Source organism: Manacus candei, unplaced genomic scaffold, assembly GCF_025592945.1.
Source record: "Manacus candei isolate 608988 ecotype Guabito, Panama unplaced genomic scaffold, ASM2559294v1 h1tg000049l, whole genome shotgun sequence".
NCBI classification, from domain to species: domain Eukaryota; kingdom Metazoa; phylum Chordata; class Aves; order Passeriformes; family Pipridae; genus Manacus; species Manacus candei.
Genome location: NW_026138097.1, coordinates 17299497 through 17409425, shown reverse-complemented (window position 1 = coordinate 17409425; position 109929 = coordinate 17299497). Strand labels below are relative to the sequence as shown.

The 109929-nt window shown below is 40.9% G+C and overlaps 5 protein-coding genes and 1 long non-coding RNA gene across 21 annotated transcripts; 4 read left to right on the top strand and 2 right to left on the bottom strand.

Annotated features, from left to right (window-relative positions):
- Nucleotides 1–232: 232 nt before the first annotated feature.
- LOC127476326 (uncharacterized) lies at nt 233–86106 on the bottom strand. Of its 5 annotated transcripts, XR_007906563.1 has the most exons (5): nt 85199–86106; nt 83017–83152; nt 5080–5147; nt 2998–3146; nt 233–910 (listed from the first exon to the last, which is right to left on the bottom strand). It is a non-coding gene; the product is annotated as an uncharacterized LOC127476326 (long non-coding RNA). The 5 variants fall into 5 exon arrangements; XR_007906561.1 differs by lacking the exon at nt 233–910 and having other exon boundaries at nt 2786–3146; XR_007906562.1 differs by lacking the exons at nt 233–910; nt 5080–5147 and having other exon boundaries at nt 2786–3146.
- On the top strand, nt 33228–53470 carry LOC127476312 (ribosyldihydronicotinamide dehydrogenase [quinone]-like). Of its 6 annotated transcripts, none has more exons than XM_051799102.1 (8): nt 33228–33411; nt 45237–45296; nt 46839–47003; nt 47940–48070; nt 48944–49057; nt 49442–49543; nt 50400–50580; nt 53350–53470. In XM_051799102.1, exons 1-7 carry the CDS (start codon nt 33243–33245, stop codon nt 50571–50573), a joined length of 915 nt encoding a protein of 304 aa, XP_051655062.1. In that variant the 5' UTR covers nt 33228–33242; the 3' UTR covers nt 50574–50580; nt 53350–53470. The 6 variants fall into 6 exon arrangements, with proteins under 6 accessions (XP_051655062.1, XP_051655061.1, XP_051655060.1 ...); XM_051799101.1 differs by lacking the exon at nt 53350–53470 and adding an exon at nt 51300–51700; XM_051799100.1 differs by lacking the exon at nt 53350–53470 and having other exon boundaries at nt 50400–51700.
- On the top strand, nt 33482–53470 carry LOC127476315 (ribosyldihydronicotinamide dehydrogenase [quinone]-like). Of its 6 annotated transcripts, none has more exons than XR_007906544.1 (8): nt 33482–33630; nt 35196–35360; nt 36299–36429; nt 37943–38056; nt 39259–39351; nt 40201–40381; nt 52710–52768; nt 53350–53470. XR_007906544.1 is itself a non-coding variant. In XM_051799113.1 (7 exons), exons 1-6 carry the CDS (start codon nt 33624–33626, stop codon nt 40372–40374), a joined length of 684 nt encoding a protein of 227 aa, XP_051655073.1. In that variant the 5' UTR covers nt 33482–33623; the 3' UTR covers nt 40375–40381; nt 53350–53470. The 6 variants fall into 6 exon arrangements, 4 of the variants coding, with proteins under 4 accessions (XP_051655073.1, XP_051655071.1, XP_051655072.1 ...); XR_007906543.1 differs by lacking the exons at nt 52710–52768; nt 53350–53470 and adding exons at nt 41101–41162; nt 51379–51700; XM_051799113.1 differs by lacking the exon at nt 52710–52768.
- Nucleotides 53982–79942, top strand: RIPK1 (receptor interacting serine/threonine kinase 1). 2 transcript variants are annotated; one of them, XM_051799068.1, is made up of 12 exons: nt 53982–55611; nt 59897–60107; nt 61673–61826; nt 62703–62840; nt 65234–65462; nt 66300–66449; nt 67576–67652; nt 70306–70396; nt 72556–73194; nt 74849–74920; nt 76726–76890; nt 77565–79937. In XM_051799068.1, exons 2-12 carry the CDS (start codon nt 59956–59958, stop codon nt 77849–77851), a joined length of 2154 nt encoding a protein of 717 aa, XP_051655028.1. In that variant the 5' UTR covers nt 53982–55611; nt 59897–59955; the 3' UTR covers nt 77852–79937. The 2 variants fall into 2 exon arrangements, with proteins under 2 accessions (XP_051655028.1, XP_051655029.1); XM_051799069.1 differs by lacking the exon at nt 53982–55611 and having other exon boundaries at nt 59938–60107; nt 77565–79942.
- A 97-nt stretch (nt 86107–86203) lies between the features above and the next one.
- BPHL (biphenyl hydrolase like) lies at nt 86204–105215 on the top strand. Its single transcript, XM_051799098.1, has 7 exons — nt 86204–86419; nt 89392–89495; nt 91810–91976; nt 96189–96342; nt 98678–98809; nt 101814–101937; nt 104993–105215. The coding sequence occupies exons 1-7, from the start codon at nt 86247–86249 to the stop codon at nt 105078–105080; spliced, it is 942 nt and encodes a 313-aa protein (XP_051655058.1). The 5' UTR covers nt 86204–86246; the 3' UTR covers nt 105081–105215.
- A 156-nt stretch (nt 105216–105371) lies between these two features.
- LOC127476308 (tubulin beta-1 chain) lies at nt 105372–108147 on the bottom strand. The gene is made up of 4 exons (XM_051799092.1): nt 108033–108147; nt 107240–107348; nt 106860–106970; nt 105372–106644 (listed from the first exon to the last, which is right to left on the bottom strand). Exons 1-4 carry the CDS (start codon nt 108087–108089, stop codon nt 105584–105586), a joined length of 1338 nt encoding a protein of 445 aa, XP_051655052.1. The 5' UTR covers nt 108090–108147; the 3' UTR covers nt 105372–105583.
- Nucleotides 108148–109929: the final 1782 nt, after the last annotated feature.

Genomic DNA, 109929 nt, shown 5'->3' with positions numbered 1-109929 from the left:
ATACCTTCGGGGATGTGAATCATGTCAAGCTCAGGAAGCAGTAACAATGCCAGGACTTCACATCCTGCTGTTTGCAAATCCCTGTTCTAACATCATCTCCTGCTGAGCACTGTGTCTCCTGAGCAATGTATCCACTGCTGACAAAGCATTCCACTGATGTGGCTCAGTTAAGTACAGATTAACACCCAATGTTGATATGTAAACCTGTACTCCGCTGCACATGGTGTAAATTCAAGGTATTAAACTAAAGATATTTTCAGACATTATAATATCCCATATGCCTTGTTCAGCACAACAGGTGCAATCACCAGTAAAGTTGTGTCAGAGAAGATAAGAATTACTGGTCTGGGATGGGTACTGTCTGCTTTGAGGTTGACAGCTCATTGGTTTTCTTTTCAACCATTGTCTCCTTCCAAGGGAAGAACTACTAGAACTGATGATATTACCTTCTTTGTATACACTCTGTTCTCTAAGCTGATGTCTTTCACTTTCTGCTACTACTGGACACCTTGCAGTTGCAGGAGGTAATGCTCACATGTGTCTCTGAGCTCTTCAAGTGTTTCTGTGATATTTTATTGTGGTATTTTAGACTCCTGGTCAACCCCTGTGCTAAAGCACCAGAACACCCTGTAAGCTTCTAAGCTGTCAAGGGTTAATTCAGGGGCTCATTGTGGTCTCTTCTGAGGCTTTTTTTTTTTGTTCTGATCCTTTGGTCCTTTGTCTGGGACTTGACACATTGGTTCCAAGGTTGTATACTTCTCAATAGTTTCACTTTCCTTTGTGACTCCAGGCTAGATCTACTCTCTCAAACCATTAATTCTACATAAGAATAGAAGAGCAGCTGTTCCAGGTCTTAGCAAGGATCCATATAGCTCCACATCTTCTCTCAACAGTGGCAAATAGTGGATACCTATGAGAAACAGGGTGAGTACAGAACGGGGTTCCTTTTCCTTTTATATCTTCCAGTTTCTGGCAACCAGCAGGTCAAGTTTATGAGCCAAGGACACACCCCATCCCTGAATGTTAAGCTGGTGTTTTTATGTTAATATTTACAGTGACTCCAAGATCTCTTCCTTGAGTGACAAGTGCTCATTCAGGACTGTTTGCATTTATTAGGGCTGTATTTTACCCATATGCAGTCTTTTGTATTTTATCAGCATTATATTTTCTGTGCCATTTTACTGCCCAGTCAGTTGATAATGTAAGATCCCTGTGCTACTTTCTCAGGCAGCTTTTGTTTTGGACTATTGAAACAACTTTTATCATCAGGCACTTTGGCTATCCACCATCTTCTCCAGCCCATTTGTGAATGTGTTGGACAATGCTGGACCTGGCACTGACTCCTGTGCCTACCTTCCTCTTGTGACTTCCTTTAATTGTGAAAAATGATCAGTAGCTTCCACCTTTGCTTTTCATCTTCAAACCAGTTACTAATTCAAAAAAGGACCTTCCTTCAAGGTAAGGCTTTTTAATGAGTCTTTTGAGGTTTGGGTAATACTGTGAAAAGGTTTCTGAAAAATGCCATTATACAAATTCTGAGGGAAACTGGAATGTGGAGAAGGGTGGAAAGAAAGGGAATATGTTTGTCTCTGAGACCAGAAAGTTTTCAGTCCTCCTTATGTCTAAACTCCCCCTTAACCTGAGAAAACTGTGTAGTCTTCCAGAGCACTACTTGTGAAAAAGCAGCATATTTCCACTGAAATCCATCTGGCAATGCTGATAACATGGGCTGAATGATTAGCTTATCAGTAGAATTACTAAGTATGTTTCATTTACTCATGTCTTTGAATTTGGTTCTGTAAGCAAAAATATTTTTGTCTCTTCATTGTAGACAGTTGTACTTTGTTCAGGAAAAGTCAAACCCACCAGGAGGGAATGCAATAGTCAAACTCTAGTTAGACCTGGGTAGGGTAATGTAAATTTACACTGAAGTCCATGAAGGCACATACTGCTTAACAGGAACAGCTTATGCTGTCAGTGAACTAATGTAGCTCAGTCATTGACTTCACTAGGAAAAGGAACACCATTTGTCAGACAAGATTCACTTGACCTATCTTTTTGTAAACAAAGAGAGAAGACATTTCAGGAAATTTCACAGTGACTTTTTTCATTTGATTATTATTCCACTTGCTTTGATGGTTACTTTATTTGTCATCTGTCAGAAAATGAAACTCATTTTATACTCTTTTAATATCTGAATAGAGCTATAATGCATGTACATGGGCTTGTCTTTAGGAGTGGTGCCAACACTGAGTAATTTTAATATATAATATAGTTGATAATATCTGAACAAATATTCGAGAATAAGTCACTATAGAAATGAAGGTAGGTTTCCTGTGTGGCTTACAATATCATACTAAAATACAAAAGAAACCTGACTGGGTTTCAGTTATGAAATAATAGATACTGAGGCATTTTCAGGTTTGCTCCATATTGCCAAAGTGTTTAAACAGGTGTGTTTCACAAAGTTTGTGAAACAAAAGCTCAGCTTAAAGCAAATCAACATTAGGAAGCAAAACCAGCGCTGAGTGATAGTGCTTAAAAACTGAGAAACAAGAGTGGTTTTAAACAGCAACTGAAAAGATGCTTTAATGTTTTTTTAACATGTTTTTACAATTTTCTGCAGTTACATACAAGTCACTGCATCTTATATTAGTATTAGTTCTGTAGTTTGGATTATATCCATCAAACATCAACTTTTTTCTTGTAATATGAGCATGTTAGCAGTTTTTGAAGATTAAGAAAACATGCTCATGAACCTAAATTCTAAAACCCATTATTTTTTTTATCCAGAACATTACCTTATGTATACAAATGGGGAAAAGTGGCAATGAATCTAAAGGCCTCAATAACTTTACTTGACCAGCAATTATCCTCACAGTTTTTAGGAACAGGCATACCCCTTTGCAGCAAATGCAAGGGTAGGCAAATATTGTTTGCTGAATTCAAGTGATATCTGTAATCAATATACTAACTCCACCACAGCTGAAAAAGTACCTTTCCATCACACTGTGAGCTGAATGTCTTCCATCACCATGCAAAATGATAGTCAGTCTCCCTTTGAAACACAACAAGGCTTGGCAGTAGCATAGGCAGAAGTATTTGGGTCAAAGACTGCTAGCAGAGGCACAGGTGGAGAACGTGACCTGAGGAGAAATTAAGAAAATCTTAAGAATTCTGCATGATTTTATTTAAGTCTCTAAAACCTTTAATTCATCTGAATTCACTTCAGGCAAATCCCTTCATGCCTTTAAGTGTAAAGAAGCCTTTTGACAGCAGGGCTTGTACTGTGTAGCTCTCTGACATGACTTAGGAAGATAAGACATGAACAATGGAGAGTTATTAACATGAATAATTTTCCATGCAAATCGGAAGCACCACAGAACAATGGGATGGCAGTGGCTTAACACCACCAGGTTTTCTAAAGGTCTGAACATAAAATATCAGTAGGAAAAAAATACCAAAGTCAAAATCTACTAGAGCAAACCTGCTTTCAACAAATAGATCAGGCAGGTGAACCACAAGATCCCTTTTTCTTGAAGTGTTTCCAGAGATTTACTGCCCAGAAAACATGATCAAAAAGCCAAAGCTAAAGAACAACAGCAGATTTTCCAAACTTGAAGAAGTTTGCAAACACAGTGCATGAATCTAAACATCTTCATCAGATTCACCTTCATTTCACATAGTGGGGTCATCACGATTATGACAAATGCATTTGCAAAAGGCTAGCAGCTATATTAAGCAAATATGTTGGCCCCTTCAATACAGGAAACAGAGAAGCAATATAAAGAGATGAGTAAGTTAACTTTTCTCTGTGTCTCTTTGTGTGTTGTCTTTTTCAGCAGAAAGGATGTAAGAAAGAGGAGGGCTAGCAGAACCTGTAGGTATTGGGATACACGTTCCCTGTGGTGGGTAGTTGCTGCTCGGACTTTCCCAAGACTATATCTCTGTTATGTGTGTTGTTACAACTTACAGCTGAGCAGCAGAGCTGGTGCTAGTCCTGATGGCAATAGTTGAAATACCAATCCCAAGAAGCTCAAGGGCAAAAAACTTCACACAGCAGGTAGCTAGCAGCTGTTCCACTGGATCTTCCATCCTTTCCTTGCTGAAGCCTCCTTCACTGGCACCTATGGGAGTGATCCTACAGAAGAAAAGTGTTTCCATTTGACATTTCAGTGGACAGTCTGTGTAGCAGCAGGATGCTGTCTGAAACAAGCAGACCTCTTGATTTATTCATTCTGACAGTGGGGATTATTTTAGAACACAAGTGACATGAAATAATGTTTTCTGCAGTTCATCAGGAAACAGAACAAGACAAAGCACCGACTTTTGAGGAACAGGAGCTATGACAGCCTGTCTGTGCTGCACATTTAGAGCTTCTCTGACCATAAGAGGAATTCGGAATAGAATGTTCATAAAAAGAGTTGATTTTGCTGAATCAAATCAAACTACTACATGTCTCTGTGTTCAGAAAACCTCAGTGTAGTTTATGTTCTATTGGAAACCAAAAAGTGACTGTCAGCTAGCTCCAGTTCATCAAGTGCAACATTCACTGAAATCAACAGACCTGTATCCCTTGCCCCTAAGTCTGAAAGGTTTTCAACAAGTTGCTGACATGGAAGAGGTCATTCAACCATTTCTAGTACTAGGGAAGGAGGGAGGGAGAAAGGGAAGGAAGGATCGCCTTAGAACAAGACTACTGTATGTTGATGTTTGGGAAGTCTACAGTCTACAGGCTGCTGCCTCTGAGCCTTTCTGTGGTTACACAGAGGATTTCGGTCTCTGTGCACCTTCTGGTTTACTTGGCAGTCTGGCACCTTCAATCCATACTTGATTCTCTACTGAAAACATTGATGCTAAATCTTAAAATCGAGAAGCTGTTTTCCTCTGCCCATGTGAAACGAGAAAGAAAGTGTAAATTTGTTTTCTTTATTGTGTTGCAGTGATGAATCATTACTCAATACAACAGCCAAAGCACAGGTTTTCTGCATATGTGGAAGCAAGATTACCCTGTTTCTGCCATACATACTTATTCAACTCCCCTTCTCTCCTTCCCCTTAATCTTTGTCCCTCACTTACCTCACCATTCCTCCCAGTCCCCTTCTTGCTTGCACATCACAGCTCCAAGCCTTACTATCTTCCACTCTCTAGAGATCAAATGGCAGAAGAAAAAAACATGAAGAGTAGATGGGTCAAACACTAGTTACAAGTGAATGCTTGCTTTCCTTTTTCTGAAAGTCTGCCTTTTACCTTCACTTCTGCCCTCCTCTGCACTTCAGCCACTGAGAATGAAAACAACCACAGAGAGGAGTTTGATTTTGGACCTTTTTTCCCAGAGGAGTGCCTGTATTTTTCTGGATAAACTGTTTCCAGTATAAAAATAAAGTTGATCTTTCAAGTAAAGAAAAATATCTTCTTTCTAAACCAGCTTATGGGAAGCAGTGGGATGAAGAAAAATGAAAATGAGTATTGTTAAATCTTTAATGTTTTTACCACCAAATTAATAATTTGCAATGAAAACAATATATTATTTAAAATTAATCAGTATTTTCTGAGGGGAAAAACAGATCTCAAATCTTCCTTCCAAACCACCTGTTCAACTGGAAGCTTTGGAGCTTGAGAATAATTCACAGGTACACATATCACATGTGGCTCTGTAAGACATGGACTTAGAAGACTCCATTATGCAAAAAAGATGACTGGCAAAGGATATGTTTAGAGATCTATTAAACTAGGTGCCATAGAAAAAGTGAATGGGCAATGGCTGCCCTTGTCTCTTTTCCAATGCCAGAGCTAAGGGGCATTAGATAAAACCTGCACAGAGCAGGCTGGAACAAAGGAAGTGGTCCTTTAGACATCGAGCTAAACTCTGGAAATCCTTGCTGCACAAGTGTGTATGTAAAAAGGTGCTGCATGGGCTCAATAAGCAACTAGAAAAATCCATAAAGGATCACTAAATAGGAAATCCTTTAGCAATGGAAGTCCATGAGCTACACATTATTGAAGGCCAGAAGAAGATTCTGGAAAAGTTACACTATATTCTTACCTTACCTTCTGATTCCCCCCTAGGCATCTGCTCTCAGGTACCATTGGACATGCCAGCTGACCAGTCTGACCAGACACAACTGTGCCTTTGTTCTTCAACTTTGACTCAAAATAAGGATCTTTTATATACAGCGGTATCTACTGCTCATTGAGCTCACTGAAGGTATTGTTCAGCTTTATGAATTAATGTCTCAAGGGCAGTTCTACCCTGTAAAATGTTTCCAGTAATGGGGTTTCACCTTTGTCATCTTCAGTGTTTCCCATTACAAATATACTTATTTTCATGTACATGATAGCATAAATCCAACCAGATCTCTAAAGCTTGTGGTGGCTTCTTTCCTTCCTGATTTTTTTCTCCAGAATACCATATTATGTGCCTTCATATTTTCTATTCAAACTCACCACTTTCAGAGTGACTGGAATATAATGTGAAACAAAGGGCATGCTCCTATATACACTGAGTCAAGGCATGGAAATCCTTGCTGCAAAAGACTGAACTTTTTCACAAAGAACTGAATCAAATCTCACCTCCTTTAGCTGGCCACACCTACTGGCTGCACAGAGATAAAATCCGGGGAAACCCCTTTGTTCAGTGCAAGTGATGATGTCAGTTGTTCCTACAGGAGGTGGAATTCTTCCATGGTGACTTCAGAACAATGTCACATTTAAACTGGCCTTTGGCTCTTCCTGTCTTTAGACAAGATTTCTTTTTAGTGAGCCTTCAGTGACCCTACCATGATGTTAGTTTGGTGGCTGAGAGAAAGTCACTATTTCAGCAAAAATGCAGGAGAAATGACAGTTGTGTGGGCAGCAGCAAAGTCAGAAGCACTACACTACTTGGAAATGAAAGACAGGCCTTGAAGTTAATTCTAGATTAAGAAACAGATGAAAACTATCCAGTTCCTGAAACCAAGTACCCACCTTAGCTGCATCCAAACATCAGCTTGACTGGATTTTGACATCAAAACACTCACTGATCCTTTGACAGTGAAGTCCAGATGCACAAACTTGTAAGGAACTAATGCACACTCCAGCAGGTAATTTAAATTTACACCAGGTGCAAGTCTCTTCTAGGGCCTGAAATCTACTACTCATATTATAAATTTTACTTAGCAGTTGAATAAACATCCAGAATGCTGTTTAGCTGCGAGCCTGCTACATACTTTGCATGCTTGTTGTGCACTTGTGACATTCACGCTACTGTTTCATGATTTTGTGGCCCCCTGGCACAAAAGTAGCTCTGATAATAAAGTAGTTCTGCCTTGCCTTGAGCAGGGTGTCACACTGTGTTTGGCACAGAGGTGAGAAAACTGAGTTGATCCAGTGCCTACACAAGTACATGGCATTACTAGGTTGTGCAATGTAACTCTCAGTCTCAAATATTATTACTTATGCATTTTTTTCCATCACAGTCAATATTCTGAGTAGTTTCAGTTGACACCTGTGGGAAGAATTTTCAAAACCGCAAAGTGTCAGCCTAACTCTGTTTTCAAGAAAATCAACAGTATTTTTATTGACTTTGGTTTTGGGTGATGGTTGCACACTATAAAGCATTTCATCTTATATTTTGAAAGCCAAAAAGAACCTCCAAACAGAACACCCACTATTGAAGGCATTCTGGCTAAACTAAATCATTCTTTTTAATTCTGGCTCCGATTCCCCAGAATATTTTGAACATCGGGAAAGATATCTGACCATGAACATTTCAGACAGACAGGGACAAAAACCTGGGTCATAAATATGGATAGGTCAACCACTGAAAGGGATAGCATCTGCAAAATCACATAAGCATTAACTGTCTACGTACCAATGTAAATAAATTAGAAGTTCTCTTATCCCTAGAGCTCACAGAAGTTTTTTAGAAAAGTCTCAACTCTTTCTGTGCCATACTTTAGGGCCAGTTCTGAAACCTCATTCACTGGCAACTTCTGGCACTTTATCCTAAGGCTGAAATCATCCCTTTTAAATAAAATGGTTGTACCATTCTCCAACATCAAACGTGGTCCTCTAGAGTTTCACACCTGGCCATAGGGAGGGTGGTTAAGCACTCAAACAGCTGCCCAGAGAGATTGTGTGCAACAAAAACCCCACTGGCCAAGGCCTGAGCAAGCTTATCTGTCTGTAATATACTCCCTGTTTCGACCAGGAGTTTGGACTAAGTGACCTCCAGAGATCCCTTCCAACTTCAACTAAGTCTTAGACTCAATGATTCTGCTTCTTTTTCCCTTGTATCACCTACCGCTAAGGGAGATCTCACATAAAAATGCTGCTATTGTAGCTCTGCCCTACTAGCCTTGGCCTTTCACAATTTTTTTGCCTGGACCTTCCCTCTGCCTTCCTAACGAACACCCTGTTTCTGTATTTTCTCACAGTGTCTAGCCATCAGCTTTAAAAACAACACAGACAGAACTTCAAGCCTTTCTTCCAAAAACCTTCTCCACATTCTCAGTTGTCAAGACAAGACAAACATCCTCAGCTCAGTCTCACTGTTATGTACCATCTTTTACTTAACCAGCTCTGTAAACCTCCATATTCAAGCTATATCTAAACATTGCAGTTTCTTTGTACATCAAATCTCTTACATTCATCCCTCTCTTTCAGTAATCAGGGACCTAAGATGGGGTTCTGAATTTTATGTTAGTATTGTATCTACTTCTATACATCATTTTGTGTGGGTTTGCTTTTTCCTGCAGTTTTTGGTGACTTGCTTACAATATTCTACAATTTCACAGATTTTTTTGCTTTCCTTTTTTTCCCTTTAGTTAAAATTCTTAAACTCCTCAGATAATAATAATAATAAAAAAGATAATTTATGTAAGCTAAAATTAATATTAATTCCATGGTCTTAGCTCTCCTTCCAGTTCTCATGTCACATCCTCACTACTGGATGACAGGAAGGGTATTAGCAAAGATACTGGATTTAAGATCCATAAAACTTGGTATTGTTTTCTGCATTTCAGTAGGTCTACAGTGCAGAGTTTCATATCAATTAGACAACATACTTCAGTTGGAATATATGAAGACTTTGAAACATCTAATTTACATTTTGAAAGTAGAGTTATTTATTTAAACCTGGCTTTTGTATCTATTTACCTATTGAAGTCTAAGGGGTAAAAATATTCAAAAGCTAAAAACTGCACCTCAGAAAAATGGGCATAACACTGTTTCCTCCCTCTTACTGTTCTTCATCTAATTATGGGGATCTTAACATCTTTCCAGTGAGGAACATATTTTATTATGTGTTTCCAAAGCATAACTAGACGTTCACTCTTTTGAATAAATGGAGAGCTTTAAGCAGAAATTAAAAAAACCCACCACCAACAGGTTGTACTGTTTCAGCTTTTAAAGGACAGCCTTTTAAGAAATGCATCTTTCCTTACGCTGCAGCCTTTCAGAAGAGATTCCCACTTTCTAAGAGAATCAATGAGAGTAACTTCTGTCATTTCTTCTTGGTCCTGCAAGTTAGGCTAGGAAATGCAGCTGAAACTAAAATCTTCCATACAGTTTCTGTTTTCTGTGAGTATTTTTGAATATCAAGTGACATATGTGGGTGGGGGAACTTCAAGATTAGTTTTAATCAAATCTCAGCTTTTGCTGGAACTTCCCAAAGCATTTCTCACCCTTTGCTCCTGACTGAAACATTTTGCTGGGTTTGGGTGCATTCCAATTAGAACTTAAAATATTTGATTTTGTTTTGTTGTCTTGCAATGTTCCAAGTACTCTCAAGTTTCATTTCATCATTCAGATCTACCCCTTCAGTCTTCTATCCTGAAGTTAGCTCTAAAATGTTACCTTTGTATCTGAGATACAGACCACATTAAAACAAATCTTCTGGTGATTTCCAAAAGACTTCTAGTCTGAATAAGGAAATAAAAATTTATCTTCTACCACAGGCAATGAAGACGGAATTAACAGGACTGAAGCAAACTGAACCTATACTGACAGCAGCTTCTTGATACCATTTTAGAAAGAAAAGATGAAAGGTAGCTTCACTGTGTTTCTGCGTAGAAGGATCACTCATTCCAGTAATGATCAGCAAAAGAACTTTCTAATATAAGAGCATGGGTTCATAAAGTGAGAGTTGGAGAGTGAACAAATAATCCAGAAGAAAGTAAATTCTTTTTAACCATCTTCTTCTGGTGAAAAAAAATAATATTCATAAAAGAAAAAGGCAAATGTAAACTTAGAGCTAGAATTTGTGATCAAAAAAAGATACTTGTGGGAAGGGGTTGATTTCACTCAAAAAAAGCCCAGCAGGGAAAAAGTGTTAAAATCAGTCCTTATAGCTATTTAGTGCCTAATATAGTGGGTCTCCTTTCTCGCTGAGAACTTTCAGGATGTTATGGAAGATGTACTAAATCATACCAGAAGCCACCAATTTCTTTCCAGTGATAACCGATTAAATATATTGTGATTTTCCTCCTCGTTTTAGCTTGCCTTCAGTTGCTCAAGCCTTTTCTTTGGCTTTCTCCTTCTTCTCACCTCACAAGTGTAAGTTTTCATCAGCTTTCCTCATTTAATATCTTCTCTGTCCATCACGATCCTTCCCTATTCCATCTCCTGGTCTTTTGCACCTCCTTTCATCACTCTCTCTCTCTCTTTTTTATTAACCTTTTTCTTATCTGTCTGTTTCTCTTCCCCACACAAATAACCTTGATTATATCCTGTCCTTATTTTTGCTACTTCTACAGATTTTTCTCTTCCCATCTCTCTTGGAATAAGATTCATTATGGAGCAGGTAAACATAATTTTGATCAATAAGGCAAAATACCTAAAATTATGGCCAACATTCACATACAGGGAATTGATAGAAATATAAGCAGCATATTTCTCTCTTAAAAATCAGTGCAATGTAAACATAGCTCTTCCTGTTGATTTTAAAATGTATTTTTTCTGAACTCTATCAATTATTTCTATCTGTTAATTTTCAGCATCTGTGTTATTTTTCTTTCTTTTCACTATGCACCTTTGCATCGGTGGGGTTTTTGGGTTGGGTTGGGTTTGTTTTTTTCCAAATCATCTGCTCAGTTTTCTTTACATGCATTTTAATTTCTTTCAACTAATTCATCCTATACTACCAGTCTTCTCCCATAACTAACTGCAGCTATTTCTTGCAGGATTTATACTCGAAACATGGAAGAGCTCTTTCTTTTAGAATTATTTAGTAACATGGTCTCTACTTAGCGAGTACACCTAACTAATGATGTCGGATACTCCAGGTATGTTGCACATGGCACCTCCAAGCACACTGTCTAGAGCTGTTTTTTTAATTACATCTCAGGCCTTCCCCAGTTCAGTTCCTGGCAATTGAGTTCAACTGAACTATTTTCACCATTGTCTCTAGTGACTTCTTCTTAACTGAAGCTTACAGTTCTAGCACTGCAGGCTTCTCGTTCGTGGTCTGCCAGTTGTTCTTGGCACAAGTACAACGTCATTTCTGGAAATTTCACACTTGTTGGCTTCAGGATCTCCATTCTCTCCTAATTCTTCTCCGTCCTCTATAGCAGAAAGACGTTTGGAGGCAACCTCATTCCATTCCAGCACTCTAAGGCAGACAGGGTGTTCTGTCAAACCCTCAGTTTGGTTCCCTTAGCTTCTTCTGCCCCTTATCTCTGAATAATTACTCCCTCCGTGCACTTAACAACTTCATGCTCATCATTTACAAATCCACATTTCGACTCTAGGCATGAATCATTTTAGCCAAGCTAATAACTCAGCCTGTCTTTCTGACAACTCACTGTGGATGTGTAATCACCAGTGTAAGCTTAATATGGTTAATTGTTCTTGCCCAGTAATTTTTTTTTCCTAGCTTTGGCAACAGAGTATTGCACCACGCCAATGTTTCAGCAAAGCCAAACTTTCTACGTTAATATTTTTATTTCATCTCCTTTCTTGAGACACCTCTTATTCTTGGGGGTTTTTTAATCATATGAATTATAATCCTACCAGTATTCTTTTTGTAGGACCCATCACGGTCTAGCCCTAATCTACTAATTGTATTTCTTGCTATTGAAATGCTTAGTATGAGAGGGTCCTTCCAAAGAACTTGTGCTACAGCCACCTGTCAAATTTTGTGATCTACACCACTGTATATTCTTCTATCCTACTTATACGTTTTCCTGTAAACTGGTCCTTTGTTGTGCTTCCTAATTATGATAACAGTGAGATCAATTCAAGTTCCCTCTTTCTTACTAGACTGTGTTACACTGTTGTGGTTTTGGATTACTCTTTGATTGTAAGCTCTAGGAGGAGAGAACCCCTTAGAGCAAGAACTCAGGGTCTTGCGATATCTGAGTAAAAATTCTAGTTTTAATAGAATTGTATGCAAATTAATAATATCTTGTCCTTGTATTATTTTATGGTACTGTACAGTATTCCTAAGTACTATAATGCTTCTGTGAATTACACATTTTCCAAATACAATTTGCTTCTACAGTACCCTGGCTGAGATTTGTAAATGCTTGCACAATTCAAATAATTGTCTATCAAATTAAACAGTTTAATATTATTTACTTACTAGAGCAGATGCATCCCTTATTCTACTACAGTCAACTAAAATGAGTATACTCTAAAGAATCTACTGCAATGGTGAAGTGTACTGCCCAGAAGAAAAAAAAAAAAGCCTACTAAAAAAAGCAGATAAATTTTACTCTAATTTCCTGCCATGATACCATACAATATTTATTTTCAGTCTGGACACCCTGGGAAATGAGTAAGCTATTAATAAATACAGCACAAATTCAGAGTTCTGATGAGCTCCTTAACACTTATATCTGAGTAGATTTATTTTAAAACACTTTTTTTATATATCAGCATCCAGTGCATATGTAGACAGAGATATGTCTACATATGCCACTATTGGAATATGATATGAGTGCCAAGTGAAGGGACTATGCTGTTGCACAGTCAGAAAAAAAAGATCTTTACATATAGAGATTTATTTAACCAGTGAAGATTCTTGATCTATATATGAGATTTTACAACAGTATAATTGGAAAGAACAGCTACAGAGGAATATCCTAAAATTGTTAGAAAATAAAAAGGAGAATTGGCAATTAAAGAACATTTATAAATATATCGTGTAACGACACTATATAGAAACACATGTAAAAATTTTAGGAAAAGGTGGCAATGATAGAAATAGCCTAAGAAATGGAAATTCTACATATTATACAAACTTTTTAAGAAGCAGAATTAATTTGACTTTTAGATTTTTTTCTGAATTTGATTTAATGGGCTTGCTCTCATTAAATGCTGTATGGCATACTATAATTAATGTAACACCACACTCTGCAGAGTGACATACCTGATTCATTTAAGGACGTGCCAAGGTAATGAAAATGCAATAAACGTGCTTTTTACCTTTCAGAGAAGTTCTTACAGGATCCAAAATTCATCAACACTTTTATCAACATTTGAATATTTTTTAATACATCTTCTGCTGTCACCTACCTTATAATTTTCATAAGACGGCAAAAAAAAGCACTGTACTTTTTCTAGTACAGTGATCTTACTTTTTCTAGTAAGATCAAACCACTAACACTTCCATTACCATTCAGCTAGAAAATGATATTGTGGTCTGAAGATCCCGTTGAAGAAATAGGAAAACTTCCATTGGTTTGGATAGGCTCAAAACAACTTATTTTTCTGAGTTGTTTTCACAGAACAAACGGCTTAAATGGAGGCAAATGTATATGTAGATTCTCATCCTAAACACAGCATAGGATGATGTCCACAGTTGACTTGACCTAGTGATGTGTTAAATCAGTGGCATAGTGCCAGTAATCAAAATTGGACCTGGAAATAAATATTGAAAGAAAGGGTTTGACTTCTAGATATATTGACAAGCAGCTGAGCTACATGGCCTGCTTCCTGTCACACTGTACCTGCCCATGTATCCCTGCTTAAAGTCTCACCAGATTGTGACCCAATGTGGTATATGAAACTTCTACATCCCAGTAGTGAAACATTTATTTTTTAATTCTGCAAATATCAGAGGCCTCCTCTCTTCTTCTTTCACCTGGTGAAATCCCGACATGTTTGCTCAGCTTTTCCCCACTGCTTTATGAGGCAAAAGTTCCCATCACTTCCCACAACTAGCTTTCACCAACTTTCCAGACTCGTTATTTCCAGGGAGTGAGATCAAGGTGGCCAGCTTGTTTCATTATGGGACAGCTAGCAGGCTTAGCTCTCAAGTCTACAGGTCTTCCAAGCTCAGTTACATCTATTGGTGTGCACTGCAGATTGCCTACACAGATGCCTTAGTTTCTCTGAGGCAATTTCTAGGTCCTTTACATCCCTCTCTTGTCTTGTCCAGCTGCCTGGGACTCCCCCAGCTGCGGCTGAATGTGGATTTCCCCCTAAAAAGGTTCCTCAGAGCAGACAGGACTCACAGAGAAATCAATGCAAGTCTCCAGTTGTACTGAGCATTGAAAAGATTCCCCAAAGGACTAACAGAGGGACAATTAATTTCTTCCCATGAACTACTTCCTCTCTGAATCTTGTGCTCACACTTCAGAGAGAAGAAAAAAAAAACAAAACCACAAAAAGCAAAGACTGAAAAATACGTATAAGAATCATGTAAGAATCATGATAGTCTAGCAGAGGATGCCTAGTCAGAAGTGGAAGCAGGGATAAAGAGTATCAAGCATGCAGAGATGACATTTCTGCCAAATACTAGTTTTGAGGAAATGGCCTGGGCTTCTGGGGACTTGACCTCAATAAAGACAGAGAAAAGCCTGACAACCACCCTCTGCTCTATCACACTTGAGAAGCAGAGAGGACAGATGAAACTCTCAAGAAAGCTGGAACAGAGACAGTTGGCCCGGGTAATAATTTTCAGATCTAGCCCAGGAGGTACCTCTGCAGGAAGTAACTCAGAACAAGAGTGTCAGTCCAACTGACCTTGGAAGGAGCGTGGCTGTGTCTGCAGATGCATCTTTGCTGTTAATAATGCTGCTTTTGGGAAAATGCTGCCCTACTGCTTAGCCTCATGACAACACGAGTGCAGTCCTATTTCCAGAAGAGTCAGGAGGAGTTTGACATCAATGGGATCGTGAAAATTGAGATACACACTGCATAAGACATTGTTCTGCTGCATTTAGTTTAATCCCACTGATGTATGGATGAGGGCAGAAGAAAATCTCTTTGTTTGGTGTCATTTTTTCTCTAATATCTACTGCTTTGAAACTTCCCCTTTTGTTCCACTTTATACTATGCTTTGTCTTTACAACTCAAAAACTTTGTATTCTCCGTATCCTTCTTCTTTCATTTTGGTTTAATGATTCACCCGCATCTTCTTTAGGGTCCAGAACAGCTTCACATGATATGATGTGTGAAACGTGGGGGCATTTACAGGAACTTGGAAGCATTTCTATAAACATTCCTATCAAGAAAGGAGCGTTCTAAATCAGAACATGGGGTGCTTTTTTTTTTTCTACTTCAGATGAAGTAGTTTCACAGAGTGTCTTCAGTGGTTTCCCTTTGTAGAAAGAAAGAAACTAAAAATAATCACTCTTATAGCATAATGGTATGATCTGAAAAGTTTCAGAACAAACTTGAATTACCTCAATGTTTTTTGCATCTCATAGTGACATCTTTTGTTTACACTGAAGTACTGCAACCAATATTTTTTACTTTGGATCATTGCTTTGAAGGGTAAATTTTTTTTTAGCTGCAATTCAGTGGATGCCATTACATAGTATGAATTCTTTCACCCATAATTCCAGTTTTGCCTTTTCTCTTGTATTAGTGATGAAATGAAGATTCAGACAAACACTGAAATTTAGAACCTACACATTCTGTAACAGAATCAGGTCCTGAAGCTTCTCACTTGACATCCCACTTCCTTCCTTGTCTACATTGGATCTTGAGATAAAAATCTTGCACTAGATCCTTATGCCACAGATACTAATCCATGCAAAGTTACTACTTTCTCCCCCTATTTTAAGAAGGCATGAATAAGAAAGAGCCATTAGGAAAAAAAATCTATATTAATAGTTTCTTGTGGGTGTCTGTCAATATACCTTGTCATAATCTAAATCAGGAACTGACTTTTATGTGAAGAATATGAAAATTGAAGAAATTAAAAATGAAGATCATGAATCTCAGCATCTCAACTATAATATTATCTTTTTTTTGCATGCACAGATAGTTTAATAGTCACTTCATTGCTAAAGAAAAAATGAACTTTAATCAATCATGTAACCAAAAATACTACAAGGAAAAAACGCTGTTCAGAGTAAAGCAGTTATTTTGCTGTTTTGCACTAGGAAATATTTTTATTTTTAAAAAAGACAATAAAGCAGTAAAATTAATTTCAGTTAGACACTGAACATGACTTAACTCACACCAAGCCTGCCTGGAGAAATGTGGCTTCAGATTTAATCTTTCACAGAATATTATGCTCTCCTTCTCTTCAGTTTGATGAAATAAGCAGTGAATAAACAACACAATGAAATGTTTAGACCTATGGCAAAGAGATATGATTCCTGTACTAGGTAGTGCAGCAAGATCAATGCACAGGTGTTCATGTCAGGCCTTTCAACTGTAATCTGTTTGTAGTCCCTGTCCTAGAGTCTTGCTCCATTGTGGATTTGAATGTATCAAAAACCTCAGTGAAAAAGTATCTCAGATCCAGGTCGCAATGCCAAATGGCCATATTTTGTTTTGCCCCAGTGAACAACCCAAATCAAGCTCTGCAAGAGCCATCAGAATGCACCTTTCGGTTAGCCTGACACACAGCCTGAGACTATTGTCACCACACCAGTCTTTAGTATATAACTTACTTCAAACTGCTAGGCAACAGGTCAGAGTCCTAAATGCCATAGTAAGAGTAAATGCTGCTTGGTTTATTCAAATGTGCTTATGTTATGTCTTCAAATAACTTCTGCCATGTTTAGCACAGTTGGGTGAAACAACATGGATGAAACCAGCAGCTACTTCTAGTCTAATGCCAATACACCAAAACCCCTCAACAGATTTGAGTCTTCTCCACCATCCGCTGCTCTGTTCCCTCCTATACAACTGACCCCGTTCTAAGGGAAGATTACCAGAGACTTCTGTTGCCTCATTCACGATGTCCTTTAGAAGGCACCTGCCAGCTTTTAGCAACCAACAAGGATTTATTTTCAGACTTCAGACAGGTGAAACTTTCTTTCACCAAGCAGAATATGTTGCTTATTCTGGGAAACAAGTAGCTGTGTGGCAAGTGAAGAGTCTGGCAGTATTTTTGTCGCATGAATAGAAGTGCAAAAATGAACACATCTTCATGTGGAAGGCTGACACCTTGCAAAATGGAGCCAACAGAAGAAAGAGTTACCTTCTCTACTTACCTAACTGGCCACACTGAACCTGCCAACCAGACTGTGCAAAGCATTCATATCCACACCCAAAGAATGGAAAATCTCTACAGTGCTGTGCTGGGTTAAGAAAAGTGACCCCCTTACAATTGTATCTGCAACTCTACTCTGCTCTGAAAACTTTTCTGAGTGGGAGTAGTGAGACGAGGCAGAAAGCTGGCTTAGCTCCCGAGAGTGCCAGATGGGCACTGGAGAGAAAGCTTGTCATAAGCTACAAGCCACAGAGAACTACCTTCCAGGAAGGGAAAGTCCCAGAAACTACCAGCAGGAAAAAAGCCTATGGGAAAAGCAAGTCACAGTCTTTTTCAATCAAAACTGGCCTCACTTTAGGTATCATTGGACATTCAGTCTCTTTTTGCCCTGAAATACTGAAGGGAATGACCAACTACCAGATACAAATGGAGGTAACCAAGTAGCTTACCATTTTCCAAAACCTTTGAGATATCTGTATGCCTTTCATTCATGTTCCTGCCAAATATCTTCTAAAGGAATTCCATTAGCACTCTAGGGTGCACACAAACTATTTGCTACTGATATAAAATATCAGTTCATCTATTTCTTGTAGCAGGGCTGCAGTGATTTTCAAATAATTTCAGATTGGGAAATGCACCAGATAATGACAGTTGTTTAAAGAAACATCACACTATTTCTACACACTAACCAGGAGGCAGATTCCTCATAGCACGCAGAGTCAAAAGAGAACTTTCCACAGCACGGCCACTTCCATTTTCTTTGCTGCCACCAGTCTGTTGACTAATCCTAGAGAAACTTCTCTTCACAACATTGCATTTTCCTATTTTTCTATTAGCTCCCACTCAAAACGTGGAGGAAAGCACAAAATGATATAAAGATCCCAAATTTGTGTCATGTGCAAGATAGCCAAAGCTCTTTTGCCACAGACTCCCTCTGAACAGTGCTGGGCAACTTGTTTCATCTCTGTGCTGAGTCTAATGCAAGAACAATCTATTTCTCACAAGAGTACAGTATCAAACGCTGTACTAGTGCAGTAATTCAGATACCATAAAACAAACATAAAATTTTGTCCACAACCTTTTATGTGCTCTTTAAAAAGAAAGGGTGGGTGGGGGGAAGAGGGGTTCCCCTGCATTGGGGACTGAGTGGTAACATTCAGGAGTTTTCTATCATTAATAAACTCATCTTGACCTGTGAGTTTCAGAGAACGTATGCAGTGCCTTTATTACCCTTGTTACCTATTGCCTCTCACTTGCAGAGGATGTGGGTGCTGTGGGTTACCAGAAAATGTTGATAGAATATGTTCCTCTTGCTTGAGGGCACATTTCACAGTGAAACTAACTGCTCATGAATAATTCCATGCCACAGCCCTGGACCTTGTTCATATTTGGATGGGAGTCATCAAGCAAGCCAAAATGCAAGCACAAGGCTGGGATCTGCATAGGAGCACTCTTGTCTCTGGATCAACCTCCTTTCAGGAACAGTGAGCTGAAAACACTGTTTTACTGCCCTGTGAAGGAAAGAGAACACATCAGGGATCTTCTGTCAGTTTTTGCAAATGTTGGCTGTAAAAGTCAGCGTGGTAGTCAATTCAAACCATTAGTTATGGATTCCCAATAGTACACGTTCTAACTGGATCAAATTCTAATTGAAATAAACTTGAAATAAAATTGAAGTGTAATTTCATTCATAGCTTTCTTCTAACTGACTGGATACCATAATTCAGCACATTAAATATTATTTGTCATTTTTCTGTGTATTTGGCAAGCACCTAGATCCCTGGTAATGAATGGAACTACATAAATGTGAGATGATTCCTTTCAAATTTGCCAGGGAACTCCTAAATTTACATAACTAATTGACCTTCCTGCATATTTGCAATATTTTGAAAACCAGTTGTTATTGAATCTCCCAAATGATCTCCATGAAATTAAATTTTCTAATAATGGGAGGGAGGAAAGGAATTGTTTAGAAAGGGAACTGTAAAAGCCCTACAAATAAAAACCTGAAGAACTACAGTTCTAGAGGGAGGAAAAACCCTCTCTCTAAAAAGCATCTTGGAGTCTATCAAGCAGCCAGGGAAGTAGAAATGTGCTGATTTCAGTTGAAGGGGTTTTATGCTTTATATCCTGTCAATGTATCAAGCTTTTGGCCCTTTTGGAAATATACATTATATAAATTGAGGGGAAATGGCTACGTCATCTTTATTGTGTTAGTTAAATGTAAATATTTAGAAACCAATTCTACATCGGGAAAAAAAATAGGATTCTGTGCTTTTGTGCAGGCCTTATATTCTGTCCTTTACTTTTATTACTTATGAGAGTACATGCTTTTCACATAAGTATAGGCATATGCACATATATTTGGTGACTAAAAGGAAAAGAAGATCACAGAAAATGAAGCCAAATTTATGTGGCTGTAGATGTACTGGTTTTAATCTTACATACTAACTCATTGGAGATTTGGGTATGAATAAGCTATGCCTAGCACACAACTGAAGCAACAAGGCAAGCAAAGGTGCCTCCTGTAACTGCTGTAACACACCCAGTTCCCTAAATACACAGGTAGAATGGGAGGGATAATGATTCTCCTGGAGCCAATATGCCAGAGGACAAACTTTTTCATATGCCTCTAACCAAAAGGTATCTTTAAGGGTATAGATTTGCTTCACCATCGAGTGGGGACTTCCCTTGATGGGGAAATCCCTAGCTCCTCTGTCATAGCAACTTTCCAATGAGGTCTGAAGGTGACTAGAGCAGCCCCTACAAATCAGACTCTTGACATGTAAGTTGAATGAATTACAGAAAGTTCAATGAATAGATTTCTTAGCACACCGCATCCATGTAAACAAACAAACAAACAAACACCCACAAAAGGCAGCCCATCAGTACACCACTATTCAAGTTCTAATCTGTCTTTGAAGTCAAGACTCAATTTTTTACTGTGAGCGCAGAAGTGATTGGCGGAAGTTCAATTTGTATAAATTATAACATATCAGCAATACATTATAACTTCATGCAAAACATCCTTATCAGATTTTGTTCTCTTAACAGTCAAAAGCAAGTTGAACTCAAGAAAGAAAGGAAATCATACTGGTTTAATTTTTTTAAAGGACAATTAGAAAATTCACTAGAAGATAGTGCTAGCCTTTAATAAAGGGACATGGTGCGGTTCTAATAATTTTTTTTTAATTTGGTTTCAAAATAAATTACTGGAATTTTGTTTTAGGCTTCATCCCATTTTTTTCTCCCTACGCACTTCTAGATTCCTTCAAATCATAAATTAATTTCATAAGAGATTAACTTTTTAGCTTTTACCCTCTTTTCTCAGAACTCAGCCATTCCAACCCAGTGCTCATGTTTCAAGACAGCCAGACTTTACACTCATCAGTAAACTTGAGTCTCACTCCTTTGCTAGGAAATACCTCTGTCTTCATACAAAGCTCTTCTAAAGCAATAGGACAAGAAGAAGGCAGTAAAATTGGTGCAGACAGCATGATGTGGTTGTTCAGATTTTTGATGTAAAATTATGGATCTTAGTATTTTCTTAGGAATGAAACTCAAAATCACAGTACAAGTGTAGTCAGTCCCACTGCCTGCTGGAAGAGCTGACACAGAATCCCATTGCTGGGACCATGTTGGGCCCAGGGAGCACTGGTAGGGAATATAAGAAGAGTAAAATGAGAACTGTACAGCTTCACTCAATTTCTGAAGAACTAAAGGAAAAGATGTTATGCATAAGATTTAGGAAGGATATCCAAATGGCCAATTTTGTCTTATTCAAAGCCCCAGAAAGCAAGGTGGGTTACTGATGAAGGGATGGGTGTACTCAAGGTGGCAGCAATCATCAGGGCAACAGAAGCAATTGCTTCCACCATTCTCCTGTTGCCCCAGGAGCACCTGAAGGCTTTCCTAAGCTCCACCATATCTCATCTCCCAGTTGTTCCATCCTTGTCTACCTCTACCCAGCCTTGATATCCTTGTGCAAGTACTGGCCCTGGGCTGGTCCTGGCCAACATGTTGCCTTGGTAATTCACCACAGTGAACATAGTGGCACTACTCACATCTCATTCTGAGATGCCAACAAGGGAAGAGTTTTCTGAACAGGCATGGAAATGAAACAATGCCCAATCACAGAATACAGATACAAGGAAATGAAGGCTCAAACAGATCTTGGAGAAAGGGAGGCCCACAGGCTAGGTGGTACTTTTGTTACTCATAATGTAATTTCATTATGTATGTGGTCCCTTTGCTTTCTTTTACAGCTTCATTTTCAAAAGCTTGTACAATATACATGCTAAGATACCACACTACTATTACATTGGGAGCAGCCTCCACATCACTGTCAGACTCCTCAGGATCTGTCCCATTTTAACCACTTCATGCATCGTCCACCATTTTTGTTGCATTTTCTGATCAAGCTCAAAGTCTCCTCTTCAGAGTCCTTCAGCAAGGCAAATATAAAGTCAAACAAATCCCAAAGTATGCAGCAGGACTTAGATACTACAGCAGCAGCCCCACAGAGGAAGTAAGGAAGGAAGGAAGAATAGGACTTTTAAACAACTTCTCCTTTTTTATGAGCTCTTGCAGGCCAGCATTGTACAGTGAGAAGTTACAGAATCAAGATGCAGTTTGATGCAAATTATTCACTATATCAGATTTTCAAACTCAGTATTAAAGGTTCAGTATTAAGTTGGGTACTTTGAAAAGCTTGTTGCTGTAGGCTTCTTTTTCTACCTAGTAGTTACATGGAAAAGACACTGTAACACTATACAACAGAGCTGAGCCTAACTCCTCTGCAACAGTTCCTCCATAAAAGTGATGATGGAGGTTCTAAGATGTCTTGGATCTGTTTCTTTTGTAATAGAGACAACTACCAGGAGTCTTAAGATTGTTTATTAGGAATATTAAATTAGCCTGTCCCGTGGATCAAATTCTACAGAGGCAGCTATTGGCAAGGTATGTCCACTGAAGTTCTGTCACTGGGTTCATGTTAGATTTAGTGACAGAGGTGGTTCAAATCTCAATAAATTCAGTTCATCTTTCCATCTTTTAGACTATAAAGATGAGATAAAGATGTAAGACTTTTTCTGAACATAGCTTAATTTCTGGGATAGAGTTTTGGAATACAGACACTGAAATATAACTTCATGAAAAATTGGAAAAAATCTTTTGGCTTCTCTTTTATAGAGGAAGTGTCTATGACTGCAGCTGTACTTAGACTGTCTGCAGTAATTATGTACACTGTTGCATAGCTATTTTAATTAATGCTAACCTAGGACCTCTTAAACTATATGAAGACTTCTGACAGTGAAAATATTGCCAGTAAAATTTAAGATATTTATGTCCGTAACAGAAATGGTATCCTGGACTGCATGCATTGGCTTTAAAAACACAGGCTATCAAAGAGTAAAAGCTGATGTTTCATAAGGTAACTCATCTTAAACCTTGTACTCCACAGATTTTAAGAGTAAGGGAAAAACTCATACCCAAGTTAGGGTGAGACCTTCTGTTGACAAAACAATGATTTCATTTATCACCAATAGTGAAGATTTACATCTAAAACTCACAGTCTTAGTTTCATGCAAGTTATTTAGTTTTGATTCTGGGTCTTACTGCAGGCTTGTTCTTGGTTTTCATGCCAACAGCTGTTTTCCTGTTAGTCCTGTTCTATCTCTGAATGAAGCAAAGGTTGCTCTATTTGGAATACCACACATACAGAGAAACAAAGGCTCACTTTCTCTTCTTTCACATTGTGTGACATCACTAACATACAATCATTTCTCTCCACACCCCCACACTTTAAGAACCAAAATTATTAATAACATTTGGCGCATGATATTGCACAATCTTGGGATCTGTAAACAAACAGAGTTAGACTTTAAAGCCCAAAGCCCGAATACACACATGCTGTAGCTCAACGCTTGGCTTTGCGTATGTCTTTCTAACTCCAGAAGAAGCCAGAGGAAACATTCTTAAGCAGTGTCTCTCAGACATGGCAGCAGTGCTGCAACATGATTTCTGCTAGATGCTGCTGGCTCTGAGCCATCTTCCCCTTTACACCACAGGCCTCTCTGTCCCTTAGTGCAGAGGGGTTAGGTGTGTTGCGCAATACACTTTCAGCCTAAACTAGTCTTCTGCACACTCCTCGCCTGTGAGTTCTGCTGGGGGCCAGGAAAAAGTGATGTGTGTTTGACATCTGGCTAGACCACTGCCGTTTCCTTCTCGTCACACAGATTCTCCACCCCTGGGAGAGATCTCAGCGGGGTTTAGGGGAAGGCAAACAGCAGGTGATGCTGAGGGAAGATGATACGGACACAAAAGAATTTGTCAGCAAGGTGCTTGCAAACATAGATCTTGGAGACACAAACAGGCATTCCCACATCTGTTATGGTATTTTCATAATTTTTATATGAATCCCAGTATGTAATTGTAAGTATGTAGTTTTCCAAAATACTGCTGTATTGTGGAAGTGGGAAAGCAAATAATCAATGCTATGGAATACACAGAGAACTATTAAGATGTCATTCTTCTCCAGAGACCTTTCAACATAGTGAAAGAATGATTTTAGGTTTTATACTGCTCTAGGGTGGCAAGTCAAGCAAGGAGACTGGATATGGTAATCAAAATGAAATTGAAATTTGTCTTAGAGAACAATACTTTCCAGAAGCAATGTCATGAAGAGAGGACATGGGCATTAGCAAGTCAAGTATCAACCCACATCAGAAACCATAAGAACAGCTTTAGGAGCATTACCTGCCATGTGCATGCACACAAAGAAATGAGTCACTACATCACAAGGGATGAAACCATTACAGTTAGTTAACACTGCAGGCAATATATTCACACAGCCTTATTCAAACTCATGCCCCAGCACATGTAAGGCTCAGCAAAAACCTGGCATGTTTCCAGCAGGCCTGAAAACAGTGCTATGCTTCGGAATGTATTGCCAGGGAGAATGGTTTGACTAAATGCCTCTGCAGCTTAACCACTGACACCTACAAGGTTATGCAGGCAGTTCAGTGCTTGTTCTATGATTTTTGTTAGAGCAATGGCCAGAAGAATCCGAGTGTGATCCATAACCCATCATGGTAGGTACTTAATTATCTGCAAGTCTACATATAAGTAGTACTGTGTACTACTACAGATGAAGTAAGAAGATTGAAGTCTGCCATGAAATATCGATGTTTGAAGGAGAGCAGCATAGATACATCTTGGTCAAATGTTTTGACAGGCAAACAGAAAAGGGAAGAAATTGGTTTCTGTTAGTCCCAGGTTAAATGTTCCTGCTCAAATCCTGTCATACCACTAATAAAGCAGATGACTAGTTATCCACAGAGGTTTCTATTACCTTATTATTTTTTTAAACTCAATCCTATGACTCATTTACACAGCCCAGGAACACATAGTGCATGTTCCTGTTTCCATTTCTCTCATGTTTCTATTTATGTTTAATTTTTTATATCCTTTCTTCCAGTTAAAAAAACTGTTGAAGAGATCACCCTATTATATGGCAGCAAGACCTCCTAAGATCAATTCTAAACCACCATCATAATTCATAGCTGTGCTGTGGAGCAACATTCAGTCACAGCAAAAGTATTCTTGATCTGGGAGCATCAAGCTTTGTCACCCTTGGGCCCTTCTCAAGCAGAGTGGCACAATGTTGTCAGCCTTGTGGATGGTGATTCCCCAAAGTGATAGCAGCAGCAGGGGAGGTGCCCTTCCTCACCTCACTCTCCTGAAAGACTCATCTTGGGTATTAGCCTACCTTTTGAAATAAGCATTCATGATAGTCAGTATTTTCATAACACTATTGCCTTAAAGCCTTTTTTTCAAAAGTAGCCCTTCTGTTTCTAGGTGCTCAACCTGAGCTCACTTTCAACAACTGCCTACTGACAAGGGGTGTCTAAGAAATGTGCTGGGACAGGCACTTCATGGTCATTTGGCACATCCATCCTATCTGTTTCAAGACAGGCATCCAAGAATCAAGATAAATTAACTTAAGTGAATGAATGTTCAAGACAGGAGTCTGTGGAACTTTCCCCTGGCCAAGAAGATTGTCAGTGGCAGACATGAAGTGTTCTTGCTTCCCAGTCCTGCAATGATCCCCCTGACTGTCCTACCTTGATACCAAAATAATTTTTCATAATTATGTTCATTATTACAAACACAAATGCATAATTTTCCAGGTACAATTCTGCTTCCCTTGCAGGGGTTGGAGAGGGGGAAGAAATGAAACATATCTTGCCATGTTATCTTCCCACAAGGTAAAACTGCAATAGTGAGGGATTCTGTTATGGGACAGAGCAATTAAAAGGGAAAAAAAAGAAGACCATGATGCTTCTTTATCCAAAAATGTATGGAGAATCCTTTAGGTTGAGTGTTTGAGTTTGCAGAGAGAGGAGAGGGAAAGGAGCTTATCTCTCTTTTAATTTTCTACTTAGGGTTTTGTTGTTGGCTTTGACTGCTGCATAGCGGCTGCTACATTGCTCATCAGGTTGAGGCCCTGAACCACAGCAATTAATCCCAGAACAAACTATTTGGGCTTGTGAGGTGGTGTGACACAGGATGCTAAATGACAATAGGCCACAGAAAAGGTCAAAAAACCCAGTGGGGGAAGCAATGCACATGTTGAGTGCTGTGAGAGCTGTGCTGAGTAGCTGCACGGATAACTGAGTTTGGGGGATTTCTCAGCTCTGCTCATTGCTCTTGGGGTTTGCAGTGCTGCAGGTAGCAAAGAAGAAAGGGGGAGGGGAAAGGGTCGGGCAGCACAGATGTACAGTAAGGAAGTAATTCTAAAATGTGATGGCGCTGTGGCAGCTGCATGACTAGTTAGGGGGCTACAGGGAAGTAAGTGTGTGCTTTTGCCTTTAGTGAAGAAGGTCTGGGAGCAAATGGAGATACCCTGCAGCTATGTGAAAAATTAAAAAAAAAAAGAAAAGTATGCATATGATTAATGCCACTTGGTGCATGGGACAGATCCCTCTGAGCCATACACTAGTCTTTGCCAACTATGTCATGCAGACCAAGCTAGACGCAATCTAAAGTAGTGGGCACCCTGAGGTGATCTTAGTTCACATTATAGCAACAAACTTAGTATTTATCAAACCAGAACTCTCAAAGAGTAAACACTAAGTACATGCAAATGATTGAATTGACAACTTGTATGAATATGTAATTTTACATCACTCTAAGGTACCTCAACTCTGCCATTTGTTGAAAACTTGTATTGTTTGCTCTGTAAAACTGTAATAGGCCACCTTTCAGGGCAGCTTACCAAGCCAGGTTCTGCAAGTGTACTGGAAGAACACCTCCTTTCTGTGCACGGAGAGGAGGCATATTTGGGCAGTGGTTACATCTCTGTGAAGACTACTCTTTCACACCTCTGATGACTGGAATCCTGAGAGAGGAGGAGTGGCTGTCAGATATAGTAATGCTCCAGTCCTGTAAAGGCCTACATTATATATTAATATCATAAAAGCTAGTATCTATCCAAGAGGACCACAGCCCAGGCCTGCTGCAGTCACAAGCAGTCCATGGCAGCACTTAGGTTGGGTTTGAGAGGCTGAGATACAAACAGTAATTTTCCAGGGGGTCACTAACAAACCCCAGCTGCCACCCAGGACAGCCCCATTTGCTGGGTGCAGCCTACATTCAGAGAGGGGTAGTTCACAGAGAAGAGCCAACACAGACATCTGGGCATAGAGGCATCAGGCCTGGGAGTCACAGGGCCACAGAAAGGCAGATTACCTGCAGCTAGCCAACAGCAATGCAAAAGCAAGTAATATCAGGAATATGTCTTGAATCATCTGCTTCCCCAGCCATTTTGGCACATCCCTGGTGAAATGCTATCCACAGCCCTCCACTCCCATACCTAGAAGCTGGCATATATCTTTTCCCAAAGACGCACGTGCCAATTTTTTAATTTTTCTCTTTCTATATTACAGCCCAATGATTAAGACTGGAATTGAAACCCTGTCGCCCTGGAGAGGATTCAATCACAGATTTCATGCTTCAGGACACTTCAGCCACCAAACCCCCTGATACTGCAGAAGAGCAGGAGGTGAGGATGGGGGGAAGGCAGGGAACCTCCATGCTGAAGAGACTCCAAGCTGCAGAGAGCTGAGGCAGCAGCAGCTCTCACACCACTCGGCTGTAGCCTGCTGGCTGGCCCTGTTACTGCAGAGAGAAGTTTGGATCTTAGCTCTAGCTCCTGGGACGTCCCTGTGTTTCGTGCTACAAAATCATCACCTAAAAAACTCCATGTCAAAGCCGAAGTCAGAAAATTTTATCCTGGTGGATTTTAAGCATAGCAAATTGGCCAACACAACAGTTTAAAGGGCTTAAATTTTGCACATAGGCAGACTGGAAGTGGTTATATCTTTTTGCTGACTCTCTCTTAGTCTCTAAGCATCAGTTTGCCTATCCTTCAAATATAAATTATTATTATTCATTTTTTATGACAATATCTGTTCTATGAGTAAACAGTTAAACGTACAGGTGAAACTCAGGATATCAAGTTTCTTTATCTGACATGTAAAATAGACCAAGAAAGGATAAAATAGCTGCTCAGCAGAGCCACGCAGAAAGAAAGCAATGAAAAAGAGTCACGAAATAAATTTGGAAGAGAGTATGTGTAGGACGAGTATCCACATACATAAGTATCTGGCAAATATAAGAAAGATTTTTATTAATTCCCTATTTGTTTTGCATCTTCACCGATAGAGGAGAAAACACAATGGTATGAGGGTGGATCTACTGCTCCGCGCGGCTCGAGGAGTTTAAGGCGCTTCACGGTGCTGTTCTCAGCTCTCCAGCACCCTCATCTGGACTTCGGCAGGCCAAGCGCCGTCCTGCCTTTTCTGTTGCTCATCGCTGGCTGAATGAGTTAGTGTCAGGGCACTAAAGACAATGAAACATTTCTTTGCTCCTGTTAAAGCCTTAGAAAGTCTTTTTTTTCTTTTTTTTTTTTTTTTTTTTTTGCAGACATTCAGAGGAGCCTTATGTCCTCTGCATAAAGCTATTCTTCTGAACACAAGCTAAGTAGTTGGATTTGTTTTGAAGCCAATCATCCCTGACTTGCACACTATTTGCAATGCCAGGTTGTTAATTTTGAGCCTGAGTGTGTTAAAACAATTTTCCTTTTATTAATCTTTTACCTTGATGGCTAGCATTCAGATCACAGGATGATATGTTCCCATACAGGACTTGAATCCCATATTACAGCTTGATTCCAAGTCAATGAAAGGCTCAACAGTACCTGGAAAGCAATCGCCAAGTTACTGTCATGCATACATCCCATAACAAACCTTGCCAGGATGAAGTCACGGCACCTTGAGCAAGCAAGTGCTCCCTCTTCATTTTCCTGGCTTTCTCCCCACGTGGTTTGTAGGTGCACAGAGGGACCTGTCAGCAGATGTTTCAGACAAGTACTCTGGCATGTAAGAGGAACCTGTAAGAATTCCTTTGGAAAGAATATCTGAAATTAGTTGCTTTTGAAATACATTATGTCACACTGCACTTACCAGAGGCAGCACCTTATGTACCTGGTGCTGCCTCACTACAGTGGATCAGCTGTATAGAATTATGTTATACCCCACCACAGCAGACTTCAGCCAGCAGTTGGGCTCCTTTCCAGTATCACTTTTCAAATCTAAAGAAGTATGAACTTGAATATGGAAACAGAATGCCAACATGATATATTATTTTTTCTCCATAGTGACGAATGTAAATCTTACATTAGGGATGGAAAGTAACTTTGATGTGTAGTGACTGTAGAAAGAGGTCGTCCAAGTTTTTTTTTCATCTCAGGGAAGAATTACTGGCATAGAAAATCTACTTACTCCCTTCTCCACCTCTCCCCTGAAAAAAAAAAAACAAACCTTTAAAATCCTGTTTGGAACTAGAGTTCAAAATCAAATAGGTAGAGCTGTAGAATATCAGCAGATTTTAAAGTACCTTCTCAGAGATATATATATATATATATATATATATATATATATATATATATACTATGCTCAGATATATTCAAGTTTTTTAATATCACAACTAATACTGTGATATCGTCACTATCAGTTCAAATACTCCATAAAGTGCCTTGCCCTGAAATCAAACTGCTTATTTATTACCTGTTTAAGTACCACTCTATATTTACATGAAAAATTCCACATGAAGTTGAGGGAGAGTGCACAAATGGGGCAAAGAAAGACAGTCATCTTTAGCAAAGATTCTCGTTTTTCAGATGTGAAGACAAATCCTAGGGCTGACGTGCTTTACACACAAAGACTGAGTTCATAGTCAGATTTGAAATTTCAGCCTCTGTTTGAGAGAGTATCTCAGGCCAAGCTAGTCAATCAGAAAGTACAGAAGATATTAACAATTTGAAAGTAACAAATTTGTATTTGAATGAACTCACTTCCCGGTAAAAATCTACTAGCAGAAACTGCAATTAAGTTTCAAACAGATAAAAGCCTTATATAGATATTTCATTTATATACTTTCATAGTGTTAAATATTTTAACATCACAAGGGTTAAAAATAAGATGAACAACTGATTGTTTCCTGGGACACTATGCCTGTTCATGGTTTGCTTTTGATTTAGAGACTATATTATGGACCCAGAGGTTACCATTTTCAATTTCTGTTACTCATTGCCATACAGGGAGGCTGCAAAGAAAACAGGTCACAGTGAGAGGCTGTTAGTCACACAGTCCTCCTGCTTCCTTCCTTCCTTCCTGTTGCACAAGCCTGTCGACTTTTCTGCTCTAAGGTGATAGAGCAATATAAGAGTGACTGTCACCTTTATTATCTGACAAAATGGGGCTAAAAATAGCTACAGGGTTATTGTGACAAATACAGGGATACAGACCAATACAAATATATTTTCTGTTGGATATCACTTCTCAGTATCTCTTTTTTTCTTCCTTGTCAGTGCAGAACCACAGTGCTCATTGCTTACAACTGTTCTCCGAGTGCCTGTGTTCTCTGCAAAAGTCACAGAAAACTGATCTTAAACAGGATTTCTCTTACACTAACAATTTGTTAGCATAGTTTTTCCTTCCTGATTATTATGACTGGCAACAAAGGTTCTTAAAACATTTCATCTAGAACAGAACTTGCACTAAGGATTAAAAACTCGTCCTTGGTGGAGGCTTCGCTTCTGCTATAAAAACAAGACTTTGAACTGGGCGTAAGAGGGCACAACGAATATCCTTTGTATCCAGGGTATCGTAAAACCTCAATATACTACACCACCCAGAACAATGTGTACAATAAACTTCGTATTAATCCTAGGAAAAGGCATATGAAAAATTAAAATAATTCCTGAACAGTTATATTCTAATTAATTTCTTTTCCAAGATAGACTACTGTACCTTGCACTCTAACCCATAGTATGTAATTTATATGAAGAAAATGCACACACACACATATGTATGATATTAGCATTTCCACAGGCATTTATTTAACAGCTATTATGGATCACAGAATTGTGTGCTGTATCATCTGATAAAGTGGGGGGCTGGGGGGGGCAAATGTTCATTTAGTTCACTTGCTGAAGAAATCAATTAACCTAAGTGCTGTATGTGTTTGTACTTTACAGTGGCATCTATAATGATTTTGATTGTGTTTATGACTCATTTCATTGCCAGCTTGAAGCAACAAGCCTGATTTTCTTATCTTTCTCCTATAATCGACTCATAATTTTTATTTCAACGCTTGCAAGATATTAGAAGAGAATGTAAAAAAAAGCACTTAGTTGGCTTTAGGTATTCAGATAACCTTTTACATACTCCCAACAATAGCTATGGCTTGAAAGGCTGTGGGAGTCCAAGTACTCTAAGAGGGGAGGACAGCATTCATCTCCCTGTAATCACCTAGTGCTGCCAGATGTCTGCCGTAAGCCAAGCAGTGGGTCTCCTTCCACTAGCACTGAAGAGAGGGGATGGATTTTTTTGATCAGTACTTGGCATGTTTTTGCCTTAGAAAACCACCTAGGCCCACAGCAAACTTTTGACTCCCATTTGGCTATAAATCTCTCTATAATGGATTATCATCTTGATAGGGCTACTTTGCTGCCTTTCTCATACTTCCTATTTTCTTGGGTGCTTTGTTTGCCTTTATTTTTCATATCTCAGGCTTCCTTTGTCATGTAAGGTTAATTCATCTGACCAAACTCCAAGCCTACAGAAGACATCTAGTACAACACCACTGGAACCATAGCAATAGAATCATCTGACCTGGGAACTAAAGCATATCATAAAAAAAAATTGAAAAAGGTAAGGTTAATATCCAAAGAAAATTCCTAAATTAAGGACACTTGCTTGTGATTTCCAGGGACAGTTGCTTAGTTGAATTTACAGTTTAAGTGTTTACCTTGACACAAACCACAATTTCCTGCTTATGAGAACTTTCTCTTTTCCTTCAGTTAATGCTAACTGTGTTTCCCTGTAGTAGGTATGAATTAGTTCTCAGAGGGAACTGTGACAAAACAAATTATTTTCTTTCTAGGCCAGATATTTAACAAAAATTAATAATAAATTAAAAAATACAGGTTTAAAATCACATAAATGACAGGCAAAAATGAGCTACTGCTACCTTAAAATCTTTCACCCAGTTGAAGCCTAATCTTAGGTAAATAAAGCATGGGCGTTTCTTCTACAGCACAGCAGGAGCTGTGTATGCACGCAACTGCTGCTGCATGTTAAAGTTTTCAGCAATGCTTGACACAAAGACTGGAGCCTTGATGTTCCAAGGTCACCCCAGTGCCTAAGTAATAAAATCATGCCCACATTCTCTCTTTTCCTTCATCAAAACCCAAGACATTTTTCTGCACTGAAATGCCTTCAATAAGAGCTGATGATGTGCCCACTCCAGAATAAACAACCTGCAGTTTGATGTGGAGGTTACTCTTTAAGAATGGGTGGTTGGTTTCCCTGAAGCTGAAGGTAGAATTAAGTCCAGTTCATGAACTTCCTAAATCAGTGGACAATAAGTGCACAAATAGTGCAGCCGTGTAAAAAAAGAGGTGTCTCTGCCCTCCTCATCTATGTGTCCAACGCCTGCCCCAATAAAAGCAACATTCCTTGGTTAGTTTTTCAGAGAAAAAAACAGTTACTAATCTTCACTAGAGGGTTTGGAGTTACAAATCAAGAGTAAAAGTATTTTAGGTAACAGTAGAGAAGTGTACCTGGAATACATCTGAAGAATAGTATTTAAGCTACCAACATGTGCCAAATTTCTCCTATAGGTGAGTCATTCATAAATCACAAGGGTTGTTTCTAATCTATATGGGAATTAAGACCAGCACAGTGTTCTCAATGCTCCTCAGGAGGCTAGACAAGTAAAAGTTATTTTCAGTCCCTGTGAATCTTAAGAGATGCTTGTGGGAGACAAGCCAAACAACTTGACCTCACTTTCAAAATCAAGAGCTCCGAGATGACTACCACCACACAGGAGTAAAATCTTATGACAGATAATTCCAGACAGACATTGAGCTCAATGCTCTGCAGCAGTCAAAAAAAAAAAGCAAATTTTACAGTAGGAATTAAGACCACAAAGCATAAAATCATTATACCACTAGGGAAATCCAAGGCATGTCCACAGCATGAAAACTATATGTAGAGCTAGTTCCCTTGCTTCAAGAAATGACACAGCAGGAAAAGGACAGAAAAGAGCAATAGGAAGGACTGGAAGTGCAGAGCAGTTTCTGAACAAAGATCCGCCCTGAAGAACAGTCCAGAAAAGAGGTGATTCAGCCAGCACGCAATGCAAGTCCACAAAATCAACAGAGTGGGCAGAGGGGAAGAGTACGGACTGATTCTTCACTGTCACTCAAAGTACAAAAACTAGAACTAAGGGGTACCAAATGAAGCTGATAGAAACCAGATACAGAGAGAGAAAACAGCCGGAGCCGCGGGCGGCGCCGATCCCGATCCCGCCCCGCGCTGGCGTTGCCCCAGGGCCCGGGCAGCGGGGCCGCCGGGAAGAGCCGCTCCCAGTCCGTCCGCAGGTGTGCGCTGGGCCCCGAGGAGCAGGTGAGGGTACCCCGGCTTGCTCTGGGGCCGGGGATCCGGGGGCCGCTCCTGAACCGCTTTCCAGAGGGCGGCACGAGACCGGGAGCGGCGCGATGGCCCAGGGCCGTCCTAAAACAGCGATTCTCATCTCACCTGTTCCTGATGTTGCTCTCCTTTGAGTTCTCAGGCCATACCAGATTCTCAGGAGAGAAGCTCTCCAGTGCTCCCGGACAATGGCAGGTAAGAGCAAATGCGAATAAAAATGCTGCTCACTCCAGGCCTGGGCAAAGGACACCTCAGGGATGGGGCCTCGCTGCCGTGTTTAGTTGTGACTTTGAGGTCTTACTTTTTCAAACCACTGAAATTACTTCAGTAAGTGATGCCTCGGAAAACTCTGGTCTCCCCAGACACTGTGTCCAGGCGCCTTCAGCACCAGTGAAAGGGAAACAATCTGGCAGCTTTGCAGAATCAATCTCTTTCAGTCAATCAGTCAATCAATTACCACCTTTGGGAGCTTGTGGAATCTCCAGGTACTGAGCTCCCTTTTTGCTGAGAGCCAGCAGAAACAGCAAAGCAGCAAAGAGGTCACTGCTCCTGATGTTCCAGACTAAGCTGTGGAGCAAGAGTTTTCAGAGTTTATACATGCCTTGAATTCACGATAGTGTTTGACCTGCAAGTTTTATTAATGTTTTTTGCAAAGCTCTTGTTTCATGGGCACTATGCTCCCTGGAGAAAGAGTCACTACTTGTAAATTAGGTTAAAAATGAGCTGTTGTCTCTTCAAACATTCAGCTCGGGTTCCATTCATTAGTTATCCCTAACAGCCTAAACTTGCCTGTCACTTAGCAGGTGGTGCTCTGGGATGTACATCAGGAGCTGTGTCATGGAGAAACTGAGCTTAGGAGATGCCTGAAGCTTAGTGTTGGCAGTCAGGAACCAAGAGCTGCATGTCTTGTAACTCCAGTCATTTTCAACAGTCCCTGGGAATTTCCCTCACTGCAGTGGTTATGTATAAACAACTACTATCCCATACAGACTTGTTTTCACTGATGAAATATTATTTTTAAGAGAATTATTAAAATTGAATAGCCCATATTCAGTAAAATCTTGAACAAGTAAGCTCCGATATATCTTTTTACATCCCTTGAAAAAGCTCCATCCCAACATATCTGCCTGGCTACTCAGCTTACCTTGAATCCACTTTGACAGCAGTTTGAGATACATTAGACAGCCTAATCTCTGAGAAAAAAATCCTGTTGCTTTCTGTTGAAGTCACTGTTGTGATGCTGAAATGGGGCAGTGGCATCTTAAACACCTACCCCGATGTCGTCACTTGCACAGCGCTGAACTGGAAGATGAGGCGATCCCACATTGCAGTGGGAAGTTGCTCTGAGCTTTCAGAAGTTGTTGCCACAACATTGGAGGGAATCTAGGCTGGCACTGCTTTTTGGGGACAGTGGAATCAGAGCAACAGAAACATCAGCTCGAGGAGGGACTGAGTAGTGCTTATGTAGGGCAGTGTGACCTGCTGTGGAACACATCCACTGTCCACTGACTTCTACCTCGGAAAGCCCAGTGTTGCAAAGAATTGCTGGGCTGGGGGCATTCAGCGATTAATGCCTCAGGAGTCACTCATGGCTGCTGAGCAGGAGTCCAATCCTGCCACTGTCACTCTGTTTCCACTAGTTTTGTGCCACTTGGAAAACACACTAGAGAAAAAGGAAGGACCAAGCCCCAGCTCCACAAATTGTTCTGCATCTGCCTCCTCTATTCCAAGTTGTCTTCTGGTTTTCTTTCTGCCTCCAGGGAAAAAGGTCCTGATAGTCTATGCACATCAAGAGCCCAAGTCCTTCAACGGATCTCTGTTGAAGATTGCTGTGGAAGAATTGACCAAGCAGGGCTGCAGTGTCACGGTGTCGGATTTATATGCAATGCAGTTTGAGCCAAGAGCAACAAGAAATGACATTGTTGGTGAGACTAGCCAAAATACACCTTTATCAACAATACTAACTTGTAAGCCCCCCTTTAGGTAACAGAAGGCTGACAAAAGTCTCCCTGGAGCCTTCCCCATGCTGAACAACCCAGCTGTCTCAGTCTGTCTGCATAGGAGAGGTGCTCCAGCCCTTGCACCATCAAGAGATTAATAAGAAACTTATTTCATTAATAAGAAACTTATATATAACCAGACAGCATTTCCAAAAGTCCACTCCTGAACAGGAACTTTGTCTCCCAGTCAGATTACTGAGAGGGAAAAATTCATTAGCACATGTCCACAGTCAATCTCTGAAGTCCATTTCTCGTGGGGAGGAAAAGTCTTCAGATACCATTCTGTGACTTGCTACAGTTTAGTTCACAAGGCTACTGCCTCTGTCTTCTGCTAGAGGCTGATGATCTGCCAGCTGAAGTGACAGAACAAACCTATATGCTTGATTCAGACATCCTTGAATCAGCTCACCCAGTTGCTGTGGGATCAGCAGAGACAGCCAATAGTGGTTCCCCAGCACCTGCCGAGTTTCCCAGTTACAGAAGCTGGAAAGCAGCTCCATCGTGCTTAGGAGTGCATGATGGTCTCAGTAAACCCTAAGGCAGAGGCAGAACAATTAGCACAATTCTCTTAAATCATCCACCTCCATCACCAGAGTCCTGAGCCAAGCTTAGGTTCTCATATTGCACTTGGTATGTTGCTACAGGAAGGTGAAAGTTTAGGACTCTGAGGCTCTACATTCCTCTTCACTTTAAAATCAAATCACCTTCAGATGTGATGATGCTGAATATCCACCAAAGAAAAGGAAATGGGGAAAATGGAAAGCAGTGACTCCATTTACAGCTGTAGATGGCAACCTGTAGTTAAGTCTTATCTGGCTTGGTGCTGGACACAGGGCAAGGAATGACTTCACTTCTACCCACAGGTCGCTTGCACAACTCGGAAGCGTTCAATTATGGTGTGGAGACGTGGGAAGCTTACAAGAGGGGAGGTTTGTCCAAAGATCTGGTTGAAGAGCAAAAGAAGGTGCAGGAAGCAGACTTGCTGATTTTTCAGGTCATTATTTTAAATAGACTTCAGTTGTGTTGTTTGCATTATCTCTAAGTAACACTACAGTAAAAAATACAGATCAGTAGAACAATTATATGGATCATTACTACAGCAAATCCAGTAACTGAGTAGCACAATGATCCAAGTTAAGTTAACAGCAAAACTGTTAACTCACCAACACTGTGCCAAACATACTGTCTGGATACACAAAGACATACATGACCATGGATGTCAGGCAGCCTGTCAGAAAGCAGGGCTAGGCTTATTTTCTGAGTGAGCAGTTTGAGGCAGCCAGCAGGGTCAGGGAAGTGGGCTTCCCGAACGAGATTGTTCTCATTTGTTGCTGAGTTGCAAAAGCAATTGGTAATTGCTAATGGATCTTTACAATCACTCTCCATTTCCTGCTGTGCCAGCTCTGTTCCCAGTGTCTACATGTCCCAGAAGTACTGCATAAGGCAATAGTAGCCTGACATTTCTTTTGTGCCTATTGGCCTTTGACATCATCCATATATATTCCTCTCTCTGATTCTAGATGAAATTTAGGATGTGACCATATTTCAATTAAGCTTTTACCTGTAAGTCATCATCATTTTCACAGTATTGCTTCCCAGAAAACAGCAGTAAAACATCCCCCAAAGGAAGTGGTTGCTTTCTAATTTCAAGTATGTTCTGGTGCAATGAAAAAAAAAAAAAAGAAATTTAAAAAAGCTTCTGAAAAACACCATAAAGTATTTAAAATTTGCTGCAGACTAAACTCACCACTTGTAGAGACAGCAGGGGCTGCCCATTTTCCATTTTTTTTCCACCTCAAATTAAGCCACACATGGTTAAACTTCTACAGAATTTCTTCTTCTGTGTTGCAATGCATACAAAAGTTTAGGGATAACAATGCATACTAGAATAAGAGCCAATAAAGCGTTCAAGATAATGCAATTAAGACATGATAGCTTTGGGATGTAGTCCCACAGGCTAACTGGAAGATCTATAAACCAAGGGTCCAAATGCTGAAAAAATAGTTTCTTCTCAATAAAGGGATTTGGAGTCATGATATCAGCAGGGTGAGAAAGTAAGTCTATCTTAAGATCCCCCAGTATTTGTCAGCAGACTGTCAGATCAGCACTGGTTACCTGATGTCAGTCCTGCTAATAAGGCATTAGATCATCTGTTGCTTTTGCATTTCACACATAGGATTCTGTACAGTGATTCTGTACAGTCCTAAGTTTGAATGAAATGGCACCTTCCTGATTCATCATTTTCCAACTTTAATCTGGGTGGAAGCTCTCACATGCACCCTAGTGTTAGTGTGCTGTAGATGCTCAGGTATGGCCCCGAGACTCCTACAATCAGAAAGCACTTCAGGTCCTGTTGCCAAGCACAGTTACTGCCTCTCCTGACAGAGAGCTGGAAGAAGGCAGGTACAAGATCTGAACAGACTCAGAGAATAGGATTTGGCCTGTGAACCAGGTCTAAGGGTGGTCCAGACTCTCTGTGCTAACCAGGTAATTTCCTCTTTGCCTAGTTTCCCTTGTTTTGGTTCAGCATGCCTGCGATCCTGAAAGGCTGGATGGACAGAGTCTTGGTCCGAGGCTTTGCTTATGATTTTTCCAAGTGTTATGATGGTGGTTTGCTCCAGGTATGTTTTTGAGATTATTAAGGTCAAGGTTTGCACAATGTTCTTCTGGGCATTGATCTTTCTTTTACTTTGTAGTTGTTTAAAGCTCTCGCTCTATGCTGTCTTGAAATAAATGCTTTCAATAAGTAAATATTCAATAAATAAATATTGTTACTTTATTTGAAATAAAGTAACATGTTGAGTAACTTTCTGGCTTGTTCAGACTGTCTGAAGGGCAGTACAATAAGGAGAATGCAGTGGTTCCCAAAGATTTAAACCATCGCATAGAGACCTTTACTTGGCCTACTATATGGGATTTATCATTTGGCAGGAGTGTCACAGTGTAACATACTGCTTGTCAACAGTTTAAATTGATCCATTTCCTAAAACTTAAGTCTGTCATTATTCCCACCACCACAGCGCTGCACATATCTGTCATGAGTGACATACTAGAATAGGTGTCAAAGTCCTGTTCTGAGATTAGATGTCTTAAAGGTTAGAATAGAACTATAAAACTTTATCAGAAATCTGGCATATTCAGTGTAGGAGCCTCTGTCGCAACTATCTACTTTGAACCTTTTCTTCTCTGTAACTTCTAAATTAGGTAAGACCAGCCTCTCTTGATGATGTTTCATAAATTTTTAATTCTTCACTTCATGGAAAATTCTGGAGTCTGGTGTCTGATGGATCTTATTTAGTAACAGCTGCAGCATCCGGAAACAATCAATATTAGTTTCACATTTATGTTTGCTGCATGTTAATCTCTGCTAGTTCTGATCTTCTCAACAATTCCAAACATTTCAGTTTCTTTAAATTTCAGAAATGGCTGGTTCACTGACATAATCCCCAGTGATCACAGCTGCATATAGAGTGCAGGCTCAAGGCACTTGGGATACTGCACTAGAAAACTGTTATTTCAATTACAGAAGCTAAAACTGAGATTAAGAGAATCTGAGCACAGGCCCATGGCTAATGCTGTAGTTACAGAAGCAAAGAAACATGGTGGTTTAAAACACCTGGGGAATAATTTGTTCTTTATTTATTCATTGGCAAGTGACAAGCAAGCCCAAATTTTAAGGTGGACTTCAGCAAAGTCTGGGAAAGAAGAAGACACTCCCTCTTCCAGAAATTTATGGTGTCCCGGTTTCCCTGAATATCTTCTGAACTGTTGGGCCATTCTTCTTCAAATGTGTCTAACTCCAGCACCACTTTCTTAATTCTAGGACAAATTATCCCTGTTTTCTTTCACCACTGGAGGAACCAAAGAGGCGTATGCAAGCAGAGGTGATGTTCGTTATCTCTTGTGGCCCATGCAGGTATAATGTATCAATATTTGGTTACTGTCTGCTTTCATTTTTACTATTTATTTTTAACACTTGTTTTATTGTTTATTTTATATGAAGTATAATAAGAAATTAATAAGTTGCCCACTCCAAGCATCTGCAGGTTATAAACTGGGCCCTAAAATCTCAAGACTACTTTAAAAGTCCAGTAAGGTTTAAAGCTGTTTTTGTGCCCCTTCCTTCAGATTAGAATTTGGAGACAGCTTATGCTGTCAGCCTTTTCAGTTTCTCTGGTATTATAGGATTTCCTTTATCTCCAGGGTGTGGGATTTCTGTTCCCCAAGGTTACCTGATGTAGGATGCAGGGCAGGAGACGAGTCACTCATGATCTTCTACCCCTGGCAATTACCAGATGCCCGCCCCTGAGGAGCTGTCCAGCTCCACAGCTCGCAAATAAAGGTGACAAAAACGTGAAGCACGACACTGAATTCAGAAATATGCAGAGGGAAAATGGCAAGCTGAGTTGATTCCACAGGCAGTAGCCTTCATTCAGAGGGAAAAGGTTAAAAAAAAATCCAAAACCCCAATTTGAAAGTAGATGTGAAAGACACTGCAGTTCAGGAACAATCTGAGGAAGTTCAACCAGGACAATGAACATTAGGCTGTCTCTGATCCTTGCACAGTGAACAGAGTACAGCAGCCAAAGAGAAGAGTTCTGTTGGTGTAAAAGCAATTTATTTCCCTTCTCTGATAAATGCACACATTTACAGAACCTGCCTGATCCTGGGTCAGACAAACAGGTTCAGATTTGAATCATGCATGTTCTTCAATTGAAAGAATTAACTATTTCCTGAAGCATTTCTTTCTTTGTTTTGCATCCAGCATGGAATCATGCACTTCTGTGGTGTCAAAGTCCTTGAACCTCACATCTGTTATGCTCCAGAGAATGTCTCTGAGGAGAAGAGGAAGGAGATGCTGACTGCCTGGACCCAGCGTCTGAAGACTCTTTGGAAGGAAGAACCCATCAACTGCTCTCCTGAGTGGTATTTCAAGTAGTGTTCAGGTACAAGACTACAGAGAGAAGATCGTTTTTCTCCATTCTTTTAGATGCTCTGTTTAAATACCTGAATGCTAATCTCCTAATTCAAATGTCTTTTAAGAATCTGGAAGACAGCAGCTAGCAGCTTAACTGAAAATATAGCATTTATCTTCATTGATTCCTGAGGGATTCTCATTAAGGATGGGTGCAAAACTCTTTATGAAGCTCTCCTTGCTCACATAAACAGTGATATTATCCTGCCTAAGTGTGATTGGTAAGACATGTGGTATTTAATGGGAGATTATAACATTGCTGCCTGTGAAACTGTAAAGTACATGGCCAAGGTTATTTTAACGCTGTTTGTACCAGCTGCCACTTTTTTTTAATTGTCCAGGGAATATGCTGCCCTTACTCACACTTGTCGTTTAAAAGAGGAGGAGTGGCCATGAGGGCTCTACCTTGTGCCTTAGAGCTATGAAGCCAGATCATCAGCAGTGCAAAAGGATGTACAGTTGCACAGTGACTTTGACAGCTGGAAAGCCTTGTGGGTAGCCTTGTGCTTTTCCACATATTCACAAAGCAATGTTAAAGCTACAACACCTACCAAAAAAGGGGGAAAACAAATACAAATATTGTATAGTGGTATGTGCATGAATTGCCTTCCTTTGTAGACTGCACCTCCCATTTGTAAACTAAGTAGCTTCCTAAAATCAAAGGGACCTCTCTATTTTGGTTGCCCTCAGGGGAGACAAAAAGGAATCCTGGGTGCTTCCTGCCCCTTCACACCAGTCACGGTTGGTGTTTGGGTCTGGAGGGCATTTGCATCCCCTCCACCATCACAGTCAATGGCTTCCTTGGAGATCTCCAGCACTGGCAGCTGGCAAGGCAGGATGCCAACCTGAAAACCTGCAGGAGCACTGTCTGGGTCAGGATCTGGTGGGACAAAGGGACTGTCTGGCTCTTAACATCCGTGATTTTTACCTTGAATTGTAGCAGGATTAGTTTTGAGAGCTGTTAACCCTGTTGGTTCATATGGCAAGGGGCAGGTTTCTCACTTAGCTACCCGACTTCTTGCTTTGACCAGCTCATCTAACAGCTGGCTTTGCACTTTGGTATTAAAAGAAAGTGGCCCAAATAAGGAACAGTCTCCTGAGTCACTGCCAAATGACGCTTAGGCCTCTGCATACAGCATGTGCATTCGCCATTCCTTCTTTGTGCCAGTCTTGTCACACCCCAGCCTCACAGTTCTTTAAGGGCTATTTGGATAATAAACATGCTGAGCCCAGACTCTGCACTGACAGTGTAAGCTGATACACCAGACTGGGAAGTGCTACCGCAGGGAAAGAGTCACATGTTCCTGTTCCGTCTGGTATGAAATGAAGGGCCACCTCCTGCGGAGACATTCCCTGGGAAGCAGTGCTGCCCAAAGCTGTTGTAGGTGTCTGCTTCAGGGTGTGTGAGAGACACCCTGTCTTTAGGTTACACAAGGGTGCTGCTCTTGCAATTCTTTGGAAGCCAGTCAAGTGTGCAGTGACAGTGAGTGCTGTGCCAAGAGTTACTGTCCTTGTTCTGACATGCTTTCAGTGCCTGCTAGGCAACACACTGCGCTGGGGCGCATGTGTGTTCTAACACATGGCTTTGCAAAACTCAAAGGAGAATTTTACCACATGAAGGAACAACAGTGAGTGGTCTGTGGTTAATAAGGAGAGAGATATTAAGTAGCAGTATTACTTTCTTAGGAGTACTGGAAATGTTACAGCCATTTTGAATTAAGAATGATTGTCCTGCTAAATCACATTATGGTATAAGTAAAATGTCATCCTGCCAAAACAGCATTGATTTCACCAGAATGAAACTAGAATTAGGTGAGTAACTTGTACCTGTGTTTCAAGCTGGGGAGAAGGATATAAGGGCAACATGCTTTTCTCTTCCATTTAGTCTGGGGATTTTTATTTTTTTTTGTCAGTAGTGCTTCTCTCCCACAGATGTCTAGGCAATGCTCTGGTCTTCTTCTCTGACAATTTTTTTCCAGAAATCATAACTGAATTTCTTTTATTTGATGTTCTGAAATGGCAAGTCAAACATGCTTGCAACTTCAGAAAAACACAGGGAAACAAACAGATCCTCATCTTAACTGTGTTACCAAGAAGCCTCAGAGCCTAGAGAAATCAAAACTGATTTCTTGCAGGTCTACAAAAAACCTAACATTTAAAGGCAGGTATAGGTAGTTCATTCTGTGGCTTTAGTATTTGATTACTGGAACAATGTCACTGAGGTGAGCTGCCTGCTTGCAGAGGAATGTACTTTTTAATAGACTAGTTATCAAAAGGTTGTGCTGAAGAGAGGAACAGCCAATAACAGACACCATGCATAATGGAAGTACTGCTTATTTTTTCTTTCTTTTTTTTTTTAAGAAAAATCCTTCTATGTTAGATATTCTAAAGCCTAAAGAGTCTATGCCACACAGAAGAGATGCAAAGAATTTAAGCTGAGGTTGCACTCAACTTAGTGCTGGATAATTGTCTCATCATTCTAAGAGTATTAAAATACTCAGTTAAAGCAGCTTGAATGCACAGGAATTCTGATCTGTTTGGAAAATGCAGGAAGGAGACAGAAGACCAGTTTCTTCCCTAGGACTGTGCAGCCAAAATATGCCATAGCTGTTTCTCAACTGACGCTGATGAAATGAGAAAGCATTTTGTTAATATCCCACAGAATAAACCAAGACCTAACCAGCTTGTCCACACAACAGATTGCCACACATGAAAATGCTATTGTACCCCAGTGAGATATGCAGAGCAAAGGTGATTCTTTACTGGAACTTAATAAGAAGCCAAGAGGAAACAAAATCCTCTCAATATACTCTACATGTACACCCTTGTATTTCTGTCACCTGTTGCTAGGCCACAGCTCAGCATCTAGGGGAGACCTCAAGTGGTTGTCTTCTGAAGTTAACGGCAGTGAAAATTTGTGGCAATTGTGAAAATTGAAAATCTGAAAAAGTGAAAATTGGGTGTGGAGCCCAGAATTAATGTTTCAGCATTGAGTCATGGGAATCTTCCCTATGAGAGAATACTCATCCCTGCTGGACCAGGCAGAGCTGGGCCAGAGAGGGACTGCCACAGCATGCTTATGCTTAGGTGCCTACAGAATTTGTGATTCATCGGAGACATGGAGAGGGATAAGCCTCTAAAGAGACACATGGCAGCAAACTACAGATGGAGAGGAAGAAGTAGAAAAAATTCAAAACTCTGCTGGCAAAACTTACTACTACAACACAGCCTTTAAAGTTCACACCAAGAAAATATATGCAAAGCCACCTTCCCATTATGACACAAGCTTACTGTGGTTGGATTTTACTTAAGATTAAGGAGAAAAGTAACCATTCCAGGCAACCTTGGTCTAGCACTGTGGAGGTTTGGTGCTTTTTATTCATCAGCCCCTACAATTTTTCCAGTGGTTCAATGAAACCTGCAAATTTCACACACAGCAATTTTCATCCTCCTGGCAAAAAAAACAGCTACATGTCAAACATGTGACCTCTAAACACCAACAAATAAATGCCAATCTGTGTCTTTTTTTTTCTTTTTTGCCTAGTTTTGCTACTTGGCAAAACACCAGTGAATGAGAATACAAACTTTTTAACCACATGATTCTTAAGAATTCAGCCATCTTTCTCCCTTGCCTTCAGCCCATACCTTCAGCCCCATACACAATGCAAAGCTCAAAAGCAGAAAAACCAAACGAAACCAAAACAAGAAAAAAAAACCCTCAGAAGTTAAATGTTATCAAAAGATTTCTGTAATATTTGGGACTGAAGGAGAAGACCAAAACTGCATGATTGGCCCACCAGAGATACCACATCCATATCTGCATTTGCTTTATTTAGCTGACAAATGTCCCAGAGTCTCCGGACTGCAGGTTCAGTAACACTGTCCTTGTGATACTTCACAAGGTGGATGGACACAAAATGTCTATATACAAACTGCAGTGAGCTTAGTTTGGCAATTTGGGATTTCGTCCTGAGTCTCCCCATTACAGCAGGTGTGATCAGCCCTTGCATCTGGAGCTGTCAGAGCATTAAATTCCGGTTTAGTCTCAATAGTAGCTGATCAAGAATCAGTGGAAAACAGGGATGGGCACGCACCAGTTCCACTGCTCCCGCTAGAAGAGCAGATATGGGTACGTGGGTTGTTTAGGAATTCACACACTACGTTGCTGACCACCACAGGGAGAAATGAAGATCGAGTTCTGTACCTGGAGAAGACCAGAGAACCAAAAAAAAAAAAAAATAACCCCACAGATGCTGTAGGTGTCACTTGCGGTCACAGCAGCGGGGACGCGCACCCGGCCGTGCGCGGACTGGAGCGGAACCGCGGCCGCGGGCGGCGCCGATCCCGATCCCGCCCCGCGCTGGCGTTGCCCCAGGGCCCGGGCAGCGGGGCCGCCGGGAAGAGCCGCTCCCAGCCCCGCCGCAGATGTGCGCCGGGCCCCGAGGAGCAGGTGAGGGCACCCCGGCTTGCTCTGGGGCCGGGGACCCGGGGGCCTCTCCTGAACCGCTTTCCAGAGGGCGGCACGAGACCGGGAGCGGCGCGATGGCCCCGGCGCAGCCCCGGGCCGAGGCGGCCGTGCCGAGGCCGTCCAGCGCCGGGCCAGCGGCCGGAGGCGAATTCCAGGGCCAGGGCCGAAAGCCAGAGGCACCCTTCCCGCTCCCAGGGAACGCTGACGGCCCGGCCCATCCCGGCAGGTCGTGCTTGGCCAGTGCCAGCCTGTGCGTGAATGTGTGTGCAAACACACACACCGGTACATTTCCCACTGCAACAGCGGTTCTCCTCGCACCTATTCCTGGTGTTTCTCACAAGCATGTCTCTCCTTTGAGTTCTCAGGCCATACCAGATTCTCAGGAGAGAAGCTCTCCAGTGCTCCCGGACAATGGCAGGTAAGAGCAAATGCGAATAAAAATGCTGCTCACTCCAGGCCTGGGCAAAGGGCACCTCAGGGATGGGGCCTCGCTGCCTTGTTTAGTTGTGACTCTGAGGTCTTACTTTTTCAAACCACTGAAATTACTTCAGTAAGTGATGCCTCGGAAAACTCTGGTCTCCCCAAACACTGTGTCCAAGCACCTTTCGCTCCAGCGAAAGGAAAACAACCTGACAGTTTTGCAGAATTAATCTTACCCCGTCTTGGACATTTTGGCATCTCCAGGTACTGAGCTCCCTTTTTGCTGAGAGCCAGCAGAAACAGCAAAGCAGCAAAGAGGTCACTGCTCCTGATGTTCCCGACTAAGCTGTGGAGCAAGGATTTTCAGAGTTTATACATGCCTTGAATTCATGATAGTGTTTGACCTGCAAGTTTTATTAATGTTTTTTGCAAAGCTCTTGTTTCATGGGCACTATGCTCCCTGGAGAAAGAGTCACTACTTGTAAATTAGGTTAAAATGAGCTGTTGTCTCTTCAAACATTCAGCTCGGGTTCTATTAGTTATCCCTAACTGCCTAAACTTGCCTGTCACTTAGCTGGTGGTGCTCTGGGATGTACATCAGGAGCTGTGTCATGGAGAAACTGAGCTTAGGAGATGCCTGAAGCTTAGTGTTGGCAGTCAGGAACCAAGAGCTGCATGTCTTGTAAATCCAGTCATTTTCAACAGTCCCTGGGGATTTCTATCTCTGGTTACGTATAAACAATTACTACCACAGAGAGAGTATTTCATTTTTTCCTTGTTTTCACTGATGAATGATTTTTAAGAGAATTATTAAAATTGAATAGCCCATATTCAGTAAAATTTTGAACAAGTAAGCTCTGATACATCTTTTTACATCCCTTGAAAAAGCTCCATCCCAACATATCTGCCTGGCTACTCAGCTTACCTTGAATCCACTTTGACAGCAGTTTGAGATACATTAGACAGCCTAATCTCTGAGGAAAAAATCCTGTTGCTTTCTATTGAAGTCACTGTTGTGATGCTGAAATGGGGCAGTGGCATCTTAAACACCTACCCCGATGTCGTCATTGCGCAGCGCTGAACTGGAAGATGAGGCGATCCCACATTGCAGTGGGAAGTTGCTCTGAGCTTTTAGAAGTTGTTGCCACAACACTGGAGGGAATCTAGGCTGGCACTGCTTTTGGAGGATAGTGGAATCAGAGCAACAGAAACATCGACTCGAGGAGGGACTGAGTAGTGCTTATGTAGGGCAGTGTGACCTGCTGTGGAACACATCCACTGTCCACTGACTTCCACCTGGGAAAGCCCAGTGTTGCAAAGAATTGCTGGGCTGGGGCCATTCAGCGATTAATGCCTCAGGAGTCACTCACGGCTGCTGAGCAGGAGTCAAATCCTGCCACTGTCACTCTGTTTCCACTAGTTTTGTGCCACTTGGAAAACACACTAGAGAAAAAGGAAGGACCAAGCCCCAGCTCCACAAATTGTTCTGCATCTGCCTCCTCTATTCCAAGTTGTCTTCTGGTTTTCTTTCTGCCTCCAGGGAAAAAGGTCCTGATAGTCTATGCACATCAAGAGCCCAAGTCCTTCAACGGATCTTTGTTGAAGATTGCTGTGGAAGAATTGACCAAGCAGGGCTGCAGTGTCACGGTGTCGGATTTATATGCAATGCAGTTTGAGCCAAGAGCAACAAGAAATGACATTGTTGGTGAGACTAGCCAAAATACACCTTTATCAACAATACTAACTTGTAAGCCCCCCTTTAGGTAACAGAAGGCTGACAAAAGTCTCCCTAGAGCCTTCCCCATGCTGAACAACCCAGCTGTCTCAGTCTGTCTGCATAGGAGAGGTGCTCCAGCCCTTGCACCATCAAGAGATTAATAAGAAACTTATTTCATTAATAAGAAACTTATATATAACCAGACAGCATTTCCAAAAGTCCACTCCTGAACAGGAACTTTGTCTCCCAGTCAGATTACTGAGAGGGAAAAATTCATTAGCACATGTCCACAGTCAGTCTCTGAAGTCCATTTCTCGTGAAGAGGAAAAGTCTTCAGATACCATTGTGTGACTTGCTACCATTTAGTTCACAAGGCTACTGCCTCTGTCTTCTGCTAGAGGCTGATGATCTGCCAGCTGAAGCGACAGAAAAAACCTCTATGCTTGATTCAGACATCCTTGAATCAGCTCACCCAATTGCTGTGGGATCAGCAGAGACAGCCAATAGTGGTTCCCCAGCACCTGCCGAGTTTCCCAGTTACAGAGGCTGGAAAGCAGCTCCATCGTGCTTAGGAGTGCATGATGGTCTCAGTAAACCCTAAGGCAGAGGCAGAACAATTAGCACAATTCTCTTAAATCATCCACCTCCATCACCAGAGTCCTGAGCCAAGCTTAGGTTCTCATATTGCACTTGGTATGTTGCTACAGGAAGGTGGAAGTTTAGGACTGAGGCTCTACATTCCTCTCCACTTTAAAATCAAATCACCTTCAGATATGATGATGCTGAATATCCACCAAAGAAAAGGAAATGGGGAAAATGGAAAGCAGTGACTCCATTTACAGCTGTAGATGGCAACCTGTAGTTAAGTCTTATCTGGCTTGGTGCTGGACACAGGGCAAGGAATGACTTCACTTCTACCCACAGGTCGCTTGCACAACTCGGAAGCGTTCAATTATGGTGTGGAGACGTGGGAAGCTTACAAGAAGGGAGGTTTGTCCAAAGATCTGGTTGAAGAGCAAAAGAAGGTGCAGGAAGCAGACTTGCTGATTTTTCAGGTCATTATTTTAAATAGACTTCAGTTGTGTTGTTCACTTTATCTCTTATTTATTAAAAAGAAGCTTCTGAAAGACGCCATAAAGTCATTCAAAATTTGCTGCTGACTAAACTGACCACTTGTAGAGACAGTGGTGATTGTCCAGTTTGCACTTTGTTTCCATCTCAAATTAGGCCAAATGTGGTAATGCTTTTAGAGTTTTTCTTCTGTGCTGCAGTGTGTACAAAGGTTTAGTGATAGTGATGCTTCCTAGAAAAACAGTCCCTAAAGCATTCAAGATAAAGGAATTAAGACATGATAGCTTTGGGATGTAGTCCCACAGGCTAAGTGGAAGATCTATACACTAAGGGTCCAAGTGTTAAAGTAGTAGTTTTCTTCTCAATAAAGAGATTTGGAGTCATGATATCAGCCGGGTGAGAAAGTAAGTCTATCTTAAGATCCCCCAGCATTTGTCAGCAGACTGTCAGATCAGAACTGGTTACCTGATGTCAGTCCTGCTAATAAGGCATTAGATCATCTGTTGCTTTTGCATTTCACACATAGGATTCTGTACAGTGATTCTGTACAGTCTTAAGTTTGAATGAAATGGCACCTTCCTGATTCATCATTTTCCAACTTTAATCTGGGTGGAAGCTCTCACATGCACCCTAGTGTTAGTGTGCTGTAGATGCTCAGGTATGGCCCCGAGACTCCTACAATCAGAAAGCACTTCAGGTCCTGTTGCCAAGCACAGTTACTGCCTCTCCTGACAGAGAGCTGGAAGAAGGCAGGTACAAGATCTGAACAGACTCAGAGAATAGGATTTGGCCTGTGAACCAGGTCTAAGGGTGGTCCAGACTCTCTGTGCTAACCAGGTAATTTCCTCTTTGCCTAGTTTCCCTTGTTTTGGTTCAGCATGCCTGCAATCCTGAAGGGCTGGATGGACAGAGTCTTGGTCCAAGGCTTTGCTTATGATTTGTCCAAGTGTTATGATGGCGGTTTGCTCCAGGTATGTTTTTGAGATTATTAAGGTCAAGGTTTGCACAATGTTCTTCTGGGCAATGGTCCTTCGTTTCCATTGCAGTTGTTTAAAGCTCTGACTTTTCGCTGTCTTGAAATAATGCATCAGCCTTGCTTCACACAAGGGTGTCAGACATGTAATTCTTTTTTTATTTTAACCTGTCTCTTCTCAAAGGCCAGACACAAAGTCAACTGTCTAGTTGTATGTCACCAATCTTGCCTCAGAACTGCCAATTCTTGTAAGGTCTGGGAGAGAAGAGAACACCCCCTCTTCTAGAAATATATGCTGTCCTGGTTTCCCTGAATATCTCTTGAATTGTTCAGCTACTCTTCTTTAAACGTGCCTAACTGAATCACCACTTTTTAATTCTAGGACAAATTATCCCTGTTTTCTTTCACCACTGGAGGAACCAAAGAAATGTATTCAAATGGAGGTATTGGTGGTGATATTCGCTATGTTCTGTGGCCCATGCAGGTATAATGTATGAATATTTCATTGTTGTATATCTCAATACTTATTGTCCAAATTATTTTTAGCGATTCCTATATTGTTTATTTCATATGAAGTATAGTAAGAAATAATTATTAAGTTGCCCATTCCAACCATCTGCAGGTTATAAACTGGGCCCTAAAATCTCAAGACTAATTTAAAAGCCCAGTAAGGTTTAAAGCTGTTTTGTGCCCCTTCCTCCAGATTAGAATTTGGAGACAGCTTATGCTGTCAGCCTTTTCAGTTTCTCTGATATTACAGGATTTCCTTTATCTCCAGGGTGTGGGATTTCTGTTCCCCAAGGTTATCTGATGTAGGATGCAGGGCAGGAGGGGAGTCACCCATGATCTCCTACCCCTTGCAATTACCAGATGCCTGCCCCTGAGGAGCTGTCCAGCTCCAGAGCTCGCAAATAAAGGTGACAAAAACGTGAAGCACGACACTGAATTCAGAAATATGCAGAGGGAAAATGGCAAGCTGAGTTGATTCCACAGGCAGTAGCCTTCATTCAGAGGGAAAAGGTTAAAAAAAAATCTAAAACCCCAGTTTGGAAGTAGATGTGAAAGACACTGCAGTTCAGGAACAATCTGAGGAAGTTCAACCAGGACAATGAACATTAGGCTGTCTCTGATCCTTGCACAGTGAACAGAGTACAGCAGCCAAAGAGAAGAGTTCTGTTGGTGTAAAAGCAATTTATTTCCCTTCCCTGATAAATGCACACATTTACAGAACCTGCCAGATCCTGGGTCAGACAAACAGGTTCAGATTTGAATCATACATGTTCTTCAATCGAAAGAATTAACTATTTCCTGAAGCATTTCTTTCTTTGTTTTGCATCCAGCATGGAATCATGCACTTCTGTGGTGTCAAAGTCCTTGAACCTCACATCTGTTATGCTCCAGAGAATGTCTCTGAGGAGAAGAGGAAGGAGATGCTGACTGCCTGGACCCAGCGTCTGAAGACTCTTTGGAAGGAAGAACCCATCAACTGCTCTCCTGAGTGGTATTTCAAGTAGTGTTCAGGTACAAGACTACAGAGAGAAGATCGTTTTTCTCCATTCTTTTAGATGCTCTGTTTAAATACCTGAATGCTAATCTCCTAATTCAAATGTCTTTTAAGAATCTGGAAGACAGCAGCTAGCAGCTTAACTGAAAATATAGCATTTATCTTCATTGATTCCTGAGGGATTCTCATTAAGGATGGGTGCAAAACTCTTTATGAAGCTCTCCTTGCTCACATAAACAGTGATATTATCCTGCCTAAGTGTGATTGGTAAGACATGTGGTATTTAATGGGAGATTATAACATTGCTGCCTGTGAAACTGTAAAGTACATGGCCAAGGTTATTTTAACGCTGTTTGTACCAGCTGCCACTTTTTTTTAATTGTCCAGGGAATATGCTGCCCTTACTCACACTTGTCGTTTAAAAGAGGAGGAGTGGCCATGAGGGCTCTACCTTGTGCCTTAGAGCTATGAAGCCAGATCATCAGCAGTGCAAAAGGATGTACAGTTGCACAGTGACTTTGACAGCTGGAAAGCCTTGTGGGTAGCCTTGTGCTTTTCCACATATTCACAAAGCAATGTTAAAGCTACAACACCTACCAAAAAAGGGGGAAAACAAATACAAATATTGTATAGTGGTATGTGCATGAATTGCCTTCCTTTGTAGACTGCACCTCCCATTTGTAAACTAAGTAGCTTCCTAAAATCAAAGGGACCTCTCTATTTTGGTTGCCCTCAGGGGAGACAAAAAGGAATCCTGGGTGCTTCCTGCCCCTTCACACCAGTCACGGTTGGTGTTTGGGTCTGGAGGGCATTTGCATCCCCTCCACCATCACAGTCAATGGCTTCCTTGGAGATCTCCAGCACTGGCAGCTGGCAAGGCAGGATGCCAACCTGAAAACCTGCAGGAGCACTGTCTGTCTATGGGTCAGGATCTGGTGGGACAAAAGGACTGTCTGGCTCTTAACATCCGTGATTTTTACCTTGAATTGTAGCAGGATTAGTTTTGAGAGCTGTTAACCCTGTTGGTTCATATGGCAAGGGGCAGGTTTCTCACTTAGCTACCCGACTTCTTGCTTTGACCAGCTCACCTAACAGCTGGCTTTGCACTTTGGTATTAAAAGAAAGTGGCCCAAATAAGGAACGGTCTCCTGAGTCACTGCCAAATGACGCTTAGGCCTCTGCATACAGCATGTGCATTCGCCATATCTTCTTTGTGCCAGTCTTGTCACACCCCAGCCTCACAGCTCTTTAAGGGCTATTTGGATAATAAACATGCTGAGCCCAGACTCTGCACTGACAGTGTAAGCTGATACACCACACCGGGAAGTGCTACTGCAGGGAAAGAGTCACATGTTCCTGTTCCATCTTCTTCCGTCTCTGCCACCTCCTGCAGAGACATTCCCTGGGAAGCAGTGCTGCCCAAAGCTGTTGTAGATGTCTACTTCAGAGTGTGTGAGACAGAGTCTTTAGGTTACCCAAGCAGGAAATTTGCTTTGGCTCAATAGCTCTGTTACAGGAATAGGAAAGTGAAAGTTATTAAGGGGGAAAGTGTTATACATCTGAGTTGTGGAGAAAGCAGATTCATGCCAGAAGACTTAAGGTAAACAACTTACCTGATGAGAAAGTGGAGGACAAATTCAAATATTGAAATTGCATAGGAGAGGAATCATCCTCATGTTCACTGTGTACAGTTACCAGACTGTTCAAGAAACAAGGAAATTGAAGTGAAAGCAAAAGTTGCAAGTGTCAAACCCAATGTTACTGCTTTGGATCAATTGCAGAGCTTAGTGGGTTTAACTGTTAGATAAAGAATCTAATATAGACTGACCTGTATATTGAGGATACACTTCTTGACACTATTTGGCAGATACATGCTAGATCCCAAACACATGGTAGCATTAGGTGCTTGTATTAGCCTGGATATATGTCATCTAAGTATCCACGGTGGCTGTGCTAGGTCAGAACAAGGATCCTGCAGCCCTGAGTTTTTTCTCCACAGTGTTTATAGGCCAGGAATAGCAAGCACTTCCCATGAATACTGACCTGGGTGCTAACTACATGTAGTTTGGGGGATTTCCTGAGGTACATACATTTTCTCTATATTTACAAAGCCAAATAATAGATCTTTGTTCTGAATTTTGTTTAGCATTCTCTTGAATTCATGTCAACTTCAAGCAGCCAATATATTTTGGCAAAGTTCAGCAGGTGAGTTTTTCCTTGCATGAAGCACTGGAGTGGGGAGGAAGCCCTGGGAGGGTGAAGCACCTGGTTCCCAGTAGCTTTGTTTGGTTCCTCCCAGTCAACAGTAATGATCAGTCCCATCTGTTCTTTTACACACTGCTCAGAGTTTTGTACATATGCATCACCTCCACTCCTAAATAATCTCCTTCCCAGGCCAAGGAGTCCTGTCCTGCTCAGTTGTTCTTCTAAGAGAAGTCATTGCCTTTGGTCACCCTTGTTGTTCTTCTCTGAACACCTCCAGTCTCACTATCCCATTACTGAGAAGAGGGGACCAGAGGTACATGCAGAGTCAACTCCATGACTTTCTTTGCTCCTTTTATAATCATCTCTGAAACATGGTTTGCTTTAGCTAATGTTTCCATCTCTTGTAACTCTACAATTTGGCCATCAGTGGTAATGATCAGCTCAAGGCCCATTATTTTATACATCAGTTTAGGGTAAATTTTTTTCTCATGTGTACCCCTTTAATAACCTGAACTTCATTTTCTGTCTCATTGCCCACTCAATCATTATTCCAGAGCCCTTCAAAATCTTTTTCTCTTCAGATCTCTTCAGAAAACTCAGTAAAGGTGACAGAAGACCCTACAATACCCTACAGACCCTACAGTAATGCAATGAAACCTGCAAGTTTCATCCTGCTGGCAATAAAATCAGCTATATGTCAAACACTTGGGTTTTTTTTTGAGCATTTTATGTATTTATATTTTCTTTACTATAAGTTTTAATAAGATGGCTGAGATTTTTAGTACAAAGTATGTAAAAGTTTTGTTGAGATTAGTGCAAGTTTCAGTTAAAGTAAAAAGAGAACTAATGGCCTTATTTAATTTTCATTAATACTAAAATTGAAGACTTCTGCTCATGTAAATGCATTATTGTGAAAAGCACTAAAAAAGTATTGACCTTATTGTCCATTTCAAGATAACCTTCCTTTCTTCTCAATCAGAATTAAGAGATTTCTCTGTAAATTCAGATTGTATTTCTGGGTCAGTTTATTTTCCCTATTCATTTAAAGAGAGAATGTCATAACTGGCAGCACTGACCTCTAAACACCAGCAAATAAATGTCAATTTGTCTTTTTTTGCCTCATTTTGCTACTTGGCAAAACACCACTGAATGAGAATGCAAACTCTTTAACCACACAATTCTTAAGAATTCAGCCATCTTTCTCCCCACCTTCAGCCCATACCTTCAGCCCCATACACAATGCAAAGCTCAAAAGCAGAAAAACCAAGCGAAACCAAAACAAGAAAAAAAACCCTCAGAAGTTAAATGTTATCAAAAGATTTCTGTAATGTTTGGGATTGCAAAAGACCAAAGCTGCACGATTGGCCCACCAGAGATACCACATCCATATCTGCATTTGCTTTATTTAGCTGACAAATGTCCCAGTGTCTCTGGACTGCAGGTTCAGTAACACTGTCCTTGTGATACCTCAGTGTGAATGTACATGAAATGGCTGTATACAAACTGCAATGAGCTTAGTTTGGCAATCTGGGATTCCATCCCGAGTCTCCTCATTACAGCAGGTGTGATCAGCCCTTGCATCTGGAGCTGTCGGAGCATTAAACTCCTGTCTCAATAGCAGCTGATCAAGAATCAGTGGAAAACAGGGCATGCGCCAGTTCCACTGCCAACTTTTTTTTTTCTTTTTGAGGGGAAACAATTGCACTCAGCTTTTTTTTTTTTTTTGAGAGAGATCTTGAATAGAAGCCATTTATTAAGTTTGTCCAACACAGTGCAGTCTAGATACTGAGAGAGAAAACTTCATCTTGAAAGTGATCACCAAGGTTATTTTACCTCTCCAAAACCACAGCTGCCCACATCCAACTGTGTCCTTTCTGTCTTTCCAAAAAGACACATTTCAGGAAGCTGACAGGCAGGAGTCCCCTGCCCCTGGCAGATGCATGTGCTGGCCACCAGAAAACAAAAAACAGGCCATGTCTTCTCCTAGAAGAGCAGATGGGGGTACATGGATGGTTTAGGAGTTCAGATACTACATTGCTGACCATCACAGGGAGAAATGAAGGACACAATTTGTGGGCTGCTATCACTGTCCCAGACTGATCTGTTTTTCTGGTAGTGCCTGGTAATACTGAGCCGTGAACTCCACTGCAAAGTACAGTGGGGAGCGTAACAGTTGCCCACAATGGGAAAGATCACGGTAAAGAGGGTAGACACTTATCATCACCTTCATTTCACTGGAAGAATAGCAAAGCCATCGGTCTTAGGTAAAGCACCTGCGTTAGCAACATACCCGACCTCCCGAGGAGAATAGACTAGATGGTATTTGTCGGTCCTTTTAGGTTATCTATTTCCGCCAGCTGTCCCCCGGACTGGCACGTGTTACAGTTACCCTGTTGACAAACTCCTGCCTCCACTCTTCCCGAACAAACCCTCCCCCACACATCTTCAGCACCAAATCCTCAACACCGAAAGGCGTTTCCGACACGCATCCAGCTGCTGTCGGGCTCGGTACCGTGGCCAGGTTGTCACCATTCACAGTGCGCACCGGGCTCACCCAGGCGGCGGCGCTAGGACGGGCAGGGCTCCCGCCCTTCTCTCCCGGTGGGAGGGCGCGCGTTGCGTCGCACGGACCGAGTGACTGCACAGCATCCGGAGCAGCGGCAGCTCCGCCGTGCCCTCGGGCGAGCCCAGGCACCTCCCGTGCTCCGAGAAGGCGCGGGCCGGGTCGGGCCCCCCTCCCGCTGCCGCGGGGCCGGGGCGCTCCGCAGGGGGCGGCGAGGCCGGAGCCCGCTGCCGGGCCGTCCGGGGAAGGCGGCAGGACGGAGGAGACTGGCGCACCCGCGGTAAGGCACGGCGGCCGGGAACGGGACACGCCGGAACCGAAAGCACCGCGGCGACACCGGCGGCGGTGCCGGGGGGCTGCGGGGGTGCCGGGCCCCGAGGAGAGGTGGCCCGGCGGGGCTGCGGCGCTACATCCCGCCCCGCCGAGGAGGGTCGCCCGGGCACGGGGGAACGGGAAGCGGCGGGCGAGGGAGCGGTGCGTGCGAGGAGAGGCGGCCGCGGCTGCAGGAAGCCGCGGGAGGAGGAGGAGAAGGGCGACAAGGCAAGTCGGCCAACGAGGAACTAGGCCGGAGGAGCCCTGCATTAAGGCTTCCCGGCCCTGCGGCGAGCGGATCTTTCGGCCCTCGCCGCCCGAGGCCAGGCCCGGCCCGGCTGCCGGCGCCTGTCTCTGACAGCCACGGCCCTACGAGGTGCCGTTGTCCAGACAGCCTGTTCCCACTCCCTTGCGAGAACGGCCACTGCACAGACCCCACCCTTCTCCCCTTCCATGCTCCCTCTGCTCTGCTCCTAATATAACATGTTTTGTCACACCTTTGCTTCCCTTGTCTTGGCTCCTCCTCCCCTTTATGTAACGTACTCATGATCTTGACACAAGTATTTTCTTTGCTATTTCCGAAGGGGGAAAAAAAAAGAAAAAGTCATTCCTCAGTGAAAAGATGAGCTGAAACACCTGAGTGGAAGGGAAAGGTTTAGATGGAACTGGTTATGAAAGTTGCAGCAGTAGAGTTGAGATGCCCTGACAGCTTTTGAAACATCTTTCACACATGCAGTCTTTTCTTCAGCTGTAGCAACTCTTCCATTTATCTCCTGGTACCCATACTGGAGATACTTGTTTTGCCTCCTGTTTTTTATTCCCTTGTGTTACTGATAACTAAGTGGCCTTGAGTTTTGACGCCTGAAAACACATTCATTTCCTCCAATTATACTTTGTAACACCTCTCAAGAATTTATGTGCTGAGAGCATCGTTAGACCACAAAGGCTGCAATCAGCGTGTCACCATTTTTCATATTACTGCGCTAATGTGCACAGCAATCCTCCTTAACTACACAGGCCATGTCAGATCTGCATCAGATCAGTAACAAATCAATAGAACCAAGCAAACTGCTTCTGAATGGTGGTCAGGCCTGATATGACCTAATGACCAGCTCATGACTCTAGGGAACTTCTGTGCCCCTTAGGGGCTAGAGGAGAGGACATAACCATGATGTTACAAAGAAAAATGCCACAAACATACTTATTACACTCCTATCCCTCTCTAAATAACACCAGTCATACTGGTCGGCAAAAATTCCTCTCTTCTAGCAACGAGTGTTCAGAATTTTCATAACACAGATTGGCATGTGGTAAATATGAACCCATTGTAATACAGATGTTCAGAATAGTATATTTTAAAAATTGCTTTATAATCAATCAAGTATTTTGGGCTACCTCATAGAACACAAATTAACCCCTGGAAGTATGTGTAGCTTCTGTAAGGGTAAGCAAAATCAAACTGCAAAATTTCTGTTCTCTTAATCACAGATACTTAATGTATGCATTGGTATATCCTAAGTACTGAGGATACACATAAATTACCCTGTATCTCAATAAAAAGAAGTAAGATTGGAATGAACTTGAGTCTTTGAGCTTCCTGCCTTGATTCTTTTGTCACCTGACATTTCAAGGTAGCATAAACCAGTATCTCATGTTAAATAGTATACTGGAATAAGTAATCTTTGCTTTAAAGCCTGGCTAGAGATTGCTTTCCTGTGATACTCAGTCTACAAAAAAACTTTGGTTTTGAAATAAGTCATTAGGTCAGAGAGCTTCTATTCAGAGTACCTCATTACTTAATAACAACAACAAAAACAGTAATAGCATCCCAGCATACCCAAGGAGGAGGGTTCCCTCCCATCTTGAATGTTATCCAGATCATTTCAGCAGATAGCTTATGATTTCAGGAGTTATTACTTCTTTTGAATTTCCAAGACTTCTAGTTACAGTTATATGCTGCTTGGTAGGAACAGGTATTCACAATGTAAATAGGATCAAGGTTTTTTATTGTTGCACTTTGAGGCAGAGCTGGTTTTTTGTCAGGTATGGAATGGCAGCCCCAAGCTATCAGTGGTATTAGTGCAAGTCTAGAGATTCACCATTCAAAAATACACATCTACTTTGCATTTACAAGAAAAGTGCATACAATTCTTACAGGAATAACTACTACCTAGGTGCATAAAATTACTGTTAGCTCGGAAAAATTAACGTAGATACGTGGCTTCAAATAATTTCTTGAGAGGAGACTCCAGATAAAGAAGCAAAATGTTAGTTTATGCCACATTAAAGTCTCGTGACTGAATTCAGGCCTTTGTACCTGTTACATCCACCCCATCTGCACAAAAGTCAGGAGCACCACCCCAAGAAATCTAGAGAACCATCACCCGAAACTTCCAGGGACACAAAAGCTCACCTGTGAGAGAAGCAGCTTGGCACTGCTATGAGTCGTTTGCTATTCTGCTATTTGATTAATTGTAAAGGAATTTAAAAAATAATAAAACAACCCAACAAACAAAACACAACAACAATCTCCTCTAACAATTATTATGCATAGCAGAGCTTACCTTCTTACTAAATGAATGCAGTCATGTCCTCAGTCCTGTATTCATAATGCAGGCTAGCACTCCAGTAAAACAAAATCTGCATCCTTTTGAAGTCAGGGAAGCCAAAGAAAACCCTGAAGACAGCACATGGCTCAGATGTATAGAGATTGTTCTCTATCTGTACTGCAACAGCCCATAGAGCCTGTATATGTACTTGGAAGAGGAAGCTCTTGCTTTATTCTTCTACAGGCACAACTTTTTTTTTCTTAATTAAATTCAGTCTTCCCTGTTTTGGCTTGTCAATATTGAACTGATCAGACAATTTCCAACTCTGCACTAAAACACATCTCTTCCTGCGGATACCTACTTTCCCCACTCACTTTCACTAACTCCTTAGTTCCTAAGCTCCAGAAAGAGGCTGTGGTAATTGGGCAGCTGTAATTAGGCTGCAGCTGATGTTCACAACAACATTAAGCAATCTTTTCAATTAGAGATTTGATGATACAGGTGCACAGTAGTTTACAGGAGTTAGCAGTCATTAGTTGGTCTGAAAAATTTGGGAATCCCTTTGCTACACTATTTAGAGCTCTTAGTTACCCAAACAAGCCAATCTACTGATAGCGGCACTTTGAAATGGTGCCTTTCTCCCACCTCTGTATATCTGTGTCGTAATTACCCAAGAGGAATGGAAACTGAACAGCCCTGCCAGTCTCTTGCACTTTGTTTTTTCTCAGCAAACTCTTTCTTTACATGATGTAAGGTGCTTAAGTTAAAAATTTAGTGAGGAAGAAAAGCAGAGCTTGTGGCTTGCACCGTTGCTACCAATGCAGCTTGCTGGCATGTGCCGAAGGTATGGGCTGCCTAGCCTTCTTTCAAAGTTTTACTTCCTGAGGGACATGTTAGGCAAGAGAGCATCACAGCTTTCCCAGAGGCTTAAAATTAATCTGGCATCCACTGGGGTTTACTTATCTACCCATTTCATAGATTCCCAAACACTTATTTTGCCTTGATGCACTTAGGAGTTACTACAGACCTTCAAAATTTCTTTGTTCCTCTTCTTTTTGAGGGGTGGAGGAGAAGTTGCCATGCACCCCACCAAATTCCTTCCTAGCACTTGTCTCCTTAAATTCAGACAGCTGTGAAAATAAGTTTCCCACAGAAGCTGGGTTCTTCATTTCACCCTCCAGGGAACACTTTAGTGTGGTTGTTTGGTTTAAGCTTCGAGCAAACTCTTTAGAGCTGTGTTTTCAAAGATGCCTAAAACATGGCTTAGAGTTATATAAGTGTCTTGGCACCTGACAGGCCCATGTCAAGGCAATTTAGAAAGTGAAATAAATATTTATCAGAATTATTGGGCACTACCTGCCTTTGGGACTGCTGCCCTTGATTTTTCAAGGTTTTGGGTTTCGCACATATGAAGTGTAGGGACAGTACCCATCTACTGCATATTATATGGATAAAACCTATTTATTAACAGCACTTTGAGATCCTCAGGTGAAGAAATGCTTTTACATCAACTTAATATAACCGTAGTGGATCGACAGGATAAATCATTGTGATCTTTAGGTATGATTCTGCAAGAACCACAGCATCTTTGATTTCCAACTTTGTTCATAAGGGTCACAAGAGTTTATGCTTACATATACACTTATTTAGTGGAACAGCTAAATGCCTGATCATGACACTTCTTTTTCCTCCTTTATACTACAGGTCCAGAAGCACTAGGGTACTTGATTAGTTTTCATTGCTAAGCCACAAAGACTGCAAACATGTCTCTGGAAGACATCCACATGAACACCCAGGATTTGCTTGAACAAAAACAATTAGATGCTGGAGGATTCGGAACCATTTCTTTATGCTTTCACAAGAAACATGGATATGTAGTATTAAAAAAAGTGTATACAGGACCACAGCGCACTGAGTAAGTTACAGATCTCAGTTCTGATTTTTATCTTTCAGTTAGTGTAAGTCTGCTAAACTCAGTAGAGATAAATCTAAATAGAGTGTAATAATTTGGGGCCTTTGGCTTCTGGAGATACTGTATATGAGGCAAATAAGAGAATGCTAGCAGTTGCCCTGCAAATTTTCCTTTTTTTTCCTCATGAGACAACTTTTTAAATTTTAGCTTATTGTTCAAGTGAAGTTCCTGTTTTTCATTTCGAGGGGAGCACTACTGTGAATTTTTAAGAATCAAGAGGACTCTTGCACACTTAAGGAAATGCAGGAACTCAGTGGCCACATGATATTTTCAGACTTGCAGATATGTTTACAATACAGTTATCCAACTGTAGATAAGAAACTAAACGCACATAAACTACCAACAGGATTCCAACTGCTCATGTGTAATACCAAGAATGTAACCTTCTCCCTTGAGAAAAAAGCAGAGCGAGCTAAGCCCACTGATTTAATTCAAGGATTGAATTAGCTGTTGGTTTCAGTGGATTCAGGTCACGTTGCAGCTGTACTTCCTCACAGCTATAACAATCGTAAAGCTCTCCCATGAGTCATCCCCTAGAGAGAGACAAAAGTCCTAAATCTTTCTACTTTGGGTTATAATAAATAAACTGAGTTTTTATTTTGCCAGTGGAAAGCAAATGAAGAGATTCTAGTAGTTTGTAGACTGCAATGACAGTTTGGGATGAACACAGTTAAAATGGACAAGCCTGCCAAGTTTATTTTTGGGTTTGTGTTTTTATTTTCTCACTAGACAGGCTCATAATTTTGTCATTCCTTAAAATACTGAACCAAAATTCTTTTGCAAATTTTTTAACTGAGCCTAATGCAAACAAAACAATCAGTTCTCCTCCTACTATGGAAGAACAGAGGGAAAGCAGTTTCCTTCTAAGTCACAGTCTTGTATATTATATAATGGATACTATCCTTTTTTAACACCCTTAGTGAGTTCCCAGCTATGTACCTGTGATTATTGATGGGTTGTACTGAGGCCCATGTAAAGAGTTGGGCTTTGAACTCATCCTCAACCAGTAATTGTTAGCAAATGCTATCATCCAGTGTGTGTGGGTGGATCCCTTATAATAAATCCATTTTGAACATAACATGAATATCAGCCCTTCAGAAACAAGACCTCTGTAAGTTTCCTGTACAAGAGGTAGTGAAGGAGGTCTTGACCCTCCTTGTTCCAAGGCTCTTTCAGCTCTACCCTGATCCCACCCCTGTTCAAAGATTTGGACATACACAACCAGCAGTGCACCTATAAAAAGAATGCTTATGCACTTTCTGAAAAGCAGGCCTTAAAATCAGGCTGAGCAGACAGTCTCTGTGTAAGGCAGTAGAGTCTTAGAGAATATAATCTGGCCTGAACAAAGCTGTATCAATTAAAAATCAGCTAAAGGTATGGTTAATTGTACAGGGGCTCTAAGGATGTGGACATTTTTGGCCACTGTTTTCCTTATGAGTCAATGTCATTTTCATCACTGTGTTCTTTCTAGCCTGGCACCTAAGTTCAATGTAATTTCTGTTTTACAGATACAATGTTTCCCTCCTTGAAGAAGGCAAGATTATGCGCAGACTGCAGCATGACCGTGTGGTAAAACTACTGGGTATCATTTTGGAAGATGGAAACTACTCACTTGTGATGGAGTATGTGGACCGGGGGAACATGATGAAAGTGCTACAGCAAGTGAGCAGTCAATTACCTCATCTCTTAGGGTTGATAAGGTGCTTGAAATGGACAGGATGTTCCTGCTGTCTCCAGAGAATGGAGCCTTTATTTTCTCATTCTTCCTTCTGTGTTAAAAAGCCAGTGGCAGCACTGCCTTTTCTAGAGCAGAGGAGCAGACCAGTTACAGATTAAAAAGTTATAGAAGTGTTTGTAGAGATATGTGGAGAATTTTCTAAAGAAAAATGCTTCTGTAATTACGAAGTGACTCTAGATTTACTTTAATGGCAAAATTTAGATCCAAGAAGGGCCTTAAAATCCTAGAATATCCTAAGTTGAAAGGGACCCACAAGGATCATCAAGTCCAACTCCTGGCCCTGCACAGGATAACCCCAAAAATCACAACCACTCTCTGGGTGAAAAAACCTTCTAATATCTAGTCTAAACCTCACCTGACCCAGCTTCATGCCATTCTCCCAGAAAGGTCCTCAGAGAGAAGAGAACAGTGCCTGCCCCTCCACTTCCCCTCATGAGGAAGCTGTAGACCATGATGAGGTCTTCCCTTAACTTCCTCCAGGCTGAACAAACCAAGTGACCTCAGCCGCTTCTCATATGGCTTCCCCTCTAGACCTCCCACCATCTTCTTAGCTCTCCTTTGGATGCTCTCCAGTTGTGGTGCCCAAAACTGCACACAGGACTCAAGGTGAGGCCACACCAGTGTGAAGTAGAGTGGACAATCACCTCTCTCGACCGGCTGGTGATGCAGTTCTTTTTTGCCATAGCTTGAGCAGAGGTACTCTTGAGACTGAGAAAGAAACTTTTTTTAAAGATTGCACTTTAATTTGATGGTTGTAGCTGCATTTTTTAATAGATGGCATTTCTTGTTCTTTCTTTTAGCTCTCACTGCCTTTGTCAGTGAAAGGGCGTTTTGTGCTGGAGATCACAGAAGGAATGCTTTATCTGCATGAGCAAGGCTTTGTACACAAAGACTTAAAACCAGAAAACATCCTTGTGGACAGAGACTTCCACATTAAGGTACTTGTTAAAATGTAAATGGAGAAAGCTGGTGATATGGGTTGAAGAATTCAGTTCAGCTGCTCTGCATAGTGTTCCTAAAGTGGTAGGATTGGTAGAGTAGTTTAGTGAGCCATCATGACAAGAGTGTCACTAAGAGAGTGTTAGCCGTGAGTCATTGAAATATGGTAGCCTATACAACCTCTGAGTCTGAGATTTGCAGAGTTTTCCTCCAACTGTGAAAAAAATCACTAAAGGCATTTAAAAAATAATATTATTGAGAATTAATGAGCTATAAATAACAAAACAACTAGAAAGGTAAAACAAACATTAAAACAGAGATTGAAACAAAATGGAATGTTTTATGGATCATGTCTTTTGTCCTAGATTGCTGTAATCTCTCCTCCTGCCTTTACCTCCTTCTTTTTATTTCTTTCCTTCTTTTGCCTATTATCTTTTCCTCTTTCGTATCCCTCTTTTTTCCCTTAGTCATCCTTTTAAAATGACATCCAGCAGCTACAAAAAGAAAAAAAACATCAGGACACTACTTCAAAGAATGGCTTATAAGCCTGTTCCAAAGTCCTTTCTATTAATTTTAGAGGGGGTTTGGATCAAGACACATAGATATAGAGGCTACTGCGGAATAAACCTGAGTGGAATGTGCAGCAGTCCTCATCAAATATCCTGTTTCTGGTCAAGGTGAGTTGTTGAAATAACCACCCCATTACAGTTTGAAATTACAGAATAAATTTCTGTGAAGAGAGCTCTGTCATTTTCTATTTCTCACATATAAATTAGTGAATTGTTAATATAGGAGGTTAATATAGTAACAAGTGCGGTATGAGCAGTTTGCAGATAAGAATTTTTTAATTTTTTTTTATTTTTCCAAAAATAAAAACCCCATCACGATCTGCTTTAAATATAAATTGGATGGGGTTTGGGGTTTCAGCTTGCTTATATGGACCAGACCAAACTAGGCTATCATCACACTTCATGACGAACTGAGGTGGAACCTAAGATTAAATTCAGAATCAGATCAGATTTCCTTAAGCAGGTTGATCAAAAGTATCATTTAAGGCAGCTGTTGTTAAGCCATCTGCTTAAATATGTCTAACACTTTCAATATTTAGAAAAGGAAGTAGTTGTTGTAGGAAACTGCAAATGTAGAAAGATTTATATCATATCTTCCTCTATCACATTAAACCTCCTCTCACTTGTAGACATGAATTTAGACTCTTTGGACATGCTACTTCCTCAGCAGCATGTCATACGTTTTCCTCTGAATACATGACCTCTAAATGCAGCCCAAAGCTTCAGAAACACAAGAACAATAAGCTAGTTAGAGGCAACAAGATAGAAAGGAAAAGTGTGTTAGAAGTGAGCCAGGATATCACCTCAGTTTTCACTTGAAGTAATTGGGTTACACAGCTCTGTTTGACAGCTGCCTGTGGCCAAGGGAGACAGTCTCATTTTCTTTCATTTTTCCTCTCCTGTTGACCTTCTGTTCCCTTGTGTTAGCACTGGTGCTAATCTGATCACCCTGTCCTGATTTAGGAAGCCAAACCAGCAGATTACTATTTACCTTGTTGGCAGTGCTACCTTTCCGTTGGGGCGCACTTGGTTCTGCAAGCTGGTTGCATGCCTTGCACTAGTTCTTCCCAGATAAGTGTCTGTGCTGGAACAAGAGGGGCAGAGGGAGCATATAATAGGAGACTGGGAAAAGGAGGGAGAGATTTCTTTCTTCATCAACAGCCGTTAGTCTAGTTGCAAAACTGCACCCTAAAGTTTTGGTAATGTCACCTTGTCAAACATACAGTACCCAGGTATCCCTGCTTTAACTTATTCCATGCTATCCTTTTCCATCTCTCTTTGTCATACACATCACATTGGTTTAGATCCCCTTTTTCCCCTTTTCTGTAGGAAGATCTAAGGAAGTTGAGTTAAATGGAATCTAAATGGAAAGGGCAGTGAGGGAGGAGGGATATCTGCCCATCTCATAGATTGCTTCTAGATTTGAATCTTAACTTCTTTTTGTATGAATTTCTGTTCTCCCACAAGCACTGCAGACAGACCTCGAACATGATTGTCAATACAGGCAAAACCAAACTTCTTCTATCCTTACATTATGCAATTGTTCCAAGTGGGGTTAAGTTAATAATAAAGGTTCAGCTGGCGGTGATACTTTATTTAGGAAAAAAACCCAAATCAAACCTACCAACCAACCAAAGAAAAACAAAACAAAACAAAAAAAGCAAATAGTTTGTTTTCCTTTTTTTAGTTGCATTTTTTCTAGTGTTTCATTTTTAGGTAATTTATTATATTATTATTAATAATTATGAAATTAAGCACTGCATGAAATACTTGTTTATCTCCTCTTCATTACAGCACTAGCTCTGACATGTCTAATTTTTCAGATTGCAGATCTCGGTGTTGCCTCCTTTAAGAACTGGAGTAAGCTAACCCATGAAGAAACTGTCCGACAGAAGCAAATCAAGAGCACTTGCCAGAACAATGCTGGGACTCTTTTCTATATGGCCCCAGAGCATTTACTCAGTGTTAATGCAAAACCAGTGGAAAAATCAGATGTTTACAGCTTTGGCATAGTGATCTGGGCAATTTTTGCTAACAAAGAACCATATGAAAGTAAGTTACTTCTGAAAGAATGCTATCACAAAATGAAGTTACAAATGTTAAGCATTTAAAATTATAAAATTAAGATTAGTAGATTAAATCACCCATGGCCTAAAATAGGGCCTGTTTGGCACCTCATGGCCAGCAAGAGGCATTAGTTGCATCATTCCTGACTCCTAAGCATGGACAAGAACATCTGAATGAAATGCAGGTGTGAGCTGAATCTATTCACATCTGTATGGTGTGGGCACAAACTGGACTCAGTGGCAGAAGTTAGACAAACCTCATGTGGGCCAGAATGGAAACTTTGATGTCCACTGTTTCCTGAGGTGGACTAGTTACATGTGGTTTTTCTTTCAACAGGAATGATCACACACAGTTACCGCTTCTCAGCTGCGTGGTGCTAACTTCTTGACATGCACTAATGTTAGCCATACATAGGAGCCAACTGTGGAATTCCAGAGTAACGCATTTATAATTTTGAATGGATTTTTTGCTAACTAAATGGCTAAATGTTACCTATGTGGCCATCTCTGTGTTCATACCCAGTGCAGAGCATAAGCTAGATGCAGGTTCTAGGGAGCTAGTTCTGTCACCCTTACTCACACTGGGCATGTCTTACATATAAAAGTAAATCCATTAATCTTAAAATAAATCTCTAATCCATGGAAGTTAGGGCAGTGGATTCAAATTCACTAATATGAAATATCTGTAGATGTAACTTGGACATCTTTGAAACCATAGTTTACATATCCACAAACACACAGGGAGCTGCTTCATTGTTTCTTTTACCTATGGAAAGGTAGCAAAACCTGTGATGAGGATCTGATAGGAAATTTTATTTTTCAGATGGTATAAATGAGGCCCAGATTTGCTTTGGCGTCATAAATGGAAACAGACCAGACTTAAAGGAGATCACTGATAAATGTCCAGTGGAAATTATTGACATAATGAAACAATGCTGGGAGCAAGAGTCAGAGAAACGGCCAACCTTTGCAGGTAAGGCATTGCTTTAGCATTATTTTTGTTTCGTGTCCATCAATAGTTTGCAATGGAGCAAAACAAACTTGAGTGTTTTCCTCTTGAAATATAATTTTTTTCTTTGAAAACCAAAATATCAATTCACATGCCCTGTAAAGCATGCTTCCTGTACCCTGACAATTTTTGGTCAAGGACAAGCATTTACAGATTTGAGAAATACTAGTGAGTGGATGAAGCTACGACACTTTATACCTGATGATAATTTCTCTTCACTGTAGTATAATCTTCCTGCTGAAATTTTTAGAAAAGCTAACATTAAAGGATGTAGTATATCTTGACTATGACTGAGAAAATATCCTATTCAAAATATTCTAGATTCAAAAGCTGTCCTAGTAATTGTTCCATAAGCAATCCAGCTGACTTTGACTAGCTCATCATCCTTTCATATGGTCAGATCCCAAAACACTTCCAGTCAGTAGAAGTCTTAGCTGAATGGTCTGGGAAGGAGAAAGTATAAGAGCATTCAGGAAATAAGTCAAAATCCTATGTCTCCTCCTCTCTTCTTTCTATCTCAATATATAGTGCCAAAAAAAAAAAGCTGACACAAAAAAAACTCCAAAACAACAACAAAAAAAACACAACCCCAAAGAAAACCCCAACATATAACAGGAAATTGAGGTTTGTATTTAGACAGGGGCACCAACAGCTTCATATACAGCAGGCATGTACTTAAATACTCAGAGGAAATTTGTGTACCAGGAGGAACCCATCTACTATCTCCATATTTAACATACATAATCTACTGCTAACAGATTAAGCTTATGCTAGTACTGGGTCTTAGCTTCTAATTTTCCCATATGCAAGTCAAGGAAAGGTGCTCTCAGCTACAGGTCACATACAGAGAGGTTTCACCCTAAAAAGAAATACAACAACCAAAAAAAAAAATCTGTGGAAGTCATCCTGTTCTTGTTACTGTTTTAAGGTTATATGTACCATGTGAACAAATTCCAAATATACGTATAACTTTGCTGTTTCTGACCTGATAGAAGTTTTTATTCAATCCTTATCCATCAAGATTGTTAAGATTATGTCACTTTTATTTTCCATTGAAAACCACTTTCACTTAGTTATTTTCTTTTTGCAGAAATTAGTGAAAGATACAAGCCATTTTACTACCAAAATCTAGGAAAAAATATCGAAGAAGATCTGAAGAATTTAAAAGTGAGTAACTTTGTAAGCATTTTGTGGTGTCAGTTCCCCACATCCCCTCTTCCCAACCCCAATTATGGCCAGATTCTGCCACTTGGAGACTGATCATGCTTGACTGACCTGGTTTCCTTCTGTGATAAAATGATTTGTAAATGAGGGAAGAGCAGTGCACGTCATTTATCTCAACTTTTGGAAGATCAACACTCTCTCCCAAAATACTCTTGTGTCTGAGTTCAGATGTTACTGTCTGGATGAGGAAATGAAAACAGGTTGGATGGCAAGTCTCAGAGGACAGCAGTTAACTGGTCCTACTTCACCTGCAGGCCAGTAGCAGGTGCAGTAGTGCAGGGGTCTGGGACCTTCCCTGGTGTACTCTTTTTATCGGTGAGGTGATAGAAAGCAATGGAACCACACATAAGGTGTGGAGGTGACACCAAACTAGAAGGACAAACCAATACAGTCACAAGGAAAAGGCTGGAGGAATGTGGTGACAGAAACCCTGTGAGATTCAGAAAGGTCAAATACAACATGTTGCACCTGGAATTAAATAACCCCTGGCTTCAGTGCCAACCAATGGCTGCCCAGCCAGGGAGCAGCACTGCTGAGAAGATGCTCAGGTGAGCAGCAACCTGGGCACCAGCCAAGGCCTGACTAGCACCAGCAGAGTCACAGGCAGCAGATGAAGCAGATCAGCTCAGCACTTGTTAGTCCTGCCATAGGAGATGGGGCTGTTTCAGCCCAGACATGCAATGGCTTTGTGTGGAACATAAAGAAATAGCAAGCTGCCCCTATGTATGAGGAGTTCATTGCGAAGATAAAGCCGTGCTCTTCAGAGCAGTGCATAGTGTGAGGACTAGAGACAGCAGACATAAATGGAAACAAGAGACATTCAGACTGGATGTAAGAGAGGAAAAAAACCCACTTTTCCCTCTGAGGACAGCTGAGCAGTGGAACAAGTTACCTAAGGAGATTGTCCTGTCACCATCATCGGAGGTTTTCAATATCCAATTGCATAAAGCTCTGAGCTACCAACTCTGATCCCATAGATGACCCTGTTTTGAGCAGGAGGTGGGCCCAAGATCCCCCAAGGTCAATTTCCACCTGAGTGACACACTGATTCTATGATGATACTTTGCAAAAGCTCCTCATTAAGTCTCACTCGTGAAATAAAATGTTATTCCTAGCAATTCAAAAGTTGCAGAATACGATTTAAAGTAACTTTTAAAATTCTTGGTAATTTTTGTCCTGTGTTCAGGCAGTGTCTAATGAGTCTCAGCCTGCTTGAGACCAGAAAGCTATACCACAGATAAAATTTAAATTCAGTGGTTTTCCTGACTGTCCAAGTTGGTTTCTCTTACTTTTTTGACTGTAACTTTATAAATTATGATAAAAATAATCATTTCCTGACTGAAAATAAGAGAATAAGAACTTCTTGAACAGTTAGGCTGATTTTGGAACCTTTTTATTACAGATTTTACAAATTAACTCACTTCACTATACTGACAGCTGTTGGTGAGAACTCCTGGCATTCACTCCTTTGCAGTGAAGTGAGGCTCAGAACAGTACATACACAGTATTTTTATCTAAGGAAAAAAAAAAACAACTTCCTTGTGAAACCACTCTTTTACAATTTTTTGAAAGTGCTTTCTTCTGTCACCAAGTCTTCAATTGTGGTAATGAAAGTTTCTCATTTCATGTGATGTTTACAAAGCACCAGTGACTGTTCAAAAAAGCAACAGAGTTTTGCAAAATGAAACTGATGAAACAGATTTCCTGGTCTGGTTTGACCAGACTTACAATGTGAAGTATATATGTCTAATTTATGATAGCAGCCCCAAATCAGGATCATGGCCAATTGTACTAGCTTCCTTAGCTCTCTACAGATGTACCTCTCAAGTCATAGGGACAGAATGACTATTTAGAAAATGGGCTGTGAGTTTATTACTTTCTCAGGAAGGAAAGCGTCCATTACAATCAGGGCACAGAATGTGAATAGAGCATGCAAGGCAAGTCAATATGGTGAATTACTAGTACAGCTTCAGTAGCAACATGAGTTAGAGGGTTTGGGCATAACTTCCCTTCCCTCCTCCCCAGCAATCATGCAAGCAGAGTCCACATCCTGCTAACTAAAAGGATCACAGAATGTTTGAGGTTGAAAGGGATCAGAGGTCATCTGGTCCAACCCCCCTGCTCAAGCAATTCAATTGCTCAAGTAAAATCCAAGGACCTACAGTTATAATGTGCTTCAGAATGTCACCTTTTGCTTTTGGAAGGATGTTGATTTTTTGGGGAAGAGACAGATAGGAGTTGTTGACTTTTAATCTGTGAAAGTACTTCTTGAGTTTAATTAATTAAAAAAAACCACAAACACAAACCCTACTTTTGGAAATTATTTTACAAGTAAGAAGCACTTGGTGAATTTGAGAAATAATTTTTCCACGTTAAAAAAAAATTATTTCCAGTAAAGTCTGAATAATGGGAACATCACAAGAATAGAACAGGAATAGATTTTGCCCTCATTATAGTGCAGTGAGAATGAGTGTTTACGGAAAGGAAATTGTACTGCTTCTTTCTGAAAATTTCCTCTAAACCCCTTGTTCTACAGGTACTCCCTTTAGTTAAGCTTTTGCCTATGACTTGAGCATTTGTTCTTTCTCACATGCAGAAAATATGGCCTGAGTCAAATGAGCTGCTGAATAGAATGGAATCCCTCCAAATAGATGCTGTACCAGAAGATACCAGTAATGGTGAAGTAGGTAAGTCCCTGTGTATTTTGCCAAAGATAAAGTTGTGTACAAAGCAAGTAACCTTACCATTAAGGGGTTATGAAGAAACTCAATTATTCAGCACTTCAGAAAGAATTGTAATCACTGAAAAGATTAAATTTCTTCCCAGAATTCATACTTACTATAAATTTTCCATCATCTACAGTTCAAACCCATTCCATTTTACAGTATTCTGCTTTCATCTTCCACACCGAAAATTTTGTTCAACATTAGACTTTTCAATGGTCACTGTGATAATTACTTTTCATACTTCATCTTTCTTCCCATCCTTTTGTTTATGCCAACTGCTTGCTCTGTAGGCTTTAATTTACTTTTTTTCTCACTCCATCCTTTCTTATGAATGCTATTACCTTGCTTTCAAAGGAATCTGAGGAGCACTATTTTTTCTCTCCTTCCTCTTCTATTTTCTATCAAGGTTTGGATGAGTTGCATGTTTTGTGATTTTATAGAGGTGTCTCACTAATATGTAATGATAAAGTTTTGTAGTAGTGTATCTGGAATTCTTTTACCAAAGTTTCCTAATGTCAAAGGACATAGGATCTTATTTGCAACACTGATTTACAAGAAATAATATAAAATGCAGTAGAAATAAAATTCTGCTACGTTAGCTCACACCACTTGAAATACATTATTAAATGAATAATGTTAAACTGTAACGTGCAACTAGTAAATCTTTCCTAGAGTTAGGTGTAATGTAATTGTTCCTCAGTGGAACTGATGGACTTAGGGCAGCCCCACTGCTGTATTTTTAAATGAGCACATTTACACTTGCTTAGCAGAAACAATCATGTATCACTGCTGCAGATTGCAGATGCTCTTGTGATTTAAGTATGAAAAGCTTTATTGTGAATCTACACTGCAGAAAGATGCTATCTTGGCAGCCTGTCAGTCAAAGTTGGGGTTTTTTTCTCTAATCAATGGGCATTACTCAGACAGTGGTAGTGAAAGGCATCCCACAGGATCTGTTCATACATCTCAAGCTTTCCCTGGAGAACAGATGCCGTATCATTTATACTAATACTGAATTGCTAATGGCTGTCTCTTTTGATGGGGTTATTTCAGTATTAGCTTATTCCTCCCAGTCCCTCTCTAGCAGTGGCAATAGAAGAAGTAGAGCAAGTCAGACTGAAGGTGTACTAATATACAACCATCAAAAGGAACTAATTTTGGTGCTGCCTAATATGGCCTGAAATCATGTAATTTCAGGAAGAAAAATAAAAAAAAAACTTAAAAAATCAGTTCATTGGCATTATCTGAGCTAAATAGAAGCACATACATACATTTTATTCCAATTTTACAGTGATTTGTAAGACTCACTTGCTTTAGGCATTGTAATATGTTTTCTAGAAAAGTCTGAAGCTTTCAGAACTTGAAGAAAGCATCTGTGGTCTTACTCTTAAAAATATAAGTACAAGTTATAACAAGCAGATTTTTACATTATTATCTGGAATGCTGCAGCATGATCCAGATCATACTCTATCTGGTTCAAGACTGAAGTAAAGCTTCTTTTGATATTGAGAATTAGTTTGAAAGATGTAGATGACACAGACTATTTTATCTGGTAGACATTACTTGTAAAAATGTATTCTTTGGGACCACGAAGAATAAACTAGACAAAAAGTATTCATCACGAAATACCCAGACAGGATACTTTACATAATCATTTTTAAATAAGATTTTAATGACAAATTATTTGTGCTGTATGAAGTTATACCTGCTATTACAGAGGTGTTATTTTCCATCCTGTTACACTTCAGTTTTGCACTGATTAAACTCCAGTGCCAGTGGCGACACACCAGTAAATCAGACCCTGCAAATGCCTTCAGGAATGTTTGTTTCAGTGGTTGAAAACTTAATGTCAATATAAGCAGAGTGTGCAGTGAATTCTCACACCACTTGAGTGAGATTTTGACACTTACAGCTTAAGCAAATCTGTACTTCTAGATATAAATCTGTTATACTCACCAGTAGAGATGTTTTATTTTATAGAATGCCTTATGCTGAAAGTAATTTTATATTTTCACCTTTTATATATACCATAATAATAAAGGTAGGTTAATAGATTCTAGTATCATTGCAACAAGTTCAATTTGGATGTTTTCCAAATATTTAATTTTCCTCCCTTTCAGATCAGCCTAATTCTCTACACAGCTCTCAAGGTCCTGAGAGTCATGTTAATGAAGCCCTGTTTGCTGCCTCCCCCAAGAACCAGCCTGTTGAGAGCTGCGAGACCTCTTTTGCACCTGCTGATAATCTAGAAAGAAAACTTCAGTGTGAATACAACTATCACGTATTTGGGAGCCGGATGGATAAAGCAGTTCCACCTGTACTACACACCCCTGAAATGATAGAGGAAGAAAGGAGACGGAGAGTTTCCTGCGATCCGTTTGCAAAGCCATCTCCGACTTCCCAGAAGAGTGAACTGCATCCAAGAGCTGAAAAAACAGGATCAAACACTAACCCATATGTCTGGTCAAACCACGATCCAAATTTTTGGCCACAGGCAGGATCAAACACTAAACCATATGTTCGATCAAACCCTGATCCAAACTTCCGGTCACGGGCAGCTGCAACAACACCAAACCAGGGAACAGTTTTTTATGGGCCAAACCGTAACAGTCTTCTAACAGGAAATCCAGAGGATCTCTATGGATTGTGTTTGGCCAGCAGCTTTAGCCTAAGTAAACCTCCTGTGCCAGAATCTGGCCAAAACCTGCAGTCACAAACCAATGTAAACTGGTATTCGAAGAATTCAGACACAGATACAGGTGAGATTCCTCTTTCCCCAACACCTATGTTTCTGAAAACTCACTTTTCGTCTATTAAATGAAGTGGTCAAGAGCATTTTGCAGCTTAAGGAACAACCCGTAGCAAAGGTGAATTTATTTCATGAAATTCTCTTTGTTTACCTGAGGTTACTTAGCTCTCTGAAACACTCTAGCTTTGACTTCATTATGCTGCTTTCACTGATTTCAGGCTTCAATTTCAAATGAACCATTTCTTAAGCACCAGTGTTATAGAAGAGCAGGATAACCAACACCTGACTCCTCAGCTACCAGCCAAGTAAGAGCACATAGGAAGTATTGCTACAGCAGCTCCCAAAACCAAGAGCTGCTACCAGTCATTTTAGGAAAGCAAAGGAGAACTTTGACTCTCAGAAATGTGACATTCATACCATAGGTTCTGCTCATTCAAAAACAGCATTTGTAGCATTTCAGAAATTAGATGGGTATTTTGAGCTTGATTTGCAGCAAGCCAAGAGACTCCTAAGTTTAGGGAGCCAGCAAGGAGCTAAGGCTTGTAATTGGTTTCTCCAGAGAGCTCTGTCTGGTACTGAGGGGGAGCTTCTATTGGTATTTGCTAGTAAGCCATGTAGTAGAAAGGTATGGAGACAGAGACAGAAGAGAACACTGAGCATTGGCAAAACATAAATAAGTGGTAATAGGAGACCTACAAGATAGAACTTTTAGGAACTAGAGATAGCATGAGATACATTAGCCTGCTCCTACTAAATATTGGATATTTTTAGTATGGTATTATTTTCCAGGTCATCTCACAAGAAAATAAAGAATGCCTAGCTTTTTACAAGCAGAATGCCACAAAGGTGTTATTCTGTTAAATTACTTATGCAGAGACTCTGATTGGTTGTTTATGTGAGTTTATTTGCTGAAATGAATCTGAGAACTGTTATGTCAGAAGGCAGGCATTAGAACTGTCAACATCACTAATAAAGGAAAACCTTCTGTTGGAAAGGAATAAGGAAAACAGTTATTGTAGGGAGTTTGTGTGAAACAGTGTAGCAGATACCAGACCGATGCAGAACAGCATTGCAGCTCTTCCACTGACTTGTTCGGTGACTGTAACCCAGACGCTCTTGCTGCCCTATCATGAGTTGTAGAGCTCATCTGTGAGCATCCCTGGGCTGGAAGTTATATCTCTCCCAGATATTACTGCCACCGACAGAAGATGCAGTGATGTCCCACGCCTTTGCTAGAGCTGATCACAAGCAATGTGCTAATATAAACCACAGTCAATCTCAGCACTAAGCAGTAGGAGCACACTTGGTAGTTTGGAATTTTCCAGTTGGAATACCTGATACAAGGCAGCTCAGTCCATAACTGCGGTGTGCTGTGATCCACACCGCCAGGTATCCATACGCCCATGTGGAAGCCCATTGCCCTCACTGGGATCCAAGGATGGTTAAGGCTATTAGTCACTGAGCAAAAACCACAAGGAGATCATTGCTTAAATTAGAGTTATTCAAGGAGATACAATCCTGCTAGTTAAAAAGCTTCTCATTTCTCTGTATTTGAGAGCACTGTGTACTTTCACTTTTACAAATATGGCAGTCATTGTTAAGTACATTTGCTTTTTTATTTACTTAATGCTTTTGGCATTTTTTTGTTTTCTCTCTTTGTATAGGTAACAAGGATTCCACTTCTTTCACAAGGGGAACTTTTGCATATTATCCTAGCTCACCAGGAGTAGGCCCAGGTAAGTGCTGTAGCCTTCATCTATCCTGGTAGCCAACCTGCTATGCATTGCATCCTGACCAGCAAAACAAAAAACTTTAGGAACTTGAAATATATATGTTATTGCTAAATACCTCTAACCATAGCTGAAGTTATCAGTACCAGTATGTAAAACTAACTCCTGTCTCTAGCAGAACCTATACACACCATTAAACATGATGAATCAAGGACAACATCTTCTTATATGTAAGAACTTCTTTTAAAAACATGAAGGCATTCCAAAATCTCCTGCACACCTAAACTAGTCACTTTCTTAGATTAAGCGTCAAGCTGCTGTGACTCTGCCCCAACTGTTGAGCCACACATGCATCTGGGACACTTCGTCCTACCTCGCTCTGGATTTTTAATACAATTCTCTAGCTGCAGGCTTCATCTGATCAGCCTTCATTGGGGCACAGGTCTCTACAGTTCAACTGTCTTGAACCCCTGGAATGGTGTTATGTCCTTCAGGAGTTGTTAATATATGCTTCTTTCAAGTTGTGTTGCTTGGGGCACCCTGAATTCTTTAATTAACCCTTTCAAGGCTTGTCCAGTTTGTAAATGGCCTACACTTACAAAGAAAACCTGAAACAGCAGGTTTTTGTCTTCTTGACTTTGGACCCCTTAGAGTCTTTAGATGATGACACAAACGTGACAAGCAGCAAAGTGTAGAGACTTGGGAAAGGAGATTTATAAGCACAATAAGTTTTGCTGTTAATATTTACAAAGCATTTTGTACACATTTTCCTACCTTATGCTAGATTCATTTTGTTACCAGATAAGAACATAGAAAAAATATGAGATTTCTTCATTTTTTTAGCTACAAAAGGAAAAGGTTACAGGAATCATAATGTTATGAGACATGATAAAATGCATTCCTTTTTTTGTAACTTCTAGAAACCAATCATGCATACATACAAGTATTTCTGACTTGCAGCCTCCAATTAACAAAAATTAAGTGCACTTAAATTTTCATACATAACATAACCATAGATTTCCACACTTCACATTGCAATTGAGTGTGCAACAAGAATGTTTGTGCATCTAACCATAATTTTGTGTGATTAAATACAGAGCTTGGTGTATCATTTTAAATATCTGTACTTTGATTTTAGACCCAGGTTGTGAGATTCACCATTTAAACTAGAGTTAGAATGTTTAATGAATGATTATCCAAACAGAGTTCAGAAAACACTGTCAAGAAAATAGAAAACTGATGTCGCCTAACATGAATAGTGACTTAGTTTCATGTTATGTGTGGAAATCAGACAAGAGTAAGCAAAAGACCAAATTACATGTTTAACTAATCACTTCTTATGAGCAACAAGAAATAATTTACTGTAGTCTCACAGAACTTCAAAGTCATAACTGTAAACCTGAACCTACATCTATAAAAAGTAAAGCTGAGATGCAGAAGTGAAGCTTTAAGGTTCAAAAGAAAAAAGCATTCAAGTAAAGGCTGACCCCCTGAAGCTGTTGGCCAACAGAAAGTGAGACTGCTGCTACACATTATACAAAGCACAGGGAACGTTATTTACAGTCCAGTAATTGCCAGCATGTAAAGCTTGGTTATGGCACTTTGTTATAGAACAGACTGGGCTTTCACTGAAGTATATTTGTGTCACACTGCATAGTGAAAATATGCTCACAGTTGCCATAAATGGCTATTTCTGCATTAATGCAATGAAAACATTTAATCCCTTCCCTTATTAGTAGAATCTTCTTCCTCCTTATGTTATTTCTCGACATTTTGAACCACATGCAGTTGTTTATAAATTTGTATTAAAGTCCCTTATACAGATGACTCAATCAAATACAACATTAGTAACAGCTCTGGAATTCAAATTGGATCCTACAACCACATGAAGATTGAAGAGCACAATCAGCACATCAGCACTTCTCCTGCTGCTACAGAAGCAAATTATAGACAATATGAAGCAATGGGTATATTTGGTAAGAAAAATATCTCCCTAATTTTCATGTATTCTCCCCATGTAATTATCCAAGAATCATTTGGTTTGGAATGTATGAAACACTCAAATTTGGTAAAAGCAAGGCTATGATTGGAGGTCCTCACCTGACTTACAGTTTAAATTTTAGAATATCCTGAGATATGAAGATCATAGAGTCCGGTGCCTGACATCACACAGGGAAATCTTAAAGTTAAACCGTATATCTAAGAGCTATGACCGCTTCACTCAGGTAGAAGTTGGAAGATTTTGAAATTTATTTTTTTTTCCTTGGTCAATACCAAATTAAACTATCTCTGTGTATTCTTAAGTAAACGAATCATTTGTGTCCTGGAATATAAAACACACCATACATCTATTTAAGAACTCTAGGAAGGGGTTTTTCAGTCTTGCAGGTTTAAGTCACAAACCATGATAGCTTCAGATCAAAGAGCAAGTCCAGCAACTGACGTGTGAATACACATGTTCTGACTGGGCATTTCTTTCCTGGCATCGCTGGGTTATGCTGCCTCCATGAAGTCCACTTCTGGTTATATCACTAAGATTCTGTCTCCAGATGTTACCAATAAATAATAGTGGGAGGACAGGAGAGATAGCAAAAGGAGCAGAAGAAATGTTAAAAAATGCCATTTTCTTACACTCTTCTTCTTTTTGCAGATGATACTACTGTCCTGACTGCCAAACATCTGAACCTAGTGAGAGAAAAGTTGGCTAAGCAGTGGAAGCACTGTGCTCGGAAACTGGGCTTCTGTGACCCCGAGATTGATGAAATAGATCATGATTATGAACGAGATGGACTAAAAGAAAAAGTTTACCAAATGCTGCTTAAGTGGGAAATGAGGGAAGGCTCCAAAGGTGCTACAGTTGGGAAACTTGCCAAGGCCCTCTTTGGCTGCCAAAGACTGGATCTCCTTACTAGTTTGATGCTAATCAAGGATGAATAATTTGACTGAGAACTGTGCGAAAGTGAGGGTATTTTTTCCTGAAGACCTTCCAATAACAAATAATTCTGAACAGACTTTCTGGAATTCTCTTTCTTGCACAGACTTTTTGGAACATAGTTTTTCTGCCAAGCAGTTTTCAATGAATACCTTCAGTAAATCAAAAAGTTTATGTCACGATATTTGGCCTTCCAAAGGATAAAATAAATTAAGCATCTTCCTTCTGAACAGAATGATTGTCCAGAGATAACAACAACAATGCAATGCAAATATTGATTCAAGGAGAATGTGTTACACAAAATTTCTGGATTCTACATTCTGTCTTGAAACATTTTGGGACCCTTGTTCAGTTCAGAACAAAAGCATGTCATTTCAACAAAGCAATATATGAGTAATAATATGCAAAAGACTGACCTACTTCTTGAAAAACTTGTACAGAAAATTAAATCAACTGTTAAATTTTGCCAGAAGTGCCAATTGCTTTAAGTCAATGACATTATTTTTCAAATATTTTTATAATTTTTATTAAATACATGTGTCTAGAATTATGCAGAACAGCAGCATAAATAAAAGCAAAAACTATTTCTGGCTTAAAAAGGCTATACTTGATATTTTACAGATTAATATTGCATTACTTTTTTACATTGTTTGGTAGAAAAGATTTTACATGTCAAGTTTCTTATCTGCTTTACGAAACAGTGAAAAAATAAATTCAATCTGTATTCAATCCAAAGTAAGAACTCTGGAATACAACAGCTTTGGGAAGGGAAAGGTGCCTTATTACCTCTTGACAGAAGACCCATTCTCCTACTCGCTCTTGGGGCTCATAGTGACTAGAATGTCACTAGTTTTTGAATCTTTTGGACTGCATTTATATTAATGGATTAAATGTGCCTGGGAATGTTTCTGGGTGCTGAGGGTAAGCTGGCATGCTGATGCTGCAGCCTGCTGCCAGGATAGCAAATTCTTTAAACCTCCAAAATTTTGTGCAAAGGCTTTTTCACAGTGCTCAGGTTCTTTTGGGGAACACTGGAAAAACTCTGTAGTGTAAGTGATGGTATCCCAGTGCCTGGAGATGTTCCTTGTCACTCTGACTTCCTGGTATTGACATGATCTCATTGTGCAAGATCTCTGAAAGAATTACTGAACTGTAAGTTTTTATGCCTGAAGAATAATTATGTGAAACCTTTCCGAGGAAGAATTATACCTCCTATTTCCATCAAATCTACAAATATTTCCAACAGATGTTTCAGAGCAGGTATTTGTTTATGCTGTAGATTAAAGCACTAAGTTTCATTAGTGTTCATAAATGTTCATTGTTATTTTCAAAAAAGGCTAATAATTTACTGAAAGTATAGTTAGAATGGATTTCTGCTCCTTGATACAGCAGCCACCATTTTAGTGGAATCAAAATGAAATAATCAAAGCAAGCATCAACATATTTGTCATCTTTAAATCTACAAGGCAATAGTGTAAATGGCCCCCCAAAATGGAGACTTTAGCAGAAACCTACACAAAGAGCACGTCATCCATTCAGATACTAGAGCATTTCTATATTTATTGTTAATGCACATTAAACTCTCCTTTCCATGGAGGGTAGCTTGGGATGTATGAGTATGTACTACAGTAATACTTATATTTTTAATTCCTCAGAATTAATTGCATTGCCTTACTGTTTTCACTTAGCAACATGCTAAATCTTATATAAATTCTTGAGTATAATAGAGAATGAAATGTTTTACTTGTCTAATATAATGAGCATACACTTTCCAGAAGAAAAACAGTTACTCTTCTTAAAGTAGATAGGGAAATGGACTAAGGGGTGTCTTCTCTTTGTCAGTCCACAGAGAGTTACAGCTAGCAGCTACTATGTTACTTCATGAAACAGATTCCAGCAAGATCAGAAAGTCCATTTATGTCCTGTTAACATTGGTTGCACTGGATTGTTACATCAATTCCCTAGCTCCCATTGGCTTTTTAAAGTCTCCCATATCTGTAGTCTTCATCATACAACATGCAATTTTTCCACCATAAGATCCTTGTCTTATTTGTTACACAGAATGGTAATCATTTAACAGGCATACATTAAGTACTTCATTTTCTCTTTATTAAAGCAAGCCCAGACCTTATTTTCTGAAACAACAACAAAGATGTAGAACAAAAACAAGAAGCGTTTCAGAACAAGACTTAGGCTTAGGGCAGTCCTAGATCTTAAAAGTAGGACATGGGAGAGGAAGGTCATTTTAGCTTTGATGTTTTGTCAAATCCAATTCTAGACTAGTGCTCATAGTTCAGGTGACATTGTAGATGGTATAGAAAAAAAACACTAAACTGAGAGCTAGAGACAAACTCCTTCAGTACAGCCCTTACAGAACTCAATCACAGAGAAGGTTCAGCTTCCTGGACAGAAAATCTAAAGTACGACAAACCCTTTAGCATAACGTGGAAAACCACAAATAAAAGAGGACCCAATGCCTGGAAGCTGCAGCCAGGCATGCCAAATTAGAATATGTATTTAATAATAAAGATGATTAACTACTGGAATAAACTACCAAGGGATTCTGTGGATCCTCTTGGTATCTTTTAATTAAGACTGCTCTTGTTTCTTAAGATGGATATAGTTGAAATCAAAGCTATAGGTCTCAATATAATGTTAACTAGGTGAAATGTGAAAGTAAGCAGTGTACAAGAAGTCCAAAGAAAAGAGTTAATGCTCTCCCTGACCTAAAAATGTACACAAATATTAAGTATAGCAGAGAGAGATCAGCTAATATTAACTTACTGGGTTGCTCATTTCATCTACCACCCGTGCCCCACCCCCTCTGATCAAAAAAAAAAAAATCAAGGATGGAGTTGATTTTTGAAAAGCAACCTATCATGAGAGATCAAAAATGCAGGAAAATAATGGGGGCAAGGAAGAAAGAGAGAGATGTATTATGGCACAGATCCAATACCCTTTGTGGCAAAAGAAAGGAGAGGAAGGACAGAAGAGTAATTTCACATAAAACTGGCAAGCTATCAGCCTCAAGGGCAGAGGCAGCAGTAATGCAGCAGCCTTACAGAGATTCTTCATAAGATGGGTGAGGTGCAAGACAGGGAGAAAAAGGCTGTGAGTTGCAGCATCAGACCTCCTCTTCAGGGTCTCCCCTTGAAGAACAAGAGGTGAACTCATCCACTTATGCACAAGGACATCATGTTTTTCCATTTTAAGAGAGCAAGTGCTTTCAGACTTCAGATCAAATACCACTCAAGTACAACCTCCAGCTGGTAACTACAGTTATCATTACACAGCAGCCAATCTGCACTGAAATTCTTAAATGCAGAGAGGATTGAGTCCATGCAATTCGGAGCAATTTATTTGGTTGATTTTGTTACTGTGCCCTTATTAACAGTGTACGGGCAGCTAAGAAGTTTGAGGAATTTTTACTCCTTCCAAAATAGTTGCTAAATAATACCAATTAATAATGCTGAGTTGAAAACTCAGAGAGGACAGTGTTGCAAGTATTTGGTATGTGAACTTCAAACTGAGCTGGCAACATACAGCTCTTCTTCCTCAGAGGCCAGTTTCCAAGGAGAGGTGATACACAAGAACTTGGTCTCTGACTGATTGAGCTTTTAGTAAACTGTGTCACTTCTCCCTGATTTTTCATCACTGTTCAATAACAAACGAAAACCATCTTTCAGCATGGAGGCACATGGAAAATAAAGTGAGAATCTCTGAGCCTCTAAAACATGCCCTGCTGTGTACACAGTGAGACGGAGCTACAGGGAAACAAAATAGGAAAGATCATCCAGTACAAGCAGGGACATATTAGAGCTAAATAGCACTTGGAGGGCTTTCTTCACTGGATCCTAGTGCCCTCATGGCACTTTTTTCTATCCCTTTCTCATCCCAGACTCTACAGACTAAAGAAAGTGCTCCTTGCAGCATGCCAGTTTCCCTCCTGGCATACCAATGAGCATCAGGAGTCAGCTGACTGGTGCTCATTTGTTCCCCAGCACAAAACAGCACCTAGTGAAAGTGGAGCTCCTTAATACAGCCCCTGGGGAGAAAAGAAGGGGGAAGTTAGGATCAGTACAGGGTCTAGGGTACAGAGTCTATCTTTGTGCTGGAGGAAGTATTGCCTATGAGCAAAACAAAGGAGGCGAGAGTTCTGACTTAAGCTGGGTTTCCCCCTCTGCTATAACTCTAAGTAGGTCACTTCCTTTCTCTTTAGCACAGTTTCCTCATCTCTTTGGCAGAAGTTAGTGTCTGTACCAGAACTAAGATATGATCAGATAATAAGCATTAGAGCTTACAGAGCTCAGAGAAATGCTTGACGAGAGCTGTTTGAAACCAAAATCCACGCTAATCACCTTAACAAACCAGTAATACTGCTTGGATTTTGAATGATAGGTTTCAACTCCTGTATTCCCCCGCTCATTAGTTGAGAGAACTAAATGCAGCACTGGAAAGGATGTCTGGGTCACCGAGTTCGTACAACTCCTTCCATAAACAAACCAAGAACCATCTTCCAAATGTTACTCTTGCCTTGTCCAAGGGAGAAGCTGTTTCTGGTTTTGTACCAGAGTATTTGGAGTAATTTCATATCTCTGAATCTAGAATGCCTGAATCTGAGCAGAAATTATGCCAAGACTCTGCCTGGATTTACAAAATGTAGACCATATTCAACTTTGAAATGACAAGACCATCTCACAGTGACACGCTTGCACTTGTGATTTATAATGCAGTTATTCACAAACATATGAAAGGTATGCAGACACTGTTTGAGCTGACAGAAAACTATCCTTTGCTAGCTAAAGAAAAATGCAGGCAAATGTAAAGAAAATCATTAAATATGTGTCTGTGTTTTAGTTTCTTAATCAGCCTAAAATGTTCTTTGAGGCAAGATATCTGGGATCCTTTTCTACTAGCTGTTATGCTTATGAAAAAGCATCCTTTTCTTTGTGATATAAGTCCAATTGGTCTCAATTTGGCTAATATTGTAGCTAAATAAGCCTCCTGCTACAAAAACACATGCTGCTACTCTCCACACTTGGCAGCTTCAAAAGTCATGCCACATTCACTCAGTCTTTCTTGTTTGGAAGGCCAATACCAAATCACAGAAACATCGGCATTTTCACATCTTTGTTCTGAATTTTGCAATTCATCACTACGCAAATCTTACCTCTTTATGGAGCTGAAGCAACAAGGTTTTGTCCTAAGGTGAAAACATTGCTCTAACAATCAACATCCAAGAGGCTCAAGAGCCCAAGCATCAAAACAGGCTTGAAATAACAGCATATTTCACTTCATAGAAGTAGCTGAAATAAATGAGGTATAAATGATCAGTCAGAGTATACACAGACTCAAAGAAACAAAGTCTACAACAACACTTGGATCATTGGGGATCCCAACCAGTCACAGACATAGCTGTAACGAAGTTGAAACACAAACTGATGCCACTGTGCTGAGCTGAAATGAGACTCCTGGGCGCAGGAGCCAGGGTGTGGGGGACACCCCAGCTGAGGCTGGTCATGGCCATTAAAGCCTATTAGTGCCTCAGCAGCCCTGACAAATGAGTCAGGCTTTCTTTGAAAGCACAGCAGTGACGCCCTCCAGAGCATTGTGTGGATATTAGAGAGAAATCCTGCCAGCAGCAGTCAGAAGCTGCCATTAAATGCAAGTTTCTGCCTGTAGAGATGACCATAGTGGAGAGATGGGGCAACACCAAGGTTGCCAAAAAAATTACATGGGAGTTAAGAGGTAAAGGGAAATCTGTGTTCAGGGACACTAGCAGAGCAGTGCTACCTCTTTTAAATATTTTTTTTCTTTTCCATGCAATGGCCAGATACAGGTACTCTCCAGAACCTGAACCATCAGTAGTAATCAGACAAATAAAAACATGTTATGGGAGTGGACAGGAGAACTAGTGCTCCAGTTGTTCTCAACTATTTCATGGGCTGTGTAAAAGTAAGCCAATGTCTGGCTTGCTCAAAGTTTTTTCTCCCCACTCATCCAGTAATTTAAGAGAAGAACTTTGGAGGAAATAATTGAGCTGAAATACTGAATTCTCTCAGGTGCTCATCATTATGTGCAAATCTGCTTTATTAAGAAGACTGGATGTTCTGGTGAACTGAGTAGGTTGAACACAGTTTGAATATGTGAGTTAGTGCTCAGTTTGTCCCCAGATCATCCACCCCCTGCATCCTGCCTTGGCAGAGTCCTGCTTCCATTGCCCTGTGGGCCCAGACAGCCACTCTCTCCTTGAGCCAGCCCTCACGATGCCAGTCATTATACACACACACAGAAGAGGGTCTTTCGCCAATGCCATTTCTGCCCAGCTGCCATGCCAGTTTTCTCTCCCCAGCCCAAAGGCGGCAGGACAGTGCCTTTGGGAGGGGTTGCGTGGTCCAGGCATTTGGAAGAGGAATGGCCACTTTACAGGCCTCATGTGCTTCAGAGCTGCAATTGCAGGCCTGGAGACAACACAAGGTGCAACACCGTGAGAGCTTTTTCTACAGAGGGACCTCTCAACTTCTGTCACACCGATAGTGGAGTCAACCCATCTGAAACCACTCCAACCTTAAGCGGTACATGAATCTCCTCAACTCCCTTTTCTCTCATCTGGGAAGGGCTTCTGGTTTTACCTTACTAATTACTTTTTCCCCCGCCCCTACATTGTATAATGAACCCTTTCTACCCAATGCCTCAGCACACATTCTGAAAATTTGTCGCATTTCCTTCAGTCATAGTAGGTAGGGGATATGTAGAAATATTAGATTGAAAGGTATTTTAACAGGAATGAAATTGGATACAAGTTTGAGACCTTTCCCTCTGAAAGCTCATTGTGATACATGAGATAGGAGCCCCTTGTGATTCGTGGAAAATGCAGAATTCAGAAAAAAAATTAAGTTTGTGCAGCAGTAGACCAAGCTACTAATTTTTTCCTAAACACAGAATAGTCAGCCACCTCCTCCAGTCATTTTTCACCAGAAAGAAACATAGACAGTGACACTCACAACAACCATGAGCCTCTGAAAGTGGCCTAAGAACCAAGTAAACTGTAGGGACTTGTAGATTTCACCAAGCAAAGGCAGCTTGTCCTGATGAAGGATTGCTTGTACTTAGCCATCCTAAAGACCTTAATCTTATATAGTTTGATCTGCTCAGGGGATAAACAGAACCAGTATGCTTGCACAGCTGAGTTAATCTCTTTATGCACTGGGATTTGTTATGACTGTCATTCACCTCTAAGACTTGTTACTCCCATGCACACATATGGCAGTGGGGTGGGAAGGCTGACAACTATTCCCTCTCAGGGCAGTCACTGAGTTTCCACTGGGCTGCAGTGAACATGTAACACTGACCTGTCTTGAGGAAATTCTTCTCATCCAGTATAAGGCAGAAGACCTCTAGCCCAAGGTCTGTTTCAGCTCTACAGCTTTCTGCTATTTTCCTGACTACTTTCTCCACCATCAGCCTGGCTGGCTGTAACTCAGGCTGGTCCATTCTCCTCCACACTTGGAAAGCAGACACCAGGGAAAGCAGTCGGTGTCCTTGGTGTTGTATAAGCAAACTGTGAGAAGGTCCAGAGGAAAGCAAGACTAAGTGCTGTGGTGAAAAAACGCAGTCAGGCTGCTCCAGAGGTGGCTGGCCCTGATCAGTACAGGCACTTGCCAGGCCAAAGCCCTTGGCCAGGAGATGAGTATGCTCCCCACAAGCAGGCCTTACAAATAACACTGGTGAAGCAGAGTTAATGATTCCTGCCGAGGAAATGCCTGGGCTCTGGGATGCTGAAGGCATCACCACAGGTGAGCTGCAGTCCCCAGAGCTGCCCTCACTGTCCCAGCTGCCGGGGAAGCTGTTTTCCAGGCAGACTTGGAGCCACGAAATGACCACCGTTCTCCCAGTCCGTGAAGCTTCTTGCATCCCGGGCAGGGCTGGAGGCGCAGTCCACGGCTTCAGGTCCCACAATATATCTCCCAGGGCTAGAACCTTTGCTCCCTGCAGACATCTGCAGGTGGTGCCGTGTCTCGTGGGTCTCCGCCTCTTGGAGAGGATGGAGGCGCTCACAGCGCTCGCTCCCCGTCACAGCCCAGCAACCGGAGCGGCGCTGGGCGGCAGCACTATCCCTTCTGGCGTTCGAGGGCGGGATCAGGGATCACTCTGCGCATGAGGAAAATGCCGCGGGCGGAGGGACCGACGCCATCCTTCCCCCAGCTCCCACCCCCGGGCGACCAATCAGTGCCGCTGGGGGGCGGGCGCCGCAGCCCAGGAGCCAAACCCTCCCCGCCCTCCTCTGAGTGACAGCGGCGGCCACCAATCAGAGCGCGGGCAGCGGCCACCGCCTGTCGCTGCACAAGCGTAGGTGACAAGTTGGGGTGGCACCGCATCCCGCCCCGGGGAGGGGAGGACATGGGAGGGGAGGTGGGACGGCTCTTCCCGTCTCCTCCCCTGCCCTCCAGGTCGGCCTCGCTGAGCGAAATGTGTTGTCGGAGCGCGGGCCGGGCCCTGTGGGTGCTGCTGCAGCGGCAGCCGCCGGCCCGGGCAGCGCCGCTCATGCCCCGGGGACCGGCCGCCTGCTACGGGTAAAAACCACAGCCGCCTCCTTCCCCACTTCCCCAGCTCCCTCCTCCCTTCCAGCGGCTCGGGGAAGGGGATATTTGACAGACGGGGGCGGGAGGGGGGGGTCGGCGGTGCGGGATGAACAAGGTGTGTTGGCAGAGGGGGTGTACACTAGGTCGGATTGGGGGTGACAAAGTGGTATCCTGAGGATCCTGCTCCAGCTTCCCCTGTGCTGCAAGGAGCTGTACAAGGAAGGCTCCGCAGCCCCTTCTCCTCAGGCAGTGCCTGTCACCCTCCCTTCTGCCGGTCCCCGCAAGGCAGGACGTGCTGCTGACCCACTGCTCCTCTGCCCGCCCGCTGCTGACAAGAGGCTCCCTGTAGGGCGCCGAAGTTGCAAAGACAATACATATGTCTAATATATAAAATACTGGTTTTTCTGCAAATCCTACCAAGGAAAACTGACATGCTACGATAATGTTTTCCCCCTGCACAGATAAAGACTAGGCTGTATTGTAGCGCAGCTGCAACAGAGGTAGTTCCCAAATTAAGTTGCACTCCTACAGCAGTATGAGGTGAAGTACAAGATCTGCCTACTGGGCATCTATGCTGTCTTGGTAAACATAGGCAGTATGTATCCAATGCTTCTCAAGAGCTATAAACCTTAACATTACTAATTCAGATACCAAATAGCGGGGTGGGGTTTGTTTTACCATGGTTTCCAGTTATGCCAACCAATGGAAAAATACAGTCCTTATGAAAACTTAACAGAAGTGAAGTCACCACACTGACAAGCACACCGAAGTGATATCAGGCTCACAGAAACTCGGTGTTGAGGAGACTAAATCTGCCTTAGGTGTAGCCAGTTCCAACACAGTTTCTCAATACATTTAAAAAAACAACTTATTTGTTCTTAGTCTGAAAAGTATTGAAAATACTCTCTATGTGAAACTCCTGGATTTCATTGGACTTCACGCTGAGGCACAATCCAAGAATAGAAAAGCATCACAAACTCAGCAAAATTCTCAAGCCCCTGATGTTAATAATTAATCATAAAAAATGTAGAACTTTGTTAAAAAAAAAAAAGGAAGCATGTGAATCAGGAAACCAGAACAACATCTGTTGATACTACATGTTGCTAACATTTTTTTTAAAAGGTAACAAGATGGTGATTATTACTGTTTTGTTAGGAACTGAAAGAGGTTTGGAAACTATAAATCCGAACAAAAAATCACATATTTCTATAAAGTTTAATAAGAGCAAGATGCTCATTTGCTGTGATGAAAACTATGATAAAATACCTGTTGAAAATAATGACAAACCAAAAGATGGTATATCAAGAATTAAAACATTCTTTTATAAGGAGAAAAAAGTGAAAGTTAATTAAAAAAGGAGAATAAGGTAGCCATCTGAATACTACATTCAGAATTCAAGTTGGGAAGTATATAAGCCACATCGGGTATGAAATATACACTTAAAGGAAGTTTAACATTACAGTCAAACTAATCACTTGGATCACATTAGCATAACAGTTCAGCAAAGCTCACTGAAGTTATAATGACACAATGAATTTCTTTGAGCTGTACTCTTGCCACAGATCTGCATTTGTACTCCAGTTCTCAAATTGGGTCTGCACAGGTGGAAGGTCCTGATTCTGTTCTGTACAGTCACTGCTTATATTCAGGCATGAGGCATGATAGGTTTTGTAGACCTAAGATTTTATGTAAAATCCAAATATCTTTGTGTTGAACTGGTTCTGTGGTTTAACTACCACCTGTGTATTGTGAACCTGAATTTGCAAGCTATTATTAATTTTCCTTATGAAAAGGGGTTAAATTAGTGGGATTTTTTACCTGTAATCCACCATTTTAAACCCTATATGGATGGAACTATGCTTACATACTCTTAGTTCAGACTTTATATGTTAAAATGGAATTTTTAATAAATTGCACAGTGCCTATCATGGGATGGAGATTATTGTTACATCTAAGAATGGAAAACAGCATGTCTGTATGCATGTGAAATTCACACTGATGAATTCATAAGGCAAGAATATTTAATCTAAGTAATTTGAGAAGTACAGGGAATGAAGGCTAATCGTTAGGTAACTCATGGCAAGATTTTTATCATATTACTACCTTTAAATAAAACGTGTTAGGTTGTTGAAAAGATTTCTTGCAACCATTAGGGCACGAATTTGCCTGGGAGAACAGATGCAATGATTTATACTGTTAGGAAGATACTTTCAATCTATACTACTTTTGCTTTCTCACTAGGTGTTTGTATCTAGATATGGTATCTCAGGTCACCTATTTGCATTTACACATATGTCTTCCTCTGTACTGAAGGTTAATGTAGGGGTTTAAGGGTTGGGGCTGAGAGGTGCCCCATGCAGTCGTTTTCTGTGATAATTTTTTAGTGTGTGGATTTATGTGGTATTTTCCAGTTAAACATTATCTCCTGCTGAGATTACACTGACAGAAATATTATTATCACATTCTTTTTCTCTGCTCTCATCTCAGTGCAAAGTGGTTTCCATTGTAGACCCTGTGGTTCATGGGAAACCGTAACAATAGATTGTGGTTTCTTTGGCAGACAGAGAGGCTCAGTTTAGTAATAACAAGGTGAACACCAGCCATTTCGAAAGATATGCTGTGACAGAATGAGGTTTCTCCTCTGTACTGTATTTATTTCAATATGTTCCCGTAGCCATGTAAAGCTACTTTTTTATTCTCCTTGTTACACCATCAAGACTACGCTTTAACTTACTCATTTAAGTACATTTGTGAAACCTAAGTATGAATACTACATAGTGGTCACAACTGAATACTTCTCTGCTCCTGTAAAGCTTTTTATTTAACCTTCTGTGCAGCCATGAAAGGCAAGTGTTGTCATTAATATCTAGGAAAATTATTCTGTATTTCTGACGTGACCATGTAGTAATGAAAATCAACTGTCTGAATGTTTTTCTATTTCTCTCCCCTTCCCCCACCCCTAGTACTTCAATAACATCTGCCAAAATCCACGTGAATGGAGTCCACCTGCATTACCAGCAGACGGGAGAAGGAAGTCATGCAGTTCTTCTGCTTCCTGGAATGCTAGGTCTGGAGATTTTATCTTATCTTTGTAGAGCAACCACCTCTCAAGCTAGAATGCACAAAACTGTTTGTTAGTATATACAACTCCTGATTATGGAGCATCATAATTTTAAAAAAAAATTGCTACACATACAACAGATAGGAAAATGCAGAGTTATTGCCATCAGATAACAGTTTTTAAAGATTTCTTTTATCACACCAGGTGTCTTTTGTACAAGGTCTTGACTTGTGTAATGGTCACTCGCCTTCTGGATTTAACTGTGCAAAGGCAGTGTCTCAGACAGGTGGCAAATAGCTACACAAGGTGGAAAATAGCAGAAGGGTGGTGAAAATCAGGTCAGTTATATTTGTTACACAGACTGAATCATGCATTCCTTTTTAGAAGCTAGATGCATTCCAGTTGAATTAATAGACATGATGCAGCATTTGCAGTTTATAATGAAAAAGTCACAGTTAAAACTTGCTTATTGCTTAAAGGAGTATTTTCAGGTTTTGACTTTTCAGGGCAACATCATTAAGATTCTCAGTGGCTTTTTGAGGTGGACAACAGGTTTGCTAGATGAGTGCTATCTGTCCATCTGTTTTTGATAACAGCCTTTTAAAATTAACACAGCCTATGTTTTCTGGGTTCTTGCAGTTCTAAAGGACCAATCACTAACAGTTTATAGCAGGCTGTCAGTAGGACTGTTTTTGTGCTCAGAGCTGGGCTAATGCTTAACTGAATTGCTGGATCAACATGATAGAATGTCAAGAACTGAAGAGCAGGAAACATTTGTTCTTGGCAGCAATGTTTTCAAGTCTCCATGAAGTGGTTCTTTCTTTCAAAGAATTCTCAAGGGGACAGTGGAAAGAAGTTAATGCTAGGCATGCTTCAAAAAGTCATATGTTTTAACCTATTCATTCTAAACAGCTTGTTAAACTAGTGATACTGTTACCAATGCTAACTCTTTAAATAGACATACTGTATTTCTTCAGTTGTGAGTAATATTATTACTATTAGGTGTACATTGTTATTGTGCAGTTAACATTAGTAAAAATAGGATCTTTACCATGGTTAAGTTTATGGTTTAGTATTTTCGGGCAACATATCGGAATGAACTTCACATTCTGACTGTCATATCCTTCTTCCCTTTTACAGACACTAAGTTTTCAATATTATTTCATTGTTAGACTAACAAGTTTGATGTGGCAACAAGATAAGTATTTTCAGGTGAACAGAATTAATTAGTCTCTAGACTATTTGTAAACTACCTTAAATCAAAATAGAATTATCTCTATCTAGGTAGAAAAATACTAAGAAAACCATGAAAACACAGCACTCAGATATGCTCTCAGTCTTGTGTAATTTTTAAGTGATGAAAATATAGTATAAATAGCATGCACATAATAGTATAGAGGTGATACAAAGCCTCTGTAAGAGTCAGTTTGTTGTTGGCATTTTTCAAACAACCTGATATTTTGCTTCTGACTCTAATATAACAATGCATAGCCAATTTTATATTTGGTTTCCATCATTTGAGCATATTAAATCTGAACAAGTTTTAATGAAATAGCATTTGGTACTGTTACCACGTGACCATTATGCAAATAAGACATAAATTGCAGTCTTACCTTCATGCTAATGTTCACAGATAGCTTAATACAATAGACTGGAGTACTTCATCTTTAAATCCTTTGAAGGTCTGAATCATTAATAAAAGAAACAGTTCTGCATTGGAAAAGAAATGGCTGTATTTGGCTTGTCTTGGAACTATATATATTAGGCAAATCATAAGTTACAGTTTTATGCTTCTTTGTCACCACTATCTCCGCAGGCAACAAAGTATTTAAAGGTCAGCTTTAAGTACCAATATCCTCATAGAAGTGCTTTATCAAATAGCAACAACTGTCTGACACAGTACTTTTCAACTACAAATTTGTAGCTAGAGTCAGCATATTTCTCCCCTTTCGGTTTCACCCGTGCTTCCCGGGTAAACAGCAATGACCATGTTAGTGCTTTAAATCTGTTAAAGATAAATCCCTAGTCAGGTAAGTCTGAGATTCTTTATTAAATCATCTGTGTAGAGCACAGTTTGTGATAAACTTACATACCTACCAAAAATGGTTTGCTCTGAACGTATTGCAGATGGTTCTAAAGATTTTAATTGGGGTACTTCCTGTCTGAGAGTTGCAATAGATAGTTACACTTAAAGAGTACTTCAATTGTTGGATAATCTTTTTTTTAGAATAAAGTTACAAGTTTCCGCAGGTTTTCATTCAGAGTATTTATACTATGTATGTATTATGGTGGTTAATAAAACTGAAAAATTCTGTTTCAGGAAGTGGTCAAACTGATTTTGGACCCCAGCTTAAGTTTATGAATAAGCAACTTTTCACAGTTGTTGCTTGGGATCCTCGGGGATATGGAAAGTCCATTCCTCCATCTCGAGACTTTCCTCCAGATTTCTTTGAAAGGGATGCAAAAGATGCTGTGGATCTTATGCAGGTAAATCTATTCTGAGATTTTATTATTTCTTTTTTTTAAGCTGTCTTTCTTAAACTTTGGGAAGGAGGAAGGTTGTTTCCAGCAGACCACAAGTTATGCAAAAGATGGTACGAATGAAGACTTTAGAGTGAGCAAATACACACTAGTATGGAAAATATTTTCTTCTTCCATCTATTCTGCAAGATACATGGTGGTTCAGCAGTGGGAATTAATTATAAAGCAATATGCATTTATTCCAAGACCTGCCCTAAGAGGTTTGCAGCCAAGAACCATATAAGTTTAGGTAAAGTATATGTTAAAACCAAAGTCTGTACAGTGGTTTAATTGAAGAGATTACAGTACTGAAACACTCTTAGAAAAATTTCTATCTAATAGTATCTTGGCATTTTGCCTTGAGCAGCCCATTTTAAGAAACATTTGATTCTAAAAATTTACCTGATGCTTTGCATTTTACAGAATATTACTGAAATAATTTTTGTGGGAAATCAAGGGGTTCCTATGACCATACCAAATCTTAATAACTAATACAACTTTTTTGATTGTAAGGAATATGGCTTAAGGCTGTTATTATTTTTCCTTCTTGCAGATTTTTTTTATTCAAATCTGTGTTTCTGTGTTCTTCTTTTATTCCATCCTATAAGTGCCAACACAATTTCCTGGTTTAGTTTTAACTAATATTTTGGCTTTGTTATATTAAGCTATACAGTCTCTTTGGTCATGTTAAGGAAGTTGGCAGGGCATTCAAATTCCAAAAATATGAGACAAGATTCAGACAGTCAATCCAACTGTATTTCTGTAATAAAAAATAACCTTTCTGAAACCCATCTGGAAATGGAAATGCAGCCTTCCTGGTATATTCTGCATAGTGAAACAAAATAAGTCTGACAGGAGGATCAAGGTTAAGACACACATTTGCCCTTTAACCATAAAAGCAATCTCTCTGCACTGTAAATCTTCAATTTCTTCTGCTACACTAGCAAAGAAAATAAAGATGCTGCCATGAATAGGTGACAAACTTTCAGTCTAAATGGTTCTAATCCCCTTTCTTGACCCTGTTCAAATACTAATAAATGCAAAATAGAAAACAGAGCTTTCTCCAAAGGGAATGTAACCATGTAGCTTCCAGTCAAACAGGACAGCAGCCTACCCATCTCTAGAGCTGCCAAAACAAATGAGACATAGCATCCTGGTTTTTTGAAGATGTTTCTTAATATAAGTGTATAATAACAAATTATTAAAATCTCCCCAAGCGTGGGTTGCTTGCTTCTATTTTTAGCATATTATAAAGTATAGCACAAATCCCAAGGAACCATTCCAACTGTGATATGCAGAATATAATGATTTACATGCATCGTCCAGCCTACACTCAGCCAGAAAACACATCCATATAGGTGAGCCTTCAGAACCTTTGTTCTAGTCTCCTTCCAATTCTGGTATCTCTGCTGGAGATGTGAGTGCTGCAAGCTTCCTGTGAAATAATAAAAGCTGAAATTCTGCTGAGTATTTAGCACCTTTATGCAGATGACACTATTCTGTATCTCTGTATGTGTTCTCTGAAGGAGCTTGCTTGAAATAAAAGGAGTACAATGCAAATAAGTCCACTTCCCCACACTCCACTCCAATATCTAATGCTAGCAAAGTCAATAGCATTAAAACAATTATTAGGGAAATAATTAGTATTGATATTTAAGAAATTCTTACTCTTCAGAGCTACTGTCCTAGTGAAGGGATGAGCTTGGGCTTCTCCATGTTTTTGTAGATCAGTTGTAATTTTGGCTTGTGATACACTCCCTGTGACCCAGTTAAAACATAACGTGCAGAGTGCTTTGTATTGCAACTCACTGTTGTATGTTTCTTCTCTCACAGCATATTGGTCATTTGATTGCATTTCACATAGGTCTAGACAGAGAAGGTGACTAAAAGAAATTTTGTTCACTTAGAGAGTAAAGGCAGCACAAAATCCCCCACAGAATTGCGCTGTACAACCAGCTTTCAAGTTATTGCCAATATTAGGTAGAGACCTGTTCTGTAAAGTAGTTCAAAATTAAAGCAAACAAACATGCACACCTTATCCAACACATCTGTTACATCACACTGTTTTTTGGAAGGCTGCAAAAGATAAATTAAATTCCTCCTGCTGGAAAAGCATCCTGAGATAACCCAAGGAATGTATCAAGATGATGGCCAATAAACAAGAGAAATACTTGAGGCAAATAGATCTCAAATAACCTGGCATAAAGAACAAAAATTTTAATCAGTTATTCCACCCATCAACCAGCCTTGAGCTCCGTAGTTTGCTATTGGCAGTAAGGTAACAGTAGGAACAACATCAAAAACTTAACTTTTACAAGCACTGCTACCAGCTCCCAAAATCTGCCAAGACGTCAATAATCCTTCAGCAACACAATAATGGAAGTTGGTCACAGATAACTGCTTTTTCAGCAGACCAGGCCCAACTGGTCAGCTACTAAAATTCAAGATTCTCTCTTTTCCTGCTGTCAGCTCTTACTTTACATGTCCCTTTCTTTCCCCTATCTTATTTCTTTTCTGTTTAGTAATTATAGCTCAGCAGAGTGAAATCTGAAATTGCTCAACACTACAGTGTAGTATAGCAGTATAGCAATGAAGAAGCCCAAACCAGAAAAGCCTTATAGGGATAGAAGTCTGCTGAATATCGAGCTCACTGATAGTTATGCCTCACTTGAGCATCAAATTTCTAAGCAGACTAGAAGCTTCTTTTTCTCGCTCTATAGTTGTTTCTCTCATTGCCTGCATTTTTGCTTTCTTCTATCCCCACAATGTACTGGGCTTCCAAGAACACCAAGCACCAGAGAAACTCATTCAGCTAACTTGCTCCTTTTCCTACCAAAGTACACTATCTTCCTTAATCACATCTAAAAGGCTGCAAAACAAAACAAAAAAACACTTTGAAACCTTTATATTTGCTTGTGAATGAGTTCACAAACTGAAGTTTCTATATGAAAAACTGCAAATATCACTTAACCATTGAGCATTGTCCCTGTACAACCTTCAGATGCATTTACTCCTGAGTACCTTTACCTTCCCCACTCTTTGCCCGCTGAACATAACACACGCAAAATCTTCTCACCTCTTGCTCCAGTACCCTCTACCACATGTTCTGATTTATGAAGAAACAAGAGTTTCAAATTCTAGTGGAAAGCGTTATCACAGAATCATAGTATATGCTGAGTTGGAAAGGACCCATCAGGATCATTGACTTCAATTCCTGGCCCTGCACAAATTCCCAAGAATCACACCATGTGCCTGAGAGCACTGTCCAAATGCTTCTTGAACTCTGTCAGGCTTGGTGCTGTGGCCACTTCCCTGGGGAGTCTGTTCCAGGGCCCAATCACCCTCTGGGTGAAAAAATTTTTCCTGATATCCAAGCTAAACCTCCCCCAACTCAGCTTCATGCCATTTCCTCAAGTCCTGGCACTGGTCAGAATAAATTAAGGTCTTGGTTGTTGTATTTTTTGCCCTGAGCCTTCCTTTTTGAGGAGGAGGAATTTCATTATTAATGTTTTGAATTGCAATTCACCGTGAAGTAACATTTAAAATATACACTTAAAAGCTTCAGAAAATGTGACTTAGCCACTAAAACTTGATACAATCCTTTAGGAAATACTTAAAGCATTTTTTGGTTGTTACAGAGCAGATTTTTTTTTTTTAGCTCAGCTAACATCAGTAAATTAGATCACTGGGTTCCATTTTTTAAGTCTTACGCTTTTCTTTTTCTTAAGTTAGCTTGATCTTGGATTACCTACCATCCACACTGTGATAGTCTTTGCCAACCTCATACCAAGAGAATCCACAGATTCTTCATACCATCAGGCTCTCTGAAAAGTCTTTATTCTCCATTGCAAATAAACATTTCTTTTCTTTTTTTTTTGAGTCCTTTTTTAAATGCAGCAAGATTCTAATTAGGACTACTGCCTGTTTCATAAAAGAGTTTATAGAAAATTAAAATGGTGGGTGTAATTTATTGTTTTCTAAATAGTTCTTCTAAATAGACCTTCTCTCTAGTATTTTTTTGTATAGCAGGAAAATTATGCTTTCTAAATATGAAAGCTAACTATAGTTCAACCATGTAGTGTTGTATCTAAAACTGTGCAGTTAATTTTCAAGAAATATTTGATGTTTGCTTGTAAAACCAGCTGATGATTAGCATATAACTTTCTTGTATAAATCAAGGCACTAAAATTTAAGAAGTTCTCTTTGCTGGGGTGGAGTGATGGTGGAATCACAGCACTCATTGCAGCTGCAAAGTATCCAAATCTTATCCACAAGTTGGTTGTCTGGGGAGCAAATGCCAGCGTTACTCAAGAGGATGTGAGAATTTATAATGGTATGTACCAACTGAATATTGTATCCTAAACGAATTATTTTAATTTCTTCTTGACCCAAGAATCTTGGTCATGTAACAGCTAAGTGGAGACAGAGTTGAGGACACCACAAACCTAAAGAGATAGGACACAAAATTCGCTACATTGCTAAGTATAGGGATAGATTAAAGTTATAGTGAGAAACTCTCTAACAATTACTTTAGGGGTAATATAAGAGATTTTTTAACAAATCCTCAGCAACTTACACAGCTGAAAAGTGTAAGTTATAATAGTATTTTTCAGAAAGTAAAATTTTTGTTGCTGTAACAAATTCCTAAAAATAAATTCCAAATAATACTATAGGCCACAGGTTTGATTTCTTTTCTCACATCTTGCACAACCTTTAAACAAGATCCACAGATAATCACTGGGCTAGCACATAACAGCTTTTGCCTCTAGGGCCTATATAATAATATATAGACAGTAAGAAAACAAGTTCATAACTTACCTATTAAGTTCGGGAAGCAAATGAATCATTCAAGTAAGTGTCCCAAGATGCCTTTATAATTTGAATTCCTTTAAAGTTAATTATCGTCATTACAAAGTCTTTGCAAAGTAAAGAAACATGGGATTTATGATCCTTATTCCACTCACATGAAATAGAATCTGATCACTTCTTACTATAAAGGAAAATAGCAAAAAAACTGGTAGCGAATTCAGAAAGGGAACGTATTTCCTTTTGAACATAGAAATTAAGAGTTAGCCATGTAGGCTCTCAACAAATGTAGCCCAGTATAATTTCATTATAATGACTGAAGTTTGATTTAAACCAGTTGTGAAATCTGACTAGCTTCAGCTAATATACAAGTGTATGTGTTGCACATGTGTATTTACCTCACCTATATTAAAACACTTTCAGTGGTAGTGGTAGTAGTATATTTTTTAGTTCAGAAAGAAAAATGCTTTTTAGCTCTGTAAAAGTGCTGCTTTATTTCTTTACATGTTTTTATATTTATGAAGTTTTTATTATATAAATATGAAATGCATATCAGTTAGTATCAGCCAGCAGGCTAAAAAGTATAAATAAATAAACAAACAAATAAATTAAGTCCTACCTTACATGGAGCATCCACTGCAACGCTGACCTTTGGCCTCTTTGTGGACTAGTGCTTTCAAGATCTTTGGGTGATGGAGCTCAGAGAATAGCAGCACAAGTCTTCTACAACTGACTCATCAGTGTATCTCAGCTGCAGTGGAGGGTTTCATAGGAGAGAAAGGTGCTTATTTGGTATCTATGTCCTTTCAACATTGGCTTCTCCCTTCTCTTTTTAAATTGAGGCCAGCCACGAGGAGAAAACAATTGATTCTATATGGGAAACAGCTGTTCAGTAACACCTAGCCTGGGGTGAGCAAGCTCATTTCCAATCAGATGCTGTCATAAAAGACTTTCAGTCACTGCTACCTTTGTCATTTGGCCAGACAGGTTCTGTTTGTTAATTAACACCTCACTCCTTTCTTTCCCAAATTCCCATTTGAAACCAATTAAAAGCTTTGCTAGTGGCATAGATGGTGTTTGATGATTCAGTAATTTCAGACTGCCTGCCATGCCAACTTTGTTTCAGGCTTTATTGGTACAAAGCTGTATACCTGAAATACAGTTTAGTGAGTCACCCATTTGGACTTAGTTTGTGAGCAGTACTAAAAATTTTAGAGGGAAAAAAAAGTTAGGTAAATCTGATAAATAAATGATTAGAATGTCAGATTATTTGTACAGCTTTAGCCAGCCTGCCATGAGTCACAGAACTCTACTAAGTAGAATCACTTGTTTTTCTGTAAGACTATGGCAAATGTACCATGATGTCACCCTGCTGGAATGCCTTAGTAAGAGCTTCCTTCCTCTGAGAACTGGTAGGAGCCATGGAAGAACTTCCATCCATGAGCCAGTGCAAAAGGCTAAAGGATATAAAAAAGAATTACCAGCTCTGGCATGCTGATAAGACATTCCCATTTTTATACTCAAGGTACCTCCCTGAGCTTCTCTTCTGAAAGCCCTCCAAAAAGGACCATTGGAAGTTTTAGGAATGAGTCCTTTGATTATAATTTTTTTCAGTTGTTCCTTGTGGCCATAATAACAAGATGGTCCTTTACAACTCAGAAGACCCCAGCAGAGATTGCACAACTATCTCTTTTATACCGGTTTGATACTATGAATTATTTAAAACCATTCATTACAGTTTCACGTTTGAAAGACATATTTGCAGTCTGGTTTGAAAACTTCCTCATATTAGGTGTTGTCAGTACTGGGTTGTATTTTGTTGCTGGAAAGGACTTAACGTATTTCAATGTTATTTTATGTAGGCATCCGAGATGTTTCAAAATGGAGTGAAAAGGTCAGGAAACCACTGGAAGAGATGTATGGACATAACTACTTTGCAAAAACCTGTGAGGCTTGGGTAGATGGAATATCTCGCTTTGCTGAAAATTCAGATGGTAAGGCTTTTACAATATTGAACTGAAGCAATTATAGTAGCAGTTCTGGATAAAAATCTAACAGTACTCACAGTAACCAGTAAAGGAAGGACTCTGCATATGACATTAAAAGCTGGGTCTGACTCACGCTCAGGAATGAAGCAATTACTTTGTAGATGGTTCACAGAACCAGCAAGGTACAGGAGGAAAACACATTTATCGAAAACGTTAGCTGATGAGTCTCTCCTCTTGTTCCACCACAAAACTGCATTATCAAGTCATTGCTTTTGTGCAGACTGAACAGGAGAGATTCTGCTTAAGCAGAATCTTCTCCTTTTCTGTATCTGTGTCAAAGGATTATCTCTTGGTGACACTGTTAAGATATCCCAAAAGTGTGTTCTTTCCTGTTTTTGCAAACTGGAGCTGAAGAACTCTTTCAGACCTAGAAGCATATGAGTTAAAAAAGAGGGAATGTCAGATTTTGAGAACTCAGAATTAAAAAAGCACATTTAAAAAACACTATTGCTATATCTTAGGTGTTTAAAAAATTTTAAAAAAATAGTTGAACTAGACGATATAATTGTTTATCTCTGAAGATTTCTGCAATTACTCTACATAGGGGTTTTCAGCCAAGGCTATTTTGAAATTAAAGTTAAGACACTGAAACAAAGGTGCAGATACAGCAGATATAAGAAAAGGGGTTAATAAAACCCATCAGAGAGAAAAGGAAGACAGCAAAGCTTACACTGGTCAAAAACTCAGCTCAGGCTCTTTTTTAAGATGTAGACTATTTGCCCTAAATGGGACAACTTTTAGTGTGAAATGTCATAAGAAATGAACTTTTAGAAGGAGCCAACACTTAATGAAACTGAGTAAGTTGCATAAAGTTGCAAAATCCAAGATTCTTGCTGCTGTTATTTCCTTTACTAGGAAATAACTACCAACTATGACCTTAGATAAATTTACTTATTCTGAAAAACAGTCAATATTTCTGCAGGTGTTGGAGGACTGTGGGTTAAATGTTCTAAATGAAAATATTTAACCAGTAGAACTGCAAACTAAGACTCTATAAATAAGGAAGCAACTGGAAAAAACTCTGTGAAATGGCCTCTGACTGTAGAGCTAAGGAAAGTGTGTGTGTGTGTATGAGCATTAACCTTACAGCTGTTGGTAGCTGCAAGGTAACAACTACACACAGGACAAAGTTAGCTCGAAGAGAAATGGAACATGAAACTCATCGAGGATGTTTTGCCCAGAGATTCCCTTGTGAGAAGTTAGGCAATGAGTTTGGATACTGAGTTACTAAGGGATGAGGTAAAAAGAAAGGGGGAAATATTCGGAAGAGTCTTTAAGCAAAAGCATTAAAATTGCTTCTAATGACATTAACAATAGTAAGCATAAAATTATTCTTAAGGTTCTGAATGGGCAGGGAAAATAGCCTTTGAATAGTTTTAGTACAATTTGTATTAAATGGTTATGCTTTTGTATTGGGTTTACATGTCCAGGTTTTGGTAGCAGGGTGGTGGCTACAGGAGTGGCTTCTGTGAAAAGCTGCTTAAAGCTTCCCCTGTGTCCGGCAGAGCCGATGCCGGACAGCTCCAAGATGGACATGCTACTAGCCAAGGCTGAGTCAGTCAGAAATGGTGGTAATGCCTCTGTGATAAGATATTTAAGAAGGGAAAAGATATGAAGAAGGGAAAAAAAAGTTCTTGCAGCCAGAGAAGAGCAGAGTGAGATTATGTGATAGGAGCAACTATACAGACAGCAAGGTCAGTGGAAAAGGGAGTGCTCCGGGCTTCAGAGCAGTGATTCCTCCGCAGTCCATGGTGAAGACTGTAGTGAGGCAGGTTGTGCCCCTGCAGCCCATGAAAGTCAACGGGAGTGCAGAGATTCACCTACAGCCCGTGGAGGAGACCCATGCCAGAGCAAGTAGATGCCTGAAAGGAGGTTGTGAACACATGGAAAGCCCTGCTGGAGCAGGGACCTGCAGACCTATAGAGAGAGAGCCCACCTTAGAGGAGGTCTCCTGGTAGGATTTGTCACCCTGTTGGGGACCCACAATGGAGCTGGCTGTACCTGAAGGATTGTACCCTGTGGAAAGGTGACCCACATTGGTGCAGTTCATGGTAAACTGTGGCCCGTGGGATGGACTCACGCTGGAGAAGTTCATGGAGGCCTGTCTCCCATGGGAGGGACTCCATGCTGGAGCAGGAGGACTCTTTTCCTGGAGCAGTGGCAGAAACAACTGACCCTAACCCCCATTCTCTGTCTCACTGTGCTCTGTGGGGGAGGAGGTGGAGCTGGGAAGGAATTTCTAAGATTTGTTTTTCTTCTCATTATCCTGTTCTGATTTTATTAGTAGTAAATTCCATTAATATCTCAAAGTTCAGTCTATTTTGCCTGTGATGGTATTCAGTGAGTCATCCCTCCCAGTCCTTATCTCAACTCATGAACCTTTCATTATATTTTCTCTGCCCTGTCCACTTGTCAGGGGAAGTGAGAGTGGCTTTGGTGGGTGCCTGGCACCCAGCCAGGGTCATCCCATTACATCATCGCAGACAACAAAGGATCTGGGAGGTGCAACAGGCCTGAGTACCACCCAAGTTAACTTGTTCATAGAAGTAGCAAATCTTGTAACTTGACAACCGATGTAACAAAATGTAGCATTAACATGAGGGTTGTAAGACTCTAAGGCTGAAAAGAACAAAGCCGGGAAGGAGATGCACGTATTGGCTTTGAAGAGTCAAAGAGAGCCTGGGGGAGATATGTAGAACAGAGATACTTCATTCTCTCCATCCTTTTGTGATAGTATCCATTAGTGAAGCAAATTGCAGTGAAGTAACATTTTGGAGAAGGAAATGTTAACTATAGTCCTGCTTACCTAGTTCTGTAGATTAATTGCACAGTATCAACAAGGAGAGGCAATAGCTAGAACTCAGTGGAGTTCAGACGCCTCTACAAAAGCAGTTTCAGTCTTTCATACAATTTTAAAATAAAGTGTGACCTTCATTTATTTTCTCCCTAGGTAATATCTGCCAACAGTTGCTGCCAAATATTAAATGCCCCACATTTATAATTCATGGTGAGAAAGACCCTTTGGTCCCACAGGCTCATGCAGAATACATTCATAAGCACATCAAAGGCTCTCGGTAAGTTATATGGTGGAGTTTTTATAAACCATTGTTGAAGAGATGAAGCAGTTCAAACCCACAGTGTTTTTAGAGAAAAAGTATTTGGACAAGTTGTCTCTGCCACAGAGCTATTCTAAACATCCCTAGCAAGTTACAATGCAAACAGTGTAGCTGAACCTTTCTTGCAATATAAAAAGTACAGTAATTTAATAAGCTCCTTCCTAAAGCCCTCTGAGAGAAACCAAGTTCCTTTTCCTCTTTCGACTAGTCACACAGAACCAGCACTGTCCAATATTTATCAAAACAAGCAAATTTCTGCTTTAGTTGTGACCATTGCATTCTTTTTGCTGTAAGAGACCTCATTTCTGTCCCATTCAGTAGAACAGGGAACTTAGATTCCAAGTTATTAGAGAGAAAAGCACAGGATGCTTCTGTTTGGTCTGCCTTGCTGATGTGAACCACGACCTCCAAGATTTTAGGTTTCCAACTGCCCCATGAATTTTCAGTGTTCTTAAGAAAAACAGAATAAGAAAAAAAAAAAGGTGCAACTGTTCTCCAAGATATTACTTTATCAACAAGAAAAATCTGAGGGCACGATGTGATTCATGTGTGCTGTGGTTTTATCCCAAGCAGCAGCTAGGTACTGATCAACCCCTCACCAGTGGGATCAGGAAGAGAATCAGATGAGTAAAAGGGAAAAAACTCATGTGTTGAGATAAAGACAGTTTAATAGGTAAAGCAAAAGCCGCACATCCAAACAAAGCAAAACAAGGACTTAACTCACTGCTTCCCATAGGAAGACAAGTGTTCAGCTATCTCCAGGAAAGCTGGGCTCCATCACACATAACAGTTACTTGGGAAGACAAAACATCATCAACTCCAAACGTCCCCCTTCCTTCTTCTCCCAGCTCTATATGCTGAGCATGATGCCATAGGGTATGGAATATTCCTTTGGTCAGTTGGGGTCAACTGTCCCAGCTGTGTCCCCTCCCAACTCCTTGTGCATCCTCAGCCTCCTTGATAGTGAGGAGTATGAGAAGCAGGAAAGGCCTTGACACTGTGTAAGCACTGTTCAGCAATAACAGAAATATCTCTATATTATCAACACTGTTTTCAGCACAAATCTAAAACATATCTCCATAACAGCTAGTGTGAAGAAAATTAACTCTATCCCAGCCAAAACCAACACAATTTGAAAATTCCAGAAATGCTTCCTATTAAAAGCTAGGATTCTACCAGCTCAATTTTCTTCATAAATTTACACACAAATGCAAGAGTTCTATTACTACTTAATAAGAGACTGTGACAATTAGTGGTAGAGTACAGAAGTAGCAGGGGGAAAAAAACCACCAAGCACATTTTTATGAATGCAAAATATAGGAAACTGTTTTATTGGTGTCATGTCTGTGCAAAAATGAGTGATATAATTATCTCAAAGTCAGCCCTGCTGATCATAGGAATGCATTATGCCACAGGGAAGATGAGAACAAGAGACCTTCCTAACAATCACATGGAAATGTTTTATTCCATGTCTGCCAGTTAGTTACTCCTACATGGCCTGCTCAGAACACATATCATCCTTTTTGATTTCACTGAGCTCCAAAATGCTCCAGATACTGACTAAGCCAAGTCATGACAAAAACTAGACAAGGATCTGATAGCTTCTTCTTGGAAAACAAGCCCAAAAGGAAACACTGTTAGAAATTGCCATCCAGTGAAATGTAAAACTGATTCTTTGCATGCCTTTGTGCTGATGTTCTCCCCTGTATGCGTATTTGTCAGAAAACAAACCAGATTAGTGATGTTCTCAGAAATGAATACTTGGGTACATGGTCCCCTTCTTCCCTGGTTGCACTGGAAATGACATGTTCCATTGGGAAGGAGAAGGAAAACCATAAATTTAGCACATTCTCAGTAACACAAGTTTCTATCATCAGCTTTTCTTGCCTTGACTTTTATCTAGTAGTAAGGTAGAAAAAGCTTTTTCTGATCTGTAATGCAGATACATTTCTTGTTTGTCTTATGGTAGAAGAGTGTGCCATCACTCTGCCTTTGCATGGTATGGCTGGAGTTAGGTAGTGTTACAGTAGTAGGAAACATTAACAGGAGTAGAAAATAGCATACACAGTGCTATAGGTTTGTGCATCTGTGCTGCTTAGTCTTTGAAGAAAGAGACTTAATGAAATTCAGATAAAGTTTGGTAGAAAAGCTGGGTACGTTCACATCCTATTGGCTCTTTTCCAAAACAAAACAGCACTTGTCACCACTAAAAGATTAATCCCCCTTGCTGTAGTAGGACATGAAGGCAATGACATACCAGTGAAAATGGCTTTAGCTCTGTTGAAACCACTTAGTATATGGTAGAACAAAAACAACTTAAAGAATTTCCCACCCTCATAAAAAGAAGTGGACATACCTGATGTATAAAGTTTGTCTCAGGCAGAAAGCAATAGTAAGCAGCATTTTAGGCATGTCACACATATCCATATTACAAAGATCTAACCCTCTTAGGAGCTACCACTTCTAAACTTTTAGAAGTTATAACCGAAGAAGTTCTGACTTCCCTTTTTACTTTAATGAATGAATGGCATTAGATTGGGATTGTCTTTTCGCAGAAAGATTAGACAAAGTACAAACACTAACCAAGTTTGAGCTGCGACAAGAACTCTACATTTTTGTAGTGATCTCTTCAATGTGTTCACTGCCCAGCACAACTACTGTTCTGTGAGAGACAAAGTGCTCAGGTACTTCACATACCTTTCAAAGATGCAAGCTGTTCACATAAGTTTTGGAATCTTATCTTCTTTGTAGATCACAGAAAAGGCTGCTAGAAACTGGGCAAAATTTGTTTTAGGCTTATTTTATCCTTCTCAAAGTGGGGCAATTGGTGTGCTTGTTGCTTCAGCTGTTGCTGCGGTTCACATTCTGAACCACATACCTAGGAACAGTACTTAAATGTTACTTCAGTTCCTTACTGGGTAATCAAGAGCAAGGAAAAGGCAACAAGTATTTTAATCACCTATACTCACGGAATAAAACGTATAATCTATGTTTGATTTTTTCCTCTTTTAAGGTTGCTTTTGATGCCAGAAGGAAAGCATAATTTACACCTGCGTTTTGCAGAGGACTTCAACAGACAAGTGGAAGACTTCCTACGCTGACTTGAACTATAAAACAAGTTACAGATGCTTGTCCTTTGACTTGTTTAAGAGCTTAGGGTGGCTTTCCATTTTCATTCAATTTATAGGTAGGTCTGAGTCCTGTAAGAAAAAACATTAAACACATTTGCATGAGAAGCATATGTTTTGAGAATATGTAAGCCTCAGTGGATCAGAGCACACCACTGTGCTGCAAGATTTCTGACATGTCTTTAAACTTACTTGTTGCCACACAGGCTGAGCAGCTGTTCTTCGTCCAATAGAGGCATTAAGAAAGACAGAAAACATGATCTAGAATACATGCCTTTATGTGCTCCTAACATTAAAGGACAAAAAACATTGTGATAATTAGGATTCAGAACTGTTACATTGAGAAATCTGCCAAAGTTACAAGTGCTGAGAAGATAATTAGTACACAGTTTCTAGAAAACATGCTTCACCACCACCATCGGAAGTCATTCAGTATGCATGCCTGCTTTACAGAAGTTCTTTTGATACCAGGGGGCTCAAGCCTCATCCTCCTCCCCTTCCTCTTCAAACTCCCCCTGCTCATCAGCAGTGGCATCCTGGTATTGCTGGTATTCGGAGACCAGGTCGTTCATGTTGCTCTCTGCCTCCGTGAACTCCATCTCATCCATGCCCTCGCCGGTGTACCAGTGCAAGAAAGCCTTGCGCCGGAACATGGCCGTGAACTGCTCCGAGATCCTCTTGAAGAGCTCCTGGATGGCCGTGCTGTTGCCGATGAAGGTGGCGGACATCTTGAGGCCGCGCGGGGGGATGTCGCAGACGGCCGTCTTCACGTTGTTGGGGATCCACTCCACAAAGTAGCTGCTGTTCTTGTTCTGCACGTTGAGCATCTGCTCGTCCACCTCCTTCATGGACATGCGGCCCCGGAAGATGGCGGCCACCGTCAGGTAGCGCCCGTGGCGGGGGTCGCAGGCGGCCATCATATTCTTGGAGTCGAACATCTGCTGCGTCAGCTCAGGCACCGTCAGGGCGCGGTACTGCTGGCTGCCGCGGCTGGTGAGAGGGGCGAAGCCCGGCATGAAGAAGTGCAGCCGGGGGAAAGGCACCATGTTGACTGCCAGCTTGCGCAGGTCGGCGTTCAGCTGGCCGGGGAAGCGAAGGCAGGTGGTCACGCCGCTCATGGTGGCCGACACCAGGTGGTTGAGGTCCCCGTACGTGGGAGTGGTCAGCTTCAGGGTGCGGAAGCAAATGTCATACAGTGCCTCGTTGTCGATGCAGTAGGTCTCGTCCGTGTTCTCCACCAGCTGGTGCACGGACAGGGTGGCATTGTAGGGCTCCACCACCGTGTCCGACACCTTGGGCGAGGGCATCACGCTGAAGGTGTTCATGATGCGGTCGGGGTACTCCTCCCGGATCTTGCTGATGAGGAGGGTGCCCATCCCAGAGCCTGTGCCTCCGCCCAACGAGTGGGTCAACTGGAAGCCCTGGAGGCAGTCACAGCTCTCCGACTCCTTCCTCACCACATCCAGCACAGAGTCCACCAGCTCGGCGCCTTCCGTGTAGTGCCCCTTGGCCCAGTTGTTGCCAGCCCCGCTCTGACCTGGAGGGCAGACCACAAGCAAGGTGCCACATTAGCGCCCCAGGGACAAACAGAGATGACGCCACTTTCCCCTTCCCCATGGGCTCCACCCTTCACTTCCATCCCCACTCTGCCACTGGGTTTCAGGTCCCCCAGGGTCATTTGCGTGCTTGCTCCAAGTCTTTTCTGTGTGTTGAGTTCCCACTCTGGGACTCTTCCATCTCACACTCACTCACCAAAGACAAAGTTGTCAGGACGGAAGATCTGTCCAAAGGGGCCAGAGCGCACAGAGTCCATGGTGCCAGGTTCCAGGTCCACGAGGATGGCACGTGGGACATACTTGTTACCTGTGAGAGGAACCAGCATTATAGTCCCACAGTTGGCAGCCAGTGTCACAGGACCCCTGCTGTTCTGCCATCCTCCTCCCCACATTTCTCTGGAGAGACACACTGTTTCAATCAAGACTACTGTATCATCAGTACCTTTCTGAGAACAAAGGTCTCTTAGAGGAGTCACTGGCAGATGACAACTCTTGTTTAGGGATATTTCCAGCCTCAGTGAACTGACATGCCTGCCCCATTTATTTAAGGGCATCTGAGGAATCAGGCAAACTTACCAGCAGCTTCATTGTAGTAGACATTGATCCTCTCCAGCTGCAGTTCACTGTCCCCGTGATAGCTGCCCGTGGGATCAATGCCGTGCTCATCGCTGATGACCTCCCAGAACTAGAAGAAATTTTTGAAAAACGGCTATTAGCTATTTCCAGTGCCAGTGGAAACAGCTGGCCAGTGCCAATCACACACACCAGTGCAGTCTGTGCATGCCGTGGCCCTGACCACTCCCTTGCATGGCAGAGCAGCTGCTGGGCAGGTGAGTCAGTGCTCAAGGGCTTCACTGGCCACAGCAGCTGAATTAACAGAAGGCAGACAAGAAGGCAGGGCATTGAAATACAAGTTAATTCGTTTGTAGCTCGTATCCAGAGGGTGACCCTCCCTGGCTATCTGAATTTGTCCTCCTCCCATTGTCTAGCCTTGGCTTAAGACCCTATAGCCCCTACAGAATGGCAACACTTGCACTCCCTCGGTGGAAGCGGGTAACCCACGGCACTGACACATCTCCCGTTCCCTCCCTCGGGAGCCGGCGCCGTGGCTGCAGAGGGGCGAGGCAGAGAGGGGGTTTCCGCGGCTGCCTGCGGAAAGGCAGGGCAGAGCCGGACCGGGGCGCAGGCACATCCCAGCCAGCGCCCAGCCCCGCGGCACCTCACACCGCCGGGGACAGCGGGCACAGGGGCAGGAACCGCGACGCCTGAGCAAGTTGCCCCGGGGCCCTTTTCGTTTCGGGACGGAGCTGCGCGCTACCCGCGGGGTGCTACCCGGGGGAAGCGCCCCGCTCCCCGCACCGGTCCGTACCTTGGCGCCGATCTGGTTGCCGCACTGCCCGGCCTGAATATGCACGATCTCACGCATGGTGCCTGTCTCTGGAGCTGCTACTGCTCCTAGGACCTCCTTCGCCGCCCGCACCCGCCGCTGCGGTGGCCGCGCCCCTCGCAGCCCCTTAAATCGGGCGCCGCGCCCCGCCCCGCTGCTGACGTGCTGCACAAACCGCGCGGGGCGGGCCGGGCCCGCTTATTGTCTCCCGTGCGGGCCCCGCGTCCAGCCGGCGGCGGGTGAGGGTCTGGGGAGGCGGCAGCCTGCGACCCCCTCCACATGGAGAACGCCGCTGATTTGAGGCTATGGGGGAACCTCGCCTTCAGCTGTCGGGGGAAAGGCCGGAATCGGACAAGGCATGGCACGTCTTGGGGTGAAAAAGAGAAAAAAGAAAACAAAAACACCTGACTCCTTTTTGCACACCTGTTGGAACTCGTCCCCGTGCTTTCTTTGACCTCTACCACGCTGCAGCAGCAAAGCACGTGCAGCTGTGTTTTACTAGCACCCTCAAGCCTGTATTTCTAGCTCAGGCCTGCTTAATCATGTTTCAGTATGTTTTAAGCACAAAATCATTTTTTTTCCATAGCTCAGGCACCTGAAATAAGCAGGGATTGGGTGGCGATGTTAAAGCCCCCAGCCACTTTTAAGCAGCACAACTCTGTTCTAGATAGTGCTGCTAAACCTGTATTTGTGGGGTTCCGATTTCAGCGACACAGAAGACTGGCATAAGATTTTATGTTGATACTAAAGAATGCTTTTTTCTGGGAGTTATCCAGCAGTGATAGCAGTTTAGCATCCATAGGACTGGGATATCTTTTTTTTTTTCTATAAGTGAAATTATGTTAGGTCTTACCAGACACCTGCCATACACCTCATTTTGAAAAATTTTGGATCCTGCTCCAAACATCTCTGCTTGATCTCTCATAGGAAAAAAATGAGCTAAGTATATGGTGGATTACCAAGGGAGGAGGGACAGTTCAAAAACAACAGTGAGAATATAACTAAACCAACGGAGATACACACCTATATCTGCACTGCTTCCAAGGACTTTATCTGAAACAAATTTCAGCAGGGTCTGTAATGGATTGTGGAGAAACTATTAAACTTGACTATAAAACATTAATTGATTCACAGCTGTAAATATTTTAAAAGTGAAAGTAGTTTTGCCACACAGCTGGCCAAATTATTGAGGACAGCTTTACATTAGCACAAAGGAAGGGAGATAACAGCCCACAATCAAGCAAGGAAGTGGTGGAAGAGGTTGGTAAAGAGGATGCAAAGTGATGCACCTTGTATTCAGTATAACGGAGCTGGTAGGGGTTCACCTCAAGCACAATATTAAAGTGCCAAGAGGGACAGCATGGTAAGGCAAACTCTCAGACTTTTCCCAAGCATCAGCAGGCTCAGTACAGTTAACACTTTATTTTGTTAAGGCTGTTGAACTGTCTCCTATAACATCCCCATAGGCCAGCTGATGAAGTATGGCCTAGATAAACAGACAAGCGAGATGGAGTGAAAACCAGCTGAACTGCCAAGCTGAAGGACTTGAGATCAGCAACACGAAGTTTAGAAGCCAGCCACTAGTGATGTACCCCAGTAATTGATCCTCGGCCAACACCATTTAACTTCTTCATTAGTGACTTATATGGTAAGAGAGTGCACCCTCAGCAAGTCTGACGATGACACAATACTGGGAGGAGTGGCTGATATGCCAGAGGGTTGTGCTGCCATCCAGAGAAAAAAGGGCTGACAGGAACCTCATGCAATTGAACAAGGGGACATGCAAGGGGTACTTCCTGTACCTGGGAAGGAACAATTCCCTGAAACAGTACATGCTGGGGGCCACACAAATGGGAAGGAGCTTGGCCAAAAAAGGACC

Excerpts from the sequence above, each read along its gene's own strand:
- LOC127476312 (XM_051799102.1), top strand. The coding sequence starts at position 33,243 with ATGAAGCTGATAGAAACCAGATACAGAGAGAGAAAACAGCCGGAGCCG. Across the intron at positions 33,412-45,236 it reads CGCTGGGCCCCGAGGAGCAG|TTCTCAGGCCATACCAGATT; the intron begins GTGAGGGTACCC and ends CTCTCCTTTGAG. Across the intron at positions 49,544-50,399 it reads ATGTTCTGTGGCCCATGCAG|CATGGAATCATGCACTTCTG; the intron begins GTATAATGTATG and ends TTTTGCATCCAG.
- LOC127476315 (XM_051799113.1), top strand. Across the intron at positions 36,430-37,942 it reads CAGACTTGCTGATTTTTCAG|TTTCCCTTGTTTTGGTTCAG; the intron begins GTCATTATTTTA and ends CTCTTTGCCTAG. Across the intron at positions 38,057-39,258 it reads ATGATGGTGGTTTGCTCCAG|GACAAATTATCCCTGTTTTC; the intron begins GTATGTTTTTGA and ends TCTTAATTCTAG.
- RIPK1 (XM_051799069.1), top strand. The coding sequence starts at position 59,956 with ATGTCTCTGGAAGACATCCACATGAACACCCAGGATTTGCTTGAACAA. Across the intron at positions 61,827-62,702 it reads TGATGAAAGTGCTACAGCAA|CTCTCACTGCCTTTGTCAGT; the intron begins GTGAGCAGTCAA and ends TCTTTCTTTTAG. Across the intron at positions 76,891-77,564 it reads TGAAGCAATGGGTATATTTG|ATGATACTACTGTCCTGACT; the intron begins GTAAGAAAAATA and ends TTCTTTTTGCAG.
- BPHL (XM_051799098.1), top strand. The coding sequence starts at position 86,247 with ATGGGAGGGGAGGTGGGACGGCTCTTCCCGTCTCCTCCCCTGCCCTCC. Across the intron at positions 91,977-96,188 it reads ATGCTGTGGATCTTATGCAG|GCACTAAAATTTAAGAAGTT; the intron begins GTAAATCTATTC and ends GTATAAATCAAG. Across the intron at positions 101,938-104,992 it reads AAGCACATCAAAGGCTCTCG|GTTGCTTTTGATGCCAGAAG; the intron begins GTAAGTTATATG and ends TCCTCTTTTAAG.
- LOC127476308 (XM_051799092.1), bottom strand. The coding sequence starts at position 108,089 with ATGCGTGAGATCGTGCATATTCAGGCCGGGCAGTGCGGCAACCAGATC. Across the intron at positions 107,349-108,032 it reads GCAACCAGATCGGCGCCAAG|TTCTGGGAGGTCATCAGCGA; the intron begins GTACGGACCGGT and ends AATTTCTTCTAG. Across the intron at positions 106,645-106,859 it reads TCCTGACAACTTTGTCTTTG|GTCAGAGCGGGGCTGGCAAC; the intron begins GTGAGTGAGTGT and ends TCTGCCCTCCAG.